The 144,179-nt window shown below is 42.5% G+C and overlaps 2 protein-coding genes across 2 annotated transcripts; one reads left to right on the top strand and one right to left on the bottom strand.

Annotated features, from left to right (window-relative positions):
* Positions 1-33,256: 33,256 nt before the first annotated feature.
* On the top strand, positions 33,257-63,342 carry cracr2aa (calcium release activated channel regulator 2Aa). The gene is made up of 18 exons (XM_069686503.1): positions 33,257-33,360; positions 35,665-36,053; positions 38,135-38,246; positions 38,341-38,530; positions 39,837-39,983; positions 40,304-40,394; positions 40,520-40,615; positions 42,673-42,860; positions 43,098-43,169; positions 43,886-43,931; positions 44,138-44,226; positions 44,305-44,638; positions 45,242-45,374; positions 47,197-47,278; positions 47,562-47,676; positions 47,945-48,046; positions 48,384-48,460; positions 61,347-63,342. Exons 2-18 carry the CDS (start codon positions 35,844-35,846, stop codon positions 61,432-61,434), a joined length of 2,172 nt encoding a protein of 723 aa, XP_069542604.1. The 5' UTR covers positions 33,257-33,360; positions 35,665-35,843; the 3' UTR covers positions 61,435-63,342.
* A 125-nt stretch (positions 63,343-63,467) lies between these two features.
* On the bottom strand, positions 63,468-95,009 carry LOC138613424 (protein arginine N-methyltransferase 8-B). Its single transcript, XM_069687093.1, has 10 exons — positions 94,654-95,009; positions 89,858-90,103; positions 87,635-87,790; positions 80,384-80,447; positions 79,565-79,707; positions 77,526-77,613; positions 76,216-76,331; positions 71,012-71,162; positions 66,884-67,005; positions 63,468-66,374 (listed from the first exon to the last, which is right to left on the bottom strand). Exons 1-10 carry the CDS (start codon positions 94,720-94,722, stop codon positions 66,291-66,293), a joined length of 1,239 nt encoding a protein of 412 aa, XP_069543194.1. The 5' UTR covers positions 94,723-95,009; the 3' UTR covers positions 63,468-66,290.
* Between the last annotated feature and the right edge of the window lie 49,170 nt (positions 95,010-144,179).

Below are 144,179 nucleotides of genomic sequence, written 5' to 3'. Positions count from 1 at the left end.
CATTAACTGGGGCTTTTTTTAGGGTTATGTCAAGGACAATTACCTCCAATTAGATGAGAGGAGACAAACTTTAGATGAAAAAGGAAGAAGAAATTAAAGGGATGGCAGAAATCAAGTGCAGGTGCAGCTCCAGCAGCCAGCAGCAGCCATCCCGGTTCGGACGTAGGGGGCCTTTCTGTGTGGAGTTTCAACCCGTGCATGCGTGGGTTACCTCCGGGTACTCTGGCTTCCTCCCACTGGTGACTCTAAATTGCCCGTAGGTGTGAATGTGAGTGTGAACGGTTGTCTGTCTCTGTGGGTCAGCCCTGTGATTGACAGGTGATCAGTCCAGGGTGTAACCCCGCCTCTCGCCCAATGATAGCTGGGATTGTCTAGTATTGTCTAGGATAGTAGCAGTTTTATATGGGGTTATAAGTAATAAAAAGAAATAGAATATAGTGTTGATATGATCCTGCAGCAAGCTGTGGATATGTTGTTTTAAAGTTTCAGTGTGCAAATACTAAATGGTCTGAGGAAAACAGGAAACACACATTCAGGTTCGAGTGTCCAGATACTTTTGTCCGTATAATGAAGCCATTTAAAGACTCCCCACTTCACTCCCCGTCCTCATCGCTGCATCTTCCGGCTCTATTAGCTGTGGTTGTTTCCCGGTCCTGCCACTCCTGAGTGTGCGTGGCACAGCTAATTTTCACTTTCAGCATGCGGTGACGCCGTGAGAGTCCAACACAAGTAAGAGATTCTCCTTTTTCACGAAACCAAAGGAGGGAAACGAACTTGAACAGTGACACGAGATGCGTGCTATTTTAGTAATCTTGGCAGGTCAGAAATCAGGACACACCAGGCCTCGCCTCGGGCTGCGTCAATATGTGTGCTGCTTTGTGAGCCTGAAATCAACTAACTAACTCAACCACATCTATTACCGCTCTGCTTTGAAAGCATGTAAAAGTCCTGCCATGTAATAATTCGACACACAATCTTTGGATGCTTTTGAGGAAGGTAACTAATGTGTTTAAGATGTTGAAGAAGAACACTGGCCACCAGTCGGCCCGATTTTTCACCTTATTTGTGCAACGAGTTCACCACTTTCCACTTCCAATAGAGTGTTTTTTTGGTTCCAGCAGAAGTTGTCAAGCGCTTCTCTTCCAATACGGACTTTTTTCTAAACGCTTGTATCTGGAGGCAGTGATAGAGTTTGTTTACTGCTGCCAGACACACAAAGACAGTGTTACTATTGTGTATCTGCATGCTTTGCGTGAGTTCCAGAGAGTGGGAGAGTGCACACCGTTACGAACAACAGGATGTGACAATGCAATGCCCCGAGTGGCCCTCTCTCTCTCTCCCTCGGCTTTAAACCAACATGCGAACATCTTGAAGTGCTTACTCTCATCAAGGCTTCTTTTTTCCCCTCTTCATGCAGCCGCTCTCCTTTAGATGTGGCGGGCCGGCAGGACTGAACACACTCCACCCATATGCAGCATCCCAGAAAGTGTGGACCGAGGCCTGTGAGAAGCTAATTAGCCTCTGGCGAAATCCTTTGATGATAAGGACCAGGGGTTTGTCGACACGTATAGGGACAGAGCAGATGTGATATCTTGAAGCTAGAAAAACAGCACCTCCTGCAGGACAGCAAGGAAAAGGTGTGTGACCACAGGTGTGCTATTTTAGACAAGAGAGTCAGGACTGCAGAGGGAAAGTGCTCCACAGTGACACAGTAAAATTCACACCCAAAACTTAAAGTGAGGCTGTAAAACATGGAGGCTTTATTTCTCACTGGAATCATAATCATTGCCAGAAGTGTTTCTTTCCCCTCTCCCAGTGTCCCAGAGCAAAGTGTAGGGACAGGACATCACAAGGAGTCTCAGACCTGCTGCACAGAATGGAGACAGACTCGTCAAAGTGTGGAAGCAGCAGCGCTGAGGTCACAGATCTCTCTCCCGTCCCACACACTCACATTACAAAGCCACTGTTCATCCATAAATCCCCAGCATCCAGCCATCTGGAGCTCATCTTCACACTCTGACACACAAACCCCTCTCAAGCTCTGACCTCACTCGCACAAGTCTCACGTACAAGACTCCAAGCATGATATCACTCCGGTTTATCTCATTGTGCAAACATAGGCTCATCTGTGCAAACACATCCATTTTCTGCATTATAAAACACAATGCACACATGCATGAACACACACCCCGCAGACAGCGAACCAAAGGGAGGGGTCGTGCAGTAAACAGGGAGCCAAAAGTCCTGCAAAGCCGAGCTCTGCATCTCCGTGCTTCAAAGACCAGTTTGACTTCATAAGCTCAGTTTGGCTGTTGGGTTTAGTAACTTATAGCTTTGTGTGTGTGTGTCAGCCAGGTATTCGTTTACCTTGGTTTCAAAGAGTCCGCAAGCGAGCCACATTTCACTTTGAGTGTTTGCACTTCAATGTTTCATATTTTGGAAAAAAGCAAACAGGTGCACGTCCTGGCAGAGCACCAAACAGAACACATGCAGGAATGTCAGACTGTGCCTCTAAATAAAGCCTCTGAACTGTCAAATAAATAAAACACGGATCCGAGGCGGGAGGCCTTTGAACTTCAGAAGGTGTCCACAGTGTAACAGATGAGTGTGGATGCTGGAAGGCTGCTCTGTGGTGTTTTTGAAGTTCTTAGTGATGAGCCAATCATTCCAGATTCATTTTCATCCAGCCCTTTCTGTCTAAATATTTAAAATAAAAGTAAACAGGAGTGGCATCCATTGTGAGACTACACAACAGGAAAAACTGAGCAGCTCTTCTTCCAGGAAAAATTGACAGATTTAATTTTTACATTTTATTTACTCAGTTTTCCCGTGTTATAACGAGTCATTTCAGCTGTGTTCTCGAGATCTCGACTTATTTGTCTCGTTATCTGGAGATGCCAACGCTGCACCACCATAACATCAGATGATCATAAGTCCAGAGTTACAGAAGCACAAAACAAACATAGAAACAGGCTTAACTTACGTCATTAGTGTGGGAAATGGCAGCACGGCATGTCCTGCTCTGTAATATCACAGTGACCAGCCTGTTGTTCTGTTTTCTAGATCGGCGGAAAATTATCCCGCTATCACAAGAAAACAAGCTTTGTTATCTCGAGATAACAAGATAAATAAGTTCTTAAGAAACAATTGAAATTGCTCATAATCACGAGAAAACGGAGTAATAAAATGTCTGGATGCTTAGGGCTTCCGTAACTGTGCAGTCGAGTCAAATCTTTTAACAATTCAAAGTGTAATATTATATAATGCTTCAAAACTTCAAAATCCTTTAAACAGCTTTAGGTTGATGTAAACTCGTCTTTTAAAGGACAAGTTCACTCAAATAAAACAAAAACAATCTGTGTTTTCTCACTTTCCCCAAAGTCTCTGGTCATGCAGACACAGCACTTTTTAATGTACACAGCTTTAAATCTAAGATATACACCCGCCGGCCACTTCATTAGGTACACCTGCACAATCTAATGCAGTTCAATACAACAGCACTGCCATGGATTCTGCTTTTATTAAGTTTAGTTTTTTCTGACTTTGTTGAGAGTCTGAAGAGTGTAAATTCAATCATGTTTATTAATGAGGCCGTAGTAAAAGGTCATGTTGTACTGAACTCAATTATATTGAGATGTGTCTCTAATTTTTTTTTGTATTAGGAACACCTCTGAATATAATGCAGCTCAGTGCAGCCCCACCACCAAGTATGAGCTTGACACTGAAATGTCATTGAATTAACACCTCTATGCCAGCTTAGGAAAAAAGCCTGTTCATTACAGGCAACATAAAAGCAAATGTGATGGCTGAGCTGGTGTGTTGGATTACATTCGATTTTTCAGGTGTACCTAATGAAGTGGCCGGTGAGTGTGTATTTCCTTCTAAATCGTCTGGGTAACAGGGACACTTCTATAGTAAGGTCGCACTTTTTATCTTTTATAAATACATATTAGGGCTGCACGGTGGTGCAGTGGCTAGCGCTGTCGCCTCACAGCTAGAAGGTTTCTGGTTTGAATCCTGGTTCAGACGCAGTGGGCCTTTCTGTGTGGAGTCTGCATGTTCTCCCCGTGCATGCGTGGGTTCCCTCCAGGTTTCCTCCCACAGTCCAAAGACATGCTCGTTAGCTTCATTGGTGACTCTAAATTGCCCGTAGGTGTGAATGTGATCATGAAAGGTTGTCTGTCTCTGTGTGTCAGCCCTGTGATTGACAGGTGATCAGTCCAGGTGTAACCTCGCCTCTCGCCCATTGACAGCTGGGATTGCCTCTAGCCCCCCGCGACCCTGAACAGGAGAAGCAGTATAGATAACGGATAGATGGAATACATATTAGCATTACAAATGATTACCTAACTGATGTAAATGATATGCTAATGTGATACAATGACAGCTCAGAATAACGCCTCCTGAAGTGAGCTGACTGATCTGCCGTGGGGTCAGCAGTTCAGGTAGGATGTCGTGTCTCACAGACAGAACAGACTCGGTGACATTTACAGGACACACAAAGATAAACGTCTTCCCCGCAGTAATTAAGCCTTTACAATGGGTTCTGTAATTACTGCAAATGTTATAGTGACAGATGAATTACCTCTCCATTACGCCTGTGTGTGTGTGTGTGTGTGTTTATGTATCCTGGTGGCGTAACGCTCCACCTGGCGCCGAGCGTATCCAAACAACCCGACCAGCTCCAAACCAGTTTAAGTTCAACTATTTCCTTGCTCATACTCATGCTCATGCAATCATACTCTTGATATCATAGCTTTTTTATTGTAACTTATTTGAACAGTGTATTATGCAAAGAGGCCTTTAGTGGGTTAAAATCAGTCAAAGGTGACAAAAATGCAAGAAAACTAGTGCAGCTGACAGTGGAAAAAAAGCATGAACACATTGAACAGTTCCAGTATGTTTCATTTAGATGTTTAAGACTGCGTGGTCTAAGCATGTCTCTGAAGGCTACTTCCACTCTAATACATTTTCAACTTTAAATGCCATTTCAAAGAAAACAATCATTTAACAATAAACCTTGTCCAAACTCACGCCTGAAAATGCACCTCACATGACCATTCACATTAACTGGGTCATTGTTTCTGAACGTAATACGCAATCCTTGACTTTTCAACATTTGTTTACAATAAGCAGTTATTCAAATTAAAATAAAACCATGTGCAAAGTTCAGTCTCTTTGGTTAAACTGATATCAACTTCAGGCTGGTCCACGCTAAAAGATGTTTAAAATCTTATCAGATGTTAAAATGAGAGAGTCCACACATGATGACAGATGATGACAGATTGAACAGTTTTGTTCCTGTAGTGTGGAGAGCAACGACCTGACCCAAACAGCACACCACACACTAACAGATTCATTCACCAACAACCAGAGTCCAACTCTCACAGCTGGAAATCTCACTAAATCTCTCGTGGTCAAACGAGACTTCAGAGTAAACAAACATGGCGGACGACGGGCAGGAAGAATTGGCGATGATAGTTTTTGGACTTTTGACTGAAAATTCAGGAAGAAAAAATAACAAACTGTGGATGAAGTGGTGGAGATGCCGTGAACATGGCTGCGGTTGTCGTGCTTCCTCCTTCAGTTAGCTTGCTTCCTGATTGGCTGTCTTTAGGTTCCACGTGACGATCCACAGAGTGTGTGCTCGGCTGTGCTCGGCGTTCCCCCCACACAACAGGATATCAGATCATAAATATTGAACGTGTTTAATATTTGGAATATGTGCGGCCACGACATTCTTTTGAGCAGATCAGGGGAAGTGAAATCACTCTGAACATCCCTCACACCACAGGAACATCTGGAGAGATCATCTTTAGAACCAACAAAAAATCAGGGCTTACTTTGGTCTGAAGGTCCAAAATCAGCCTGATTATCTTGTAGCGTGTACCCCGCCTTGTAGACTTCTGAAATGTGCCAAAGCCCCCAGCATGGTAATGTTTAACTGTGAGGTCATGTGCCAAACTGGTAGGAAACCAGTGACTTCATCTTTATATTTATACGCTTATTTAATCATGTTATTTGTTATTGCTTATTCATTGTTTATTTGTTATTTATTATGTAAAATTTTAGTATGAAAGTTACCTCAGAGTTTTCGGGCCACATTAAAGAAAAGAACAATTAAGATTTTGAGAATAAAGTCATAATATAACGAGAAAAAAAGTCGTTCCTTTATTAGTCGTAATTTTAGACTATTGTTAGCCTAAATGTTATAAATATCAGAAGAGCAGCAGCCGCCTGCAATAACATGAGGAACGTGTGAAGTATAACTTCACAGTGAACATCTTGTGAAGTTATGCCCATTAAACATTGCACAGGAGGCTTAACACAACTTGAGCCGGAGCTGTATTTATTGAACACACCCGGTAGCATGTAAGCATAGCTTAGATCTCCTGCCTAGCACACAAGCACACTAAACAGCTATATATCAATACATTAGTATAGGTTTCACAAATATGAAATATTGAATCTTTCTGAACATCAGCACCACTTTGTCAGAACTATCAGGACTCTGAACAGTGGTTTTATTTGAAAAATGAAATAAAGTGATCTTAGTCATTTTAGCACAGGCGACTGGCTGCTCTTCTGATATTACCCTTCAAAATAAGATACAGACCAACCATAGCCTAAAATTACGACTTTATTCTCGTAGTAATATGACTTTTTTTCTCAAAATAATAATAATAATAATGATAATAATTTTTTTTTTTCTTTTAATGTGGCCCTTATACTGGCTATAAATAGCTATCAAATAAATCTAGTTGAGTAAAAATAGTTGAAGAAGGCAAGGAGGTAGTATAAAATTGGAAAACCAAAGTAAAGTACAAGTACCTAAAATATGCTTAAGTACAGTGCTATCGGCTGTAGTGAACTGTGTTTCTTTCACACTGAAGGCGGCCGTCTGCTTCAGCTTACGCGGCCTTACAAGTGAACCAAAACAGTAAAGTTGTTCATCACACAGCTTACCAACAAGCTAAAGCTCACTGTAATGCACTAAAACTGAGAGGAGCTGATTTGGCATAAGGCTTTGTAGTTTTAACGCTACAGGCCACTATTCTCCCGTTGTCACGCCGTTCACACACTTGTATTTGATACCTATTTTTGCTTGTTTTATCACACACCTCTTCCACCACATATTATGGACTTAGGTTAGACCTAAACGCAGAACACAGACAGTGGGATTTTGGAAAAGGCTGGGAACAGAATGGGTGGCCTGATGGCTGGGAAGGGAATCCGGCGGGCAGCAGGAGAGGGTGAGGTGAGTGGTGAGGCTGAGGTGTACTGAGGGGGAGCAAGGCTGGCAGAACAGGTGAAGATGATCCTGGGGCAGAAGAAAAAACAGGTTAGGAACTTGGCAAAAAATAAGGCAAGGTCACTTCTCAGCAAATAGTCAATGATTAGGCCGAGAGTGTGGCTACCACTGTTGGTTGAACGACAATCTGGCGAGGAGTGACTGAAGAACCAGGGCTGAAATACTGCAGGCTCGATGAAGCGAAGTGATGAGCCGATTGAGAGCAGGTGAGCAGAAGACTGCCACAGCCATAACACCACAGGGCAGGAACTCATGAGCATGTTTTTTTGTCTAATATTTGTAGTCCCTTGCATCTGAAACTTAAGTATTGCGTACCACAGTGGTTGAGGCAGTTCTCTGCACTGTGCAGAAAAGTTCTGTCTTTATTGCAGCCACAGAGAGATACCTCTGTAGAAGTGACCCCTAATGGTTTCGTAATATCTATTTGGAGGGAAGCTTTCCACACTAAAAATCAATAACCGCTCTGTTGTGTTGTTGTGATGAACCCGTTCACACAACAGCAACCTGCTGTGCAAAACCTCCCTAAGACCCCGATCCTGAGGAGGAGGATTACTTGACATGCAAACAGAGCAGCAGACTTTAAATCAGAGGCCATGTGGGAGCCATCACCTCTCTATGGCATTGCATCATGCTCATAACTCAGCGCTCACACTCCCACACAGCCATATACTGTCTTTCTTATAGAACATGAGATAATATATGAACTTCACGGATACACAAGAGGAGGTTCAGCTTTCCTCCCAGCATGTTGGGAAACACCACGGCCCCAGGTGTGACTGTTTATGGAGCAATTATGTGACAAAGACAATTCCCTTCATGTCAGAGGCTCTGTCGCTCATAGTGGCCTCAAACGCAGCAAGCTTTCAACTGTAATGGGTCACTAGAGATGTCTGCTGTTCTCCTGTGATTTGGGCTGTAGTCAAGAAAACCAATCAGCTGTTTTATGGATGCAGAAAACAGGCAGATGGCTGAGGTAACTTGTCACAACCACGGACCATGAACATATCTCTGAAATATGGACATTTAGTCTTATTGTGTTATAAAAGGTCGAAACGCCAATTTTGCATCCTGAATAAACCTGAATATCATATGTCACTACTATAAAGGTTTCAGCTGTGGAGTTGATTTGTTTCAGCTCAGCCATCTTTACTGCATCACAGGAAATTCCACACAATAAAATCCATGAGACCTTGAGCCGTAAAACTGAAGGATAGATAGAGAACACACTGAGAACCATGTGACCTGATGATCGAGGTCCTGCAAAAAAAGCAGCCTGGTCTGAATGTACTGTACCTAACTGAGGAACAATAAAAGCTATGATGGTTCTGTTGATCCACATGAAACTGGTTTACAGGGCAATAACTGTTAGCGACATGTAGCAGGATAAATCTACGATGTGGGTCTTTTGCTTTGCTCAGGAGTGTGGGATTCTTTAAACCTGACAGGTGAATAAAAACAAACAGATCTGTTTAATCAATCTCCTGGTGTATGATTTGTGAAATGTAGAGATAGATAGAGATAGAGATAAACAGAGATAGACAGACAGACAGACAGACAGAGATACATAGAGTAAGAGTTAGATAGATTAGATAAAGGTAGATAAATGATGGCGTTGCAGCAGCAGGTTAATAAAGCAAATACAAATGAAAAGTTTACCAAAGCCTGAACATCCAGGCGATAAAGACCTGGGGCCGGATTCACAAAGCATTCTTAGGAAAAAAAATCTTCTGAAGTGCAATTTTCTTCGTAACTTAAGTATTAAGAAAAAAGTGAAGAAAATGTATATTCCTGAATTAAGTTCTTGTGTTTTTTCTCCTAACTTTCTTCTTATGTTCCTTTATAAGAAAAAAACTTACCTGAGATTCTTGAAAGCAAAGTTCTTAAGTTTCTTCACAACTTTAAGATGACCCTACATGTGTCTTAAAATTGTGACAGTGAAAGGTCAGCCTCTTCATTCATTCATTTCAACATGTTTTAGACAATCAATTCATTGAATTTCAGTTTTACCAGGTTCACTCACAATAGCGAGCATTTAGTTAAACATTTATTTGGAATGTTAGCATGTCACTGTTGTTTATGATGTACATCTCGTCTACATCTCATATCCACTAAAGTAAAGCTAGCAAATGAGACAGTTAACATTTAAAAGGTCTTTAAGCAAAGCCAATGACTAATGTTTGAATGTTTTCCTGTACTTGAAGTTACCTATTTAATTAAATCAGTGAACTACAGTTCACACAAGCTTTTTTTTCTATTATGAATCAACGGACAGATAAATATTGTTGTTATTATTATTTTTATTGTTATAATTTGTAATATATTGTTGACACCCATGCTTATTTAATAATTGAAATAACACTTTGGTCCCTTGAAGTCAGTAATGACAGGCCCAATTAACATACATAGTTCATCTCATCTAAGAAAATAAAGAAGTTTGTACGAAATAAGAGTGTTCTTAAGAAAGTAATAGTAAATTGCACTAAGGAACATTCTTCAGAACTTCCTTCCTTTATTTCTTATGTATCTTCCTAAGTTTTATCTTAAGAATATGTTTGTGAATCTGTCCCCAGGTGCTGGGCAGAGAAGGCACATATATGCGAAAAATAGAGTCCGCACTCTGGATCATGCTCCCAAGTAGTTTTCATTTAACTACCACCATAACGCTTCAAGCTGATGCTCCTCTTCAGACTGAAGAAAATCAATACAAACTACTTGGGAGCATGATCCAGTGTGTGGACTTTATTTTTTGCTTATTAAAGCAAATAACCCCCCAGAGAAAATAAATACACAGTAAATAACCCTAACACTAGAAGAAAGAAATATGCATCCAGAAATTCAACACAACAGTGTCAGACAGATGGCTCGCTCTGACGACATAGACGCAGCACAAAGAGGAGTGGGCAGGACTGAATGGACTGAATGCTTCTGTAGCGTTTACTTATCACTGTCAGCTGGCTTAACGTGCATTCAGAGTCGACAGCCAAGCTAACTACCCTGTGAGACTGTTACCAACTGTCTATTAATCACAGTATGGCTTTAAGCTAATTGCTAATGCAGCATGCTAACACGATGTCAATGCTAATAAGCTGATGTTCAGCAGGGATATTTTTCTCCAGGATTACTCTCACAGTCAGCCGCCCTGTTTGCTTCTTTGGACTCAACAAAAAGAAAAGCTGAGGCTGATGGCAATGTCATTAGTTTTGCAGGAATAGAACATAATTTAAATTTTTTTTGTTATGAAATGACAAAACAAGTATATGTAATTCATCCTCAGGGGAGCAAGAACACTGGAAAGAAATGGTGGTGCTAACGGTGAGATCAGAGATCATCTAGGAACCATGAATATCCCAGTTCACCAAATCTAGTGCTAATCTTTTACGTTAATGGTTAAATATTTCATGTGATAATAAAACACTGTGGTCATGGCAAAGGGGAAAGTGTTGTTTATCGGCTTCTCTTATTTTTTAAAGTTAATGAGAGGCTCAGGAATAAAGATTTTGAATGCACACATGCACATGAAGAATTGAACTCAGTTTGATTGATGAATCTATCCCCTGCTGAACTGATATTAATCAAAGGATAAAACGTTGATGTTAATAAAGTACATGTAATAACTCGAAGTGAAAAACATGAAAGTGTTCCTCTGAGGACGACAATACCTCAGAAGTGTTGGTGCAGATAATCATGTATCTCAGTGGGAAACATAAACCTCATGACATTAATAATAACAGAACCCAGACCCCCACTTTCATTAGACACATTTTTGACAGCAGCCACCAAACTCTGCTGGAAACGTATGTTTTAATAATCACTTCATGGAATCAAAGAACATCTGGAAGAGTACTGCTGGAGCCCCACACCATCAGAAAGTAGCTAAATTATACAAAATCATCTACAGTATGGGGCTCGGCTCTTTGATTGGATCTGCTTGAATGCACAGCCAATTTGTCTCCAGCTCTCTAATTAGAATCCACAACATAAAGAAGGATTGCTGCGTTTGCAGTTGTGTCTGTTTATGTCATGAAAAGCCGGCGTTTAAGTTTAATTAATGACCTGCAGTGTAACAGCCCCCCTCAAAGGTTGCCTCGCACTCCAGCCAGTCCCCATGCACAGCCCCTAGTACTCTCCTGCACTGGAAAATGTTGCTTTGGATTTTTTGGTACCTCATAAAGAACGCTGTGGTAATGCATATCTAACTCGCACAGTACCACACAGACAACATGGCACGATATGCATGCTCTGAGATACCACAAGGTTTGTAGTTATGTACCATACGCTACCAAGTTTGAGTACCTGCCAGAATTAGACCACAGATTAACCATAAAACGAGAATTAATTGTATATACTGTATATTATTTTCCACATACACATTCAGTCATCTACTCTCTGCAAGTAAAATAAAAGCGAGGAATTCTCTCAGGCTGCTCCACAGACCAGAGACTGGGGCCAGTCCAGGCATTCCTGATGGGCAGGTATCTGTTTTACGCCCACATGTTTGCTCTTATAACAGCTGTCATAAACACACAACTGCACTCCATTAACACGCTGACCACACAGTGCTGTGAGCGGCTGATGTAAAGAGCTACAATATAAATGAGCTGCTGCCAGCAGTTTCAACTTACGGTTCACCATGAAGCTGTAGTGAGCGATACGAGCAGAGCGGCTCTGGGTTTCAAATGCAGTTGTTTTGAGGAGCTTTAATTTTTGTGAAATTCTGCAGAACCACATGATGTGCTGTTGCCCACAGAGAGAGGATGTCAGAGTGGATCTGTTGTGGCAGGAATGTCTGGATGGGATAAAGACGAATCCCTCTCAACCTCAGCATGAAAAATAAGCTGAAGTTGTTTAACCACCGACAGCAACAGAGACGTGTAATTCTTCGCATCACTTGCTCATAAGTCGGAGCAGTGAGTGTGTTAAAGGCTTTTTGAGATTTTCACTAAATCAAAGTTCTTTTGGAGAATGTCCTCACCGCAACAAAAACAGCATCAATCATTTCTGCAACTGACCCAAAGCAACTCTGACTGCCGACAGGCTCAGTGTTGTATGTCCACTATTGACACAAATCTTTTCTTAAACCTAACCAACTTTTTTTGTTGCTCAAGTCTAACCAAAGCTTAACGAAAGAATTAGAACATCATAAAACATTATATATAACATATTTTTCATCAGTGATTTGTAAAGGCCTTGGAAGGCGCGTATAGCCTAAAGGATGCTGTCCTTATCCACCCCTATATACAACTGTAATGCTGTTATGTTACAGGTAGTGGTGCTACGGTGACTTCCTGTTTAGATAATTTATAGTTTTGGATTGGACAACGCTGCATTAGCTCCTAAGCTGTTTTCACATGTGAACTCCTCAACATCAAACTGACTTTGTACCAAAGAGCTGGGAGGTTAACTTAATTTAATGTTTAAATCAATAGATGGCTGACACGACAGCCCCCAAAAAGTGAAGCCAAACCCTCTCTATTGGGACTAGATTCTCGTCTGGTTCTGATGTTTGCATTCTCACATGCAGCTTCTCTGAATAATCTCCAACATATTCAGGAGGGCAGTGCATGCATGAAAGAGGCTCTAGAAACCAATTTATGGGAATTTACATTGATTAAAGGTATAATAAGTAGGATTTTCCTAGAAAAATAAAATAAAGACTTTTGCAAATATAATATAGACCATCACTTATGGGCCTCTATACATATATATGTGTGTTGGTGAGTGTGTGTGCAGACCCTTGTGAGACCCTTCCCTTTGCATCTATTCTGTTGTTTTGCTTTGCATGGGACGTTTTCAGGAGGGTTTTTAGAGTGATATATTCTTGATTTAGTACATTTGTTTGAAACAAACTACTATTCAGACCTCAGGAAAGACTTTAATGACACACCTGTTAATGGGTTTACAACCAAATGAAACTCTAAATATAAGGAAACCAAATATTTGCCCTCATCTAAATACAACAGTAAACTTTAATCATACGTGTAACTGAATTTAATATATTTAATATATATATTTATATTTAAATAAAGCAATAATAAACAACAGAATCGCTGCGTGCTATTTGTTTTCTGGTTTAAATCAGCCCTCTGCAGAACATTCTGCGTGCAGCCCGTCACATAATATTTGTTAGAGTAATAGAAGTCTGTTCGGAGGCGGGTGCTCCGTGTCTGACAAACAGATCGGAGCTCGGATGGCTGCACATGCTGAAAGAAAGCAAAGGCTTATAATCAGTAGCCCCCACGCTCATTAGCTGTATGTGCAATACATCACAAGCAGACCAGTGTATATATTTAATCTGGCTCAAATGGTGCAATTTCCTGTGTTTAGGAGAATTCAATTTTACACTAAATCTCTGCAAAGAAACAGCCGTGAGGGTTTATATTGTTTCTGTGTGTGTTTCTGCTCTTTTATCTTTTTCTATACAGCCCGTCTGTGCGAGTGGGAGTGTGTAAACAGTGGTTACGTTTGGTTCAAAGCCTGGCTGAAGGCACAGAAAAAACGTCCAAACACACGACTGTTTTTTATGGAGCGTTCAGAAAAACATCCATATGTTCAGAAAAGCAGACGAATGTGAAAGAAAATATAAATAAAACTGCAGAAGAAAATGTTTACGAGGATTCAGCTGCTGGGCATGTTTCAGCAAAGCTCCGTTGTGAGGCTTTGAACATGATATTCTCTAAATTGTTGAAGAGCAGACACCTGATTTACCTTCTCACCCTGAGTGTCTGTTTGTCTGAGAGTTCAGCAGACGAGCTTCTCCTGAGCCAAGTTTAGTTTTACTACACACCCAGATGTAACACATATCAGCCGCTCTGGTCATTTATCATGGTGTTTACACGTTACAGCCCTCTTATCGTAAACGTCAGCCATATAACATAAAGAAACAGAACACATGTGATCCATTATTGCATTGCACTTTGGCTCTGAGTTTTGAACAGATGACTGATAACTTAAACTTAAAAGAACCCATATTTCCTCCTTTACTTTGATACGGATGCTTTCCAACCGCGTCATTTCAGGACATTTAGAAACCAAAATTAGAAAGATGCATAAAAAGAAAGAGAATACTCAAATAGTGTTAATATTCGCTGCATATTTTATAACAGAAACCTTGTTTTACTTTCGTCCAGTCTGCAGAGCACTTGAGAAGTGTAATCCTGCACCCAGAACAATTCTCAAACCTAATAAGGATCTTGCTCTTCCAGTTAATTTGTTGTAGTGACAAAGACAAATATAAAACATCTCCTGGTTTTAATAAGCAAAATGTTTCCTATTTCTATTTTTCCACTGACGAACCAACCGACCTAAAAACGTGATCACATCCTTTTCTGCTTATAGATTCATACAACAGCATGTCAGCAACTCTGTAATCTGCATGTCTGGAGCAGGGGGTGTTTAACACTGACACGTTTACAGTCTGTCATAACAGCGTACAGTCAGACTTATAATGATCCGCTCAGATGGTAATGACAGCCTGGAGTAAGACAACAACTGCCCGTCATGTGAGTGCTGAGCCCACACGAGCTTTACAGCGAGCACAAACAGTCCGCTCTCCTGGGACTTCATGAGAAGCCACATCGTGTTAGTGTTACCATCTGAAAGTCATTCCCTTCAAACTGACAGAGGTTTGTGTTCGGTGACTGACATCTTTAAAGCCCCTAATTTTTGTCTTTAAGTGATCAACTCATGCGTGATGGCTGAAACTAAATATCCCGCTTTGGTAAGAAAAGATTTCCAAAACTCTTAAAGAGTATCTCCTTAAATAAGAGTTAATGCGTCTATTAGAGCAGTAAGAGTCTTTCTGAACATGTTCCTTTATTCAAAGCTCCTGCTAACCAAAGTTAGGCCTGTAATTATGCGTCTGTAGGACGGTGGGCCTGGAAAAAATCAATATGAGTTCTTTAATGTTGAGCGAGTGTAGCTGTAAGTAAGAGAACACAAGTGTTCCTCCATTGTGACAGATTTCTGGCTTCAACTATGCTTTCTGTTTTATTAAACTGAAGGAATGAACATGTTTGGGTCAGTTAGAGTCTGGCAGGCACTGTGCATACTTTCTCTCTGTACCAAATATCCATAATGATGCATGATTTCTATGCAGCCTCCTCCAGGACTGGCTTATGCGATAAACAGACTCAGATAGTGGAGATACTTTTATTTACTATGATCTAGAATCAGATCAAATGCAGCCTTCTCATGGGGCTGATTAGCTCACATGTACTGTATAATTGTTATTGATCTGAGATAACAGTGACCCATGTGTACAACTCATCACATCTAAGAGAAAAGCCATGCGGAGGACATGTCGGGCCAAAAGACCAACAGGGAGCCTGGACCAAAGCACCACACTCAGTTTGCTGAAGGTCTCACTAAGAGCTGTGTCTAACACAATGATCCAAGCATTAAAGAATGTCTCGTGTTTTTGTTTGTTTGATATTAGTGGAACAAATCGGATTTAAAAGCCTCGTCTTGTTGATCCCTCTCCATCCTGAAAGAATCAGGGATTGCATGCAGAGCACAGCCGAGCGTTTCCATCCAGGTACAGTTCAGCAGAATTTATCGACCATGTGCTGCACAGATTCATACCGAGCTTCATCGTCCGCTGGAAAAGACCAGGTTTGATTCATGGTTTCTTGCTCAGCTTGATGGCTCTTATCTTTTTCTGACAGCAGCTTTTGCTTTTTAAAGCAAAACAATAAAAACTGGAAACATGTGTGGAGCTGGACGGAAACCAAAATGACCTGCGGTGCTCTCATCTCTCAGACACAAAAGAGCATTTGTTTTCAGATTCCTTTTTAATTCATTTATTGAATCAGTGTGTATGATGAGGTGAGGTAATCCTCAGCATACGGCTGATGCATAAATGTTCTACAACACAGTGTTGATGCTGATGCAGGGCTCATATTGATCAGTGGAGGAATTTAAAAGGTTAAAAGATAGATTTGATTAATGATTTACTTTTAGGCCCATTGGGGAGTGAAGTTAGCTGCATGGTGGCGTAGTGGTTAGCACTGCTGCCTCACAGCTAGAAGGTTCTTTGTTTGAGTCCTTGTTCAGATGTAGTGGGCCTTTCTGTGTGGAGTTTGCATGTTCTCCCCGTGCATGTGACGGTTCCCTCTTGGTACTCCATCTTCCTCCCACAGTCTATAGACATGCTCGTTAGGACATGCTCGTTCATTGGTGACTAACATTTCCTCTCTGTAAGTGTCAGCCCTTAGATTGACTGCCGATCAGACCCCACCTCTCGAACAATGACAGCTGGGATCGGCTCCAGCCCCCCACTCCCCGCAACCCTGAGCAGGATAAGCAGTATAGATAATGGATGGATGGATGGATGGGGAATGTAAGTTTAACCAATTAGAGAACTTTATATTTGCAAGGCCAACGTCCCTTCAATCATCTGTAACTGTACACTTAAGCAGAGATATGGACTTGAGACTTGGTGACTTGGACTAGAGTCAACTCGAGTCACTGTTTAATGACTTGCGACTTGACTTGATATATGTCCATTAAAAATGAAAAGAAACATTTATTAAAAATTGAAAATCGATTATCTTAAAAATGTTTTGCTATTATCAATTATGTTTGTTTTCTTTTTTTTTTTAATAATGATGAAAAAATCTGCCTTTGAAAAACGCCTGAGAAAAGCAGAATAAAGTAGTATAATCCGATCCAACATGGAGACTTTATGTTAATATTAATTTTAATTTTAATATTAATAACAATATTATTTCAATAACAAATTATTGGTACTTGTTTGATTTGTTACTATGGATGAAGTACCTGAACGTCACTTATTTCACTTACTTATGAAGTTGTATCTGTAGTCATCCATCTTTTCTTTGTTTGTTCAGCCATAATAGATTTCTGTTTCCTCACAGTGCTTACTGAAACCGGAGAAGCAGCCGCTTAGCTCCGCCTACCCTCTCTTGCAGACCAACCACTGCTGGCTGATGGAAAACGCGTCACTAACTGGGGGCCGCTTGCGATTCTTTCCGCCAATGTCGCCACAGACACCCGGTCTGTAAAAATACCATATACTGCAAATGCAAAGGCTTCCATCAGTGGGCCATCGGCTCTTTGTGTTGTGTTTGTGTTAGCTGATTCGGTGATAGTGACTTAAAAGACATTTATTAAAATGAAAATGTTCAAGATTATACCTTAAAGTATCAAAAGTATTTTTCTCAGATTAATTATACTCAAGTATTGAAAGTTAAAGTAAATGATGTTGATAAAAAAGAAAGTGGTCAGAATTTTCACTCAAAGAAAAATAAGGTCTTGACTCTTAACAACTTAAAGGGGAGTTTGTCGACCCATTCGTCTTCATCACCACCACCATCCTTCACTGGAGCCGCTGGTGCTGACGTTGTTTCTGTCTTAGTCTCCATCGTGCATCCAGTATCACCGTCGAGTGGTATTCTACTCACATCGTCCCTACTCGCTTGCATCCAACGTGCCTGGACTTGACTTAAAAGCAGAACTGCAGCCTTTAAATCACTTGTTGCACGTTTGCACTTGATTTGCTGATTTTTCTTATTTTTCTTCGAGGTTTTTACGCCAGTTGGCATCCTAGATGTTGCATTATAGTGTAGGGAATTACGCCTCTTTGAAGGGAGCCGGATCTTATGGCTGCGTTTCTTTCCAAGAGCCGTTCAAAATAAATCTCCATGTTTAAAATAATGAAGTAGTCAAGACTGACAAGGGTGAGCAAATAGCAACAAACAAATAACTTCCCAAATGTGTCATTAGTTATGTTTAGTTTTTAATTTATTTATTCTGTGTTTCTGTCATGATTTCGCTTTTTTCGCCCTTATTGTTTTCACCTGCTCTCTTGATTGTCTCACCTGTGCCCTGCATCTGGGTCCTCTTTGGGTTTTTGATGGTGACCAAATTAACCATTAAAATCTCAGTTTCACTGTCCTTTGGCAGTATGATGAGATGTCATTGCAGGTGTGTTTTTGGACCTCGGCCATATAAGTCTTTGGATACAATGATTGCAGACAACAGAAAAAAGCAATACATTGCCACACAGTGAGTTGCACACTATGTACTACATGCCAATGTGCACTTTTGCATGCTTTTGCGTAAATCAACAGTAGCATGTATATATCTACGGACGCACAGCCAAGCACAGTGAGTGACAAGGGCAAACAGCCTACTACGACCAGAATCAGGCTGCAAACCCTGACTATTCAAAAACATGGAGAAGAAATATCAACAAATACAACAACGGAAACGCAGAAAGCTCAAACAAATAAATAAACAGAAGATACACTTCATAAAAATACACCTTAGATATTATTGCTTTAATCTAGAGATGATTTTAGATTTTCTTTTTGTTCAGAGACGTTTCTTTGGCTCTACCAGATGTCACAGAAACTGAAGACTTCTTCTAACCAGGCCAAGAACACTTCTACCCCACCATCAGATTATCATTCCTTGCAGTTTATTTCCACACAGCGTTTGCACCTCCTCAGCCAGAACTCGAGCTTGTTTAAAGCCAGTTCACAAGTGCTCGCTATACTAGCAACACTCAGACATGATGAATACGCCGAGAGGGGCCAGAACAACTCTCCCATTAACAAAACCTGAGGAGCAGAAACTGAAGTCAAGAACAACTCGTCCATCATGGAGTAAAAATGACTTCATTTCAGCTGATTACTTTGGAGGGTGTCGTGTGTGTGCTCTGCAGGGCTGCAGACATTTGTTACTTCATTAGTTTTAGATGTACGCTGTGTTTAAAATGTGTCATGTGATATTTTGGACCAGTGTCAAAGAATGAAAGAAGGAATGTAGCACGTTTCAGAGGGTGAAACCTTAGCATGGAGAATCATGAACTTTAAATTAGCTGCAGCTGATTTCTGTTATACGTCAACATAATTCATTTAATGTAGCAATTCTGGAAATTTCTTTTAGCCACGTTAACGAGGACTGGCACCAGAACCAGTCCTACGGAAAACTGAAACTACTCCATCATACCACAAGTATAAACTTAAGATACATGGTAATATCTGTAGACATGGCTGCAGCTGGATATCCCTTATTTTGAGTTAAATGTTGATTATTTTGCAAATTATACCATGGTGTTACCAGATATATTAAAACTGAAGCTAATTTGTAATAGTTTTGCACTAATGAAGGCTATAATATCAATTAAATCCAAAATGCAAACGCCTCATTATCTTTTTCTATTTTTGGCTGCAGGCTCGATTGCATTAGATTCTCTTCACTCTGTAATGCAGGAAAAACAACCTGGATAGTTCTTGAAGTGAGACAGCCTAAAAGGCTCATTATTTGCAAAGTGTGTGTATTTTTCGTGACATGACATCACGGTAATGGGTGCTCTGTTATTGTTTGGAGAAGGGCTCAATAATTGTGCACAGAACACCTCTTTGTCTTGTGTTTCCCTGCAGAACAAATGAGTTCACATTCCTGACTCACACAACAGTGTTTCAAATTGAGCAAACTCTAAGAAGCCAGACAGAAACTGGTGTAAGACTTGCAGCCCTGTAAGTACGGAAACCCTGAAGGGACATACAACACCGTTTTCCCTCACAACAAGTCATTTCCGTTGTTTTCTTGAGATATCGTTATCTCCAGATAGCAAAGCTGGTTTTCCCTTGATAACGGGATAATTTTCTGGCGATCTAGAAAACAGAACAACAGGCTGGTCACTGATATTACAGAGCAGGACATGCCATGCTGCCATTGCCAACACTAGTGAGGGAAGTTAAGCCTGTTTCTATGTTTGTTTGGTGCTTTTGCAGCTCTGGGGATACGAGTTATGATCATCTGACGTTACGGTGGAGCAGCGTTGTTTTCTCGAGATAACGAGATTAATAAGTCAAGATATCTAGAAAAGAACTGAAATTACTCGTTAATATGGGAAAACAGAGTAAATAAAATGTAGGGATGCATGTCCGCTGAGGGCTTCCACGTGAACCTCTACGTGGTAATCTAATCCTTAACAAGTACCAGAATACTTCACACGCAGTCTTTTCATAGAACTTCTGCAACAACTCAGGATGTGGGTTTTAAAAAGGCACCATACTTAGATTTTTTCAGACAGACTGAAATTGCAGTGAAGTGTTTGGGTTTGAGATACAGAGTTGTGACAGGTCCCCTTTTATTCACACTTTGACCGGCGTTAAACACATCAAACATCCGGCTTCAGTTGGACTGTGAATTTACAGTATAATGTTGAGCAAGAACTATAACGCTCACAACAAGCTATATCCCCTTTCTTTGAGTGTAATACTCTGAGACAGTCCAGAACCCCTGAGGCTGAAAGGTCAAACCATATAAATGTTACGTTAAGAAAATTGCTTTAAGTGAAGTAAACAAGCTGCTCATTGAGCTTCAAATCCCTCGCTGCAGCTCGACTTGTATAACTCTCTTTCATGGCATGAACGTAGACATTTTTATTCTCAGAATATTTTGCCAACCTCCGGCCTCCATAGCCAAAAACTATTCAACACCTCCACAAAAAATACCCTGACGTTATGTCAAACTAGCTAGTTAGCTAGCCAGATGTAAAGGATGAAGATGTAAAAGATATTAACACTGCTTCTATAGTCAGCTATGGAGGTGTTACACAATATTAGACACTGAGGTTGTGTGATTTGTTTTCTCAAGATGCATTACACACTTTATAATTGCATTACAGTCTGCATTTTTAGGTCAACTTTTTCTCTGTCTTATAAACTTATTGTTTGTTTGAACGGTTCATATGATGAAACCGCGTTCAGTAGAGAGTTTCTGTAATACAGGTTAGCTTGAAGCAGAGACTGGAGGTGAGGGGAGATGGATATTAAATATGAGAAACTGAGCTTTAAAATTGTCTGAGTTACATGTTGTGTCCTCTTAGCCAGTCTGCTAGGGTTAGCTGCTGAGAAGCTGGCATTTAACCCGGGTTTGTTTGTAGATGTGTTAAACCAGAGCTTCACTGTGAGACTGGGCTTTCTGGAGAGCTGCCTTGTGGCAACTAAAGCTAACTCTATGCTAGCTGATTGTTAGCAGCCTGCTCATTCATCACTATCAAAAATATCACAATTATCATGAAGCCTATTCCGTATAATTATTTTATGAGCATGCTAAAGAAGGCAAAAGATTATAAGTAATTTGTGCTGAGTGTCTGTTCCAGCTGAGCACTACACGTTTGCCATTTTTCTAGTCATCAGGAGTTCATTCATGAGTTGAAAATGTTGATCTTTGGGAAACATGCTGCACTTGTCTCTGTCACTGTTACTGTCATTAAGGGTCCACTGACCCCATTTTTTGCACGGGCAGCGCCCACAACCTCAATTTCAGACCACTTCTCACTGGCGCTTACTGTTGCTAAAGGTTACAAAAGTTTTATCGTAGCACTTCCACTTCCCTTGGAAATGACTGTTAATTCTTTTTTAAATTGCTTCGTATGCTCAATATTTGCTTTTATTCAAGGAAATCTCAAAAAGAAAACATAAAAACTATTCTACCCTCAAAAAGGGAAATAATTAGCTCCTCCTCCGCCATTGTTGTTGACACAATTGATATCTGAAGTCCCACCCCTTCTTGATTTTTATTGGCCGTGAGGGAGATGGACATTGGTGTTCCAAAAGTTGAACTATTTTCAGCTGAGAGCGCTGTGAGCACAGCGACAAAAACAATGAACTGCATTGTTTTTTTATAGAAAATAGGTGCTGCCGTTAGTGGACACAGGCACTGACAGTAGAGATAAGGCAATGCAAATACCTCAACAGTCACATCCAAACCTGGGTATCCCACATCACGGCGAGTCTGTCCTCTCTCCCTTCATCCAGAGTAACTATGCTGTCAAAATGTTTACTGTGGATTTTCTGAATCTTAGCAACCAGACGCGGCCAAAACGCCTCAGCACTCTGATACCTTTATTGTTGTATTTCGTGTATGACTTGTGAAACATATCAACCTCTTATCACAGTCCAAGTATATCAGTGACACACTTTAATCTGATGAGTAAAATATGCTCCACCATCTGCCGACACTAAAAGCTCCTTGGTAACAGTTGGTAAAGTTGGCACGAGAGTCTGGCTCTCTAAAGATTCGACAGGCCAGGAGCAAGTCCTCTTCAGGGCTTCTAATAGCAACAAGAGAAGCAGAAACATGGAGCAGGATTAATAGCAATGCTGTCTCATCTATAAAATACTGTACATACCACCACTGCTAAGCTCATCCAGAAAACATCTTTGAGTTATGGCTCACCGGCTGACTTTTATGGTTATCAACCTTAGCCAAAAGTTAATATATCCAATTGTTTTAAATTATTTTTTAGGTTCTCAGCTGGACGAAAGGACACTGTCCTAAATCACGACTCGCACGGGTACCAGAACGTATCTGGTGTAAAACAGCTTTGTGGAAAATAGGCTGACTTCACCGAATGCTTGCTGCGATGTATGATAGATATATGAGCTGGGAAATATATCAAATGTAGTGCAGACATGGAATGGAAAATGTCCACGAAACTCAGCTTTCCTCAGAATCATATTCATGAATAAACATTTGGAAGAAATTATTTGTGATTCTTCTGTTAGTTCACTTCTGACGGAGCAAAGAAAGTCACCAGCAGTCCTTCAGGATGGTTAAAATAACAAACTGCTGTACATCAGCTGCTGTGCTCAGGCCTGGAGGAGTTTGTGAAAAGCTTCTCCTCAGTCTGACTGATGCCACGGCCTTCACGGGGCCTGGCGAAACACGTGGCTGGTACTTCTGTGGTATTTGCCTTCTGGTTGGAGCAGACATTAACAAGACGAGCCACCCAGTGAGAGGCAGTGCCCATTCATCACAGCGATTATCACTGGGAGGTCCAACGTCTCCGTCTCTGTCTCCTCACTGCACGTCTTATCTGTCTAAAGATACGTTTCTTATGACTTAATGTTAATGTTGAAGATATAATGATGACATGGAGTCGAGCAGTCTTCAGATCAGGTGGAACAATAATAGATGACCTGTGCACTCGAAACCCGTCCTTCAGAAGTCAGGGCTGACCCCCCCCCCCCCCCCCCCGCTGACAGTCGAGCCTGTGAGGCCGCTGAGCTTTCTGTGCTCGGCTCTCCAGTTTACAGACTCTCACTATGTGAAAGAGATTGTTTTTTGGCAGGAGCGCTGACAGAGGGCCAGGATGGAAAATGTCAGTAGGAGCCTGTGGAAAAGAAGCTGTAGCCTTAAAGTGAAGCCCCCTGATCCCCTGAGGAGGATTCAGTTCTCACCACACTCTCATTCTGTGGAGCGTCAGGGTGATATTAAACTTATGAAGGAGTTTTGGAACTGGTTATATTATGGGATATAACACAGGAGAATGTAAATGTGATGTGTCTGTGGCTGTAATGAAAAAAACTAACTGAAATAAGTTTCACCTTCAGAAACATGAAATGTGATATGACACTATATGCTCGAGGTAAACCAAACCATGTTGTGTTTAACAGAGGGAATATGTAATGTGCCCTTTAAAACAAAACATGCACTTACATGTAAACAAAATTCAACACAAATATATCTGTACCGCTTATCCTGTTCAGGGTCACATCCTATCCCAGCTGTCATTGGGTGAGAGGGGTTACGCCTGAGCTGATCACCTGTAAGTCACTGATCACATTCACACCTACAGGCGATTTAGAGTCACCAATGAACCTAACGAGCATGTCTTTGGACTGTGGGAGGAAGCTGGAGTACCCGGAGGGACCCCACGCATGCACGGGGAAAACATGCAGACTCCACTCAGAAAGACCCACTATGTCTGAACCAGGATTTGAACCAGGAACCTTCTAGCAGTGAGGCGACAGCGCTAACCACTGCAACACAATACAGCCAACATAGAAGTCTTATTGAATAGTTAACCTCTCCACTCATCAGAGGTGCTAAATGACTGACCATTTTGACAATAAAGTTTTGAAATCAAAATCTGATGAGAAGGCAAGGTACATTTGCAATGTATGTTATTTTTTATCTCATACACTGTTTGTGAAATTTGTCAGTTTGTATCGTTGTTATTTGTTTGTATTGTGATTTTTTTTTTTTGACCATCTTGTCCAGAGACCTCAGATGCAAATTAGCTAAATTGCTAACTCTGGCCCAACAGTTGCAGGCGGGAGCTTCGGCAACGCTAGCGGTGTCACCGAAGCCCACAGATGCAAGCAACAGCTCCGACAGGTGCTCCGGTGTCACTGGCTATAACCAGTGTATAACGAACGTATATGACGTTCCACCGCTGCAACTTTGATCGATGGATGCAGTAACATTTCTCCGACCCTCACAGACATCGGCCTGTAGTTTTACTGCGTGCCTGAGTGCGCATACCTCACTGTGCAGATGCTCCATCCTGCAGAGCAATTTGATTCCATGTTGTTACACGTCACAGGCGGCAGCTCATCCAGTGGGAGACGAATCGGGGTATGTTTTCTTCACACTCAGTTAGCACTTTCAGGCAACTTTCAATATTATTGACGTCCTTCTGGTTACCTTTAAAGGCTGTATACAGGCTTGTACCAGGGCAAAGATCAAACAACACCTTTGTTGAAGACTCGATCCACTCGGGGTCAAAGGTGTTAGAGGCTACCAGGACTAAGTCGTCCTGAGTCATTGTTTTTATTTTAAACACAAGGAAATTAATAACCTCATCCTCAGCGATAACTTTGCCGTCAACGGTCTCATAAAGCGTGGGTTTTAGTCGAGGCCTGCTGAAACCAGGAGCTGTTAATCCTCGACTCGCACCGTCCGCCATCGTATAGAATAATCGAGTCCTCTAATCATATTTCATGTATGAATATGTCAAGTCAGGAGCATAAACGGTAAAAAAAAACGTGGATTAGGTCAACAAACAGGCTTTATTATTCAGTGTTTGGAAACCACAGTTGGCTACAGACACACAAGGAAATATTTTACCACTCCAGAATGACTTAGGATCAATTAAGGATTATAATACAAGTCTAAAAAAAAACAAAGACAAACATGTTTTTTATTAACATAAAATACAACGCTTTCTTTATGCTTAAAGTTTAAGTTAAACACAAAATACAAATGCAAAATATCCGGTAGATAAGGAGCCACCTCAGTGTTCATTCACATCACATTCATTTCAAGTCATTTCCATATTCACCTGTCGAATGTAGTTCCATGTATACGCTCCTTTTGGTCTCCACTGGTCGCTAATACCACAACCAGAGGATCAGGCTAGTTCACTGCTAATGCTCCACTCCCTTTAGTATCATAAATAGATAGAAAGCTGCTAACGTTTTTCTGTTTGGTGCTGGAGTCAGCTGACTGAAACATTTAAAGCTCTGTGGATTCATTATGACGAGAGAGCTCTTCACATACAAGTAGTCCTGTGATCCCCTTTTTACACAAATAGCTGTTCTGATTATTTTTCCCTACAAAGAACCAAAACACATTCAATAGCTGCCAGTTAAAATCAGCATTTCACAGACTATTACACTGATGACATGTCTTGTACATTAATTCCTACAAATGCTTTAATGGTTCTACATCAGCAGTCAGTGAGGTCTGCTGGCTCCGTGTGTTGTTGCGATTCCAGCGATGGAGCTGCTTATGAAGCATTTATTTCGGCTAAAGTTGCCAAACCATTTATCCCAGAAAGCACTGGGACTAATGCGAAAGTTCTGAGCATCCTGCCTCTTTCATTTTTCATTCTCGAACACAGAAAAATGAGAGATTTTTAACAGTGTACTCAAAAGACACCTTATTTTAAAGACAGAGCTGTCACATCCCGGGTTTGCTGACCATATAATGTGTGCTGCTACACGCACACACATCTGACACTGCTGACTATAGGGGAACTTTACAACCGTTTCAAGATGTGCAGCGCAGTCTGAGGTAAACTCTGCATGCTTTATTGACATGTACTTTACTTCATCTTATTCACCTCTTCAAATGTTTCCTTTTACCACGTAGTTTTTCACCAATGTGATTTTGATCTGCTCGCTTCAAGATGCTTTAGAAATATCTGATTAAATTATCCTTGATAGAACCTGATTAAGTGTTATTTATTTATTAATTTATATTTATAATTGTAGTAAGAAATGTTCCTGAACTGTATCTACCACAGTAAGTGCACTTTTGAGCAGGCCTGTTCCTCTCACTGGTTATCAGCTGGATAAATCAATCATGTATTTATGACCAGGCCTGTAAAGATTATGATCTAAATGGAAATACATATTTCTACACATGCACCTTCTTTCATATAATTGCTCTTTATAAGCTGGTTTGAAATGTTAAGTGATGCTCGGGAGGCCTGCTATTCTACGAGGTCAAAGTTTGGGGTTAGCTCTCTGGTAAGTTAGTGTGTGTTTGTGGTGCAAGACATAAAACCAGATTTATTAGCGGATACATGTAAAAAGTTGTTTTATTGCTTTATTACAACAGTGTATTCAGATTATGTTATGAAACGTGGTGCGTCGCCAGCTTGTTCTGCCAGAGCGCGTTTCATTTGACTTATCCACCGACGGCCTGTTTTATTTTATTAGTCACAAGAACTAATAGACAACTGTGGGGGGAGCTGTCACACTTCCATTTATGAAAAGGAAAACCTCTGATGTCATCTCACTCTCCGGCCCAAAACCACCTCCTTTCCATACGTCAGTGGGCAACGGAGCAGAGACGAAGGGAAAATGGTTGGAAACATAGTGAATACTGGACATAAGAGATGATTCAGTGAAGACGGGGTAATTGATTTAATGAGGTGGGAACATGTACCACCGACCTTTTCATGCTTATCTTTCTACATCTATACCATCCTGAAAAACTGTCTATCCTGACAACAGCTCTGTAAATCTTCCATGTTAATTATACTGTATATATAAAAGTGATGTATGAGCAGCGAAAGCATAACTAAAAACAGAAATAGAAATTCCCGCTCCCTCTGCAAAACGTGGGAAATTCCAGTTCCTCCTCGCTCAGAGGGGTGTATCTCAACTCTGACCTGTGACTATGTGACGGATGGGGATGAAGTTTTATTCTGGCCTCTTCTTTGGCAGCAAAAAAACCTTAGCTTGCTTCACGTAAACAACAATTTATCCTAAAACACGGCGATGCCATGATTGAAATAGCAGAAGCACAAGCAAGCAGCGTTTATCTTCAAGTTGTGTTGGACAGAAAATTGGCCTTTGAGTGCAGAATGAGACTCCTGTGGGTTGTAAAACAGAACTTGTGAAAACTGGAGCCAAATAAAAAGATAATGTTTTTACTTGCACAGGTTAAGGAAGTGGCTGAAAATAAAACGGCTGAGACACATGATTCAAACTCCACATTCGGTAAGTAACCGGGGGGATGACCCTGAAAGGCTCGACTGTTGGAAATCAATCTTTCATGAAATCAAATAGTATTTTATTTGTGGGTCTCAAAGTCAGTAAAGTAAAGTCAGTTAAATGTACAGTTATCCTGAATAAATTAGACAGTTAAATAGTTAGTAGCAAATAAAATCAACATTGCACTTGTCTTTTTTGGGAGGGGGGTCATGGATTCAGCAGTCTGACCTGCAGCAGTAGCGTTCTGCAGCAGATCACAGGGGAGTCGTTGCTAGGCTTTCAGGTGTGTTCAGGCTCCAGTTCAGGTCCTCCAATAGGTGCATTACCAGTAATTTGACGCTGGTGACGTGCTCCACCTCTTCCTCTGTGATGCTAATGTTATGACAGTCATAACTGTTAACCTTTGGTTCTTGACCTTGTTGTGTGCAGCTCTGCGTCTCCTCCTCATGTTGTGTTTGGGTGTGTGTATGTGACAATGTGTTTGTGGGAGTGTCTAGGTGGAATGCTGACGCAGGTGTTGACTCTCATTGGTTGATTAGAAGACACTGCTGCTGCTGGATTGGACAAGCACAGCTTTTAAATTCCAGCTGCCCTCCCCTTCACTTGCCACTCTCAACTACCCAGCATTAGTTTGAATAGATATGTATATTGAGATCTGTGTAAAGTGTGTGTGCCTGTGTTCTGTGTAGATTAGATCAGATGACTGTTACTGAAGATTGAAAAGAAGTTTGTAAATAGAGCACTGTATCTTTAGAGAGCACCTGAAAGCAGTTTAAGTCGGAGTGAGCAGCTCTTTTTCTGTGCTCCCTTTTCCTCATGTTTGTGGGAGTTCAGGTAAGCAAACTGACATTTGATTAAACTTTAGTTTCACATCACTGGTTCAGCTCATTTTTGTTTGTTGTGTTGGGCACTGCTTGCTCTGAAGACAATTAAACTGCTGATTGAATTTGATTTTTTGTTTTTCTGGAGGTCGATGATTATTTCTTTGGGGGGGGTTTGTGTTGAGATGCATGTTTTTGCACCATGCAGATAATGTTTGGACCTCCTCCCTGTCAGCTGCCTCATTGTTGCTTGATATTAGACCTACAATGGCTGTGTCATCTGCAAATTTCAAGAAGATGTCGAAGCTATAGCTGGGTTGTTGCAGAGAGAAGAGGAGCGTACTGAGGACACAGCCTTGGGGTACACCGGTGCTGACGATGATGGTGGAAGAGGTGTTGTTTTCCAGCCTGACTTGCTGAGGTTTACGAGTTCTTAATAACCATTTTGTGAAATCGATTATGCAAAATTTGCAATAAATGAGAAAATAGATACTCTGCACACTAGATATAAAGTCAGGGCTAGCAGGCCGCTAGCTTAGCTTAGGAAGCAGGGAGAAACAGCTAGCTTCTTTCAATCAAACCTTTAAAGTGTGCCTTACAGCAGTCTTAAATTGACAGACTGTTTCCTCATTTCTTTCAGTCATTATGGTACAAATGACTCTCAATTGTAAAACTGTACTTCCCAAAATATCACACTCTTTTAATCATTTCATACATGTTAAGGATATAACTCCAGCTATACAGTAACTTTAACACTAGCTTTCTTTATTCTGTTGACGTACACAAGCACAGTGACATAATGGGAAAGTCAGTGTGAAACGTAAGAAGAAACTGGAGAAACAATGGGAAACACATGCTCCTGTATTCCCTGGAGGAGGACCCTATGACAAGTGGTCCTTACATGCAATCATGTCTAAAGGCATGAAGTCAGTTTCCAGAGGGAGTGGCATTCGCTGATGCAAATGTACAGTAAAGCTAAGTGCTGATATTGATTCTCTTGTGACTAACAGCTTCATTAATCAATCGGAGGTGATAAGTTCAGCATAATATTCCACAGAGGCCGATGGGATGGATTAGTGACGCAGCAATCGCAGCTCTGGATGCTCTGGAAGCTCTCCAATATGTTGCGAGTTAGTCTAAATACTCTGGCCCTCTGCGCGTCAGCAGCCGTCCTGTAAATGGAGCGTGTAATAGCTCGTCTTGCACAATAAGTCCTAATGTGTGATAAGAAGCGATAGCAGCAGCACGCTCGCTTTGCATGCTCGCTGCCACTCTTCCAACTTGGCAACAGTCAGAAGCCAGGTTGGTTGAAACATGAGAGCGCACCAACCATCACCACATCCTTGGAAAGTAAATCAGGTTGGTCAGATCTGTCATCACTGCTTTGTAGAAATACAGGGGTAGAGTATGAGGGATGGAGTTGTTTGTGACAGAAGTTAGCCACATGTGGTATTTTGCTGTGCAGTAACAGCGGATCAGAAATAGCTCCAAGACAACAACAGCTTCAAAGAAAATCAACATTTTCCACTTCTTATTTACTCTCCAAGTAAACCAGCAAACTGAACTTCAGCATTTCTTCCTATAAATACGTCTTTTTTACACACGGTTTTATGAATGAGCAGCAACACCGGAGTCTTTTTATTCTCCACGTGGACAAAATGCAACAAAATAATTTAGATCATTATTATAAAATCATTTCTACTACGAAGCAGAGATAAAGTGAGCTCATCAGTGTGAGTGTGTTAGCTGTCCACAGGTGCTGAGCTGGAGGCTTTCACTGCATTTACCTACTTGAGAGTGCCACCTAGAGGTTATAGTGAGAAGTTCAAACCCCAGTGGAGACTCGCATTCAAGAAATGTATCAATTGGAGATGAAAACTGATAAATTACTGAAAATTGTTCAATAATTAGGTTATGCATGTAGAAATATAAAGTTACATGCAGAAAAAGACGCTTTATTTTTGATCCTGGAGGAAGCAGTAGGACCAGTGAACCTTAAGAAAACGGGCATCGAAGTTAATGAAGCCTGAGCTCCAGTTGGGACCGTCTTGGTGAAAATAAGAGCAGACACACTGCATCATAGCTGTCAGATATGGTCTAAATTTAGAGGCCGTGTAGATGACAACAACCCTTCGAAGTAGGTCTGACCTACATGAAAGTTTGGATTGTTTACCCAGAAGTGCAAAGACGAAAGATCAAGCAGCCGTCAGAAAGTTTTACAGACTTTCTGCTGCGGCACAAAAATGTGAATGAGTTCTTCAGCTTCCCCTGGCACACAACCCGAGACTGAAGCACAAAAGAGCATGCATCCACAACCGAAACCCCAACAACCCGTAACCACAAAGTTACACAATGATACAGCAGAGGCCACGGCTTTGAATGGATGAACAGTCCACATGCACAGCCGCATTCCCAGCCACTGGCATATCTCTGTTTGTAGCCACATAGCGTGATCCTTGAGGCACTGCAAGAACACTTTAGCTGTACTACAGATGACTCCAGGCCCCCGGCCACACACCCACTTATACTCATGGATGGAGAGCATGAATGAAACTCTCCAAGTGTGATGTCAGTCTTTCCGTTAAACTAGAGCAGTGTGGTGACATATCCTATACTCTCACTACGTCTCTTCTTCCCTCTTTTTTTGCCACTCTGCTCTGGCTGAAATTGCTGCAAGGGGTCGTTTAGTAGACGTTATACTACATTGTAAAGGAAGAGGCCGTAGTTTCCTTTAGCCATGTAAGCTTCATGGACGATAGGGTTAGAAGAACTGTAGCCCTCATAGGAAAACTTAAGGACACAATTGATGAAGTTCTTAAAGCAGATTTCCCTGGCTATTTTGAGAAATGATAATAAAACTTGATATAACAATCACAGAAGGTACCATTTAAAAGCTGTGAGATCAAATAAAGAGTCATCACAACGTTTTCTCGCTGTTGTCTGCTTTAACTCATCCACAGAATGAGAGCTACTCCACACATCATTACTCAGCGTCTCAAAGTGTAAACACATCTGGCTCTGAATTCTCAGCTGGACCCTCGCCCTGCTTGCATCTGTTCAGCCTTTCAAAACAATTTGAGGAGGAGACAGTTAAAGCTCAACGGTCCTCATCCCCGCCACACATGTGGAACAACGATGATGTAGTTACAGCACATGAAGTGGGAAACTGCTACAGACGAGGTCTGTGAGAGTTTTTACACCTGCTTGGCTGCTGTGCAGTGGAGCAGACACATTTTCATGGTACATCATAAGACCGCCCCCCTGCAGATAAGGCTCACCATTTATTGGACTATATCTGCCCACATGGATGTTATAAAACCTGCTTCAGTATGTTGGAAGGTCAATATGTATGTTAGCTGGAAAAACTGATTTAATTTATGTTTCCTGTTTTATAGCAGGAAAAACTGGTGCTTGAAAGCTGTTTATTGAATTTCAATGAATCCTTAACAGGTCCTATACTGCCCTCATCTGATGGTCATGGGTACTGCAACTGCACAACAATGGCTGTCCCCAAATGATCAACATATATGACGTGTGACCGTTTCTGAAAAAGTCTCTTCAGGACACCTTGAGCTAAAAAGTTGTTTAAGCGCCTTATTCTTTCTCTAAAGTGAGACAGGCCCTTTTAATTAAGCAATAATAATATCAGTATCACTGAGCAGTGTTTATCAGTGGATGATGTATTTCATAATGTCCTGGCAGACATTCTGACGTTACATTGCAGAAAAAGCAGAGCTGAATCAATTAGTTTAATAATATCTGTATCTCATTTGTGTCAGTTTTAGGGAGTTGGTATAAGCCTACTACTTGAACACACTGATGGAGCTTGCTGTCACACCAAGATGGAGCAGAGGTGTTTCTTTAATTAGCTCAACCTGTGGTTTCCTGCTATGACAGGTCAAATGTCTGCTGAAAAAAAAGGTCCATTGTTACTCATCAATGTAGGCTAAAGGTCCTGAATATTTCTTCCACCACTGCTGGAAACAAGCTGTGGGATGCTTGAGGAAATATAGGCCCAATGTACAGGCCCACAAATGCCAGTTCCTTTCCTGGGCACTGTCGAGGTGCCCTTGAGCAAGGCACTGAATCCCCAACTGCTCGGGGCGCATGTCCATGTGCAGCATCCTTACTCAGACATCTCTCCATTAATGCATGTCCATTGTTTCCTTTTGTGCATGCGTGTAATTCAGGCCTTTGTGTGTGCAGCATGTTCGTTCTTACAGAGGGAAAAAAAATAATTTCCCCTAGGGGATTAATAAAGTATCTCTTCTTCTTCTTTGATCATTTGTTGCATCCTGTCCCAAACAGTTCCTTACTGATTCTAAAAGGGGACCTATAATCTTATTTTATTTCTATTTATCCGTTTATTTTATTGTTACTGCACAATGACCGACAAACCCACAAATTAATTTTTAGTTCTGTGCTGAATATTTTGATCTATCAATTACTTTATATAGTGCCAAATCACAACACACGTTGGCTCATGGCACTTGACATATAGAGCAGGTCTAGACCGTGCACTTGGTTATATAATTTACAGCGACTTAATCCACCAATGAGCCAGCACACAGCGAAAGTGGCAAGTTAATTTAAACTTGAATATCAAAACTGTTAAAAAGACAAGAGTTTTTAATTTAAATTATTTGTGTAATCTGGCTGAGATAAGTCTACTCTTGATAAAGGGAAGGAAATAAAGAAAAACAAAAGGTTGAGAGACGGACGCCTCTAATTTTCTTCCTGCATGTGCACTTCCTTGTTACTGTTGTCATGGTTACCAGCAGGTTACCAGCGATGGCTCTGATGACGTCCCTCCCTCAAAGTTTGCCCCGTCAGTACTCAGTCACATTCCTGCACTCGCACCGTTTGACTTGTAAACAGTCGGAGTTTCACAGAGCGGATAAAGCTGAAACAGAAGAAGTCAATGAACTCCTCCAACCTGAACATATCTTCATCACCGGTACGTAACTCACTTTTGTTCCCTGAAAGTCCGCTTACGTAAATTCAGTCTGCTCTGTGAAGTTTCTGTTAGGATCACGTACACTACAACTACTAGCTACCTACTGTGAGTGAAAGTTAAGTTCTTTATAGCATACGTTAATTTAGTCAAAGTAAAGATTAAATGACACAATAGGTGTCAGTGAGGCTTATCTGTCACAGGAAGTGTCACAATAAAAGAAAGTGTGCCCATCGTGAAGGAAGTGAACACGTGTTTTGTGAAACCGAAAAGTTGAATGTGTTTACCACAATCATTCTTCCGTTTTAATGGCGTTGTGTTTACATGTTACAGTCATCTTATTACTGTACTGATGTAACAATGAAATACTTGACAAGTGTAGCTGATAAAGGCTAATTGCCTTTCTTTAAAACTACCTCCAGGAGCTGCAGGGGACTGATAGTTGAATGTAGGTGTGTAAATAGTCTGGAGCTCTCTGCAGGAAGTGGAGTCAACTTAAAAACACTCAGTCTTTGACATCTTAAAAGGATGGCAGAATGGCACATTGCAGTTTTGGATCCTTAAAATAGTGCAAAACAGTATCAGTGACTGCAACAACCTGGTCAGAGTAGAGGTAGGTTCAAGAGACAGGAGGCACGGCAGCTCTGTCTTTTATTCCGGTAGCCTATTGAAAATATTGCTCTGAAAAAACAAGTGTAAAAAACTAAAACCAACTTTTATATCTTGTCATGCAATGTTTACTGATGTGTGCAATGCTACAATATGTCTCTTATAGATTTTATAGATGTAGCCTTATAGCATTGTTGATTTTGTAAATCATGTGATTGTTGGTGGTGGTGACTCAGAGAGCTTTTGTTGTCAGACCACAAACTATATTTCTCTGTGTGTAGTTCAAACCACAACCTCAGTGTGAGCTTAAAATGCAGCTCCTGAGGACCGTGGGACCCGTTCAATGTAGATATGACTCTCGTCTGTCAGCCGGATTATTAATTTAGATTAATTTATATGCTTTGTATTTAATTTATTTTGTTTTAGTTTCAGCTTAAAGCTGTGTACGCTGAGCCCTTAATAAGGGCTGCAGCTCTAACAGCTGTTACATGTCCAACCCTGACACAGATAACAGGTAACTGTATGCAAAGCAGTAAGCTCAGGTATATTTTATTCCCCAACATATAATTGATTGCAATTTATTGTTAGATGTCACACTGGCCACCTGTCTGAACACTATAAGTCTTACCAAAGCAGCCATAAACCTGTCTGTGGCGTCGGGCCAACAGGACGGTCTGTGGAGATTAGACAATGTTATGTTTTTTCTTGTGCTCGAGGAGAAAAGACTACGACACTCTTTCCAAACACGGTAGTTCCTTTTCTTGTTTCCTCTCTCATGCTTCAGCTTCGACTGTTGCTCACTGTGGTTTGGTGACTTTCCTTGTGAGGCTTGTCATGCTTGCAATGTGTTGCACATTGTTTAGACTCCAACTTCCAGGTGTGACAAAGTTTGAGAAAACAATATACATTTTTAATAGAATATTATTAAGGTCCATTATACCTTAATATGAACACGAGATGCAGAGAGGGGAAGCATTTTGAGATTAAATGCATTAATAAAAAATGCTTACACATGTTAAACTCGTGCCTGTTATAGAGTACGAAGGGCCTGAGATGTCTGAGTCTGTCTTCTCTTCTGGCCTTCTGCCTGCCTACATGCATATCTGTGTTCCCTGTCTGTTTGTCTACATTTGCATGGGTCATCACACACTCAGACACACACGCACTTGCACACACGCACTGTCTGATGCTCCTGTTCATGAATCGACCGAGCAAGCTCGCGGTGCACGACAACTTTCTGGTAGTCAGTCTTCCAAACCAGTGCTCATAGAGCTGCAGTCTGCATGAAACCCACCAGTCAGGGAGTTACATAAATCAATATTTCCTGGCAGACAAGACCCTCCTCATCCTCCCACAACTTTCCTCTCAGTTCATGGTGCAGCTGTCAGATGACATTAGTCTCAGCAAGGGTCATCGTCCCTGAAGATGAGGAGCAGCAAGTTGCAAAGCACTGCAATCATCCACTCACTGGCAATTTTTTGTAGATTGAATGTATAATGACTTGTATGTTGGAAATGGTGATAGATGTGTTTCTGTCTGATTTATTAGATTAAAAAAGAGTTTCCTGTTTTTCGTCTTTGCACAATAACTTTGTTTTTAAGCAGTACGTGTCATTAGAATAATATTTGGAACTTTTGTCATCGGGCAAAGGGGCTGTACTTATTCCAACTGAAGACTCTCCTCCTGTCTCTCTCCTAGGTTTCATCGACTTATTAAAGAGGCGGTTGCTAAGAGATGACAATCAGTGACATTGGTGAGAGCCTCTGATGTAGAGCAGCCTTGAAGCTCCACTTCTCCAGGATCTCTGCCCCTTACACCTCTGGCTCATGTGAAGGACGCGGGAAAACACTCTCATATCTACAGACTCCCAAAAAACCATGGCAGCTTTTACCGCTCCTTGTGCCACCACGGACACCACGACCGCCGCGGTGGCCCGGACTGCATGGCGAAGGCAAGGGAGCGGAGAAGAGGCGGATAAATGTGAGGATGAGGACGTGGGACAAAGCACGGTTCAGGAGAAAACCCACGAGTTCTTCCAGATGTGCGACATCGAGAACAAGGGCTTCATCACCCGACGAGACATGCAGGTGAGGCAACTGCCGTGACTGAAATACGACTTTGTTTAAGTTTAAAGATTTAATGTTTAGAAAGGTTATATTTAGAGGCACACTGTTCCTGAAAATAATAGAAACACACTGTGACTAACTTTGACTGCTTGTAAGAACACCTTAGAAACAAAGTATCTGCTTTCTCCACGTTCACATTTTAATTATAGAGATACAAACTCCTTATCCACACAGACTGAGCGTATTATGCAGGGACAATGTGTGTGCTTATTAATGATTCCCAGCAGGACATGGATAGGACACCTATGCTCCTTATTCAACACGGCATGAAAGAGACTGCATCACAGAGAGCCACGCAGAAGCTTTGTCATGCAACTCTTCACTCGCATTATTGTGCAGATTCACTCGCCCCTCGGATGTTCGTCCCCGCCGTGGCTCATCCTTTGATGAAGCACTTGTAGCTCTCGCTGGCGGAGCATAAATACACTTTGATCTGGTGTTTATGATAATGGATTGGAAATTAGACGGCCAGAAAGACAGCAGCCCAGTCCTTCCAGCTTCTATTTATATATGACCATCTGTACTGAAAGCAGCGCTTCATACTGTTAGCTATTAGTTTCACACTTTCCACACATCTGTCAAAGGTTATCTACAAACTAAATGAGTGGCACTGCTTATGTTGCATTTTCAGTCACAATATTTCTTCTGGGTTTTCACAGTTTAAAAGTACGTTTCACACCATGACCACCAGCACGCTGGCTTTACAATTCTACTGTTTGCTGACATGAGGGATATGTTCTGCCCAGATAACACACTTAACAAGAACAGCTGATAGGTGCTGTCCCTCCCCTGGATTGTATGGGTGGCCTCAGTCAACATTTGCAGCCGTGTAAACATTGCACAGAAAAAGGAGCTGCTTACAGAGGTGTGGTTGTGTTGCCTTTTCTTGTTAATGGTCCAGCAGTTTCTGTCATGGTCAGAAGGTTTGTTTGGGATGTGTCACTCTCGTGTGTCCATTTTGTATTAACTCTTTTGTTCCTTTCTCGCAACTAAGAGGGAAGTTACACAAACATCACCCTTAAACGCCAAACAGCAAATTAACCTCAACATTAAAGAAACATGGAAATAAATGAGATCTGGTCTGTCAGGAGGGTTTGGATGCGTGTATCATCAAGGATTGTACCATGCTTACATCCATAGCCTTATAATGGTGTTATGGACACTCTCAATTAACAAGTTAAGTTTACTCATGCAAATGTATCACATTATGACTCCACATCTGTCTGTATGCGTTACACACTGCCTGGCACAAAAAAAAGGCACACACTCTAATATTGAATTGGACCGCCTTTAGCTTTGATTACGGCACGGATTCACTGTGGCATCATTATGATAAGCTTATGCAATGTCAGAACATTTATTTCCATCCAGAGTTGCATACATTTTTAGCCAAGATCTTGTATTGATGATGGGAGAGTTGGGCCTTCTTCTTCAGCACATCCCAAAGATGCTCTGTGGGGTTCAGGTCAGGACTCTGGTGATGCTGAAGTTTATGCATCATCCACAACATTTTCTGAACCTTTACGGTGCCAAATATCCAGGGGGAAAGGCTGGAAAACAGAAAGCATCTAGTCAAACACCGTTTTGGGTCAGTGACAATTGTAGATATGTGGGGATTATGATCTCTTTACACCGCTAATGCCTACAACCTCTGACAATGTGCACCTCAAAGTGATGCGAAGCCCAAATCATTGCAAGTGTCTGTTTCTCTACAATTTACTGTCACTCCTTCCTTATTAAAATATTATCTAAGTGTACTTAAAACAATCTTTTGAAGGGCTCTTAACAATCAAGTGGTTCTTATCCAGTGAATCTGCCAAACATTTACGTCTGCATAAAGAAGCTTTTGTGATGTAACTCGCATGCTATTCTTAGGGCTAGTTAGGCTATTTGCAGCTAAATATACTTGTTCCATTGTACATAATAGCCCCTGTCCTGAGAAGTCTCGATCAGCAGTTGTTATAGCTACAGTATACGGTAGTTAATGTCCTTGAGGCTTTGTTCTTGCCAGTAGCAGCTGTGTTTTGTGTCTTGTTAAATAGAGGCTGAACGGTGGGCTCCCTCTCAGTGCGGAGGAGTTGGAGAACGTGTTTGATACTCTCGATTCAGACGGGAATGGATACCTCACCCTCGACGAGTTCTCCTCCGGCTTCAGTAGGTTTTCAGTCTGTGAAAACAGTGCTACCAGTATAATCTGTGCATGCATTCTGATGCTCCGATTGTGTGATTACACTCTTGATTTTTCTAGGTGAGTTTTTATTCGGCCAGAAGATTTCAGTAGAGAAAGACATGGAAGAGAAGAACCCCAGTAAAAGTCCTCCAGAGGTCCTGTACCAGAGCCAGTGGGAGGAGAGTCTGACGAGAGGAGGTGAAGATGACGAGGAGAAACACTTTAGCATGCTCATGGAGAGCCTCGGAGCCAACAGTGTCTTTGAAGAGTGAGTATGTGTGTTTGTGATGTTTGGTCTACTTCATATCTTTTCCACTTTGTCAACGCCTCCATTAAGTCTACACAGTCTCTTCGCATGAGACGATAATCAGCTGTGCAAACTGAACAAGAGTTAAAAGTTTCCATTCGAGTAAAGCTGTTCCTGTGCAATGTGTGCTCTGCCTCGGCTGCTTACATATTTAATATTACTACAAAAAAGGAGGGATTATGAAGGTGCTATGCTTCCAGAAATCAGTCACACATAAAAGTGTTAACAAACGTATCAGAAATATTCATGTTAACTGTCTCTGCATGCCTCTTTTGTACAATACTAAAAGGTCAATCATAACCAGTGGGACAGCGGTTTGTTAGACTGGAAGATATTTGACGACAGGATCTTATGAGATGCATGACTAGACTCACCTTTAACAAACAACCGCAGCTCGATAAAAGTAAACAGAAGCGGAGGTGGATGCCAGATTTACACATCCTATTGGCCTCCGCCCACCTGGTTTGCTCAGGTTGACGTTTCACATCAGATCAGTTTGTGCAGCTCTGACAGATATCGATGTTTGTCTGAGCTGCAGTGTCTGTAACTGTTGAAAAGTCTGACAGGGATTTGTTTGCCTTTATCAAAGCTACCAGGCAGTTATTAAGTTTCCATCATCACAACAGATTTCAATGCACATTAAAACACTTAAATTACAGTTTGTTTTCAGCATCTTGTCAGTGTAGACCTTGGAAGACAGAAAGGCATTTTAAAAAACATCTTTTACTGGAATAATAGACACATTTTCAATGCACAGTGGTGCAGTGGTTAGTGCTGTTGCCTCACAGCAAGTTAGTTCAAGTCCCGGTTTGCACCTTTCTGTGTGGAGTCTGCATGCTCTCCCCTTGCATGCATGTGTTCCACAGTCCGAAGACATGCTTGTTAGATTCATAGGTGACTCTGAATCGCCTCTAAGTGTGAAAGTGAGCGTGAAATGTCGTCTGTCTCTTTGTGTCAGCCCTGTGATTGACAGGTGATCAGTCCAGGGTGTAACCCCGCCTCTTGCTCAGTGACAGCTGGGATAGACCCAGCACCCTATGACCCTGATCAGGATAAGTGCTATAGATAATGGATGGATGGACTATCAATGCATTAAACATCATGTCCTTTTATAGCCACAATAACCTATAAACTGAGCTGCTGCCTCTGTGCATGTAGTTGTTACTGTGCTAGAGTTTCCTCTTATGTCCTCACCACTTTATTGTTTTTGTCCTCTAAATAACAATACTGAATTTCTCATGACACCCCTTTACAATCTATCCATCAGTCCTGCTGAGGTTCGCAGTTTGTGGGCCCAGCTGCGGCGCGATGAACCGCACCTTTTATCAAACTTTGAGGACTTCTTAGCAAGAGTGACGTCGCAGATCATCGAGGCCAACCAGGAGAAGACAGCGATGGAGAGCGCTCTTAAAAGGTCAGTGGGGAGACACCTTTGAATGCACCATTCAAAGTCAGAGATTATGGTTCAGAGGTTACTTGGAGTTTAACATTTTATGTCTCCAGTAAGGAGCATTCGGCTAAGCTGTGTGTTGACTCCCTGATTAGCGTGCTCGTATTTAAAGAAGCTGTTTCCATGTGGTCACAGTTGTTGTTGTTCCTGAGGGCGTAACAACAGGGTCATTAAAACAGTGATAAACTGTTGAGTAAAAGTGTGTTGATGTAGGCAGTTTTTTAAATAAATGTTGCAGGTAGCTAACTGTACCTCATAATCAAATCTGAATTTTAACCCTACAGGAAAGCAGCAACACATGATAATGAGATCCAGCGGCTTTATGAGGAAATGGAGCAGCAAATCAAAAGTGAAAAAGACAGGATTGTTCTGCAGGTACAAACCTGTTCATCGAGCCAAACAAGCTTTTCTTCTTTTGCGAATTAAAACAAAATCCTGCTATCTTCTTCCTTCTCATTAACTCTGCCCTCTTGTCTCCATCTTCTCTCCCTGCATTTAAGGACTATGAGCGGTTTCTGTCTCGCAGTCAAGACCTGGAGCTGCAGCTGTCCAGTAAGGAGAAGGAGCTCGATCAGCTCTTTCAGAAACAGAGGAGGGTGAGCATCAGAGTGCAGAGCACATGCTCACTCTCTCATTTTAGCGATTGCACAGGGGATATTCAGGAGTCAGAGGAGCAACAAATGATAGACACATTAAAGAAGATGACAGAAAGCTGTAGAAAAAGCTAATAAAGCAATTAAGTATACCTGTACCATCAACGTATCTGTCGTTTATCATCATATAATAGAGACAGATTCATGAGGCATGTGGCCTACGCTTACTTTTCCTCACATGTTCAAACAGCAAACACCTTTTATCGAGTACATAACTTTCAAAAGTTAAAAGACACTGGATTTGGCCAAGATGACTGGTTGGTTTTTGAAGTCAAAACAAAGTCATTACCAGAGCCCAGCTGAAAACGCAGACATCCAGAGCAGCATTAACCTTTTAACACTCAATTATACGGAGTTGTTGATTTTTCAGCTTTAGCAAACACAAACTTATCAGTGCTTCGTCTGCAGCAGCTTGTTTTGACAGACTGTCGATGATAGATGTTAATAGGTTCTGTTGCTCCTCAGTTTACAGACTGGCACTCGGGCTGTTAAGGCTAATGAGGGAGTTGAATTAATTCTGGTCTCCCCAACAAGGACTTTTCTTCTCTTCACACCTCCTAAACATCTCTAATTAGTATGTCAGCTGTTTACTAAGTTTCCTGTTTGAGGAGACCAGCCGCCAGTACACAGACTAACAGCTTTGAATGCATTTCCTGCAGTTATACTCATCACTGTATGTGTTAATGGAATCCCTGAAACAAAAGCGGTCTGATGGGGAATATTTAAAGGCAGTCAGCTGATAGAAGGTATTCTGTCTTCATCATAGTGTCATCTCATGTTCGTCACATGACTGTGGTTAAAACAGTTCCTGTATGTTTTATAGCCTTGTGTATTATAGCTGAGAGCACAATGCTTGGAGTAGATTGTATAATTGTGTAGCATAGGGCTGCACGATTATAGCCAAAATGATCATCCCGATTATTATTTACTTTCACACTTAAACAGAGCACCACTTTCAGTTCCATTTTATGCTACTTTTCGACTCATGTACAAATTTTGTGTCAAACGAAGGCTTAATAAGGTTCTTTCTCTTCCCGAATTTCCCCCCCTGGGGATCAATAAAGGATTATCTAATCTTAGCGGAATGTGGTGCATCATGGGTAATTTCAGTGTGTCTTTGGGAGTTGGGAGGATAGGGTGTTGCGCTGTACAGCATTGCTGATATGCCCTCGCCCTAAACCTGAAACAAGCGATGACGAGCCGTTTCAGGGGACCGGTGTTTCGTTTAATGAGTGACTCCTCCTGTTTTAGCGTAACATGACACATTTGCACAAACAACTCTTCAAAGACGTAACAGATCGGTGTATTTTGAGATCGTAATGAAAAACAACCAAGAGGCATTTAAGAGGGCAGCTACGCATTCTCTTCTTTTCAACAGCTGCTGTCACCATGACACCCACAGACGCAATCAGCTGAAAGTTGCCAGTTTACATGGTCACTCGTTGCACTAAAACTCCGTCTCCGTTGTTCACTCTTTCACTTTAAACTGCCGCTGCAAGGTAGCCGCTCATCACATGACATGCCAGCTCCCCCAAAAGTGACGCCCCCACACCTCTCCATCGCCCCCTGGAGGAGGGGTTGTTAGTTTAGGGAGGGCTTGTTTTGATGTGCCGCAGTTTTCTACAGGCGGAGCATTTTAAATGTCAACATCATCGTCAATCATGTTTATTTAATTGTGGGAAGACAAAATCGTGATCTGGATTAATATTCGATTGATTGTGCAGCCCCAGGAGAACTAAGATTCACCAAACTCAGAAGTGTCGCATGCATTTAAGTTTAAATAAATAAATCAGTTTAAAGTGTAACAGATTAATTTATATTGATGTGATCCTAGAGAGACTTTTAACATTTTACATATACATAACACCGGCGAGATAATTACTAAATGATACATGTAAAACTTATTGTAACTTGGACCACCATTACACACATTTAATCCAAACCATAGAAATCTTTAAAGGTCTTATCTTTCCCTTTTTTCTCCGTTGCTCTGTCTCCAGTTGGAGCGTCAGTGCCAGGACCTCCACAGTGAACAACATGAGACCAAGGTGGAGAACGTAAAGCTGAAGCAGACAAATGACGAGTTAGCTCGGGAGCTGGATCACACCAGCCAGGAGCTGAACTTAGCTCAGGACCAGCTGAGTCTGCTGCAGGAGCAGTCCAGCCTGCTCCATGAGGAGAAGGAGATGTGAGTTATAGCTGTTCTTACTAATGCTTCTTTTATCTCCAGTCATTTGTTTTTTATGCAAACAAATGGGCAGAAAGTCAAAGCCTATAACTTAATGTTTTAGAGAGAGATTTTTTAGAAGTGTCTGTGCCACTCATGTTTCTCTGGATCATTTTCTCTCTCTTGTTTTAATAAAGTGACCGTGTCTGTTTGGTCATACAGTGTTTGTAATAAAGGATGCATTGCTGTCAATCACAGGGAAATCTACAGAATGACTGAGGGACTGCAGCGAGAGCGAGCCAGCCTCCTCAAACAGCTGGACCTTCTGAGGTATGAAATAATCACTGAGCAAGTTCTCTCTTGTTGCTTTGTCTTACTCTTACTAAATAACTTTTTTTGGTTATTAGTTAAATTTTTTCATCACAGTTAGTGACTGAGTTAAAATCAATGACTGTTTAAAGATGGACGATGCGTCTCCATCTACTCTCATTGTACGAAACTGAAGCCAAAATAGCCACCGCCATCGTGCGCATTTGGAGCCAGAGACTGCGCAGTAGAGATCGGCGGGTGGAGCCGCTGTAGCTACTTCCACTAACCAAAACACACACTTAGATCCTGCACGTCACGTGTTTCACAGCAGAACAGCTTCTTGTGTTGGTCTGAGGCAGATATTCACGCTTCAATGTTCAATGACTGTAGTGTTACTGTTAGTTACGTCTCCTCTCGCCGTTCCTCCTCTACTCTGCTGCTCAGGAACACAACGCTGCAGGAGCCCGATTAGTCTACAGAGCTGTCAATCATGAGCCCCCCCCCCTTTTCATTGCATCAAATAATGGAATAGATGGAAGACTCGTTGAGTATATGAGCTCCTTTGTTACATCTGTCAGGCTTCAAACGTTTTCTACCTGATGAAAAGCAGGATGTGTCAGACACATAATGGCGGGTAATTGTTAAGCAGAAATGTCCAACAAGAGTAGACTTAGGCATGCTACACAATGCAGCTTCTCACTTTGTCTTTAATATCTCCTTTTCTTTGTTTAATTCAGGGAAATGAACAAACATTTACGAGATGAAAAGGACATTTGTTTTCAGGTCTGTGCCATTTATTATAGCAGAATTTATTCACCATATGATTTAAATGTCACCTGTCTGCATTCCATGCTCTCTCTTTGATGAATAAAGTAATAGAAAACGTGTGTGATGAGGTTCGGCAAAGCCGGTTCTAGCCACCTTAAACTTTACATGAAACCTTAAATGTGCTGCTGCATGACTAAAAATATTGTGCTTAATTTCTGCAGACACCAAAGAATCCTAAGACGGCACCAGGTGTGAAGCAGAGGCCTTTACTCAACGCTCTGAAACACACAAACGCCAATGTCTTCAAAAGGTATTTAAGTGATAAAATAAATACAGATTTCATGAGTCTGTGTCCAGTGTGGGCTTTAATCTAATTCTCTATGTGCAGTGAGGATGAGGAGGAGTTGACCATGAGCTCTTTGAGGCACAACTTAGCCAATGGCTCGTGCCAGACAAGAGGGCACCTGCGGAGGATCATCTCCATCGAGGAGGACCACCTCCCACACTTACTCCAGAGCGACTGTCAGGCACAAAGCCCACTGCAGGAGTGTAGTGAAGAAGAGGAGGCCTCGGACGCTGAGGAGAATATAGACTTGGTGATGAGCGATATTTACCCCGGTGCGTCCTCCGCCAAGCAGCAAATGTCTGAGGGGAGTGAAGAGAACAGTGAAACCCCGACATCTCCGAGGGGTCAGCCTGTTGGGAAGGAGACCAGCATAAATGTAAGCAGCTGTCGAGTGATATACTTTATATGAAGCAAGCTTTACACAGGCTTACTTGTAATTCTTCTATTAACATACAGTATAAGGAGGAGACATGTTATATTTCTCGGTCATCATTATATATGACCCTGCTGTAGCCTCCCTCACACAAAAACAAGTCAGCCCCGTAACTACTTTTTTAAAGCTGCTGTGAGGAACCTTTGGTTTATGTTGATTTTGGCGCCCCCTGTGGACAAAGCTGTACCTCTATTTTTAATTAAAAAAAACTCACCCTGCTTTCTCTAACAGTCATATTTATCACTCACTTTAAATCTATGCCTTGGAAAATGTAAACAAAGACAGCCTGCAATTCCTCACTCCGTCTGACACCGACCCCCCGCCAGCAGCTTCAGGCATTAAAAATAATTATTTAGAAATAATTAATCTTGTTGCTGATGGTCTGGTTTGCTTTTGTGGGTCATATAGAGTCATCAGAATTCATTGTAGTCTGTTTCGTAACCAGTGAAAAACTCCTCACGGGAGCTTTTAGTGAGATCCCAAACTGCAAATATGGATAGATATCATTCAATCAATCTGTTACCATAATAACAATTTTTTCTGCAGGGGGAAGGGGGTCCCTCGCCACCTGACCGCCTCTTCAAGATCGTCCTGGTGGGGAACTCCAGCGTGGGAAAGACGTCCCTCCTTCGACGATTTTGCGACGACTGCTTCCACCCTGGCACCTCAGCCACTGTGGGTACGTACTACAAAACACACACATCAGCTCCTGTGAGCAAAGACAGCAACACACCCAGCCCTGTGGCTGACCTCAGGCTCTGTATGTGTGTGCTTACAAAGCACGTGAATGTAGCAGTTGGTTTTAACACTGGAGAGAGACACTGAAGAGTGAGTAGTGTTCCTCGGTTAGAGTACAGCCTGCAGTGACAGGAGCAGTGATAAGACCGGTGCTGTGGCTAATCTGTCGTGCTTTACATACATGTTGTATGCGCTGGTCCTTTAAGTATACAGTATGACTCACAATAATGTATGATGTAGTCTGTTAACACCTAGTAGTAAACAACTGTGTTAAATGATATTGTGTTATATGACACACTGTCCTTTACAGGGTAAACGTTAGCTTCAGATATACTGTATAGTTCCTCGTCTACAATCTAATAAGTAGAAGAAAGACATTCACACATTGGCCTTGAGAGACTGTTTCTCCTCCTCCGCGTCCTCCTCCAAACATTCAAGAATATCTTTGGTCTTGATAACTTCATTTCAGTCAAATATTTCAATATTTCATATTTTTTATTCTGCCTGTGTAGAATATGAATCCTCAAAACTCGGCAGCAGAGCGATTCAGTTCTATAAGACAGTTTATCTCCATAGTTCTGAACATTATTTCTGTAATTTTAGCATATTCATTTATTTATTCCTTCATGCAACAATAACAACAATAACATGGATTGATGTCAATTAGTAGATTTCAACATTGTGTATTTGTGAATATTTATACGGTAATTAGCCCCTTGTTGTGGGAACTGACTGTGTTGCAGACAGTTTGAATTTTTTTGAATTATGAAATAAAAATTATAAGAATAATACCATCATTTTAATTATTTGATATTTATATTAATTGGGATAACTCTGTTTACTTAAATTAAAGTGTGTGTGTGTGTGTGTGTGTGTGTGTGTGTGTGTGTGTGTGCGTGTGTGTGTGTGTGTGTGTGTGTGTGAGACGTGTGCTCCTGGATTCTGCGTCCTGAGAGCGCTGACAGGTGGCCTTTAAATAACGTGTATGTTTTTTCGGTTGGTGGGTTACCCGGCTAGCAGGGAACGTTCCCATAACATTGGCTAACATTACCTACAAGTTCTAGTTACGTTTGAAAGAAAACGTTTTAATCTAATCTTCAAAGAAAGTTTTAAGGATGTCTATCATTTCTAATAAAGTTCTTGTAACGTTAAAACTTTTATTTTTAGGATGTTATTGAGGCAGGGGACGTCAGAACACCTTTTATAAAACATTGTCTCAATGTTACATAAAAACAAAGATAGAACATGCTCACTGCAACATGCTGAGGATCTTTTCAGGATGTTAGTTCGGCCTGAACTATCAGAACGTGATTTATAAAACGTTCCTGAAATGTTTGAACATTCTCACGGCAGCTTTCTGAGAATGTTTTCAGAGAACGTTCTCCTGCTATTAAAAGAAACATTCTGGGAACCAAATAACAAGTTCCCGCTCAAAACATTAGCAGAACATTGAACACGTAACGTTTTCAGAACGTTCTTAGAACAAAAAATTCCAGCTGGGTAGATGGCGGAGAGCAACAGTTTTCTGACCACATCACAAATGAATCTATAAAATCCTGTTTTTGATTATGTTATATTTTGCTGGAAAAGTCAACCGGAGTTTATCATCAAAAAATGTGGTTTCGATTATTGCAGCCGACATCTCCGTGTGTGCTTTATCAAAGGTGTGTGTCGGTAACTCCTCACCTATCCTCAGGTGGCTAAATGGAAGCCTTGATGAGCCATTTCAGACTGTGCTGACCTTTCGTTGTCTGTGTGTGCAGGTATAGATTACAGTGTAAAGACAATAACTGTGGACAGCAACCAGGTGGCGCTGCAGATGTGGGACACAGCAGGACAGGAGAGGTGAGACGTCAACACATAAAGGAAAAGAGATGTTCACATTTAAAGAGCAGATGTTTAACACTTCTTTTATTTTGATAAGGTAACTGCGAGCGCTATTTCTTTTAAAGAGTGTATTTGTATAATTCTTAGAAATGTAATCGAATAGTTTCTTTGTTTCTTTTAAAAGTTCATATTTTAAAACATATTTCCTGATGCAGAAATAAACCACAAGGAAGTTTTAAAGGTTTTTTATAATATGTTTCCTCTTTCTGCCTACTTCCTCCTCCTCCTCCTCCTGCTGCAGGTATCGGAGCATCACCAAACAATTCTTTCGTAAGGCTGACGGTGTGGTAGTGATGTATGACATCACAGCCGAGCAGAGTTTCGCCTCTGTCAGACAGTGGCTGACGAGTGTAAAGGTATGACAGTCACCCCGTGCTGCACACATTCAACACACGACAGTGTTTTTGTTTGTTTGAAAATCTGCTTTCTTAAAGTGGTGTGTGTTTAGGTTGTATATTTTTTTTAACAATATTGTAATGTCGAGAACACAAGACAAATAAAGGTCAGTTGCTGCAGTGATGCTTTTATACACTGCTAGCTGGTTTACCACTGGGGAGCCAGAAAGCTGGTAGCCTTAATATCAGCTTCTTTGAGTCTGTATTGTTTGTTTTCCTTCTTTCGTAGGAGAGCGCAGGAGAAGACATTCCCATCATGCTCTTGGCAAACAAAACGGACAAGGAAATTGAGAGACAAGTTCAGAAAGGAGTTGGTGAAAGACTCGCCAAGGTCTGTTCTTGTTTATCTGCTCAGCTCAACGTTCAGTCAGTGTCTGTCCTGTCACACCACCACAACAAAGTATTTTTAAAAACAGAACAGAAAGTTTTTTTCTTAGTTTTGTATGCCTCTGGTGTATAATGCAGTTTCTATGGCGACCATGTGAACTAATAGTGTTGAGAAATGTTATTTTCTGTATCACAGATTAGGATTGACTTTTCTTTATTAGCCCTCACAGATCAATGTGAAGAAACATGAACAATGCTCACACTCACAGATAGTTCTCTTTTGTGCTAATAACAGCCATCATCACCTCCACCACCATCATTGTTATTTGCCTCTTTTTCAGGACTGCCAAATGAGCTTCTATGAGTGCAGCGCTTGTTCAGGACATAATGTGCAGGAGTCCATGGTTCATTTAGCCAGGTGAGCAGAATAATGGCTTTTGTGTGCAACAAAAACAACAAAGAAAGATGAGTTAAAAAGTTGTTAGACTAAATATGGAGCAGCTGTCCGCTTGAACAGCTTTCAAAGTGGGATTATTTCTGTAATGAATCGTACCACAGAGAGCATCATGTTTGATTAGTTCCTTTGTGGAGGCAAAAGGGACTTTTTTATCAGGTGCTTACGGACAACTCTGTTCACACAAGGTTGACATATCGTGTAAAGTGCACAATCAGTTGTTTCCTCTGTTTGAGGATGTCAGTTAATTTCTTTCATTCAATCAGAGGTGCACAGTAAAAAAGGGCTGCAATGTCCTTTATTCTTCTATAATATTAAAGACCCCCTCTGGTGAAAATCCAGTGATTCATCTTGTGAACATCTCCATGTGGTGTTTCTCATGTGCTACAAGACATATCAGGGACATAATCAGCAGTCATCTCCATGGCTGGGCCTGTCTGCTTATAAACTGCAGTGTACCAAGGACAGGCTGAACAACACTTTTTCAGATTGGCAGGTTAGAGACGTCACAAACCTAAGGAGCCAATCCCGTTAATGGCGGGGTGACGCTATGCATATCATTATGTGCAACCTATGGCAACCACTTGGGCGATGCGCGAGCCAGCTGTAACTGTCATTGTGACTTTTGCAAACTCACTACTGACTACTAACATTAACGTCACTACTACTCATTACAACATTTCAAGCTAGCTAAGTTTCAACAAGTTGCTGCTAAATGATGGGCCAAATGCCAAATGAGCTTCTATGAATGCAGCGCTTGTTCAGGACATAATGTGCAGGAGTCCATGGTTTATTTAGCCAGGTGAGCAGAATAATGGCTTTTGAGTGCAACAAAAACAACAAAGAAAGATGAGTTAAAAAGTTGTTAGACTAAATATGGAGCAGCTGTCCGCTTGAACAGCTTTCAAAGTGGGATTATTTCTGTAATGAATCGTACCACAGAGAGCATCGTGTTTAATTAGTTCCTTTGTGGAGGCAAAAGGGACTTTTTTATCAGGTGCTTACGGACAACTCTGTTCACACAAGGTTGACATATCGTGTAAAGTGCACAATCAGTTGTTTCCTCTGTTTGAGGATGTCAGTTAATTTCTTTCATTCAATCAGAGGTGCACAGTATAAAGGGCTGCAATGTCCTTTATTCTTCTATAATATTAAAGACCCCCTCTGGTGAAAATCCAGTGATTCATCTTGTGAACATCTCCATGTGGTGTTTCTCATGTGCTACAAGACATATCAGGGACATAATCAGCAGTCATCTCCATGGCTGGGCCTGTCTGCTTATAAACTGCAGCTTACCAAGGACAGGCTGAACAACACGTTTTCAGATTGGCAGGTTAGAGACGTCACAAACCTAAGGAGCTAATCCCGTTAATGGCGGGGTGACGCTATGCATATCATTATGTGCAACCTATGGTAACCACTTGGGCGATGCGCGAGCCAGCTGTAACCGTCATCATGATTTTTGCAAACTCACTACTGACTACTAACGTTAACGTCACTACTACTAATGGCTACATTTCAAGCTAGCTAAGTTTCAACAAGTTGCCACTAAACGATGGCAGATACGTGTTTTGTTTTCACGACAGAAGGGTCGGTTGGAAATGTGCATAGTGGGCGGGGCCTATGCAGATTCTAGAATTTTTAATGAGGGAGAAGGAGGAGATTTGGGAGGATTTTGACAAGGTAATTAAACGTATTTTGCAGAAAAAAACTAATCAGACACAATTAATTATTTCAAGCAGAGCATTTTATATGTCTTAAAACATGACTGGAGCTGGTTTTTAAAGTGTTACTGCAACCACATGTCTGACCATAACTCCACCCACTGCACAATTTTGAAAAATGCTCAAAGTGGGCAAGGGGCTGAGAGGGGGGTGGAGGGGGATGGGTGTGTTTGGTAACTCTCTGATGTCCCCTCCCCTGGCCAGAGAAAAATTTAGAGCGGCACAGAGTCTCAAGGCACATATGCCTGTCTTTTGAGGTGGAGGACTTCTCCCCTCCAGAGTTCCCTGAGGAGCCCTTTACTGTGGTGGAGGACGGTGGTGGTCCCGAGTCCTATCAGTTCGAGCCGTTGACTTGTTGCAATTATTTCTGATTCTGAAGAGAGAATGGGTGCAGTCTCTGAGTGGTAACGTAACGTTAGCTAGAAGGCTAATGTACAGTGTGCTAGCAAAAACAGTGTAAACTCTAGTGAATGATGTGTCTCGATCAGGATATATTTGAAAATGAGCACGGTTTCACAGACTCCCTCTCAAAAATGGGGCCGGGGGGTTTACCGCTCACCTCTGATTGACAGGCGTAAACATTTATTTTATAAATTTTATTACGTAACTTTGTCCCAAACGGTTGTGTCTCTGTCACCAGCAGCTCACTTTGGCCAGTCATTTAGCTTGGCAGAGGGATCATTAAAGAGCAGAGTCAGGTGTGTGTGTGTGTGTGTGTGTGTGTGTGTGTGTGCCTGATTGGTCTTGATTGAGAGCAGGTGGTGGGAGCTTATATATACCCTTTGAGTCAAGCACCCAGTGCTGACTCATTGTCTCACCTCCAGAGATAGTGAGAGCATCTCTCTGTGTCTTCCTGCGTTTTCAGTGTGCTTGTAGAAATCAAAATAGCAAACTTTGTTGGGCTTATTATCTCAAAAGCCTTTTCTGTTCTCCCTTCAAATCCCTTGGCCCATTTTTGTTTCAGGAAGGAGTTTTTTTCCACGGTCTCCCTGAGAGTTTACTTTTGGTTCAGCTGCTTGGCAGTGGTGGTTTAATTTGCCTTACCCTGACTTTGATTTTGGTTAAAGGAGCCTGCTTTTTGCTCAATATTATTTGTCCTTTCCCACTCCCTTTCAAGCGCTTGCAATTTTCAGTGGCTATTCCTTCGGGATAGCTTTTAGAACCCCTTCCCAGTCCGCAATTGTGTCCCACTCCCCCGAACCCTGACAGAATGGGTCAGCCAAAGGCGGACACAGCGAATTCTGTAGTCAGTGACTCAGACCTCACTGGTAGACTTGCTCCTCAGGGGCAGGCAATCACTGCACAGGGGGCACTCTTGGGTTGCCTTAGCTGAGCAGCAGGCCCCACATGATAGTTTGTTGAAGGAAATTATTGTCCGGTTACAAGCAGCAGGGCCAACTTCAACCCAAGTACAAGCACCCAATCCAGTAGTCCACCCAGCACCCATGGCTCCACCTCCCAGCCCTGTTGCAGTGCAGGAGACAAAATTGTCAACTCCAGCATGGTATGATGGCCATCCAGGGAAGTGCAAGGGATTTATTACCCAGTGTAGTCTGGTGTTTGAGCTACAACCCCTTAATGTTTGGCATGGAACGGGCTCGGGTAGCATACATTATATCCCTGCTATCAGACAGAGCTCTTTCGTGGGCTACAGCCCTGTGGGAGAAGCAAGCTCTGGTCTGTGGTGATTCTGCTCTCTTCATGGCTGAAATGAAGAGGAGGCTCTTACAACTACCTTTATTCAGGCCCTGTATGAAAAGGTTAAAGATGAGTTGGCATCTCGTGATGTTCCAGACTGACTAGAGGATTTGATTTCCCTAGCAATTCCGATTGACAACCATATTCATGAACGACATAGAGAGAGGAAGCTTGTGTACAATTGCCCCATGCCACTGGAGAATTTAAACCTCCCTCATAAGACACAGGATATGCCCCAAGGGTCTTCAGGCATTGATTAACCCATGCAAATAGGGCGCACTCGGCTCACTCGGGCAGAGAGAGAGAAGCGCATGAGCAGTGGAGCCTGTCTGTACTTTGGAAGATGGGCCACTTCATACGCACATGCCCCGCAATGAGGGGCAAGGATGTTCCGGGAAACGAGTAGACTCGCCAGAATGTGAGGAGGTTCTGTCGAGTCCAAAGAACTCCCCTCGTGCAACCAATAACACTTTTCTGTCCATTGTGTTATCCTGTTGCAATAATAAAACAAACCTCAAGGCATTTGTAGATTCAGGGGCAGCTGGTAGTTTTATCGATTCCTCCCTAGCCCAAAATCTTAAAGTGCCTCTCTCTCCTCTCCCTTGTCCACTTGCCATCACGGCAGTGGATGGAAGACTGCTGGGTATTGGAAGAGTTGAAAACAATACAGGCCAGGTTCTAATTCGCAAAGACAATCATATAGAAAACATGCAGTTCTTTGTTATTTATGCACCACAGTTGCCACTTATCCTCGGACACCCATGGCTTGTTGAGCACAACCCACATATCAACTGGAGGTCTGGGGAGATATTAGGTTGGGGTCCTCATTCTGCATCTCACTCAGTTGATACTACCCCTGTTCAACTAAGCCCATTGGGCCTTGACCTTTCTGCCACAAGCCCCTCTACCTCCAAGTTTGTTAGCCCAGCGATGGATTCCCCTCTTGTTTTGACCTCCTCTGGAAGATCCTCCTGCCCTAATCTCTTGACTCCTGTGTCTCTCAAGCCCCTCGTCCTTTCTAGTTCTGCTCCTCCTGGGTCTGCCTTGTCTGTCCTTCCTGTTGGGGTTCCTGCTGAATATGCTGAATTGAGTGAGGTGTTCAGTAAACAGAAAGCCTCTGTCCTACCCGCTCATAGGCCATATGATTGTGCCATTGACCTCCTCCCGGGCACGTCACCTCCGAGGGGCCGCCTGTACTCTTTGTCGGGACCTGAAACAATGGCTATGAGAGACTACATTGATGAGGCATTGGCTTTACGTAGCAGCCTCTGCCATCAGTGTGTGAATGGGTGAATGTGATATGTAGTGTAAAAGCAGCTTTGAGTGGTCGCAAAGACCAGAAAAGCGCTATATAAGTACAGTCCATTTACCATTTACCATGTCTACGGCGTTTGAGCACTTACAGGGTGCATCCATTTTCACTAAGTTGGACCTTAAACGCCTACAACCTGGTGCGCATACGAGATGGGGATGAGTGGAAGACGGCTTTCAACACCCCCAGGGGGCATTACGAATACCTCGTAATCATCAACTAAGCATCAGCTCTATAAGCATCAGCTCTATGTCAAGGCGGAGAAGTGTGTCTTCCATGCCTCAACTGTTACGTTCCTGGGATATGTAGTGTCGCAGGGTAGCGTAAGAATGGATCCAAGCAAAGTCCAAGCAGTTCAAGATTGGCCACAGCCAGACTCGGTCAAGCAGGTTCAGCGCTTTCTAGGGTTTGCCAACTTTTATCGGTGCTTTATTAGGGGTTTCAGCTCTCTTGCTTCCCCTATTTCGATTTTGACCAAAGGTACCTCATCAAAGTTTTGTTGGTCACCACAGGCTCAAGAGGCTTTTGCCAAACTAAAGAGGAAGTTTTCCACCGTGCCAATTCTTATTCACCCAGACCCCTCTCTACCCTTTGTCGTCGAGGTTGATGCCTCGGATGTAGGAGTTGGGGCAGTTCCGTCGCAACGGTCCCCTGTGGACCAAAAACTTCACCCATGTGCCTTCTTCTCACAGCGTCTTTTGCCAGCTGAGAGAAATTATGATGTGGTGACAAAGAGCTTTTGGCAGTGAAGTTGGCTTAAGAAGAGTGGCGTTGCTGGCTAGAGGGTTCTGAGTATCCATTTCTGGTCTGGACGGACCATAAAAATCTGGTTTATCCAGCAAGCCAAACGTCTCAACCCTTGCCAGGCCCGGTGGACCCTCTTTTTTTGGAAGGTTTAACTCTTTCATACCGTCCTGGTTCTAAAAATCTGAAGCCAGATGCGTTGTCTCGTCAATTTGACGATTCAGACAGGGATGACCCTCCGGAACCCATTATGACACTTACTTGCATCTTTGCTCCACTCACCTGGGAGATTGACTCCGTGGTTCAGGGAGCTCAGCAGCAAGAGTCGGATCCAGGAGGGGGGCCTCCTGGTAGAAAGTTTGTACCAACAGGGGTACGCTCACAGCTCCTTCAGTGGAATCACTCATCCCGTCTTACTAATCACCCAGGAGTGCGCCACACTCTGGACTTCCTGAAAAGGAGGTACTGGTCGCCCCGAATGGAGCACGATGTACCAGGGCTGATTTAAAACCGCAGACGGCGTGTTTGAGCCATTTCCAACCCATGAAATGCAGATTTTTATAAATTTGGTAAGAACTGTCAATATTAACACCAGCATTGATGTGTTTCATCACAGTACAGCAATATAATTGGTGTGAATGCTGAAGGCATATGTTCTTCTACTTTATATTTCTTATTATTATTCCACCGCGTTTTTCGGTTCGCTACTCCTTCCGCAAATTTCATCCGATTCAAACCGTTTAAACATCATTACGTGCGTCTCATTCTGACTAGGTGCGCTATGACTTTTGGTATTCATACCCTTCAAAACTTCCGAGTTATTCCCGTTTTTCCAAAAAAAAATTCCCATCTGGAATGAATGGGAAAAATATTCAAACTCTCAAAAATTAACATTAAATTCAACCCTCCATAACTCATTCATACATTCACGTAGAAACTCCATTCCACTTTTAAAATATTCACACATCTTTTAGCTTTTATCAAGATCATTCAACTTTTTCATAGCGTTCATACTTTCTTCACAGGAATCTTTCAAAGCACCTAAAGTTTTCACAAAACGAGTGAAAAATGCCCAGCATTAGAGTGGGTGATGTCATCGCCAGAGGTGGGAGGCTGTGAAAAAACACCTCGGAAATTTCCCAAACAAATTACAACAGCGCACAGAATGTTCACTCCACATACATAAAAAATACATCAAATCGTAGGTAATCTTGTGCTGCTCGTGATAAATGGCGGCCCAAAGCTGAAAAATGTACGCTTCTGCCAATAGATGCCTCAATGTCACAGAAAGTTGCCTAACTGCCCCATCTGCTCTAATGTTAAACATTTCTGGAGAACTCCAAATGGAAGTCCTTCTTTCTGTCGCCGCCCTGACCACATGTTTGGCCGTAGAGACAGAACATTTCAATGGCAGCTTCATCAAATTCTCATGATGCTCATATGAAAATTTTGTGTTGATAGCATTTACGGTCTTGGCACAATGGCAAAAGATTGAGAGGGTGTTTTCGGCTAAAATCTCAGTAAAATCAACTGCTCAGCCAAGGAGTCACACAGCTGCTGCTAATTAACCCACAGCCTCTCCTCATGAGCCATCACCACGGCAACAGCTGAGTTCAGCTAGGGGTCACTTGAGTTCATTTGGAGCTTAGTTGACACATACACACAGGACAGACAATTTGACGCTATCTCAAGCATTTCTCAAGGCTGGTCTTCCATTTTAAACTCCTCCATCATCCTCATCACCTCCTCAGTCATCTTCCTCAACTCCAGACTGACTCTCATCACCTCTAACCTAACCTTTATTACCTCCTCAGTCATCTTCTTCACCTCCAGACTGACTCTCGTCACCTCTAACCTGACCTTTATTACCTCCTCAGTCATCTTCCTCACCTCCAGACTCATTCATTCATATATTCATTCAACATTAGCAGTTCAGCCTTAGCAGTTAAGCATCAGCTCTTCCACAACATATTACATATCTTTCATACTTATATTCATTCAACATTCAACTGCAGCATTAGCAGCTTAGCGTCAGCTCTTCAACAACATATTCAACAACATTCATACATTACATTCATTCAATATTCAAGCCCAGCATTAGCAGATTAGTGTAAGCTATTCAGCAGACAGCATTCACGCATTTTCTAGTTATTCTTATTATTCCGCCACGTTTTTTCCCACCGCTTCTTCTTCCACATTTTTCAGCTGATTCAAACCATTCAAACATCAAAACATTCAGCTCATTCAGGACATTGTTGCTATGACTTTTCTCATTCATACCATTCATCGTTTCCGAGATATTCCTGTTTTAAGCGGAAATTTTGCCCATTCAAATGAATGGTGGAATGTTAAAAAATTCAACATTTTCAAACTTTTTCAGCATTTTTCAACCTTTTTTAAGACTTCACAGCTTATTCATACATTCACTCAGGAACTCCATTCTACCTTTAAAATATTCAGACATCAGCTTTTGTCATGTCATTTCAGATATTTCATACCATTCATACTTTTTTCACAGTCACCTTTCAAAGCACATAAAGTTTCAGTGAAATGTTCAAGATCAGAGTGCAGGATTTCAAATTCAGAGGGGAGAGGCTGCTGAAAAATAACTTGGACGCCTTCCAAACAAATTGCCACAGCGCCCGCAATGTTCACTCCACCGACATAAATAAAGCATCAAAACGTAGGTAATCTTGTGCTGCTTCTGTTAAATGGGTTATGAAAACTGAAAAATGTACGCTTTTGCCAGGAGATGGCCAACTGTCACAGAAACTTGACCAACTGCCCCATCTGCTCTAATGTTAAACATCTCTGGAGAACTCCAAATGTGAGCACTTTTGTATTCGCTGCTCTGGCCACATTGTTGGGAGTATAGACATAAAATTTGCCTGACAGCTACCTCAGACCCTCGTGATGGTCAAATTTAATTTTTGTGTTGATAGCATTTACGGTCTTGGCACAATGGCAGAAGTTTGAGAGGACATTTTCAGCTGAAATCTCAGTTAAAATCAACTGCCAAACTAAGGAGTGACACAACTGCTACTCATGAACCATCGCCATGGCAACAGCTGAGTTCAGCTGGGGGTCACTTGAGTTCAATTGGAGCTCAGTTGACACACACACACACACACACAGGACATATATCTGAACAGTCTCTCAAGCATTTTTCAAGGCTGGTCTTCCATTTTAAACTCCTCCATTGTCCTCATCACCTCCTCAGTCCTCTTCCTCACCTCAAGACTGACTCTCATCACCTTACACATCTTTCATACGTCTATTCATTCATCATTCAAGCGCAGCATTAGCAGAGTAGCATCAGCTCTTAGATAACATATTCCGCATCTTTCATACTTGTATTCATTGAAAATTCAAGCACTGCATTAGCAGTTTAGCGTAAGCTATTCAGCAGACAGCATTCACACTGCAATTTCTTCAGAAATTGCATTTTCTAGTTTAGATTACAGCTCAAAAAACATGTTGAAGTGTGCAGTTACTCTTACGGAATATCAGGGTCTAAACAGCCCACAGGTCCTGGGTCAGGTTAAACCAGTATTGCATCTGTGTTATACTGACACCCTAGGTCAAAGGTCAAAGTTTAATCAAGTTATTTTTAAAGGAACAAACCAGAAAGCATGGATACACGGTGAGCACAACAATGAATTTAGAGACAGTGGTTTATTTACTTAAGAAGGTCTAATAGTGTAAACAGGTTAAAAAGGTAACACGTTCTAAACAAGGAGCTCCGGTAAGTTCATCACTTTATAATGCACCTGAGAGACACTGGTGAGGGATTCAATTTACACGTGACTTTAATACAACTTTACATTCTCAACAACAACAGACGAACAACATAACATAAATTTGTGTTTGTTTATTTTATTTTTCTATTTTATGCTTATTTATTTTGAGCATGTCAGCAGCAGCCAACGCTCTCTATGACATCGAGGCAGGTGAGGAGTTCTGTCTCTCTTGGTCTGTCAGCTGGGACCTCGTGGAGCTCTCCTTCTCCCACTGCTGCTCCTTCTGCTTACATCTCCTGAGGCCTTCTGTGGTCTTAAGGAGGGCTGACCTTTCCTTGTTCCACTTGACGACTTGTTTGTCCAGCTCTTTCTCAGCCTCCTTCAGAGCAGAGGTGAGCTTCTTATTTTTATGTTTTTGATAATCAACTTTAGAGAGACAGGAGGCTCTTGTTTTATCCATCTCCTCCTGGTGGTGGCTTCTCTCCTGCTGCTGCTGAGTCTCCAGCAGATTCTTTGCCTCTGTTAGTGCAGATATGATCTTCTGGTTTTCTGCTCTGTATGCCTCCTGCTGAGCTTGATGGGATAGCTGGGATTTCTCCACAGCCTTTTTAGCTTCCTCTTTTTGTTTTCGGAGAGCTTCCTCCATCTCACTCAGTTCCTGCTTCAGCTTCTGAGCTTCGGCCCACTCAAAGTGAAGATCACTCTTCAGTTTTTTTTGGAGCACATGGAGGTCTTGATTCTTGTAGTACTCCAGCTCCAGATCAGTGTTGGCTTTCCTAAGGCTTGCCCTGACCTTCTTCAGCTCAGCTTTGAGCCCGTTCTCTTCTCTCGGAGCAGAGAGCACCTTCTCCAGCTGCACTTGGAGGTCTTGCTTCTTATAATGCTCCATCTCCAGATCTATGCAGGTTTTCCTTAGGCTCGCCCTTACCCTCTTCAGCTCTGATAGGAGAGTGTCCTCTTCCCTCTGAGCAGAGCGTTTGGGCTGAACCTGTTGCAGCTGAGCTTTCAGAGTAGAGATCTCTCTCTGCAGCTCCTCCTCTCTCTCACAGCTCCACTGCTTGTTCTCTTGCTGCTCTTGGAGCTGATCGAGGTGGTTGGCCAGGGTGTCCTCTTCAATCTCCAAGAGGACTCTACCCTGGGTTGTGCTCTGGGTGATCCTGGCCTCGTTGTCCTTCAGCTCGCTCCTCGCTTGAGCTTCGAGGGAGCTGAGGTAGAAATTGAAAGAAGGTTCTTCTTCTGGGTAGTTGTTCTCCATTTTTGGTGTTTGGATGTTTGGTGTTTGGTGTCTTTTGCTTGACTTGTTCGTACTTCGACGGTGTGGATCTTCCAATGTCTCAGTGAACTCTGAACCAAAACTCTGAGCTTTTATGGCTGTTGCTATGGATACCACTTTGTTATTTTTTATCTTTATTTGATGAATTCTATCGCAACAGGTCATTTTAACATCAGGCGCACACCTGATTTTGTGTTCAGCTGTTTGAACAGAAAACAGGACATACACAAACTTCTTCTTCAACCAAAATTACTGAATAATAAACGGCCGTACATAATCATACCCCAGGATTATAGTCCGGATTAAAAACAAACGTTTTAAAACATCTACAAAAGTGTTTATTCTGACCCCAATATGCCCTATTTTTGTCAAATATATTTTCAAAGAACTTATAGCACAACCTGTATTCCTGTAGCTTGTAAATAAAACAAGGAACACATATCTGACCCTATTCATCATGGCCACCAACTTTTATAACATGTGGCCACTGGGTGGCGCTGCAGGTCTCCTGGTCAACCTGCTGCATAAACTGCTGTTCCTGCTGCAGTATGGTCTCTGCTCCTTAGTTACAGGAATGTATCCATGCACCTACACAATGTGTGACGTTAAAATGAAACATTTTAAAGATAAAAAGTTCAGTGAACTAAGTTGAAGTTTTATGAACTTAGCTTAACTACAAAGCTGCAGTAAAACAAAGGTTGTATCAGGGCATCTGCTGGCTAAGTGGCAACATTTAGTGTTTATTTGTTTTATTAGTGTTGAATTGTATTCATTGAGCAAAGGCCTACAATTTTGATGATTATCATACAAGGGTGTTAAAAAAATCTGCCTCCCCTGTTACTCGCTTACAAAACAGCAACAAAAACGTCTCCTGCCTACCTCAACGCCCTCATCCAGGTCTACAGTCCGTCCCGCCCACTACGCTCTGCCAATGAAAGGCGCCTGGTACTCCCATCACAACAGGGCTCTAAGTCTCTAACTAGACTCTTCTCCTCTGTAGTCCTCCGGTGGTGGAACGAGGTACCAAACTCCATTCGGTCCACAGAGTCCCTTTCACCTTTAAGAAGAAGCTACAGACCCGGCTCTTTATGAACACCTCTGACCTTAATGATATTGATGCTATTTGATGATGATGATATTGACCTCGTTGATGTTGCTGATGATTATTATAAAAAAAAAACCTGTGTGTTGCCTCTGTGCACGGCCTGTCGGCACCAGTGTCCAATCGCACTTGAAGCTGTTTGTTGGCTCTTGCTGACTTTGTTCCCTCCTGTCGTGATCGTTGCTTGTGTTTTATTAACTCTCAGATGTACGTCGCTTTGGACAAAAGCTAAATGAAATTGAAACATTGTTGTGACATTGTAAATGAGTTCAGTGGTGATTGTTGATGCGAATGAACTTCCATGTTTCCCAAATTGTCCAAAACATACAGCAAAGTGTTTTAAAGTAGCATGTCAAGATAGATATTTAGAGTTCAGTGTTTAAGTGTGTCTCTTTGAGCATCTCCATGTGGTGTTCTTCATGTGCTACAAGACATATCAGGGTCAACATCAGCAGTCATCTCCATGGCTGGGCCTGTCTGCTTTTAAACTGCAGTGTACCAAGGACAGGCTGAACAACATGTTTTCAAATTGGCAGGTTTGAGACGCCACAAACCTAAGGAGCCAATCCTGTTAATGGACGGGGTGACGCTATCATTATGTGCAAGCTGTAGCAACCACTTTTGCGATGCGCGAGCCAGCTGTAACTGTCATCATGATTTTTTAAAACTCACTACTGACTACTAACATTAACGTCACTACTACTGATAACTACATTTCAAGCTAGCCAAGTGTCAACAAGTTGCCACTAAACAATGGCGTGTTTTCGCGTCAGACGGGGCAGTTGTAACTTTGCATAGTAGGCAGGGACTATGCAGATTGGGGAGGAGATGCCTTGGGAGGATTTTTACAAGGTAATTAAATGTATTTTGCAGAAAAACATATCATGCAGCTGGTCTTTAAGCTTCACCAATGTTATATTTCATCTGTATTTTTAGAGCTTAGAAGTCCTAAAACTGTGAGTAATCTGACATTCTCACTGGCATTTCTGCTTGGAATAACAGTGCTGTACTGTTGCAAATGTAAACAGCATTACAGTTTGACTTGTCATTATAAATCCACTCGCAGGGACAATGCAGCAAAACAGCACGGAATACAAAGCAACATGACATAGCAAAGAGGTTTGCAACTAATCCAGTGTGAAGGAAAGACCCTGCAGGGTTCACTCAGACCCAGCAGGACTGAAGCATGTGCAGGTTGGAGGCTGGATGTTTTCAGAGGAAAGGGTTGATTTGTGTTTGCATCATTATTTCTCTCAGGATCCTGAAGGAGCAGGAGGACAGAGAGAAGGAGAAGACGGTGCAGCTGGTCAGCAGCCCCTCAGAGAAGAAGAAATCCTGCTGCTAACAGTGAAACAGCTCACACACACACACACACACACAGTAGCACTACCCCTTTACATAGACACACAATGTGACAGATTGACCACGCAGGACACATTAATCTGACCGTCACCACAACTGGTTCTCACATAGTCTTCCGCCACGTAAAACTCTGGGAAACCAACACGATGATCAACACTGTGCATGTTGTGTGTCAGGGATGTTTTTGCACTATTGTAAAGAGTTTACTACCCAATTATTTACAGTTTGAGAAAGATATACATTTTATGTGTATGTAGAAAATAATATATATGTACAGCTGATCAAATCTAAGACAAACTGAGATTTATTTTCTTTTTAAAATGTGTGATATTCCTCCGAAGTCTGACTGTAGCTCTCACTTCTGTGTCACTTGGGGGCTTTTTACTGTTTGTATTTATCGATTCAGTGTTATGTGTGATTTTTTTTTTTGCATCTTTTGTACAAGTGCGTGACCTGGACACTAAAACATGAACAATTGTATAATTTAATGTACATCAAAGTGCAGTTATCACTAATAAGTTAAACGTTTGGTGTTAAGTTTTTGTTTAGATCGGTCAGAGAGGCGTAGCTTTAAACAGTGTGTTTGTTTCTTCACCTGGCACACAGAGTAAAAACTAACTTGTGTTCTTCTGTGTTCATTTCACTGAAGAAACTTATTGTGATGTTAAGTCTAGAAACACTTAAAATCATTAGTTTTAAATGTAGGACTTGTAGGGCTGTGACATTTAATAGTACTTTATTTATTTAGTTCTCTGAGTTGTACTGTGTTGTTGTGTTGTAACAGGACTGTGGGTTGTTGGCCTACCTGATTATTGGGATGTTGGCCCAGTTTTGTTTTCTTTTGATTGAACTGGAAAAATAATTTAATCATTTTTTCCCCTAATAGACCCAATGCAGTTTAGTGCAGAACAAATGTAATTCAGATAATCTACATCGGTGCCAAGTATGTTTATAATAATTGTGTAAATATCATGTAAAATAAGTAATGTAATTTAAGTTTAAAGGCTTTGGTTAAAAGTAGGGATGCACGATTCATAAGTGATACAATTGCAAATAAAATGTCCAGTACATGCAACCCCAATAAGCTCAGACACATAACAATCCATAATTTTGAGGTTGAGGAAAGAAATATGAAATGGTATCAAAAAATGTTTAAAATTAAAAATATTGGGGGCGCTGATTTAGCTCGGTTGGTGGAGCAGGCGCCCCATGTACAGACGTTACAGACCTCTGCCTTTGCTTCATGTCACCTCCCACTCTCTTATCCCAGTGTTTCCTGTATCTCTTCAGCTATCCTAAAAATGAAGGCAAAAATATCCAAAATATAATCTTAAGAAAAACAGCTGAAATAATTTGTATTCCAGATTGTAACACTGTAAAAGTTTTACAGGTGTGAAGGCACTGTATTTGTGTAACGGTTCAGTAGTCATACATTTGATATCAGCTTAGTTTTGTCCAGCTAACCCATAATAACTTAAGTTTCATTTATAACACCATCTGTCAGAAATAGATGCTTTGTGTCGATTAGAGATGTAGCCATCAGACCCTTTGTCTTGCTATTTCATTGTCAGCAATACAGTGACAACATACCATCACTAAGGGAGGCGTGTTTACACTTTCACACGTTCTGTAGGGTCCAGAGAACTATGGAATATTAAATCCCCAATCTTTGCTCACTATATCTTAACCTTTCTTACCATCAGGTGTGCATTAACAGCAGGTTATCAACTTCTTTTTAAAGCAGTCATATGACATTATTGGTTAACGATATCAGCCATTAAAAGCAGGTGATTATAGGTGCATCCTCAGCTTTTGTACAAGTTCAAATCTGACTGTTTTGTATGGCACTAATTGTGCTTCGCTAACACCAGTGTCTTGCACAACACTTGAATGTTTCTCGTGTAAATATTCTAAAACAAATAAACTAAAACATGTTCATGTTCATTTGTAAAGACCGTGAGTCATTTCTTCCTGCTACTCTGATATGAAAATAAGTTACACAGCATCACCAGTGGAGGATTTTGAACATTGCTATTTATTCAGTTTTGAAGTTGACATGGCAATTTGTGAAACAAGTTATTCAATACATTTTTAAAGAAGACAATACATGAGGAACTAACATGCCAATTCATCCAGTTAAACTTAAAACTATATTATAACCAGGTTTGTGTTTAATCAAGCAGCCGAGTTTTCCTTAAAGCTCAAACTGTGAACATATTCAATAAGTCATCTCTTCATAAACGTATTGGTCTAAATAAATGATCAGATTTATCCTGTATAATTGATTTTAAGCTTTAATAATTTATAACAGTGTATTGCTTATTTGTACCAGCAGGCTCACTGAAAGCCCAGAGGATCAGAGACACTGTGAGCTCTCTGTGATACACGTTCTGTTGATTGTTACAAGCATTAGCTACATGCTTTATAAATGTTTCCTGTGTTGCTCCCGAGTGCTCCTGGTCGACTGTACATTTAAATTTTGAAATATTTATCAGGGCCTCTGCATCACATATAAGACGGGGGAATAGAGGCTGCTAGAGGCTGTTAGAACAATATTATAAAAAACAATTATAGTCATGTATGACCAGATAGTTTAAAAAGAAAAAAACGTGTTTTGTTTCGTTGATGCTAATACTAGATACGGTAGTGTTAGGTCTGCCTGGATCTCATGAAGAAAACCCTTCACCGGGTGCCTTGGCACGGACCGTAGTAAGAGCACAGGTGACAGTGATCATTTTCATCTCCTTCAAACACTGTGTGTCCCAGCAGCTAAGTCTGTTAAACTCTAGCATTATATCATGTGAGGTGTGTTACAAGAATCATGGCTCTCAATCTGACAAGGTTCATAGATACTTCTGCAGGTCATCATTATTTCTTTGCCTCCTCTTAGAAAGACTTCTTTGTCATGTGTGATCAGAGCTACGGGAGCTTAAAGCTGCATGGCAGGTAAAAGGGAAAATCAGATTAAACCCTGAAAAGTTCAAAGATACTTTTTGATGTAAAAACGTACGGAGCCCAGGAGGGGACATGGAGGAAAAACATCAAAGGCTGGGAAAATAAAAAAGATGTATTTTTGCGAGATCTTTTGCGAGATTTAGCAAAAACACACATCCCGGGCTCCTTAATAACAAGATACAGCTCCGGAAAAAATTAAAGACCACAGCAAAAATATGTTTTTCTCTGGTTCTTCTATTTATAGGTTTGTGTTTGTGTCAAATTAACTTTTGTTTTATTGTAAACATTTCTCCTACTTCCAAATCAAATATTCATTCATAAAAAAAAAAAAAGTTTTTCAGAGCTCGAATAATGAAAAGAAAATGAGTTAAACAACAGAATACTAATGTTTTAACTAAGGAAGAGTTCAGAGGTCAATGTTTGGTGGAATAACCTGGTTTATAATCACAGCTCTCATGCATCTCTGCATGCTCTCCTCCAGTGTGTCTCAGAGCTGCTGGGTGACGTTAGGCCGCTCCTGGAGCAGCTCGGCTTTGTTCGATGGCTTGTGACCGTCCATCTTCCTCTTGTTCACATTCAGGAGGTTTTCAATGGGGGTCACATCTGGATTTGGACGGCCATGACATGGAGAGAGAGATGCTGATTTAAGGAGCATTTGGAGCGGTCTCTTAACTTTTTCTGGAGCTGATTTTCACTTTTAATTATGACGTACCACTTATATTGTTCTAAAAGTAACTTATTTGTCTAGTTATATAACCTGAAATGTCTCATGTTTAAACAGGATCACTTATAATGAGAAAACATAACTTCATTGTTATGATGTAAAACTATATGATCACTTTTATGTCATAATAATGTGAAAATATCTTATTAGAGCAATACATTTTTTCACATTAGGACTTGATACTTATTTGTTTTTATCTTTAATTATGCAATACACGTCTATATAAGGTTAATAGCTAGTACTTAATAAACTCTGTGGGGTGAGACTGTTTGACCTCGATTACGTCCAGATGTAGTTTAAAGAGACTTGACCTCCTGCGTTTCAAGTCTAACCTGTAACTCAAGAGGAGAGTGTCTGTATATGGAACAATAGAAAAAAGCTAAATGCAGCAATGCAGAAAAGCAGTAGGTACACTTCGGCACTTGGTCAAGGCATTAGGGACGGGGAAGGTTTGTTATTGGCATGTCAACATCACGGGGCACACGTGGAGTCCAAGCTGTGCAACAGTGTGAGCTTCGACACCTTCTATTACACACTCACAGGAAGCTACGGGTACACTGACAACGCAAACACGTTACCTTTCACATCACGCACATACACGTACCGACGCAGGTTTGTCCTTGGCTGTTAGTTTTCCAACATTACTCAGTTTATACAACTAAAAGTTTTTCTCTGTTAATCATTCAATACGACACATAATAAGACAGAAGAGTTACACCTTAAATGTCTACCTTTAGCAGAATAAGGACGACACAGTGATGAGTTAATGAGCTCATCTGTGATTTAAAAGCATCCCTCTGTAAGGTCCAAGTTATTGCAAAAACAAACACTGAAGGAAACACACAGGTACATCACTCCATCTCACAGGAACACACAGCAATAATCAATAACATTCATCAAGACGAGAAGATGTTCCTGGCCTCGTTTAGTCAGTGTTACATTCAGGATTGTTTAACAGTCAGTATCAGTGACTTCCTGCCTTCATCATGCACTGTGGTGACAATAGTGATACTGTCAGCGGGGCCACTTCTGCCTGCTCTTTGGCCTGGTCTCTTATTCTCCGCCTCTTGGTGTCTGTCTGCAGTCATGGGAGCGTCTCTGTCTCCCTCTGGTGCTCAGCGGTTCACACTCAGTGGGGCACCGAGGTCCCCACGTCACACTTAACGCATCTTGTAGTCGTGGGAGATGGCCGCTTCACACAGCTGCCCTTTGAAATCCATCTCGAAGGTAAAGTCCAAGTCACGCTGCGGGTACACAGAGAGAGGAGAGAAGGATGGTGGTCAGAGAAAGGAGAGGCAATATTTACGAAAAAACCTCCAAAGAGTACAATCAGATCTGTCCCTGACAGCAGAACATGGTGTTTAATAAGCACAGATTGTTTGTGTGAGACAACAGGAGGAAGCGAGTCTCGCCTCTCCATCCCAGAGGGGGAGGAGAGGACGCTCACAAGGTCAACAATAAAATCTGTTGTTGTTTGTCTGGGAGTCGCTGCAGTGCGGCTGCATGTTTGACCGTTATCCAACACCGAGGAGAAAACAAGCTGCTGCGGGGAGGCAGCGCAGGAAATGACTCGTGTTAGATATAAAGAATATAAAGATAAGACGCTGCGCATATTTGTATTCATTTTTCTTTCACACACACACTACCATGTGTAAAAAGTAGATATACAGCTACTGCATATTTCAAATATATTGCCACATGACTTACACTAGTGTAATAATTCATCTGCAACAAAGGACTGTACAATACTCACAGTGTTTTTCTCATTGGGTTTCATAGCGATGCTGCCGGTTATCTCCTCTCCTCTCCGCACCGTCAAATAGTCCTCCAGATAAAACACAGTCTGCTTCCAGTGGGTGTACGGAGCATCTGGTGCTGGGACGGACACACACACACACACACAAAGAGAGAAACACACATTCTATTATAATAAAAAACAGCCCTTTAGGACACAAAGGAAGAAGCACTTTCCAGTGAGGTGTAAAAGTTATCATTAATGACTTTGTCCTGGTTCCTCATCAGCTGTTAGAAGCTTCAGACAAAATCAACATCAACATTTACAACTGCAGAAAATTTTTTAGTTTATGATGAAACATTTATAACTACTCGTTTATTAAAGTGGTAATCTCAGAAGATCTCAGTTTTATTCTCTTTGGCGGCACCTATGGCGATAAACTGTAACTGAGGGAGCACACTTCCCAGATATCCAGACAGTGCTGCATGTGTGACGTCCACGGTTGGCTCCGGTTGTAACTCTTGATTTTCCTCGCTGACGGTCGCTTTCCTTTTTCGACTGTTTGCTTCATCTGAGCGTCGAGTTTGTTTCTTCTTCTTTGGATTTTCATTTATTGTTGAAGTTGTATCTGTAGTCATCCATCTTTTCTTTGTTTGTTCAGCCATAGTAGATTACTGTTTACTCGCAACACTTGCAGAGACCGGAAAAACAGCTGCTTAGCTCCGCCTACCCTCTCTGGCAGACCAACCACTGCTGGCTGATGGAAAACACGTCACCAACTGGGTGCCGCCACAGACACCCAGTCCATAATAATACTATATACTGCAAATGTAAAGGCTTTCACCAGTGGGCCATAGGCTCAATCACCATTCATGTACATGTATCACCATCCAGATAAATACTCTGATGGTGATACATTTATTAGGATTAAGTAATGTAGTTTTTAATCCCTTAAAAATTGTTTATATTGATTGCTTATAACTGATAAATCATTACTGAATGATTTATTGACCATTAAGAAACGTTGTTTCTCTATAACCCTCTTTGTTTCACCAACGCTCTGATGTGTTTGTCAGCAAACACTGGGCCGAAGGCAGAGGGACACCAGGGACACGTTGTCAGTCCATCATGGGGCAGACAGAGACAAACAGGCTACCTGATGTAGGTGTGAAAATAAACACAGGCTTATGAGAGAAAGAGCAGCGGTGGAGAAGTGATGCTGCAAGAGGAGCAGGTAACTCCACTTGAGTTGAAGATGAAAGCGCTGAGAGAAGCAGGAAATGTCTGACTACATTCTTGACCTCTCCTCTGCTGCTCTTTCATCAGCCTCCTGCTTTGTATTTATCCTGATACCTTCTGTGCCTCCATCTGTGTGTATTTTTGTGTGTGTGCGTGGAAACACTGCAGCCCCAAAACAAATATGAGCTTCAACCAGCGCCCTGACCGCCACTGAGCACTTGGCCTCTGATTCCAAAGATCTGTGGGGCTTAAGTGAGTTTCTGCCAGCTGTCCCGGGCAGCTCGGCGGCTCTGCCTTTATAGACGAGCTCTTTGTGAGTCCATTGATAAAAGTGTCTGCCAATCAGCATGGCCGCCGCACAGGCCTGGCTCTCAGTTTGTTTTGGGCTTAGTTCAACAAAGAACCAAACAAGCTAGCTGTGTTTCTCATGCTAATTCAGTAAGTGAGCCAGAATTTCTAATATCAAGCATAAATTGTTTGTCTGTTTGTGAAACCCAGTCCAGCTTTAGCTGCATGTCTGTAAGTTTGGATCTGTATCTTTTTTTGCAGATAAGAAGGGTCTGAAAGAAGAAGATCAATACAAGGGAAGAGTTTGGGAGTTTAAAATTGTTCTCATATACTACAGGTATCTATTTGAAAGGTTCAAGGTCCTGTTGATACTATGATTCGTGGTTTATAAAAGATTAAGCACAAAATCACCTGTATCAAAGGGCCAACAGACATTTTGTACTCACTAACTGAAAACACTCAGCACCAGTATTTGCCTCGACCACTAGAGGTCAGTCTCACACAGATTTTGAGCAGCTAACAGTTCTTGTGTGGCAAGGATCAAACGCAATGAGTTAGAAAAATGAACCGCTGTAAGCAGGGATGTTTCTGGACTCCCACTTTACTTCAGCTCACTTAATACGGCAGTACTTTGTGTAGCTGTCCTCCAAATGATGCTCCTGATTTTACTTCAGGCCACTGGGAGCTTTCATCTCCACTGTTTTGTGTCTGAGGATGTTTTCTCTTTCTGAAGTGAAATTCAGTTCCAATTTAAATCAAACTTTTCCTTTTGTCCCTCATTTTTCTTCCCTTTTTGAAGTAAATCTGCCAACACATGAGTGATCCCAGCGAGTATGTTTCTGTTGAAAAGACATTTAAACCGGTTCAGAGATTTTTCACCGACTATTTGAAGATGTTGATTAAACGTTTATGTTTAGCCCAGATTTCACCTGCTTCTGTCACAAGATTCATCCCACACAAACGGCAATTTTAACGTCTCATAGCGGCTAAAATGATTAATACAGCAGTGCATCGCAGTCACCAACACATTTTTTTTGCATACATGGGTAGAGTCGGACTCACTACACAATCCAGCACTCATCACATCAGCTACCAAAGTCTCCTGAAGCAGTGAATTCCCGTCAGGTATTAATCACCTACGTCAGCATCCAGGGGTCGCATGCGCAGCCTTCTTCTTTCTTCTTCTGTGGGAAATGTTTCAAACTGCTCCCTTTGCGATGTCTCTGAACGTTCTTGTTAACATCACACAGATCAAAGTTTGTAAATGTTCTACTTTCATTTCTAAATCACACTAGTACTGGCTTCTCTTCACTGGCTTCCTGTCAGTTTCAGGATCCAGTTTAAAATGAACGTTAAATGGGCTGGCACCATCCTACTTGTCTGTGCAGCAGTCAGAGCACTGAGGATAACAAATCAGATGCTCTTGGATGCTCCAAGATCCAGGCTCCAAACCAGACGAGACAGAGCCTTTGCGGTGTCTGCTCCTCACCTGTGGAACAGTCTATCTGTAAATATTGGAACCGCCCAGATCCGTGAAAGATTTAAATCACTGCTTAAAACTTTGCATTGGCTTGACATCAAGACATTTTATTATGAAACTATATTTTAGTCATTTTCATTGTGTTTTTATTGTTTATTTTACTCATGTTTGTTCTTTTAGTAGATATTATGTTTTAAGCTTGTACGGCACTTTGGTCAGCCGCGGTTGTTTAAATAATCACAACGTCACATTATTGTCAAAGTAGTTTTTTCTGCATTCATAGCAAGACTAAGTTTAAAATTACACTTATATTTGTCGATTAAACATGCGGCTACAACAATGAAATGGTTGGCTAAGCTAGGGCTAGCTTAAAACAGGGGGAAAAACTAGCCTGGCTTTGTCCTCGGGTAAAAAAATGTATGTCAGCGTCTTTAGAGCTGATAAATTCACAGATCTTGATTTATAAATCTGAACAAAAATTAAACAAGCAATGACACAGATTAAACATTTGAGACAGAGCATTTTGGCATCCAAACAAAGCTAAGTGTCTGCTAGGCTCTGCAGCCGAGCATCACGTGTAAGCTGAAGGCCTTCCTTCAGAGGGAGCTGAATAAGACTTCAGATAATCCCCTGAATGTGTACAAGACTGAGTGAATATTATGATAGAATATTATAGACACCAGAAAGTTGTTTCTTGACAAACTCATTGCCTTTGTATTCAATGAGCAGACGTGAGAGTGGTGAGGCTTGTCTTTGTGTCTAACTTTTGGCAAGAAAACAAACAATCAAACTGTATTTATGAGCACCTTCTTTATTTACGTCACCTCTCAAGCGAACCCGAATTTGTCATTAGTTTTAACGGCTGTTGGATTTTAAGCTCAGGCCAATTGTTCCCTTAAGAAGCAGATCTCAGTTCACTGAAGCCATCAAGAAAAGCTTTTTAAGAAGGAAAGCACCATCAGATTCAGTCACACATCCTTTCTGATGCACTGTGGACCTAAGGGAGGTACTGAATCTGACCTCTAGGGGTGCTGTTTTACTGCTGAAGCTATGTCATTAGCATTACTTTAATGCAGCTGCACATACACACCCACACATCAAATCCCTGTTGCTCATGGAGAGAGTGTGAGGCATCTTACCGGTGGAGAAACCAGTCTTCTTGTGACACTTTGTGAACTCGATGTGGAAGTAAGTGACCAGCGCGTGGATGTAGTCGTTCCTCTGTATCTGCAGGCAGAACGCTGAGGTGAAGGAGAGGTCCTCAGGCTTCACCGTGTAGATGTCCACCTCCTGCAGGAGTAAAGACATAAGCATTAACAAAACTCTGACACAACAAGTCACTGCACTAGTAAACGTTTTTTTCTTGGACAAAGCCAAGCGAGCTGTTTCCCCGTGTCCATTCATTGCACTAAACTAAGCTGCTCGGCTGCTTACGGTAGCTTCATTTCTCGGGAACCTGAGAGTGGCATCGTTCTCATCAAACTATTCCTTTAGGATGAAGCTAGTTTAATACTGACCTAAACATAGACTGCAGTATAGGTAATAAAGCCCGCCTCCTCCATGTTAACAGATGGGACATGAGTCAAACTATAAAATCAAAATACACGTCAAATACATTTTTCTCAAACATGGTTTCTGTCATTATAGTTAGTTCTTATCATGCTGACTTATGTCCAAGTGTTCATTTTTCTGACAAGTTTACTTCTAACTAGTTATTTGATGCTATAAAAAGGGGGTGTGGCCTCATGATTGACAGCTCTGTTGACAAATGGGGCTCCTGCAGCGTTCTGTTCCCGAGTAGCAGAGTAGAGGAGGAACGGCGAGAGGAGACGTAACTAACACTTAGGGGGCTTTCACATTAGGGATCTGGACCTGGATCCGAGTACACTTAACCCCAAAGTCCAGTTCTTTTGACTAGTGTGAACACTGTACCGTACCCGGGCACGGGTCCACTTGAAAAGGTGGTCTCGAGTAGGGTTCATGTGTTCTCAATTAATAATGTGAAAGCTGCGCGGAGAGGGGAGAGGGGGCAAAGCAATCGTACCTAATGTGAAAACGCCCTAACACTACAGTCAATGAACTTTCCATAAGCGTGAATATCTGCTCCAGACCGACACGAGAAGCTTTTCTGCTGCAGACTGAGCCCACCTGAGGGTCCAACACGGCAAGGCCACAAGGTAAATGTGTGTTTTGGGTAGAGGAAGGGGCGGGATGTCAATACTGAGGCTCCACCCACTCTGGCTTTAAATGTGCAAGATGGCAGCAGCTGCTATGGGGCTATTTTGGCTTCACTTTTGCACAACAAAAGGAGGTGCAAACTCATCGCCCATCTTCACATACAGTCACTGGACCTAACAAGACCTTTTTTCATGAACTTGCAACCTCAGAATGCTGTAAAAACAATCCCAGACAACAGAATGTCATTTAATGTTGCATAAAATACATTTAGAAGAGCTCAGAAACATAACCATTAAGATGAAGATGCACCTTCTATGTGCAAAAAGATAAAGTGTCACCATTCGACTCCATTGCGACTGTGCCAAAATCCTAATAACCATCCAGAACGAGGCCAGTAACCTTTGTTTGTAAGTAGGACAAGAGTAGGAGGCCGGGGTCACCTGGGAGCTCTCAGCACTGTCAGGCTCCAGGTGTTTTTCATGCCTGGTGCTAGCAACCTAAAAACCTTGTATGTCCCCTGGTTCCAGTCAGTTTAACAGGGTATCTGATACCACCGTGTCCCACTAGAGAGGAACATGTTGTTCCAGATTCTGGTTCACTGCGATGTGAACGGCACTGCGCCAAAATATCATGTCAGCTTTGATAAGTGAGCACAGAGGGGAGAGCAGCACACCTGAAAGTGCACTGCAGGGTAAACACGTAGGCAGAGGTGTGATAATCTTGTTCTGTGTACCTTTGGCGCTAATAAATATTCACTGCTAGCTTGTTGGCTTTGGTGCCAGATGCCACATTTGCTGTGAAGGAACGAGCCGTATGTTTGCAGGCAATAAAAACAATGCAATATTAATGTCAGATTCCCCCTGCTGTGTTCAGAAAATAATCACACCCATAAACAGCAGATACTTCCTCTGGTCATGCAGTGTGAACTTCTCCAAGTCACATCTCAAACTTTAACACACACTGTAGTGCTTACCCTCGTGCAAACACTCTGAAGGCTAAATATAACGTTTAAGTTCAGTATCATGCAGGTCGATGATGTTTCATTAATTATGTTCGGCAGGTTTATACGAGGTAATAACGCTCGCTGAGTATTGCAAGCAGCAGTTTAATAACATCAGGTCCCGTGTGTACTACACCTCGGCTATTCAACTTTAATGAGGTCATGCAGTAATGCATTTAAAGACAATAAAAGGCGTCAGCGGGGTATCATTGTTGTTCCTTTTCTTTTTTACAAGACCCAAAGATGAGCAGCATTCCCACCAGCATCATACAGATATTAACCTCTCATGATTGATCTCTTTGCTTGTTTTATGTCTCACTGCATGTAAAAACATCTTATATGAAAGAACTGGGTGCTTGATAATCAGCAACACTGATGTGAAGGTGTGATCGAGGTGAGACAGGGCAGAGCCGTCTCATCGCTGCCAGCTGTGAGGTCACCGTGACAAGGAGCACAATCAGGAGGACTAGACGGGTTGCTATTGACATGCAGAGCACAGCAGTCTGATCTAATCCTCCCACTGAGACGCACAGGCAGGGTAACATCCACACGTCAAGGTCATACTCATACAAGCTATAGCATGTCGTACAATATGTTCACAAATAATGTCTCGGGGTGGTTCTATGTGTGATTCACCATGTTATCATCCACATCTCTGCATTATACTTTATAATAGGCATCTCAATTTGCATTCTGTATGGAAACGTTTAATGTGTTGACATTGTAATGTATAATCAGTCTCTGTTTACACACTGTAGTCTCAGCTCATTGACTTTTAGTGCAGCTTGTCTGATACGTCATCCGGCTTTAGAACATGTTGGTAACCATAAATACCTAGGTAATAATCAAAGATGAAACGCTGATGAAACAATAGCACGTCCTCGTTCCAAACCGTCCTAAAGACACTCTGTCTCTGTCCTTGGGGTCTCATACAGATGCAAAAGGTGATATTAACCCAACAGGGGCAATATGAGACAAAAAAACTGCTTTGGTCACATACCACACTACGGTGGTGGTTGCTGAAGCAATAGATGGTCCAAACAACATATGACCTTCACTCTGGAGACAGAGGTTGGAGTCCTGTGTATAACCAAAGTCAATGTTGAGTTTTTGTTTAAACCTACCGAATTAAGTTTTTTCTTAAAGCAATAATCGTGAAGATTTCCATGTAAATAAATGTCACTAAAGTCACTATCTATCGCCGAATAAGGTAACACAATGGTGACTGAGCCGATGGCCCACTGGTGAAAGCCTTTACATTTGCAGTATATAGTATTATTATGGACTGGGTGTCTGTGGCGGCGCCCAGTTAGTGACACGTTTTCCATCAGCCAGCAGTGGTTGGTCTGCCAGAGAGGGTAGGCGGAGCTAAGCTGCTGCACTTCTGCTTTCTGTAAGCATTGCAAGTGAACAGTAATCTACTGAACAAACAAAGAAAAGATGGATGACTACAGATACAACTTCAAAAATAAGTGAAAATCCAAAGAAAAAGAAACTTGACGCTCAGATGAAGCAAACAGTCTCAAAAGGAAAGCCACCGTCAGCCAGGAAAATCAAAAGTTACAACCATAACAAAGGGAGCCAGTCACAGATGTCTGGTTATATTGGGAAGCACGAAACTGAAATTAATTTCCTTTGTATCTTCAACCACAGAATTTTTAACATAAACCCAATCTCAGAACCTTTCAGCTATTGTCTGATGATATATCCTCAGAGGACAACGGTGAACATGTTGGACGTGTCCGGTTTAGCCAGCGTTTAGCGATAAACGACTTCCAGCCCAGACTTCCTTCTCTGTGCGCTGCATTGTTTGAAGTCCAGTTAGCAGCTCGAGAAGCGACCGTGTGTTCAGATCAAAGTGAAGTGAAATTCTCCCTCCAGATATGTCTGCTAAATAAACGCTGTCATCTCTTGGTTCGTCCCATCCCCCGGAGGAGCGCCTGTTCATCTGTCTAAACAGTAAGTTACACAGAGGCTGCACTCTGGCTTACTTCAGCGGGATGAAGCCCAAACAGAAACAGATTTTCTTGTGATCGACTTTAATTAACGGCTCTTCAGTTTGCTGAAATAACAACATCATGATGCAGATTAGGAACAAGTCAACATGAAGCTTTGTCAGGTCTGTCCTCAAGAGGAGAAGAAAACTACTTTAACATGAAGTTTGTTGAACGGAGGGCGGAGCCATCATTTATGATGCATTCAAGGAAGTCAGGAAATCTAAATGCTGTCATGGAGATTTGTCTAGAGTTGAATATTTTGATCTAGAACAGATTGTTGCTGAACTTGCGGCAGATGTTTGCTTATAGAGATTAATAAGACGCTAAATCGTTGTCAGATGACGCTGATGGGAGTCGGGATGTCATTACGGTGGACTGCATTCCACCTGCTTTTGCTCTCCACACGGACTGTTTGTTCTGTATACGCCGCAGCCTGCTGAAACGTGATTGGTCAATATTACTCGGACTACAAGAGTACTACAAACAGAACCCAGAACACTTCCCATACTAAGAATCCACGCCCCTGCTCACAGACTCTACATTTGTATGTAGAATCTATACAGATTAATCTAAACCTAAGCAGACGTTCAAAAGTAATCACACGTTAGACAGGAAGAAAAGAGACGCTACCTTCTGAGTCAAAATGAGACGGTGAAGTTTTGGTATTTGAGGACCTGGGATGTGAACGCTTTGGAAAAGCTATTAAATGGACCTTGTAGTCTGACATTTATTTAAAGTTCAGTCTAGAATGAATCATTAACCTCAGACCTTTAAAAAAAAAAAAAGTCATGAACATTTATTGAACATCCAAGAAGCAATTGGCGATTCAAACTCTGACTTGCACACTGGGCAAAGATCATGACAAATGATTGAAAGATCCAGAACTGCTGCTAAATAAATCCTGTGGTAAATTAGCATTTTTAACTACCGTTTCTCAGGTAAAGAATAAACTTAGCCATCCTTAGAGAGGATTGTTTGACAGACTGTTAGCTTTGCATCAACACCTGGCCATGAATGGCATCTCCTGACCACCAGGCCAGTTATTTCATCATTTTACACCAAGGAAACTCTCTTCTGCAATGAATTGGGTCTACAGCCGACATGCACTCATGCTTTGAGATGATTTGATCATGACCATCAGTTAAAGGTATCTCCATGTTTAACTGACCTTAATGAGGCAGGAGTTGGTCACCACCTGTTTGGGGTCCACAACGTCCACCAGCGGTTCCTTCATGGCCACGTTACGGATACAGGTCATGTCAAAGCCATAGACGTTCTCCCACCCTGTGAAGAACAGCATCACTGAGTAACTTTGGCACCAAGTTCCCTGTTCTGTGAAAACTGCACACACACGGCATATTCCCTTCTTTCAGTGTTTCATTCAGTTCAGTTCAGTAAACAGGCTGCAGATGTAAAACAATGTAGTTGGGGTCTTAAGCACAGGTTGTCTAAGAATGCTCTGGACCTCCTGTCGTTTTGGAACGAGTTTCTAACGACAGATGAAGCTCAGATTGTAATCGTGGATGATTTGTAAACATGAGCCTCCTTGAACGCAGCCTCTCCTCTTGCCTTGGACACCCTTTCTGCTTTTGCTGAATCCTTCCATACATTATTCATCGAGCTCCTTAAGATAGTGTGTGAGCAAACATCTCTATCATGACCTGAAAGGAGAGAGCTGCTCGAGTGAGTCTGAGAGCTGGTGATAATGAGCAGGTCACACACCTGCAGGGACTGTGTAATGTAATGTATTTGCATTTCATGCTGCCCACTTAACAATAGCAGCTTGCAGCCCAGAGGAGTACTAATGACCGCAATATGCTCTGTAACACTGGAGGGCTGCAGGAGGCCACTTCTAAGCCAGTCCAAAGGCCATCTTTGCCATCTGCCGGAGGAGAAACAAGTTTGTGGTCAATACATGCCAACACTCGTCACAAGCTAATGGCAGATTGACTTTAACTATCCTTACATCATAGCTGAGCGTTTCTATGCAGTGAGCCAGTATGACTTCAGTGCATCGTGCTTGTATAACTTCCCAGATGTGAGGGGGAGTGTGAGTAGGAGGCCTGCTGGCTATTGTTCTGTTTGCATGCCTTTTGTCATCTGGGTTATGCACTGGCTCAACACGGACTCTGGTGCTCCGCGTCCAGCAGCAAACATCGCCCACAGCCATCCAGGCAGGTTGAGAGTGGGATGAAACGCAGCTTGTTGACTTAAAATATAAATTATCGCCCCCAGAGTTATGCCTGAGGACAAGTTCAAGATCATCTGCAGAGCTGGAGACATTGTGTGTGAGAGCACCCACACTTGTGAGAGCACATTGCAGAGGTGTTGATGGTGTTCTACATCCAAGGTTCATTTACAATGTAAGGACATAATACTGGAACAGAGAGAGTCTCTACAGGGAACATCAGCTACAGAACAAGTCAGGTACATTACACTGTCTAGTTTCAGGTAACACACACATTCACACACACTCACAGTGAATTTTGAAGTCTTTATATTGCCTGTCCTCGATGGCCACCACATACAGAGAGGCTCGGTCAGGGAACATTAATCCACCGGGTTTCTGTTTGACGAATGAGGCAAAGAAATGAGTCAGCAATTAATCGTGAACACATTATAAAAGGTCTACATTACAGCGCCGGTCACATTTCATTCCTCAGCCAAGAACAAGTGTGAGTTATTGGGCTGTTACTGTTCCCTCTGTGAACGAGCAGGAGTAATAGGTGTAACTATCAGACTATAGCTATTATTTTACAATAATGAAACATGGCTAACCCATCCATATGAGGTAACGGTTAATAATGCAACATCTTTGCATGTTTTTTTGTTTATGCGGCGATTAATGCAGTATTGAGTTTATTATATTATAACACTATTTCAACTATACACTTAATAATGGAGCGCTTTGGTAGCCAAATGGTTACAGCACACCCCACTCTCTCAACCCTGTTTCCTGTCTGCCTCTGCACCTACACTATAAAAAGCTACCTATAGAATCTACTCAATCAAAGTGAGATAACAATTTGCACTTCATTGGACTGAGTAAATTTGACCATATGTTTTGAGTGAAGAGTACCTAAATTTAACAACTATGATACACTACAATAAATTAGTTAATTTTACTTAACATTTCTCATTAGATTAAACAACTCATTACTTAATAAAAATGAGTATCAATAATCGTTGACACATAGGAGCAGACAACTTTTCACGCTCACACTCACGGGAAATTTAAGAGTCACCAGTGAACCTAACGAGCATGTCTTTGGACGGTGGGAGGAAGCCGGAGTACCCTGAGGGAACCCACGCATGCACGGGGAGAACATGCAGACTCCACACAGAAAGGCCCACTACGTCTGAACTGGGATTCGACCTAGCAACCTTCTAGCTGTGAGGCAACAGTGCTAACCACTGCACCACCGTGCAGCCTTTCAGGGATTCAAGATGCTCAAATAAGCAAAAAATTACAATCAACAACATGAGCCTGCTCGTGTTCATTTTCTTCTTAATATTCAGGAAAGTCGGCCAGTATAACCACTAAAAGAGGGCTACAAATTTAAATGTCTTGTCATATACAATACACTGACTGCAAATCCTCTGGTATATATGACTAATAACTATATGAACACTTTCATTCATTCTATGATACACAGCAAAATGTTAAACATTAACCCTGATGACACACGGACACTGACAAACAACGATGAATCCAACCCCCGGCCTGCAGCCAAGAACAGTTGACGCATGCACACTCTGCAGCACGGGCCCGATATCTTTAGGTAGATTTTAATTACATTATTTTGGGTTGCAATTATTACTGTTGAAAATTAGGTAATTCAGGTAAGCTTTACTCGTTTCAGTTAATTCACTTGCTGACTTATATACATTGAGTATCATTTACACAATTTGCATGGATTTTATTTACTACCCTCAAAAATCCATTTGATACCCCCCAAAATAATATAATACAATTTATATTGACCAAGGAGATAACAGCTTGTCCAACAACCTGTGAGGTAAACAATGCTTCATGTTATGGGGTAACAAGCCAAAGCGGCTGGGAGCTGCTGTCGTAAGGAACTTAATGCGACTGTTATTTGATTAACTGCACGGTGGTGCAGTGGTTAGTGCTGTCGCCTCACAGCTAGAAGGTAGGGGGTCTTTCTGTAATGAGTTTGCGTAGGTTCCCTCCAGATACTCCGGCTTCCTCCCACAGTCCAAAGACATTCTCGTTAGGTTCATTGGTGACTCTAAATGTGAGCGTGAAAGGTTGTCTGTCTATGTGTCAGCCCTGTGATTGACTGGCGATCATTCCAGGTGTAACGCCGCCTCTCGCCCAATGACAGCAAGGATAGGCTCCAGCCCCCGCGGCCCTGAACAGAATAAGCAGTATAGATAATGGGTGGATGGATGGATGGATGGATGGATGGATGTTTGGATAAAGACAAACCAAAGGACAAATCAGCGAAATCATGCCTGTGTATGCGTCAGCACACACACTGAACACATCATACCAGCCACTTGTCCCTGGCAAAGATGACGGTGTTGAGCATGGACTCATAGAAGAGGCAGTAACCCATCCACTCTGATATGATGATGTCAACCTTCTCCACAGGAAGCTCCACCTCCTCCACCTTCCCTTTGAAGATGGTGATCACTGCAACACACAACATGTCTTTTAAGTCACAATTAATGCTCCTGTTTTGGGGTACAAAAATGTGTCTTTACAAACAGATTCAGTCTAACGATTAGCATGTTAGTGCTGGGAAATCTGCAGTATGACAGTATAATTAAAATGCAGAGAGAGAGAAGATCTGAGTGGTGACACATCAGTTGGTACAGTATGTGCTCCTATAGCAGCTCTTATGTTCTTATGGAAATGAGCCCAGCTGGGGTTTACAGTGGAGCAGTGGTTGTGTGCCCAGCCTGAGATGAGCTGACTTCAGCTCTGTTGTTCTGCATTGGCAGGAAGTGACTGCAGAGTTTCCCTGGTGATGTAAGTGTCTGTCAGAGTGACATGTGAACCCCGATACTCCAACTGGTGATTGCTTCCTGCTTATAGTCTCTCTAAAATTTAGAGTGAACATAGTGTTAACCCTCGGTTCAATTACGTGTGCATACTTGATATTCATAGGTGTATAGATGGGACCGTGGCTGACAGGGTGGTTTATGGAGCAATCATTCTGTGGATGCACAGTCAGTGAATTTGTTCTCAAAGTTACGGGAGGATTCTATTTTTAAAAAAAACATAAGTTACATAAGTTGGAAGCAAGTTTGTGCACATGAATACCAATGAGTCTGTGCAGTGCCGTGTGGAATGCAGCAGGTCTTACCGCTGTCCAGGTGGTTGGACTTGATGATGCGTTCTGAGTACTCTGATATACTGGAGCATTCGATCTGTCAGAAAAAAGGAGAGAAATTAATTATCTGAACGTTTCTGAAGGACTGTGAGCAGAATATAAAAATTCCAATAAAATGTCCTTAGTTTGCAGATTCAGAACACCTTCAGTCTAACGTCTCGATTATCGGTGTACCTATGTGATAAATTCCATCCATTCTGCAAGTTCAGCTGAAGGGATGTTCAGCTGAAGATAAGACATAGTAAATCTGTCTGTGAAAGCAGAAGTGAACGCTCTGTGCTTTGAAACAATTTCTTCAGCTAAACGTCATCATGTTCATTCAGCATTGGTAGATACACAATGGCTCAAGTTAACAGGGGAACAAAGAGATTCTACTTTTTAAAAATGACAAAAACATCACAGTTTGATAAACTATCACCATCACTTTTTCTCCTTTCTACTGAGGAAACCTTACGAGTAGTTTAACTCCTGATATTGAAGTTTATCCACTTGTTTTGTTACATTAGGAATGTGTAATGACTTTGGATAGCTTTGGATGTAATCTCTGAACCCATCCGCTATGTCTGACAACGGTACAGCCTCTGAGCCTCTGAGTGATGGCGAATTTTGTGGGCATTCCAGTTTAGCCAGCGGTTAGCGATAAACGACTTCCAGCCCAGACTTCCTTCTCCGTGCGCTGCATTGTTTACAGTCCAGTCAGCAGCTCGAGAAGCGACCGTGTGTTCAGATCAAAGTGAAGGTAAATTCTCCCTCCAGATGTGTCTGCTAAATAAACGCTGTCATCTCTTGGTTCGTCCCATCCCCCGGAGGAGCGCCCGTTCATCCGTCTGTGCTGAGTCTCAGTTTCACTGTAAACAGTAAGTTACACAGAGGCTGCACTCTGGCTTACTTCAGCGGGATGAAGCCCAAACAGAGTGACTTTAATTAACGGCTCTTCAGTTTGCTGAAGTAACAACATCATGATGCAGATTAGGAACAAGTCAACATGAAGCTTTGTCAGGTCTGTCCTCAAGAGGAGAAGAAAACTACTTAAACATGACAAGTCTCTTGTACGGAGGGCTGAGCCATCATTTATGATGCATTCAAGGAAGTCGGGAAATCTAAATGTTGAGCGGCTTTTGCGACACAACGTCAAGCAGATTTGTCTCAAGTTGAATATTAGATCTAGAACAGATTGTTGCTGAACTTGCTGCAGATGTTTCTTTATAGAGATAAATAAGAAAGTAAATCGTCGTCAGATGGCGCTGATGGGAGTCGGGATGTCATTACGTTCCACCTGCTTTTGCTCTCCACATGGACTGTTTTTCCTGCATACGCCGCAGCTTGCTGATACGTGATTGGTCAATATTACTCGGACTACACAGAAACCAGAACACTTCTCGTACTAAAAACCTCTTTGCCCAAGATTGACATTGTCTTTAAACTGTTATACAGATGCAACAATGTGCACTGGAGTTTCTGTTGTAGCTGTAGCTTTATATACAGCTTGTTGGTTAGTTCCTAACGCAGGGGTCACAAGATAGGTCTACATCTACGTGGGTCATAAGGTTTTTATGGGGAGAGGAATATGATTCTGATATAGAAATTAGTTTTCATTTTTTTGAATGGACTTTTCTGTTAAGGCTGCCAAGTTATAAAGTCAGGCAAAATAGTGAATATTACTTCTGAAATGTAGCCAATAGAAATATAGAGTAGCCAAAAAATATATATATTGAAGGAAAGTGCACAGACCTCATAGCTGAAGTTAGGTATTGTACTGAGTATATTTACTGTTACTGTTCCATCACTGCTAAAGACTGATTCTGTGTTAAGATACCGGATGCAATGTTTTCCTAGAAGGTTATTGGAGAAGGGATAAATCAGTGTGACGAATGTGTGGCTCTTACAGGCTGTGAAAACTCCTTCTGATTTATCTCTGTGCTCTCCAGTTCCTCTGTGATTTGTAATAAAGTTTAGAGATATGAATCCTTATTCCTGTGTAATTTATCCAGAGCATGAATGAAAGCAAACACCACGAGGTGCTCTCTGAGGGAGAAAACAAGGTTATCTTTGTTCTGCATCGGTCTGTACATGTCCTCCAGTCCAGTCCTGAAGAAACACTTCAGGTTTGCAGCTGGATACAAACCTGAAAGTTTTTACAAAGGACTGTAAGAATTCAAACCAGCTGTGATGTATTACGGAAGAAAGGAGCGATATGAAAGCAAACCAGCTCAGAATGAAGGGATTTTTCCCCCTGTGCAGCTTCGGTCGCAGTAAGTAGGTGTTTTATCACTTACAGTATATTTGTGACTATAGCAAGGGGGTGATTACTATCTGACACTGTGCACTGAGATTAAAATAGAATTTTAAGGAGCTGAAAATGGTGGATGATAAAAGACTATATGGAGATATATATTACACTGTGCCCAGCCTCTTGTGCGGCCCCTGAAACGCTGCCAGAGCATCCTATTTTAAGTAATTAATGTGATGATTAGTCGCTACTCAACTGCAACCAGCCAAGAGTCCCACCGGGACCTTCAACTTCTACTTTCATTACTCTCTTGACATTTTAAATTCCGATAAATTATCCTAACCCACTGCTTTTGTCCAATTTCTCGCCTCCTGAATGCATCTCTTTCAGATTTTCCTCCATAAAGTCTCTTTTATCTCTTCTCTTCTCTTCTCTTCTGAGTCCTGAGCTCCTGACTTGAGGTATTTTATGCTTCCTGTTCTGCCCACCAGTGCAGGACTCGTGGCTGATTTATTGCGGCTCCAGGAATAACAGAGTTGTAACAAACAAAGCTCCTTCATTCATCACAATTAACTGTGGACACTTCTTGTAAGCGGCTCCCAAACAGAATTAGAACATAATTCAGCAGGAGGCATTTGTCAATACGAACCTCTCACTGCATCAAGTAGACTGAGAGTATAGATTTCCACCTGAGTGTGCACACCCAGTTCCACCTAGATCCATCTGTTCGTAATCAGCTGAGGACCCTTGAATGAACTCTAGGTGCTCGGGATTGTAAGAAAGGTAAAGCCAGGATTGGAAGCTCTTGAAGAGAGCGGGATGAAAAATAGAAGCACTCTGTGCCTCTGACTCTAATGGAAGACTGAGGGTCTGTGGGGCTTTTATTTTAGAGGCCAATTAGACATGCTAGACAAACCTTGGCTTTCCTCTCTTTTTTGCTCCTACACAGTACAACATACATCCGGGAATGAAATTCTGCCCTCAGCCTCAGTTTCCCAGCATGCACACACGATGCAGAGACTTGACATTTGCATCGCCTCCCTGCAGCATCCCTATTCTCCGCTGCCTATTAGTGGAGGAGCGGTGTGTAGGCTGCTGGTGGCGCCCACAGCCGTCTGTCTGCATGTCTATCAATTGCACCCACAACACTGATGCCCCTGCCTGATGACTAATGTTGCACCAGGTGTATGTATATGCGCTCTTGCAGGCATATGTGTGCATGTTGCTGTAAGTGTGTGATAAAGCTACTGCCAATGACAGCCTTTAATTTGCAAAGACTCCTCGTCTCATCATGATGCTCTGTGAGAAGAGGCAGCCTGAGCCATGTGTCCGTCAGAGTCAGCGGGGGTGCTGATGCCTGCAGGCGTGTTTAGAGTCAACACACCCTCGCACGCTGACTCCTGCACCTCTCACTAGCGTCAGTAAGAGTCACTGTCACTGTGGGCTCCTTCTCTCTGGAGACTCAGCAAGAACACGTTTCTAACAGCGCTTCTCCTCTCAGTCTGAGCTGCTGACCTGAGACATACAGTAAGTTCTAAATCATTTAAGATGGACAAACGCTACGCTTGATGAAAATGTGGCTGCCAATAATTTAAGTGTCACCTGAACTTCTACCATTCCTACCTGTTTCTTTCTGTTGGATTTAATGCTGCCATTAGGTCGCTACAGGGCAGGAAGACGTTTCTACAACACACGAGTTTGAATTTTAAACTTTCAACTAGCTAACATTTAAATGCTTCTCTAAAGTTACATCCAGGAGAATCAGGACAACCTGAGCTTCTCATGTCTCATGAGAATAACAGAGTTGCTTACTCTAAATATTTGATCCATCACATTTAGAGAAAGTATCTGTCTCTCCTCTTTTAGTGGCCAAGTATCAGAAGCCTGCTTTAAATGTGGTCAAATTAAATCACACTCTTATTTGAACACTTAACGTACTCTGCAGTGACTCTAACATTATCATTAGCAATTATTATCTTTATCAGGCTGCTTTCATCTCATCAGTGCATCTTAATCTCCCTCTGATTTCACAAACCTTTTGTGAAGTCTGTTAGACTGAGTGTCATGAAAAGAGAGTTTCCAGACACATGAATCCATTCTCATTTTAGGAAAACGTCGAGAACAAAACAAGCAGAAGGAATCCCCAGACACACACTGGTAATTAGGTCTGATCATTCACAGCTCATTCACACGGTGCCTGGCTGATGATTGGTCGACTGAATGTGCTGCAGCTCGCTCCTCAAACTGAACGCAGTCTGTCCAGAGAGTCACAGCAACCTGAGAGCAAATTCACTAAGAATGACTCTTTGAGGGGAAGTTATTACACTTATTATTATTGAAGATTATTTTTTTGGTTGAGCCTTTAGGACAGCTGAAGAGAGCAGGAGATGTGGGGAGCAGAGCGTGGGGGGTGACATGTACCAAATGGTCACAGACCGGGAGTCGAGCCTGCGACCATGTGTCGATGACTGTAGCCTCTGTATATGAGTGCCTGCTCTAACTGAGCTAAACCAGCACCCATTACACTAAATTTGTACAATGTAAGTGTGAGAGACTGCAGAGTGAAGACGATGGTTTGTATCAGGGGCTGTGGACGCTGAGATGGAGTGATTCAAATATGTGGACGGAGCAGAAGTAGACTAATTGTTATTGCACATACTGCTGCCCTGTTGGCAAACATGCCTTCATTGCTACATGTGCAGGATGTTTAAAGTAATTATCTGAAAGGTTTTCATCTAAATAAATGTCTGTTAAGTCTCTCTATCGCTGAATGAGGTAACACAACGGTGACTGAGCCTATGGCCCACTGATGAAAGCCTTTGCATTTGCAGTATATAGTATTATTACAGACTGGGTGTCTGTGGTGACTTTCGTGGAACAAATCCCAAGCCCCGCCCAGTAAGTGACGTGTTTTCCATCAGCCAGCAGTGGTTGGTCTGGCAGAGAGGGTAGGCGGAGCGAAGCGGCTGCTTTTCCACTCTCAGCAAGTGTTGCGAGTAAACAGTAATCTACTATGGCTGAACAAACAAAGAAAAGATGGATGACTACAGATACAACTTCAACAATAAGTGAAAATCCAAAGAAAAAGAAACAAACTCGACGCTCAGATGAAGCAAACAGTCTGAAAAGGAATATCAAGAGTTAGAATGAATCCCTGTGAGCACCAACCGGGATTTCAACATTGACATTTGGTTGAAATCAGTTCTGAAGACCTAATTTCAACCTTTTTTCAAACGGCTAAAATACAGTTACCACATCAGCGTGTCAGAGACACATTTTTGCTTTAATCATTTTGTTAATTTGCTCATTTTAGCAATGAAGCGGTGACCAAAGTGATGACTGTAGCTGGTGAAATCCGGTCCACACAAAGACGTGATTTCAACGCATTTTATTTTTCATACAAAACTCAAAAACACGGCTCTTTAGGGGTTGTGTGATGCTAACAAGAAGGTTCAGAGATCGTAAAGGGAGCAGTTTTGAACAAGCAGGCTGCGCATGCCCAGGTACTTGGGCTGTGCGGCAGAACGACCCCTGGATGCTGACATAGTTCATTAATACCTGATGGCTATTTTAAGTAGCCGGTAGCTGACCGGGTTGAGTGCTTGGCTTGAATGCCGCTATCGTGGGATTGAATCCAGGTCAAGCCATATAGCAAAAACAAGCTTTGTTGGTGACTTTTAGGAGACTTAAAAATTGCCGTTAACGTGTGTGAATGTGCGACAGAAGCAGGTGGAATCTGGTCTCAACATAAACCGAGTTTTGAACATCTTTCCAACAGAATAGCTCACTGGCAACTGTTAGAACCAGAGCCAACTGTGGACGTCACACATGCAGCACTGTCTGCATGCCTGGGTAGTGTGCTCCTGCAATTACCGTATATCGCCACAGGTGCCGTCAAAGACAACAAAACTGAGATGTTCGAGATGACCGCTTTAACTCGTGCTGCACTTTTTGAGTGTGAATAAGCAAATGATCTAATGCCCATTCAGTTGTGTATGTCACTGGCATTTCTCTGGAGTTATGAAGGAGAAAAATATTCAAGTAAACTTAATGAGTGAACATAATCTGTTACGAGTTAGCTTTAAAGGTTTCATTTTCATTGTACATTTTTATAATTGGGTAGAAACGTGGGATAATAAATGTTGGCCCGTGATAATACGTCCCTGACACATCTGGAATTCAGCCCCTAAGAGTATTTTACGGCTCCTTGTGGATCCAAAAAGAGGTTATCATTTTTCTTTTTTAAGTAACGAGGTCCATATGACAGAGCGCTGTTGTTGTTGGCGCAGAGCCCAGTCCTCCACCTCTCCAGCCCATCTTTCATATGCAGCTTTATAAGCTTATATGATTAAGGTGTTGGGCCGTGCTGCACAGCTCAAACTCAAAGCATCTAAATCCAAGGTGAACTAAATCCCTAAAATCGCAGCCTCTTATTTATGCGGATAAAACCCCCCGAGAAGGACAGCAGCAAAACATTGTGAGGTAAAAGTACAGGAGAGAGAGGAGGGAGAGAGTAAAAGCAGAAGAAGAAAGGGAAGGGAAGTCTCAAACACATAAACACGTCGTTTCCACCAGCACTTCAGAACGAGTCTCTTGCCAGTCCCGAGTTAATCAATCCTCCCCTGAAGCCGATATTGTCACCAACCAGCGTACAGAAATGAGTTCCTCCTGGTTATCCCAACGAGTCGTGTGTATCCAGAATATATATTCTCACACATGCCCTGACTAGTGATTACTCCTGCACCAACACAACACACAGAGCTCTCAAATCCTTCCGGCTCTGCCTGTCAACCTGCCCGAGAGGCCACACACACTTTTATCACCTGCCTGTCAGACAAGATATCCCTCCAAGATTAACAGGAGTCTGCTGGAAATGGTTAACATGCAGATCCACAGAGAGACGGTCTTACATGCACACAGTGTGAGCAGATTGTCGGGCTCAGACCCCGATGGTGCAGAGCGATAACGCTGCAGTGACAGGAAACACGTCTTACCCCGTACACGTGCTTTGCCCCCGCTTTGGCCGCAAACATGGACAGGATGCCGGTCCCGCTCCCCACGTCCAGCACGATCTTGTCCTTGAAGACGTGCTTGTTGTGGTACATGGAGTTCCTGTAGGTGAGCGTCCTCACCTCGTCCTTCAGCATCTCCTGGTTAGCATTGACAAGTAATATGAGGAAGATGTGAACACTCATGTGGAGGGGAGGAAACTGTGAAATTAAAAACATGGGGGTCTGAATCCGCTGTGATACCTGTAGTGGAGCGGTGACAAACAACATCCTGCCTCTAATCTCACTCTATTACGTCTCAGACATTCGGTTTTACATTCAAATCCACAGTTGGTGTTTCTGAATAAGCCCTGTGAGACTGCAGGATCAGCCTGTCTGCAGCTCTCGTCTGACTCTCTGTCTCTGAGCATGTGTGAGTGTGGAGAATATTCAGAAATACACCTGGCCTACATTCAAAAATGCAAAAAAAAAAATCCCTCTAACAGGTGACACTGAGAAGGTGCTCATTTTATTCAGGCTCAATACTTTCTCTCTACTTTCTTTTGTCAGTCTTCAGAATGCAGCTGAACTCAGATAGAAAGAGAAGCCGTGTCTTACGTTTCGTAATGGCAGACTGAAAAAGACTGCTAAGTTCTGAATAAGGTGGCTAGATGGATGGAGGAAGAACGAGGAAGAGGTAATGTGCGTTGCTCGCTCAACAGAGCCCACATCTATTTCCTTTGCTGCTTTTCTCTTTACCTCTCAATTGCTCAACATGCATCTTATTCCCCCCAGAGCGTCAAACTCCTGCTAAAAGTAGCTACTTCTCAGCCAATTACCCACTACAGTGGACACCTCCCGCAATAAAACAACAGCAAACATAAACAGGAACTTATCCCCAACGTTACAATATCTTAATCCACTTGTTCTAGTCCTCCTTTATTCTCCGTTCTGAGTTTAGCTTCACAGGCAGAGCTTTCTCTAAGGCTGCGTTCATATTACACTCCCTTTGACTTTGGCTGACTGTTACCTCAACCATGGTTCCAACAATCTATGACTTCTAGCATTTGGTTGTTGGAGCACTCCAGAGGAGAAGGATAAGCTACCTAGGAGACTTGGACGCAGCTTATCATAATAAAAATGCCTTGACGTCGGGAAACAAAGGAGTCTGAAGCAATTACATCTCAAAGGAGGAAAAGGGAGCAGAGGAAAATGAAATTGAAACCGATGTCAGTGGAGAACAAAGATAAGTAGGCTAATTCACTGTCTCTACGTCGGCGTCGCCGAGAGCTTTGTTGTGGCTTTGTTTGAGTTTATTTCTGCTCGAGTCAGTGAGAGCTGTGACTGTGCACGCTGTCTGCACTGCAAGCACAAGTAAGTCAGCTGTTTGTCTTTGTAAAACGGAGTGATGAAAACTTTCTTGATCTTAATATGACGAAGACAGAAGACGTAATAATAGATAGAGCCAGAATCATTCGCGGAGTACATACTTACTTACTTACAGTACTTCGGCACATTTCCTGAGAACACAGACTGCATTGTGAAACATGGAAACTAAAGAATTCACTTGTTGAGGAACTTTTATTAAGATTTTATTGAGAGTCTTTTAACTTGTGCTTTTATTCGTTGGTCGTCTGTGAAGGACAAAAAGAGTCTAATCGAAATAGTCAGCGTTTGCTCCAAGATTACTGGAGTCCAACAAGATGACCTTTGCTCTCTGTGGAGAAAGCGAGTAGTCAAGAAAGCAGAAGAAACAAGACGTCAACCTGACCATATCCTATTCAAGGATTTTCCAGTTATGCCCTCAGGTAAGTGGTATCACATGCCGGCACGCTAAACAAACAGACATGTTAACTCCTTCAGTCCTTCTGCCATCAGGCTACTCCACAGTTTGAATGCATAATCTGACTGTTCAGCATCCCCTGCACCTGCTGTTATCACTGACATGTTGTTGATGCCTGATTGTGACGTCAGCCTGTGCACTTTATCTGTTCTATTCATTCTTCTTGTATTCTACTAATGGATGGTAAGATTGTCAGAATGAATTGCCCTCTGGGGTTATTAAAGTATTCTGAATCAGAATCTTTTTGGATCTGTTGCGTCTCTAAAACCATCGTGTTGACACCCAGTTTTACAAAGCAATGGTTGCTTGACAGGTGCAATAACTTACGTACACTTGTTGGCATTTGATTTCAAACAACAAGATGTTATGCAGCATTGATAACGTACCTCATGGATACCAAAGTGGGCATAAGAGTCAAAGTAGTAGTCCCGTGAGGTCATCTCCTCTGGGCTGAGGAACTTGGCCATCTTGCCCCGTCCAGGACAGCTCGGGAGGCTGGCAGGGTGGGGGGTGTGAGGGGGGAGAGGAGGCCGCGGGGCGTGCTGGATGGAAGGCACAGGCTTGGGCAACGAGGTGGGCTGTGCCGAGTGGGACTGGATTATCCTGATTGGCTGAGGCTGTGACTGTGGCGGCTAGAAAGAGAGACAAAGAAGAAAACATTTCTTTAAGGACTTCTGAAGAAAGAAACGAGATAAAGATGTAACAGCAATTTGCCGTCAACAACATCCCGGAGTGTGCTTTGCATTCAGGGGCAGTGATAGGCTGAGACTTAACAGCCACTCCACTAAACATTTCATCTGATCTCAAGCCTCTCAGCTCATCTGTCAGTCTCCCGCTCCATAAAGCGGTCTGCCGAGTTCACAGTGAGTCCAGAGAGTCTGCTGGGTCTCAGGACGCTCTCAGCGCTGACAAGTCAGGCTGTCTGTCAACAGAAGGCAGAGATGGCCAGAGAGCTCTGCGCTGCACAGAAGGTACAGCCGTAATGCTCTGATTATCACCTCGGACGCCAGCTGGGGAGGTCTAGCCTCAGTGTGTGTGTGTCTGCGTGTGTGTGTGTGCTGGGCTGTGAGTGAGCCAGAGAGAGAGCAGGACTCCCAGCATCTCAGTTTTGAGCCAGTAAGCCGTTCTGCTGTTTATTCTCGTTCCAACTTTCAGGCTTCTAAAAATAAACGATAAATACTGTTGTTGTTTTTTTTTTTTGTTTTTTTTTTTTACAACTGAGCGATGCTTCAGTGTTACATCAGCATATATAATGTTTACTCTGGCTTGTGTGTCATCTGTCAGAAACCTTAATTCACATGCCGCATCTTCACCACAACCTGAGACCATCCACTTTCATATCTGTATTGTTGAGGCGACAGACGTACAGCAGACACGTGCTCAGTTTACGCGTTGAAACAAAAACTTACAGAAGAAACTCTGATGCCATCGTAAGTCCGTTTTTGTTTAATAAACAATCAATAAAACTAATTGAAGTCAGTTATTGATCTTTCAATGACTATGACCTGCAGATAACAGAGTGAAAGAGGAGAATAACCTCACTAATAGATGAGGTCATGCTGTTGTGTCTTCAAGCAGCAGTGTGACTCTGCGTTGCGCTCAGATCTAGTGAACACAAAGAAGTATTTCTGTCAGAGGCATTGATTTTTCCTCGTTTGAACGAGTCGATTTCCATCCTCCTCCTCTTTCTCCTGCTGTCTGTATCTGTCCCTTTAAAATGACCCTCACATTTATCTTGCTCCTCTCTTTTCCTGCTGGGCTTAAATGCCACAGACTGGAACATAATAACCAAGAAAAAGACGTGGGGAAAATAACTCTTCACCGCACGGTGCATTCACACTGAGGCTGACCCGGGTCAGGCACGAAGCAGGTGTTCACAAATGATGCATTGTAGCAGAGTTTATAGCCGCCGACTCAGATATCCGGTGGTTGACTTTAATATGTTAGCATTTGGCTCAAAACACCAGGGTGCCTAAATACACAGCTGCTAGCATGTCTTCAGTTTGACAGCTAATTCAACAGCTACAAAACCCAGTTAGCCTTCTGCTACTCGATGCTTAGCGCACGTCTCCTACAGCTGTAACACACCAACATGAAAGACTGAATAATGATCAATAAATTAATATATGATGCAAAATTAAAAGTTAAAAATGCGAGGTAGGAAAGCAAAAGTTAAGAACTAATAATTCACAATAAGTCATAAGACAATAAGTCAGACTGCTCCAAAGCTTTGATGGATTTCAGGTTATTGAGTACTTATTTCATTTGTGCTCAAGCATCTGTAAAAATGTCTTAGAAAACATTTTTAGCATCCAAACTACATATCATATATTGATGTATCAGTGGCCTGATTTATTACAGCAGCGTAAGAGCTCTGAGAGAACATGGTTTAGTTTACAGAGTTTGTGACTGTGACTTGTATGCATTTCCATGGACTTCTTACATCGTATTAAATATACGGAATCTGTTATCTGTTCTTCATAACTGCGCCAAGCGAAGGAGTTCAAGTATCTCGGGGCCTTGTTCACAGTGAGGGTAAAATGGATCGTGAAATTGACAGACGGGTTGATGCAGCATCAGCAGTTATGCTGGCGTTGTACCGGACCGCCATGGTGAAGAAGGAGCTGACACGCAAGGCGAAGCTCTCACTAGTCGATCTACGTTCCAACCCTCACCTGTGGTCATGAGCTTTGGGTAGTGACCGAAAGAAAGAGGTTGCAGATACAAGCGGCTGAAATGAGTGTCCTCTGCAGGGTGTCTGGGCTCAGCTTCAGAGAGAGGGTAAGGAGCTCAGACATCCTGAGGGGGCTCGGAGTAGAGCAGCTGCTCCTTCACATCGAAAGGAGCCAGTTGAAGTGGTTTGGGCATCTGATTAGGATGCCTCCTGGGCGCCTCCATTTGGAGGTTTTCCGGGCACGTCCAACTGGGAGGAGACCCCGGGGTAGACCCAGAGCTCGCTGGAGGGATTTTATATCCCAAATGGTCTGGGAACGCCTCGGGAGCCCCCAGGAGGAGCTGGGAAATGTTGCTGGGGAGAGGGACGCCTGGGTCACCTTACTGAGTAGGCCGCCATGACCCGATAATGGATGGATGGATAAATATTCTCAAATGTTTTTCATTTGGATCATCAAGGAGGCTTTGATGTACCTGCCTGAAAATGTGTTACTTTATAATTTTATCGTTTTTATTTCAGGAAGCTCAGAAATAATCATTTAGCAGCGGACACTAACCTCAGATATAGGATGTGTACATTCTCAGGTGTAATGACTGCAGATTTAGCATCTTTAAAACACTAAAACAGTGAAAGCAAGACAGCAGAATTTGATGAACTGTTGGCTCCAAACCAACCTGAATGCAGTCGATAATACACGGCAGGGCCAAAGAGGAGGTGATTACAGCTTTAATACAACATCTATCAGGACTTTCTCAAAGTTGCAATGCAGAAACACTGCTCCAGGTTTTCATTAAAGTGAAGCAGACTTGGGGCAGAGTTTGGTCGGAGGAGCGCAGCTGCAGTGAGTGTAACTGACGTGCACTGACACAGGAAACAGATGGGGGAGCACGGCCATGCGTCCAACTATCCAGACATATTAACAAATTTGCGATTCTATTTCAGGCTGGATCCTCACCTTCACAGAGGTGAGAACCGTTATCTGAGAAGGACATTTGATTGGTACTTATGTTACACAGAAGGGACATATGGTCACTTTGCAGCTGTTTGACGGTTGAAGATGACCCCTGTTTGTTTGCTGCTTATCCTGAAGGCAGTGGGAAAAGTCAGTTTCTGTCTATCTGTTAAAGGGAAGTTAGTGTTTCAATGCATATCCGGAGAAAGGTACCGTATAGATGACTTAAAGGCTATAATGGCTGATAGACCTTTAATTAATCTATCCATGGAAAACGTCCTCTTACAGACGGGAAAGAGCATCACTTTGGTCTTCTGCCACTTCAGCACTTAAGCGCCTATGAGAACATAAATGTTCCAAAAGAGCAGAGAGCAGCGGAAGTCAAATACCCATCCGACCATCCATCCATGCGGGCAGCGTCCTCTCATCATGATGTATCAGGAGCCTGCTGCCCTCAGACGTGAGTGTGCTGATAAAAACTTGAGGGCTTCTCCCATGAACACACTCGCTATGAGAGAACTTTATTTGATGAATAATGTTTAATGAAGCAACGTGGTGCGTGTCTGCATCTCCACAGGGTGTTTGAATCTTTAAGCAGATGAATCAGCAGAACTCTTCAGCATGCAGTCACATTGTGAATACAGATGTGGCACAGAGGACTCCACAAAACACCCAGCACATGTGGTGCTGATGTGAATTTACAGCTCAGAACGGAGCTGAAGGCGACAGATTATAGACAGATTAACAATGTAGGTCACATGGTGTGAAATTAGGGTAATGCATGATCAGATGTCTGAGGACTGGGTCTGCTAAAGGGTGACTCAAACTAATTGGCGGCATCCAGGGGATCCCCCGTTCAGAGGTCAGTGTGTGCTGCCTGCACATCGCGCCTTCAGCTCACCCTCACCCCTGCTCCACACATCAGGTCCCAGCGTTTGTCTGCACGATGCTGCAGCACCTTGGACAGCGCAGCGCGAAGCAGCTGCACTCTGCGCCTGCAGCATATTTCTCATTCAAACTGGTTCTATTTAAGTTAAGACACTAAATTGCATTTATATTTGTGTGGGACAGTGTCTGAGGGAGCTCTATCTGAGAACGGATGGTCAACTATTCTTAGTGTCTGATCAGAGGAAGAGAGAGAACAGACCATCCTGCCTGTCCTGTCTGCTAGTTAAATAACACTGAAATCATACAGTTCATCACCGAACCCTGCAGAACATACTAACCTTGGGAGAAACAAGGTTAGAAACTAACACCAGTGAGACGATGCATACATTTAAGTACTCGATGTTGGACATATTCTCTCGCCTGCTTTGCACAAAAAGCCTGCTTTTTTCTGGTGGTAAATATCATCGCACAGAAGGAGCCTGTCACTAACATTGCTGCCTCTTTCATCCGGACAGTCCTGCATTTTGTCCGACATGCAACTTGTACTACAGGTAGGACGCATGCTGCAGGACGCATGCTGCAGGACGCATCCAGGACCCCGGACAGCGTCCGAAAAACTGAGCACTCTCATCGCAGTTCGTAAAATCAAAGGTGTCTCTCACACTTACCTCAATGCTCTCAGACTCCGCCATTTTTCTCCTGAGGAGCATGCAGCGGGACGAGTGCTTAATTCCCATAAGAGCCGGCAAAAATATGCTCCCTCTCGTTAGAAGTAAAAGAGGAGGAGAAAACGCTTCTCCCCAGATTTTCAGGCTCCTTTTTCTTTATCATCCAATAATTCTCATTCACATCCCGAACTGCAATGTTCTTTAGAAATACTAAGACTGTGAGAAGAAAGAAAACTACAGTAGGTCCCAAAATCATTGCAGCCACTGTTGCAGGAAAGAGAAGTGGATTTCATGGTGCAAAAGTTTGCAGTCCGCCCGTGAGCTTTCCTGGAGAGCCTCAGACGGAAAGGCATCATTTGGCATCAGCTGAGATAACACAGATATGTATGCAACATCCTGGCCCGGTGAGCCGGTGAGGAATCTCAGAGGATTGCAGCAGATTGTCATGAACACACTGTTTTAGCCCCAGTTTGATTGATTCCTCTACCGCAACATTGTTTCTAAAAATAGCAACGCGCCCGCTGCTACCACACCGAGTGGAAAGACTGTGTGCATGCACGGAAATCTGATGAGTCTCAAAACGTGCCCACGAATGTCTCATTAACACATGGCACCGTTAGCGTCCTCCTGACCGTCATCTTTACTGCAACTCCTCTGGAATCTCTGCTCCCCCTCTGCGCTCTCCATCATCACAAAGTGCTGAACGCCGTCTGCACACAGAAAGTTGGAGTAGCTTCACTCTCTGTGGAAAAGCGAGGACACTGTGTGCTCTGATTGCACACACACAAACACACACGCACACCTACTCAGGCAGAGAGAGAGAGAGAGAGAGAGAGAGAGAGAGAGGAAGTGACCACTCCTGGCTCACTGGCCTGAGGGGCATTATCAGAGCTGGCTGCTGCTTGCACGCCTGTTATGGGCCTGTGCTTCACCTGCTCCACTCACTCCAGGGATGAACCAGGACAACCTCATCACACACACACATACACACACACTTTTCCTGGATGCCTCTTCCCTCTCTCAGCTGTGACACATTCACACCTCTCTAAAAATGACCCTCTCCTTGTTGACAGCTCTAAAGTGCTGCTCGTGCTGCCGTGCCATTAGTCCATAAACTGTTTAACTTGACCGTTCCTAATCAGGGTGCTCTCATGAGATATCTCAATTCTGCACAAACTGCAGCAGCTCTGTAATAGTCTGCAGGCTGCCAGGCCCCTTGCAATGAAAAATGTTTCATAACTAAGTGTGTGCTTTTGTGTAAGTCCTCTGGTTTTGCACAGGAGTCTATTTTGAGGAGAGGCCATCCCTCTCTTCCACCCACACCACTCACCACTTGTTACATTATTCATCAGAGAGGGTGGGCAGACACTCGGCAGGCAGTCAGCACGCACCAGGAGAGAAAACTGCCCAAATGCTCTTTTTGCTGCAGAGTCCATGTGTCACACATATAAATACATTTGTTCTACACGTGTGTGCATGAACAGCTCAAACAGGTAAGCTAACAAGAATAACAGTCAAAGCCCTGTTTGCAGCTTTGTGAAGCTGGACTGTTGAAGCATGCTAACATGCTCAGAATGTTAATGCTCACAACAAGGTGTTTAGCGTGTATGCATTGTTTATAATGTGCATCATCTTAGTTTAGTCTGTCAGCTGGCTAACATAAGCTAATTCGATCTAAAGACTAAAGAGAATGTCAGCAGGTATTTAGTCATAACCTTGAACATACTAAACAAATGATCATATTTACCTTACATTTCAGTGGATCTAACCTACACTGAATCATCCTCTGGGCAACATGAACTCATGCAGTAAACTTCAGAGAAATCCATCCAATATCTGTGGGGATATTTTTATATCAAACAAAAACGTCAACATATGAGGCACGAGAAGAAAAGGTACTCACCAAATTCATCATTCAGTATTATATTAGTATTCATGCTTTGGGCAGCTTGACTGTCTGTACAAAATGTCATGCCAGTTCAATCAGGACAGACCAGTAAATGAAGTAAGGAAGAACATTTATTCTACAATGATAATGTGAAAATGAATCAAGGTCAGAAGTCTTTGGCGCTTGGACTCTACGGGGAGATATGGTGTTTGAAGGGTGGGAGGGATCTTTCCCCCCACGGAGTCCGGACACTGGTGGTGGAGGTGTTGGCTGATGATTTAATCTGAGCTGATGATGAAGACTGGGCGGTGATGGGGAGGTGGAGGGTCGCACAGAAGGACGGCATGAATGAACTGGAGGCAGAGAAAAGTCATATTTAAAAAGGCAGCAGCAATATGGGAGGCTAACGATGAGGGTGTGCTGCAGAGCTATTGGACGGAGGTGATGAGACAGCTGATGAGTGCAGGAAAATAAGAGTGAGCATGCGTGAGTGTGAGCAGAAAGAAATATGAACAATATAACCAGCATGCACACTAAAGTCTTCCTGGCTGAACTTCAGCTTCATGTAATCAGGGGAACATTCAGATATTTATTGACTGATATTTTGCCACTGGACAAAAAGCCACCAGGTCACCAAAGTCAGTAGGATTCCCACTCAGGAGATCATGAGTATCCGTGTAATCTCATGGCAGTACGGCTAATCACTGTTGAGATATATCAGTCTGGACCAGAGTTGTGGCCTGATCTTCATTTCCATCCACATTTGGCTAAAAACACCTGATGAGCCTGCAAACTGAAGGTCTTGCAGAGCACGAGGATCAATACTGAGCACGGAGACAAATGATCCTGCAGTCAGGCAGATTACTGTTACAATGTTCTGTGATCTCAGTCTAATTACTCTCCTATAATGTGCAGTATCATCTCTCACAATGGCAGCGGATGACTTGGCTCCCTCACCGGGTCGTCGCTCCTCTTCAGTCTCACAGTGAGACGATCAGAATCGGAGATGCGCTGAAATCACTTCAATTAGCTTGTTTAGCTCCCTGTGATGTGTATCTGCTGGTGTTTCATCCTCACGCGGCTGAACGACGCCCAAATACTTTCCTTTTAACGTCTGATAAAAGAGCAACAGTAAGATCAGTGTTAACGGTCCGTTGTCCAGAGTTACAAGAATTGCTTCATCCTCTGATGTAGTGCGGGCGTGTGTTTGACTCTGTGTGTCTCTGTGTGTGCATAAGGAGCTAGTCATCATCATTAGAGGACACTACAGCCTCATGAAGCTTAATTGGGTAAAACTGCCTCTTTTATTTCCATACAAACTTTCTGTATGGCAGTCTGAGAAACACGCAGAGGTAACAGGAGCCGCAGAAGCTTGGACTTCATTAACGTCAGTGTGCAGAGAGAGCTGCAGGAACTACTGTCAGATATTGTTTAATAATGAGTTTATTATTCCGATTCAGCAGCTGTAAAGAGATTAGCACTCTTGTATTTGCTGCTTACACATTCATTCAGTTCGCTAGAAGTCAAATTTGATGAATGCACAGAGTGTATTTCATTTGTCCACCCACCCTCTCTCCTGTGCCCTTGTTCAGCTCAGCGTTTGTTCTCTCCATGTCTGTGTGCTGAGAGCTCGCTGTCGGTTCACCGTGCACACTGTTTAAAGACAGGACTTCTCACACATGAATTTTGATGCTCATAAATCTTTAAGTGTTTGTTCTGCGGAGCCTACATTTCTCATATAACAAAGGAGCTTTGAGAGAGATAAGATTTGGGTACTTTTGAAGAAATCAAAACAAAACAGAAACGCAAAGTAATAGTCCTATATCTTGTGGAAAAGCTTCAATATAGCTTAAATATTAAATATGAGCCAGAGGTCCATCCATCATCCGTTATCTATCTTGTCCTGTTCTGGGTCGCGGAGAGGCTGGAGCCTATCCTGGCTTTCAATGGGCGAGAGGCGGGATTACACCTGGACTGATACACAGAGACAACCTTTAACACTCACACTCACACCTACGAGAAATTCAGAGTCAGCAATGAACCTAACAAGCATGTCTTTGGACTGTGGGAGGAAGCCGGAGTACAAGGAGGGAACCCACGCATGCACAGGGAGAACATGCAGACTCCACACAGAAAGGCCCGCTACGTCCTGAACCGGGATTCAAACCAGGAACCTTCTAGCTGTGAGGCGACAGCACTTACAGCTGAGGAACATGGTGTCATGTCAACAGGATAAACATACCTTATAATTACTAGAGCATCTAAAGAGACACAGCAAGAGTATTAATGTTTTGTGTTTCATCCCCATTAGCTTGCACAGAGTGGTCGCTAGTCTTCCTGGGCTCCACACAAACACATCAACATAAAACACTTTAAAATCAAACAGTGTTGATGAAACATGAACAGACACAACAAACCAAATCAAACCTGAGATCAGAAAATAAGTGAAAACGGCTCCACACAGAAACAGTAAACATCAGTGACCTGTAAACAAAGCAACACAAATTGTCACCCACACATCAACAAAATAAAAAATCATAACAGTAACAATAATAATAATAGTAAGACAATAATCATCTATCTCAGACTCTTTTTGTTTGAGTGACTATTTGAAGAATCTACATCTGATCTGTGTCATGTTGGTGGGGAGCGTTCCAAGCAGACGTTGCTCTCAAAAACCAGTGTATGCTAGTTTTCCACATTGCATGTTAGAAGCTTGTCTGCAGCAACATCAGCTTTTTTTATGTCATATTAGATTTATTGTATTAGAAACTTTCATATTTGTAAATGCCGTGCATGTCAAGATAAATTGTAATTATGATAAAACATTTTCTAATAGGGGATTAAACAAAAAGTAGTCCCTCAAGCTTTACCACTGCCAAACGTGTTGCCAAGGTGAAACACTCATTTAATGGGTTTAATGGCTTTTAAATGTTTTTCTTCCCCTGAGAGTCTTTGGTGAAGATCAAAATGCCGATTTGATGTGTTTTAATCTACAGACCCCCTGGAGATTATTTTCCAATCATTACATCTACAAGGCCGGGTTTCTCTCCCTGCTGATTTAAATATGCTACTTCTTCCTCCTCAAGGGATTTTATTAAACATTTAATCTGAACATGTCAAGCATCCCTGCCACTACAAAGGTCACACTCTTGACCTTATCCTCTCACCTTGTGCTTCATGTGTAAAAAGGAGACCTGTGGTCCAGGTGTTATTTTTGATGCTTCAGTGACTAAAGTGGTTCAGTCCTGCTGATTCCAAATGAGACATTTAACAGAGATCAATTTGTTCCTCTTCTCTGCAGGTTTTGAAAAGGTCATCCGTGCCCATCTCCTCCACACTACTGCAACACACGTTATTCTGACATCAGCACGTGAAACATCCAAAAATGGAAAAAAGGACGGGACAACATCGCACCAATCTGTGCTTCACTGGTTACCTCCACTACATACTTTTATTCTTAGCTTTTATTGTAAAGCACATTGTAACTTTATTTTTAAGAGGTGTGGTAAAAATGAAGTTATAATTAATATCATGTTGATCAATATGTCTCTCACCCAGTGTCAGCTGTTATTGGCTGAGCTCTCTGCAGCCCTCAAAGGATTAGCAGGATAGCTAAGGGATGTACGTGTATGTGTATATAATCACCAGTGTTATGACCAAGTCATCTTTGCTCAAGCCCTAAGCAAGTCTCACGTCATTTTGTCTTGGGCAAGTCAAGTCACAGGTTATGTCAAGTCAAGTCAAATCGAATCCTTAGTTAAGGAAAGTCAAGTCACTTTTTTTCCACCCAAGATCCAGCACTCTTACCTGTAGTATCCGGTCTTTATAAAGAGAAAAGACAAGGTGTTAGCAGCTCGTCTAATAATGATATTATTGGCCAATTTATATAACCTGTTCAAAAAGTATGACAGTGAATTGTATCTGTGTTATCTTGGCAAAGACGCAGCCATGATGACGGTCTGCTCTGAGACCGTATTGAGTAGTAACGAGTACGACTGATGAGGCTTCTCTTTGGGGGCTTATATGCCTGTTGCCATAGCGAGGAGTTTGACTGACAGCCAGTCATCCAATCATGACAATCACAGACCGGGGAGCTTTTTGAGTTGTACAATCATGATTCCCAGTTTGCGCTGCATACATACTTGATAGTTAGACAGAAATTTGACAACATTGAATTTGATCATTTTATATTTAATAACTAACATTCAAACTTATGAACACACGCAAGTCATCCGAGTCATCATGCGTCAAGTCCAAGTCAAGTCGCAAGTCATCAAAACAGTGACTCGAGTCGACTCGTGTCTGAGTCACCAAGTCACCACGACTTCTTAAACCCTGAAACAACACCAGCATCCATCTGACCAGGCCTTACTGCAGCGTATAAGGTCTCATTCACTAAAGTCACTCAGACTGAAGAGCCTTTCAAATTTAATGTCTTTTCCATATAGAGGAGATACAGTTCTCTGTATGCCTCCCGCATATCAATTGAATATAGAGCGGCCCCTTCGTTTTCTATTATCCGTCATCAAGCTGCTGAAAGCACTGCTTTAAAGGTTTATTTTAGAGGAACGTCATTACTCTTTGAAATATACTTTAACCGTTTCCTGGAAGTCTGTCTTTGTGACAAATCTGAGGTGGAGATGATTCCTGACTTTGATGTTTTACTGCTGACAGCTGATCTGCCAATAGCATGAGGTCCTGTATTTCTCTGCTGCAGTATGAAGTCTGTGGACACACTTCAGGCTCAGCTGATTTAGTAATGGCAACATCAAACAGCAGCTTTGATTATCGCTGGTCAAGTTGCACCTCGTGCTGTACCTTAACCATACTGCACTATACTTTCCTCCAGAGGTGTGTGTGTCTGATTGCCCAAGGTAAGCACATATACAGCCACTAAAAGCGCTTGTTTTTGCTACTGACAGATCGTTAAAATAAGTGGCTGAAAACACTGTGGCAGCCATGCTACTTTACCTTATGTTCTCTGTTGTGACGTATGGCGTATGCCCAGTGCCCCATTTAGTTACATCGTATCTCATTTCGCAGCTGCTGGCCGGTGCTCCCTCCCTGAATACTGGATCGATAATTGTTGTCTCCACTAGTCACTCACACACAAACACATGGGAAAATAGGGTCTAGGTTGAAAAATCCCGAAGTTATCCTTTAAAGAACTTTGAGGATTATAAGGTCTTAGAGAGTTAGACAAGAAAATTCCATCCTAAGGTCTGCATGCTTAAAATTGAGCTTCAGCCAAGCTATGCTAATCTTAGATTAGCTAAACACTGGAAACAGCTAACCTGGCACTGACACAATGTTGTTGTGAGTCTCAGTTTCACTGTAAATAGTTACACAGAGGCTGCACTCTGGCTTCTGTCATGAGTTATTCTAGTTTAGTTGTGTTTTGATTTGTGTCTCAGTGATCAGATGCTGTTTCCTGTTTTGCTCTGTCACTTTGTCGCCTGTTGTCGTTAGTTCTTGTTGTTTAGTTTTCTATGTAGTTTAATCTGTGTTCTTGGCATTTAGTCTTGTTTAGTTGTATTTCATTTGTGTTTCATTGAATCATTTCCTGTTTTACTTTGTCACCTTGTCTCTCGTGTTGATCCTTTGTGTGTTTCCCGCTTGTTTGTTTAAGTGCCCTGCCCTGATTGTTTTCACCTGCCCCTTGATTGTCTCACCTGTGTCTGATTAGCCTCACCTCCTACGTTTATTCAGTCTCTGTGCTCCCCTGTTTCACTGTCAGTTCCTTGTTTGTCATTTGTTGTTGTGAAACATCATCATTATCAGTTTAACCTTTGGATATCTTGTTTCTTCGTGTTTTTTCTCGCTGTGTTGGATTTTCTGTTGGAACTTTTTGTCAGAATTTAAAACCTAGTCTGTTCTCAGTAAGTCTTTGTTTTTTTACCTTTTTGTTAATTAAACTTATTTTGTATTCTACATCTGGGTCCTCTCACTTTCTGTTTAATCTTCAAACTGTGACAACTTCATGAAGCCAAAAAAGAAACAGATTTACTTGTGATTGACTTTAATTAATGGCTCTTGATGCAGATTAGGAACAAGTCAACATATAGCTTTGTCAGGTCTGTCCTCAGGAGGAGATGAAAACTACTTTAACATGACAAGTTTGTTGAATGGAGGGTGGGGGCCATCATTTCTGATGCATTCGAGGAAGTCGGGAAATCTAAACGTTGAACTGCTTTGGTGACGCAGAGTCAAGTGAATTTATCTCAAGTTGAATTTTGGATCTAGAACAGATTGTTGCTGAACTTGCTGCAGATGTCTGTTTATAGAGATTAATAAGAAGCTGAATGGTTGTCAGATGACGCTGATGGGAGCTGGGATGTCATTACGACGCATTACGTTCCGTTTGCTCTCCACACAGACTGTTTGTCCTGCATACACCGCAGCCTGCTGATATGTGATTGGCCAATACTACTTGGACAACAAGCGTACTGCAGACAGACACCAGAACATGTCTCGCACTGAAAATCCACGTCCCTGCCTGTTCTACATAAAAATATTGAATCTGTAAATAGAGATCACATGCAATAAGACCAGGAGCAGGACCTTTCTCAAATCTTGTGGTCACTGAAAAGGTTACAAGGCATTTAGAACAGCGTCAGGAAGTTACTGCTCGTGGCTGAGGGACATGGCTGAGGGACATGGCTGAGCATGTAAGCCTCTCTAAAGCCAACATTTGTTGTTGTTACACTTCAGCTTTTGTACGAAGTAAACAAACTCCTGGGCTTACAGCAGAAGGACCGTACTGATAATTAGTTTCCTTTTGCCGGTTTTGAAGCCAGATAAAAGTATAATTTCCAAACACAAACCAAACAGTGTTGTTAGTCAGACCTTGGACAATGTGCTTAAAGTCTGACAGGCACCCAGGTGGATTATTGGCCCTACTGAGACAGGTAAACATGGGATCTCATTACTGCTAGTCATTAGTGTTGTTTTCTCACCATGATGTCCAAAAACCGATAGGCTCTGTTGCTGACAGCTCTCTTTCCGCAATTCATCAATCACTCCGTACAGTTTGCAGGACCAGCCTTTATTACTCCCCCTCGCTTTCTGTCAAACACACTGATAAGACACGAAGCAACAGTGGATGCTTTAATATTTGCTTTCCTTGAGGACGGGCTCAGCGTTAATCTGCAGTGTTTGCTGTCAGTTATGGCGATGCTAGAACAAATACTGAATAACTTCACACGCCCACAAGACACAAAACGCTCACACCCACTGCAGTTAGAGGCTGCTGCTGTTTTTAGCAGAATGCCTGAGTTGTTTGGCTCTTTTTGTTTCTTGTTGATTAGACCTCAGTGTTGTGAAATGAAGCTAACGATAAGAGAGGATGTAGCTGCAACTCACGCCTACTGAAAAACAGAATATGATGCGATGACGACGAATCAAAGGTAGACTGGGAGCCTTTTTAAGCTCCTTCTGTGGGTTGTGATTTAATAATGCCTGATTGTATAAGTTTGTTTTTCTCTGCTTTCTTAGAAACCTGTTCCTCCACACATGTATTATTTTGCCGTATTCCAGGTTTGTAAAATAAAAGAAGAAAATCTGAAAAACTTTTTGCTTTTCAATTCATCAACAAATTAAAAGACGATCAATTGTGAAAATCCGCCAGGACATCTGTCCACATTTAAAGGTAAAACTAAATATTTAGTAACTCATTTGTTACCAAAAGATAAGTCACAACAGCTTGTAGCAATCAACCAATTCCGGGCTAACATTATGCATAGCTAACTTTATCGCTAGCTAGCTTAGATACAAATTTACAGCGTTCATATTGTATAACATTATCAACGATATTGTTAGCAAGGAAGTAATCACTTTTTATAGATTCTACATAAAAATGTGGAATCTGTAGGCAGATTTTTGGTACGGGAAGTGTTCTGGTTTCCGTTTGTAGTCCAAATAGTAGTGACCAATCACGTATCAGCAGGCTGCAGCGTATGCAGAACACACAGTCCGTGTGGAGAGCAAAAGCAGGCAGAACGTAATCCACCGTAATTACATTCCGGCTCCCATCAGCATCATCTGACAACGATTTAGCTTCTGCAGCAAGTTTAGCAACAATCTGTTCTAGATCAAGTTATTCAACTTGAGACAAATCTGCTTGTGTAATGAAAGCCGTTCAGCGTTTAGATTTCCTGACTTCCTCGAATGCATCATAAATGATGGCTCCGCCCTCCGTTCAACAGACTTGTCATGTTAAAGTAGTTTTCTTCTCCTCTTGAGGACAGACCTGACAAAGCTTCATGTTGACTTGTTCCTAATCTGCATCATGATGTTGTTATTGCAGCAAACTGAAGAGCCGTTAATTAAAGTCACTCACAAGAAAATCTGTTTCTGTTTGGGCTCCATCCCGCTGAAGTAAGCCGAGTGCAGCCTCTGTGTAACTTACTGTTTACAGTGAAACTGAGACTCAGCACAAACAGATGAACGGGCGCTCCTCCGTGGGAACGAAACCAAGAGATGACAGCGTTTATTTAGCAGACACATCTGGAGGGAGAATTTCACTTCACTTTGATCTGAACACACGGTCGCTTCTCGAGCTGCTAACTGGACTGTAAACAATGCAGCGCACGGAGAAGGAAGTCTGGGCTGGAAGTCGTTTAGCGCTAACCGCTGGCTAATCCAAAATGGCTGCTTAATGAACATGGTGGATTGGAAGCAATTAAGTTACGTAGTTATTGTGTTGGGTACAAAGATGGAAGTTATTGGAAGATAACATGACTCAAACACACCCAAAAAGAGAGGGAGCCTATCAGTGTGACAAAGTGAAAACCACATCAATCATTTCATATTCATTGATCATTGCTGAAGGCAGTGTAAGCACAAGCTACACGCTGGTGTATTTCTATATTCCAGAGACAGAAAACTTGGCATGTTAAATGTACGATACTTTCACAGGCTTCTGCTCACATTGGGAGAGACGTTTCAAAGACAAAAGCCTTTCATTCCACCTCATTATCAGCTGCTCTGCGGAGCACTCTGTGGGATATGTCTCTGCATTGGAAACACATCAAATGAGCCGACTGCATTCATCCACTGTCACCTGTGTTTTGACTTTGATGAGGCATTGTGGGAGTTTGAGAAGATTCACAGGAGAGCAAGAGAAAATTCAGGCACAAAGTCCACATGCTAGCAGACTCAGTAAAATGCTTCTCTCTGCACACAGAAATCCTTTTGTCAGTTCAGTTCCCTTTGCTGCTTTTGTGAGAGGACTGTTACACACAAGGCAAACTGATGCGTTTCTTGTGTGGCTCCAAAAAACAAACCAAAAACTGGAAGTATGTAAAAGCAGAGACAGAGAAGAAGATCACAGAGTGTCTACTGGTTTTCTCTAGTACAGTTTTGTTTTGTCTTTTAATGATGAAACTGTGTGACAGATTATCACCCTAAAAGAAAAGGAGTTACAGCAGGAACACGGAAATATAAACTCTTATTATACAGTAAAAACATGAAATACTTGCAGAATGTTGGATTCAGGACATTATGGTGGAGGTTAAGAAACAAGCATCAGACCAATGCTGCTTCCTGTCTTTGTGCTAAGCTAGGTCCCTTGAACTTTATAGGCTGATTTCCTGTTGCTACAAACTGCTAAACACTCATTACATTTTAGAAATGTTAAATTTAATTGCATTGTTTTTGTAAGAGCCAAATTGCGGTGTCTTAATTGTATTGTTTTGTTGGTACTGAGGGTGTTGTTATAATACGACAACTACAGGCAAAAATGTTAGGAAGAGCACTGGATTGTTTTCTGCCATTGTCCTTTTTCACTTGAATGCACCTGTGGATTAATCAATTCGCTGTTTCGCCGCAATCCGGTCTGGCTGCATATCTGTTACAACTCAAGCGTAGCATCTTCTACAGGTGACAGCAAACCCCAACCACACACATAAAAAGATGGCTGACATGACAGCTCCCTAAAAGTCGAGCCAAACACTCTCTATCTCCCCCTGCTGACTGGCTGCAGTATAGGTCATAAAGCCCGCCTCCTCCATGTTAACAGATGGGACATGAGTCAAACTATAAAATCAAAATACATGCCAAGTACATTTTTCTCAAACATGCTTTCTGTCATTATAGTTAGTTTTTATGCTGATTTATGTCCAAGTGTTCAAGTTTACTTTTAATTATTTATTTGATGCTGTCAAAATGATGATTGACAGCTCTGTTGACGAATACGGCTCCTGCAGCCGATCAGTTCCAGATTAGCAGAGTGGAGGATGATCCGCGAGTGGAAACGTAGCTAAAACAATCACTACAGTCATTGAAGTTTCCATACCTGTGAACGTTAACCTCAGACCAACACAAAGGAGCTGTTCTGCTGTTAAACACGCCGGCGTGCGGGATCTTTGCTGTGTTTCTGCGGTAAGTTAAGTGTGTGTTTTGGATAGCGGAAGTGGCTAAAGCAGCACCACCCACAGATCTCTTCTGCGCAGTCTCTGGCTCGAAGTGACGTCACCATCGCAAGATGGCAGCGCCTATCAAAGGAACTATTTTGGCGTCACTTTTGTACAATGAAAGCAGATGGAGACGCGTCGTCCATCTATATCATTGGTTGCAGCCAATGGACTTTCAATACCTCCAGGTACCGCCTTTGTACACCTTACAGTTAGCAGTGAAGTGTGTGTCAACTAAAGATAAAGAGTTTAAACTTCTATCAACCCACTGTTGAACTAAAACACCAGGAACAACCAGGATGTTACTGGAATTAGTGAATGCAACATAGTAAAAAGACTTTCCAATAGTAGGTTCATCTGTAATGTATTGTTCTTCTCTCTTTCCTTCCCAGTCTGATGAAATCTGTGATTAAAGAATAAAAACTTTCTCCTTCAGTTTAAACTCCAAACTTTTCCCAGTCGAGATAATTGCAGCTGTACTGTGTGTGCTAACCAGCTGTGTGCTTAAGTGGAAAAAGTGTTTGAAATAGAGACATCAGATGATCCAGTCTGTGTATTCCCACAACAGGAGAAGTGCAAGAACCGTGTGATATGATACTCAGTTTAAATCAAATCAACACAAAGGAAAAAAAGATCAAATCTGCCAGAAATAGATGCTGAAAAGGCTGAGTCATTCAGAGCTAAACTGCAGCAGTGCTTTTCTGGGCTTCCCCAGAAAGACACCGCGAGAAATTGAGGTCATGCCGAGCGATGAGGTAATTGATGTCACAGCCATGTCGGAGGGCATCGGGGGCACGACCTGCGATGTTTGGCCTCAAATCCAACAGAGTCAGGGTCTGAGAGGGAGAGAAACATTCTGAGTTAGAGAGCAGAAGAGGTTAAAAGGATACGAGCATCTCACAGCGTCTTTAATTACTACTGACTTAAATCCTAAACGCTTAATTAACATCGTTTATTTTTGGAGACATTTTAGGCTAATATCGGGATATTTGACACACAGTCAGTGTGTTTCACAAGCAGCTAAAGAAAGGAGGTTTGAATGAACAAGAGCAACTGTATAATTCACCACAGTGTGATGTAACCTCTGACTGTGAGACTATTGACACATCCAGATACGTTTCTGTGGCTTCTTAAGAATCAGTGCTTGTAAGAGAGTTAAATAAAACAAAGCAAAGTTTAAGGTAAACACAGATGATTAAGGAGACTACAGTCTATTTTTAAATCTGGTGCTTTGTTGCTCTTTTCTTGCTCTTGTTCTTCCTCCCTGCAGTTTCCTTCTCTTCTTAAAGCTTCTGCCGTTGTGACTCTCTCTGGGGATGGGATCCATATTTAATGACCCAGCAGTAGCTGCATGGAAATGGGCCACAGTAGAACCCAGCAAACAAGCCCACTGGCTGCTTCTGATGCTGCATGGACATTTTGTGGAACACATCCGTCCCCCAATGGGACGACCATCGCAGGGTGCTAGCTTAAATGTGTCATTAACTGAGAATAATAAACATAATGTGGGAGGTTTCTTTCTTAAAGTAGACCTGCCTCTCATCATAAAGGGCGACTTTGCTGTTTTTCTTGGTTCTGTTAGGTCTGGTCCACATTAACAGATGATAAAAGTCTTAACAGATGTTTAAAATGTGAGAGAGCCAAACATGACGACAGATAATGACAAACAGTTTTGTTCCTGTAGTGTGGAGAGCAACGATCTGACCCAACCAGCACACCACACACTAACTGATTCAGAGTCCGACTCTCATAGCTGGAAATCTCACTCAATCTCTGGCACTCAAACGAGACTTCAGAGTAAACAAACATGGTGGACGACGGGCAGGAAGAATTGGCGATGATAGTTTTTGGTTTTCCCCCCACACAACAGGATATCTGATCGTAAATATTGAACTTGTTTGATATTTAAAATCGGTGCAGCCACGACGTTCTTCTGAGCAGATCGGGGGAAGTGAAATCACTCTGAACATCCCTCGCACCACAGGAACATCTGGAGAGATCATCTTTATCATCGGCAATTCAGGACTTTGCTTACTTTTGTCAGAAGGGGGGAATCAGCTTAATCATCTTGTAGTGTGTACGTCTTCGCTGCATTAAAAATGGGATATTTTATGATGTAACCATGTTGCTCTAGGGAAACGCTTCCACTAAAATAAAACTGTTTTGGAAGAAAAGTCGTGACATTATGTTTGTAACCAGATATTTGGTTCCACTCTAACAAAGGCACATATCGAGCTGTGGAGTCAGACGTTCAAGCAAACGCAGTCAGAGTGGAGCTGCTGGAGATCCATCACAGCCACAGCCACAGTAAGGCCCTGTGTCAGGGAGGGCTCGGTGTGTGGACCAGGGATGTTTTAAATGTCAAGGTGATTGCAAGTCCAACAGAGACATCTTGTTGTCTCAGTCATGTTTGTGACAATTCGGAAAATGTGAATGGATATTGTCTCTCGACTGGTACATATGCTGCATGGTTTTGCCTTGCAGATAACAGTGTTATTATTTCCAGTGTTCTGATTGGATGACAGGGCTGATGCAAAAGACTGACTGTCCATCAGTCCTCATATCTGAAATACTGCTTCTTTAATACATGTTTATCTATTGTGGAGAAAAGCTTCCTCTCTCAGTCAGTTATTCATAATGAAGCTCTTATCGCTCGCTGTTTTCAATAAGAGCTGTCCGTGTGTGTGTGTGTGTGTGTGTGTTTGTTTTATTAGCTCTATCATCACTGATCTCCAGCTCATTATAAAAAGACTGAAGCCCCGAGTGATGGACAATGTGCCTTCTAAGCTCATCTAGTGAAGCAAAAGTGTGATGGAGAAAGTTTGCAGTAAATGAATGATATAAATTTTAGCCTGTAAAGATGCCACTGAGAACTTATTTATATGAAGGCCAGCATCAAAGTGTTTGACTTATAACTCTGCTGTAGAATGAAGGTTCTGCTGCCTGATTAACTTCAGAATAATTGATTAATAATGCGTTTTAATGTATTATGTGATGTAGTTAATCATAATTATCGCACTCATCACACCGTCAAAAGCAAGTATGCATACAGTGTGTACAGGGTATCAGAATGAGTCGTTACCGCTCCAGCCATTGTGGTCAACGACATCGTGGTGCTGCTTCTTTAGACTCTTCAGCTTGTTAATGATCTGAGCCTTGGTTCAGTTTACACCACGGTAGAGGTCTTTACAGGTCTACCGGAACCAGACCCGGATGGGTTCAGGTCCACGTATTACGTGGTCAAACGGGTCCGGGTCGAGACTCGTTCTGTAATCCTTGGCTCCAGGTCTGTTAAACATTATGTGGATTATTGGATTATAGTGGATGGATTATCTGCACGGACAGGACCAGGGGAGAAGGCTGCGTCACACAGGTTTTTCATTTCGGACCCCAGCCTTCAAATAATTGCCGGGTCCGGGTCCAGCATTTCTTGGTTTTGCACGGGTCCGGGTCCCAGCTTTCAAATAATAGACGGGTCCAGTTCGGTTCCGGGTCGCACAATTGCTGTTGTCGTCTTGTAAATGATCCTTCTTCAGCCTCAGATGTTTTTATTACGTCCTGTTTTTTGTCGCTCTTCCGGTATCGCACCGGTCGCATTAGTCAGTATTTCCTGCTGTGTTCACACATCGCCCAACCTTAGCGTCTGGAAGGAAAAAGTTGGGGTCAAAAATTCGCCCATTTGCTTTCACACTTGCAGCCCCCTCGGACAATGGAAATGTTCAGGAGTGCAGTGCATGTGTGAAAGGGGCTATAGAGAATGCTCCTAATGAACCATAACACAAACATTGACATTGAGGGTTTTAAGGGGGTTGTGTGTATTTCTCTGTGTGTATATCCGTGTGCAACTGTGCACAAATCCCTCCAACCCTAAATCCAAGCAATAAAACCCATTTCATGTGTTCATCAGAGCCTGACGGAGCTGCAGGCGTTCACCATGTTTGTTATGACTCCTGGTAGAGTCATTTAGCATCAGGCTGCAGCGATTTCAACCTCCCGTTGTGTCTCCGGGCCGAACACGTTCCCTTTGACGCAGCAATCTAAACTTTTAGAAAGTCGATACAAGCACCTTTCAGTCAGAGGCCACGTTTACACTCGTCAGCTCGAGTGTGAATGAGCCTCAGCTGGCCAGATCACAAGTCTGATTACTATCTGCCTCTATTTTCCAAGCTATCACACAACAACAGTTCAGCTAGCGTAAGGTAAAAAGTAGCCATTGTAACCCTTAACACTAACACAAGAATGACTGGTAGTTTTGAGTGTTTTATCTTCCTCATGGATTCAAACTGTCCCTGCAATCTCACAGGTATTGATCATTCAGTGGCTGATCTGATGATGAATTATTTAAAGGCTTCAGGAGCTCGGTGCTGCCTGAGTCTGTCTCCCTGTTCCCCTTCACCCAATCTTAGAACCCATTGGCTATTGTCTGACAACTTCATGAGGATATCTGTTTAGAGATATTTATAAAAGCTAAATTGTTGTCAGATGGCCGCTGTTGGGTTTGGGCTTGCGTTCCGCCTCTTCTGCTCTGCACACTGCCACTCTTCCCGCTGACACGCCAGTGGATGGCACCACTTATGCTACAAATGGCAACAGAACACTTCTGACACCAAAAATCACGTCACAATTGCACTAACATGCAGAATCTGTATATAGAGATCACTTCCTGCTCCTGAGGTCCCCTGAAATTACTCACCTCTCCATCAGGAGCCCTCAGACTTCCTCTCCCCATCTTCACTCCTGTACTCAGCTCTTATCAGCCCTGCAGGTTCTTGTGTCCACTTCAGTCTCACTCCATGGGCCTTTCACAAACCGGACCCTCCCCACTCACACTCACAGCTGAACGAGGCACCCTTCAATAAGGGGGCTTATTGAAAAGCTCCGTGGAAAACTGCTGCTATTTGTCAGCTTAAAAGAAATTGTCGAAAAGCTGGGAGGCGACGGAGGAAAGGCAAGCTGCATGTTCACTTTGACATTTTTAAAGATCAAGTTTTTATTTACAACAAAGCAGTCAGGAAGGAGGGACAAGCCCATTCCCCGAAGATAACCTCAAAGTGCTTTTCTCTACAAGTGACAGACTTTTAAATCCATAATCTGTTCCCATTACTTATAATAACTCAACTCTGAAATGTGAAGAATTTGCTTTCTTTCCAGTCCAGTAACTAAGTCAACCTGCTTTTGTGCCTCCAGCCACAATGTCATCTTTAGTTTTGATGACAGAAGATAACATAGGTAGTTAGAAGTCTTCCTATGTGCTCTAGATCCCATCTCAAACAAATTGTTTAAATCCTGCTTCCACAGCCTCTCGCAAGACACAACAGGAATTATAAACCCCTCTCTTTATTGAAGCATCTTCTCCACAGCTTTCAAGACCTCATTGATAAAACCTCCCCTCAAATAATCTAATCTAAATCACCCAGAGCTAAACAATTATAAACCCATTTATGCCCTTTAATTCGTAATATTTTAGAGAAAATTGCTTTTAATCAAGTACTTGTTCATTTAACCAACTGTGCGGACTAGTCAAGTCTAGGGTTGAGTGTGTGACCTAGCCCTATAACCTGGAGTGTGCAAAAAAGAAGGAAAATGGGGAGGAGCTGGACCTGGAATTCATCTAAGCGGAGAAACACCTATGTGGTTAGCTCACCTCCAAGTCCATTAGCAGCTCCTGGAGAAAGCCTTCCGGGGCTGGTCCTCGGGAGCGGCGTGCTCAGTTGCTTCTCCAAACGTTAACGTTATTTCAGGTTTTTAAGATTGGTGGTTGGATCCCCAAAAGAACAAAAAGTAACACTGCTGCTCTTCATCCAATTTCATGAGTAGGAGGGCACAGCACTTTTGGCTCAAAGTTGTTAATGACTTTAGAGTGAATGTGGATGCAAACAATGTGGCGGCCCTTTTTCTTTTAGACCTCAGCGCAGCATTCAATACCATCGACCACGAAATGTTAATAAAGAGACATCGAGAAATGGGTGGGTCTCTCTGGTTCCACTCAGCCTGGGTGCTTGTGTGTCAGAGACTCGTGGTTTTAAATATGGGATTCCTCAAGGAAGCGCTCTTGGACCTATTTTATTTTCATTATTTATGCTTCCACTTGGAAATATTATCTCACATATTATCTCACATCATCGTGTAAATAACCATTTTTATCCTGGTGATACTCAACTGTGTAGGGATCAGATACAGCAGCAAGATTCAGGACGAACTCCCATCACTCCTCTAATCATGCATTCATATCACAAAACTACATAGCTACATGTATAACAGTGACACAGACTCAATAAATCACTCCACATTATGAGTAAAATCAAGGTGGCATTTCTTTTTTGTAAACATTTATTGTTTTCACACTAATTAATAAGCTGGTCAGTCCCTGTAAATATAAAGCTCTTTACAATCACATGAACCCCTTGACACTGATTTTTAAACCCCGCATGCACAACGAGACAGGTATGCTTTGTTTTTGATCATCTGTGCAGAAATCACTGGACTCTTTTTCTTTTATTAAGGCAGAGAACAACAGTGTGTTCACTGTTACATGAGTGTGACTTTAGCTGCTGTTATCACAAGAACAGAGGAGTAGCTGTTTCCACAGACTGCTTGCCAACATTCAGTAGTTACACTGTGAGAAGGATAAAGATTACGTATGCATCTGGGAGAGACAGATGGTTTCACACCTTTTAAATGTCAGGCTAGAGTGCATCTTAAAACACCTCTTGGGGGCATAAACACTTGGTTATTTTGAGATTGAATTCATCCCAGAATACATGAAGTGAGGTTTTAACTGGGTCACTATGTATAGATATATTGCCTAGCTTAAACTGTGGGTTTTACCGTTTGATGCCTTAGTTTGTGCTAAAAGTTTACACCTTTAATTTGTGATTATCAGCCTGTCAATATGGCGTAATAACCCCCCACAATGTAAACAGACATCCATCAGGCTCTAACAGCCAACTGGCCCTGCTTGGTATGCAGGAGCGAGGAGCGCCATAAAACGGCTCATTGCAGGTGACATCCTCCTGAGGGCACGCTGCCAATATAAAGGCTGAACACTCATTCATTGTGGAGCACCAATTCATACTCATTACTCTCTCACATCTGAGGAACATGACAGGTTGATTGAGACTGCTTAAAAAAGGCAGACCCAAACTGTTTCTCGTTAGCCAACTTTTCATCAACAATACCCGCGTTCCTGTGCGATTTGATTAATTATCGCTGGAGTCTCAGGAGCACAGCGCACACTGAATGGGGCCAGGATCATGCTCAAAAGAGGGCTACAGCAGTGAGGCTGGGACAGGAAGTCAGTGAAGGAGAGAGACGGGAGGAGGCACACCAACAAGTTCACTCTACAAGGGCAGTGATGGAGGAAGAGTTTCGATGCTTTACTTCCTTCATTATTAATACCAACTATAAAGAAGCTTTTGCATCTGTATAAACTGTTAAAATATCAGCTGTGATGGGGGACATGTGGGCAAACAGTTGCCTCTTCAAACATTCGACACACGCAGAGCTGCATTAGCATTCATTGGATTTGTGTCTGGAAACCTGCCGACTGGATGTCCAATTTTGACTCTCCTTTTGCATCCTGTCACAGCACAAATACTCCCCGTAAAATCATCAGTTTCAACTCACTGCTGAGTCAGCCTCAAACGGGCCCTGGTCGTCCCAAAGGAAACATTTTGGACTCTGAAATCTGAAAAACGAATTTGCAGTTAGAGAAGAACCTTCAGCTTCACTCTGGGCTTTCAGGAATAAAAGAGTTACTTTTTACGAGATAAATCACCATGGCAACTTACACTGCACGCCTAACCTGCTCTGGAGCAGGTGTTCAACATAAAAAAAAGCATCTATTGACCTTCAATCCCGGCAGCTAGGCTATGTGAGCGGCTCATGAGAGGGCAGGAGGGCAGGAGACCGGCTCAGAACTTTGGATGATTTTTCATATGAGAGGTATTGTTGATGCTTTTTACTGCTATCCATTGGTGTGTCTAAGTGGTGTCCTGGGGCAAACCCCTCCCCTGAAAGTTGATTGGCCAACCCATAATCCTACACTATGATTGGCCGTCTGGCCAGTCAGAGGCGGGACTTATGTGGTTTAGCAACAGCTTTGTTACTAGCCTTTGTGCTATTTCAATGTGACACATTTTCTTTTGTCTGTACTTTTGTGACTATTTATTTTTGACTCCTTAAATGATTAAACATGGATGTAATGTTGCCACTCTGTTGTGTTATTTTGTAGCCTGTAGCCGTCCCTCAGCCGTCGCTGCTTACAGTCCCGACTGATTAAAGCAGCCTTGTGTTTGTTGTTCCGATAACATGTGAAAGTACGACTTTTCATCACTTTGAATTTTGTCTTTGTATTGTTTGTTGTTTGACACGTCGGGGCTGCAGCTGAAAGATGTCTCTAACACACCGTACGGATACATCTGAGCCACTCAATCATATAATGGATTACACAGATTCTTGTGCTATAATGATGGAGCAGTTGATATTTAAAGCCTGAATATGTAATATGTAATATATGTGTGCATATTCACACATTGATTTTATGCCAGCTATCTGCAGCTGTGTTGCTTTTAGTCTTGATTACGTGTTTGTACTTGTTTAATAATATTTTTGCTCTCACTTTCGTCTGTTTTGAGTAAACATGAAATCATTTCAATGCTACAGTCAATCGTATTAGTTGTAATCCATCACTGTCCGGAAAAGCAGCGACAGTGACTGTGCATCCCAGCCTCTTTGTTTACTGAAGGTAAACAACTCCACCTGAACATGTTTTCTTTGGGGTTATAAATCAAATGTATCCACACAGAAGTTAATGTAAACTGTGAATCCACGCTTTGACAGTAGAGATCGTTAATCCTGGTTAGTGACAGCTCACTGATGTGTGTATTGATGTGCAGGAAGTGAAGACACTGACTCTCTATCTGTGCCCAGCTGTGGCTCAGCAAGATAACAGCTACCTGGCTGCTATCTTCCTGACTTTGATGAGTACAGATGACAGCGGATGATGGACAGCAGACCTTATTATGGATTTGACATTCAGATCAGGGGGATCAGAAGAGCAGAAGCAGGACCTCAGAGGGCAGGGACGAGGCCGTCTGCGGTCCTGACTGTCTGCTGGAGGGTTGCTTTTGTAGAAGAAGGCTCGAGGCTTTTCTCCCCTCGTTTAGTTGGACTTTATCGAGTCCAATTTCAGGGATGAAAGATACAAAAGTAAACATCAGTTGATTTATGGTCATTCAAAAATGAGGAATCCATTTAAACATTGGAAAGCTCAGTCTTAGTCCAAACAAAATGCTTAAGTTTTTATGCATGCATCCACACTATCATCTTTGAGTTTCTACTTGTTCCTTCTGCTGGACTCCACAGGCTCTCAGACACATAAAGGGTTTAGGTGAAAGCCGATCATTCATCTGAAGGCATCAAGATGCCACCAGAGGCTCTTAAATCTGATCTGGGCATTGTGAGCTGCGGTGATAAAGGCCCGTATCCTCCAAGATAAGTGTTCCCATAAAAGACGAGCACACTGTGTGGATCAATGTGGGGAGCTCCAGGATGCCTGACCTCCATGGGCTAAGAATAAGTTGATATTTCCTCCTCCGGTGACAGTTTTAGAGTCTCTCGGCCCCTCACAGGGAGACTTGTTTGGCAGGGAATCAGGAGGTTAAAACGATAAGGACGTTAAGGATATTCAGTGTCCCTGACTTCTAAAAAAGGAGGACAGGAGACGTCAAGCTCTGTATAACTTTCATGTCTCAGGTGTGTTTTTAAACTTTCATCGACTTTGTAGAAAAATCCGAGACAAAGATGTCAGCTGTGACTTGCAACCAGTTCATTCAAAGTGGAGATGGGTCTGACTGCAGACCTGCACTCTCTGTCAGGACAGGAAGTGATGGACTTTTTTACGTATCCCAATTATACATTCTAGGCCTATTATATTAAGATGTCATGACATAAAGAACAGGCTTATTCTTTTAAGATAAATTGAGGTTATAACTATTCCTGCCCTCCATGTGTGCCAACATCGCTGCAAATTAAAATATTTATTGGCCTCTTCAGGTTTACAGTACGACTTATTAGCTTATTGTGTCAAAATACCAACAGCTGTCTGTTTTTCATGTTAAACTGAGCTGATTGCATCTATTCTGAATGAGAAGTTTGTTTTTTTACAAACAGAAAAAACTGCAGACTATACGAGCTTCATTTGTTGTATAAATTTATGTAACTCACTCCCGCTTATCCCCCTGTTTTTACTGAATGCATTAGCAACAAGTATAAATAAGATACTGTTAGCCAGGCTAACAGTGGAGCAACTGAAAGATAAATGACAAGAGCGCCAAAACCGATAGGATTTTATTTTATAATTTAATGCGTGCAGTTCCTGTCCTGTTAAACCAGAAGTGTCTACCCGATTTTATTTTGTAATTTCATGCATCGATTTCCTGTCCTGACAGTGGAGCCCGCAACGGGACCGAGATGAGAGTGCAGGTCAGCAGCCTTGTTAAAGTTGGAATAATAAGTAGGAGGATAAAGTCTGTTTGAGGATGCAGAAAAATCACTCCCAGAAACAGCAACTGTCCAATCATAGTCCTGCAAGTCTATCAAGCTTTGGATATTGACCTGTTGAAAGCAAGTTAGCCTATTGTTACTGGCCTGAGCCTGTCCCTTTAAGACAGTGGCCTAATGGGTAATGGAGGCTGTGTTGTTGTGTTCCCATGAGAGAACGTGTGGTTTCCAGTCTATGTATGTACGGCAAGAAGTGACCAGTTTCGGCAAATATACTCCGTGTCTCAGCCGGTTTTCCGACGGAAGTAACTTGGACTGCTAGTTACCGAGCATCAACGAGCCAAGCAGCGGTGCCATACTAAGGTTAGGGACAACAGAGCTGAAGGAGGTAACACTGTGCATGCGGAGTTTAGAACAATGTCCTTTTATCTGCCAGAGTTGCCAGATCAGATTACAACTTCAAACCTCAAGTCAATTCAAAGCAGGCCAATTATAAATATATCAGATATCAGTGTTAAAAACACGAACCTAACACAAGCAACACAAAACACAACAAGCTGTCACATCTGCATCAAATAACCAGATAAAAAATGTCTATCTGTTTTTTACATGTGAACTGGAGTTGTCCTCCAACTTTCATAGACTTGAAATTCTCGGTTTAGTTGAGGTGAGGGGGTTGGCGCCTGGGTAGAGCATGCGCTAGACAGAATAGGAGGATTCGTCCATAATGATGCCTGTTTGCATCACTAGAACATGTATTTGGATGTGTCTGCAATATCATCAGAGTTGAAAGCAACATGCAGGCAAGCAGAAAAGAGCAAAGGCAGCTCCACTTTACGGAACGCTAATGACTTTATCAACACGCCCACTCAATCGCTGTGAACGCTCCGGACAATTACCTGCACACACTGGCACACATTACCCAGGCTTCGTACCAGGAGGCTGGCAGGATAAACTCTGTGTATTGTCTGATTCAGAAAGCTGTGTTCACACATGCAGGCCCTCAACATTATATCCGGACATGTTCAGGAGTGCAACGAACGTGTGAACAAATCAACAAATTGTGAAATGCACCACTGCTGTCGTAGCACAACCACAATAAATGAATCAAATATTGCCAAGAAGTATGAGCAAAAAAAGACCAACCTGCACGTACACAAGCACATGCACACAGACAGATTTACATTGAACACTCACAGCATGTCTGTGCAAAGGCTCGTTGTGATGTTTGCATGATTCATTTCACTGTTCCTGATTTATTTGAAGAGGCTGCTTCGTTCTTCATATGAACATTTAAAAGCTCCTATTTCTCCCTGATACACTCAATCCGAGTCTTTCATGTGACAGCTTTATCGCAGGTATTGCATCACATGGTGAGAAGAGGTAGGGGAGTTCAACCATTTAAGGTCAATTATATAAGGCTTTAAAACAGTGCATTAACATACATGCAGTTATTTTAGTATTCATGTTTGCTGTCTAGAAGAAGCCTGTGTTTGTCAGGATTTTTCTCACACACACAAGAGAGAACAAAAACCCATCAAACCCCACTTTCTGAGTTTACCTTCCCACTAAGGATAGCAAAGTCTAGACTTGCTAATCAGGATCGAATCAGCCTCAAAGCCCACCCTGCTGGTCTCTCTCTCTGTCTCTCACACACACACACACACACACACACACACACACACACACACACACACACACAGTTAATTAGAAAGTGGTGCTGACGGGGAAGAGAGGAGCTCTGAGCACTCTTTCTCCATCAGTAGCTCCTAACCAATCTGACCAATCTTTTCTAATCAGGTTTAACTCCATCTGACCGTGAGGGGAAATGGAGACGATGCTCGGTGAGCTTGTGATTTCTCAGTCCGAGCGCTCAGACGGAGTGCCTCCTCTTCCTCCTCTACCTGCTGAGGATAATGCACTTTGTTTGTAACGTGATTAAAGCTCAGAGAGAAGCTTTGAAGCTGCATCCGAAATCATTTTGTGATTTGAGGAAATAGATCCCTAACTCACACCAGGTGCGCGGTAGAGCTGTGTGTTTGGGAAAATGGGTATTGAATATTTCGGAAGTTGATGCCATTGTTTGGGCTCAAAGTGAGGTAACACTGAACCCTCCTGAGGATGTCAAGGACATATATCACATATCAGCACATAATTGGTTTTAAATCAAAGGAGAGAGCCTTCACTGTGGTCCGTCTTTATATTCATCTCATCTCAGATGTTACAATGTTAGAATATTTCATTTAGCAGACATACATCTGAGAGTTAACACAACACAAGCAACGATCGAGACAGGAGGGAACAAAGTCAGTAAGGTGCTGACAGGCCATGCACAGGGTGTAAAGATTGTTTTTTCATCATCAACAACATCGTCATTATCATCATCTATAATATCCTAATCAACATCAACAACATCCTCGATGTCATCATCATCAACATAATCAATATCATAAAGAGCCGGGTCTGTAGCTTCTTCTTAAAGGTGAAAGGGACTCTGTGGACCGAATGGAGTTTGGTAGTTCGTTCCACCACCGGAGGACTACAGAGGAGAAGAGTCTAGTTAGAGACTTAGGGCCCTGTTGTGATGGGAGCACCAGGCGCCTTTCATTGGCAGAGCGTAGTGGGCAGGACGAAGTGTAGACCTGGATGAGGGTGTTCAGGTAGGCAGGAGACGTTTTTGTTGCTGTTTAGTAAGCGAGCAACAGGGTTTGAATTTGATGTGAGCGGCGACTGGGAGCCAGAGGAGGGATATGAACATTGGAGTGAAGTGCTGGTTTGGGTTGACTGAAGAACAGTCGCACTGCTGCGTTCAGGATCATCTGCAGATCATATGCTGATGACACTCTTAAATTTGACCAGCTACATCGCACGCTTAAATAAAACTATAACTAATAAAGCAGGAGCCAGTTTGCTTAGCATAGCATGAACACTGAAAGAAGGGTTGGCCACTGGCGAGGCTTAGACTCCTTGTAAACATAGAACATGTTTTTTTTTAAATTTGTGTTTGTGGAGAGAATACAATAACCAGATATATGTGTGAGGTGCAGACAAAGCCAAGCTGGCTGTTTCCCACAGGGCTTCAGTCTTTTTCATTTTTCATTTCGAGAGAGGTACCAGTTTTCTCGTTTAACGTTCAGCAAAATGTCAAGTAATTGCTTTAACACCCTCTATTCAAAGAGCCTCTGAAAGGTTTAATTTCCTTTTATTAAATGGGATCATTGTTGTACTAGCTCTGCAGCATGATGGCCGCTGCGGCATCTGGCCGCTGCCATCGGGGAAGAAGGAGGCGGCGGCTCTGAAGGCTCGGTGGAGGTGAACGTGATGTTTTTTATGTCATGTCCATGTTGATGCATCGTTTCACAGGACGCGGCCGCCGTCTGCTAAGAGGAGCTGTTAGGGCACTGCAGATGCTCTCTCGCCTCCTCTAAGGACTGCTTCACACACACACACACACACACACACACACACACACACACACACATTCCCCACCGCTTTCATGACTGTTTTCTGATTACTCTTGCTAAGTTGAACAAATCCATCAGAGGTAACTGAAGGAATGACAGTGGCTCATTTGCTGCGACAGTCATGTCTGTTTGGCAGAGTGGCAGCACCACAGGGCTGATTTCACAGCGAAGTCAACAGGAGACAGTCACTGATGCAGTCACTTGGTGTGAAAAAACACAGCCTGAGCACCACCGTGTGAGCACAACATGAACACATTTACAGCCAGATCCTCACATAGTTAACATCATTTCAGAGTGCATCCGGGACAGAAGAAAACAACTTGTTTATTATTTACGGAGACATAAATGCTTGTACAACTTTAGCGCTGCTTTGCAATGACTGAGCATTTGTCACATTAGTGAAACACTCATTGACTCCTATTTGACAGCGAGTGCTTTTTAATGTTCACCACGCAGAGGAGGAAGGAATCCAATTTCCATCTTCTGCATAAAGCTATTTCCTGGAGTTCTCCATCCTTTACTTCCTCTAATTAAATACAACTCATTGCGATGTAAAAATAGAAAGTGTGTGTGTGTGTGTGTGTGTGTGTCTAACATGAGCAGATTTGTTTAACCCCGTCCTATCGCCATGAGCGGCTCCAAGCTGTCAGTGTAACATTGTTGGGTTGATTTCTCCCCCTCTGCTGTCAGGAGGTATCTGCAGCACTGAGGTCACAACCATCAGCGGTTTGTGCAATAAAACACAAAACTCTTTCTCCCCCGATGACCCCGGACTGAAGTTAATGTGCTGAAGTACTTCGACTTCTACATTTGTGCGTCTGTTGTTGTGTTGTTGTGTGTTGAGACTGTGTGAAGATACTGAGGGTTTGTATTACTGACAGCATCATTAGAGGCAGTGGGATGGCGGTTGTAATGAGTCAGCCGTCACTCAGTGATTAGCATCATTAGCCTCTGCTGCAGCTTCGCTGTTTCAGCCATGACGTTTTGCATTGTAAAGGAGCAGGGTTTTAACACGGGCTTTTCCTCACATTTATTATATTTCTGACTCATAATAATGGAGGCTTTTGGTTAAAGTGGTTAGAATTATTTTACATAACTTAGGCTGACTCATCAAGCTTTATAAATTGGAAGGATTAATAAAAACTTTTTATGATATTTCGTGGTTATTTAGCACAAACCTAACTGGGGTTTGGAGATTTATATATTTTTTTCAACAAAGCTTTTAATTCTTTAACAGCATAAGCATAAAGTTAATTGGGCGGGATGCTGCAGGACTTGCTGAGGTGGGTGTGGCATATATATTGTTATAAAACGCTTCCTTTATTTTATTTTAATACCTGATTCCTGATGACATCATGGCTTTATACACATTTGCTCTTGCCAGTTACTAATCCATCCATCCATCCATTTTCTATACCGCATGTGCTGTTCAGGGTCGCGGGGGGGCTGGAGCCAATCCCAGCTGTCATTGGGTGAGAGGCGGGGTTACACCTTGACAGGTCACCTGTCAATCACAGGCAGGGTTCCCACGTGTCCTTGAAAACCTGGAAATTTAGAGACTAGTTTTCCAGTCCTGAAAACTCCTGGAAATTGATTAAAAATGACCAAATATCCTGGAAATAATTTCTGTTGTCCTGGAAAATTTTAATTTACTTTAGCCCCTTACTCAGATGGCCTATGTTAACTTAGGTGTGTATTTTTGTTTGAAACATGAGGGTTGGTAGGATTAACTGTGCGGTATGACAGGTTTGCCCTCACCTGGCACGCAATGTCTCCTCCTAGTGCTGGCTGTATTTTTAAACCCATTGCGTTTTGAGTTTTGACCCCTTGAGGTTGCTGTACCTGGTTAGTGTGCAGTATTGAAGCAGCAGATTGTTAGCAATGTGAAGTGAGCAGCTAATAGTTATATTCCTGTAAGTATGAGCACACGTCATTTTATGTGAAGCATGTGAAGTAAAATGGATTGTTTGTTTAGATAATATTATCGTGATGCTAATTTCTGTTAGCATGCAACTACACCTGTTCTTTTGACTTTAAATTACTTGATGACATATTCTGATGTCAGCTAGCTGGTAGGACAAGTTTGCCACCTCAGCTCCAGTCTCGGCTCCCAGAGCTGTCACATTCACAATCGAGTCCTGCGAGCGATACAAGATTGCTGCCTTGAGACACTTTCTAACCAACCAAACATATGACACTTGAAAATTACAGTCTTTTTGTTTTCAATTTATTATATTCTTTCAGGTGTAACTTGGTAGATTAATGTACGACTTCGCCCCGCCATTCTGCCTCGTTTTACACAGAAGACGGAACATAACAGAGGTGTAATAATCCCGCCTTGAACTAGCAGTGTAAAAGGGGCTTGAGAAACTTCATCATGAACCCTGTTAAAGGTTAAATGTGTCAGTACTAGGCCTACCGGTAAATTATATGACCGTTTGCAAGAGAGTGCTGTCCTGCTGTCAAGAAAAACTCCTGGAAAATGATTTCTTAAAAAGAGTGGGAACCCGGACAGGGCTGACACACAGAGACAGACAACAATTTAGAGTCACCAGTGAACCTAACGAGCATGTCTTTGGACTGTGGGAGGAAGCCAGAGTTCCCGTACGGACCCCACGCATGCACAGGGAGAACATGCACACTCCACAGTGAATAGGGATTCGAACCAGGAACCTTCTAGCTGTGAGGTGAAAGCTCTAACCACTGCACCATGCAGCCAACAATTACTAATATGTGCACATATTTGTTTTTGAAAAGAGGGATCTCATTGGTTATGATAAAACTGAAAAAGTAAATACTGAGAGGAAGTGACATCACTATGGATCCAAGAGAGGTGAGCTGATGGAGCTTTACAACAGTAAATCAGTTCCTCCATATCAGCTGCAGTAAATAAAATATTGATTTCTTATTTCTCAGTTATATGTGTATCACTACAGCATCAACATTAACCAAGAGTTTGTTTTTTAAACTGTCATGAATGTTCACATTAGACATGTTTTCTGTCAGGTACGTCTTTCTAACCTGCAGTTTAATATGAGTGTAACCCTCCGATTGATTGTGTTTCCTTTTCTGTCTGACCGCCTTTATTTGCAGCTGTGATTACACATCCTCAGATGGCTACAATTTCATAAGTACAAAGTTAATATAACATAAAGAATGATGGGTAAAACTATGACAAATGGATGAGTTCCAATAATTACCTTTGAATTACCTTTGAATTATCCTGCTTTCCATTTTATTTTCTATTATCCCTAAAGGATGAGATAGATTCTGTGTTATCTTTCCTTACTCGTGCATCTGCCCGAGGCTTTTCTCCTCCGCTGCGTCTCATCCATTCTCACCTGTGATGTATTCTCTTTGCTCTGTGTCGGCCACCAGCTTTGCCCCGAGATTTAAGACCCCTGCCCTGAGGAGGTGACGTCCATAGTGCCTGCCTACATCTCCTCATAAACACCACCCATTCATTTTCCCCCTGTCACCTGAACACCATGGCCATACAGCGAGGACCTTGACAGACAGACAGCCAGGGGGCCCGGTCCCAGGCCCTCGGTCCCACAGCCTCAGCCGCTCAGCCTCGCAGCACGGGGAGCTGCACACGGGCTGCCAGCTGATAAATGAGCTGACAAGCCGTCTTCCCGTTACTCATTTCCCTCCTGAGGGAGGTACAGAAAAGAGAAAAAAACAGGAGCATTAGGAGGAGAGAAAGATGGAAAGGGAAAAAAATGAATTGACTTTGCAGCAGGGCTATTTTTAGTACGTCTGTAATGTGCTCCATTAGTTTGAGAGGGTACAAGAGGGAGAAGGGGCTGAGGGGTGCACAGGAGGGGCACAGGTGGGAGAGAGGGATTGGGTCAAGATAGAGGAACAGAAAGGATGAGGGGCAGCGGAAATAAAAGAAGAATGAGCTGGGTGTGGAGAGGTTGGAGATAAAGGGAATAATTAAGGAAAGGGGAGATAGAGGAAACACAAGGTATGTTATTAAAAAAGCAGAGACGGATAGCCGCGCTCATGATGAGAGAATACACCGTGTTTGCTTGCAATCATTTCTTGGACTAATTGCCTCTCTGCTGCTGCACAATGGCTCCATCTTGACATCCACACGGTTATATTTCCTCTCCTGTGAAAGCTGAATTCTAATTTTGTCGGGGATCGTGCTGCAGTCAGAGGCGTGGTAAATAGATCTGACAAAAATGTTGTATGCTCTCTTGTCTTCCGTGACAGGTAATTGCAAAAGACATCCTTTACAATGTCATGAAAAGTTTTTTTGTGCATTTTTCTGCCAGTTGTTATTCGTGTAGAACATGACTGGTTAGACTGCAGAAGCAACAGAAGACAGGTCTCTCCAACCAGCAGACACACTACGAGGTTGGTGTTTTTCTCTTTGCCTCTAAATCTCTGTCAGGTGACAATATAAAACGTAACCACGACACCGAAACACAGAGGAGCATCTTTGAACGGCGCGTGAGCAGGGGTCTGGGAGGACAGGAGGGTACATGTAGATAAGAGAAGCTCAGACAATGCTTTTCTGTACACCTTGCCTCATGATGCTTATCGTTCTCATCCACAACAACCTGCCTGATACTTTTCTGTGTTAGCTGATAAACAAGGATTTTGGCTCTGTGTGGCCTGTGTGGACCTCTTTTCCTGGCAGCCCTGTGCTGCAGACACATTAGCAGTAAATAAAGGACATGCTCTTCATCCTGGAGCCCCAGTGGGTCTTAAAACTGGAGTCTTCCTCGTCTAGGACTCAGTGACATGGCTGAAACAATCCTTTAAAAGGACTTCTTATTGAAAAGGGAAGGTCGGGTGAAATTTACGCCGGTATCAAGTGGACTTTAATGCTTCCTCAACATCCATCAAAGCGGCTTTTACAATCCAGCTCAGACAGAGTCTAGTTTCCGAAACAATGGTGACAATAGAGAGCTTCAATCTGCTGCCAGAAGCCCCTGCCTGCCGTCCCCAGCACCGCCTCATCACCATCATTCATCTCACAGTTATTTGATTCGGATGATCAGAGGGCTTACTGCCATTCCCATTGTTTCACCACAGCAGTGTTGATCTGCTAACAGAGAGGAAGTGGGAGGGAGAAATGGATAAATCTGTTTTCAGTTACAATCACAGCACACAAAGATCTGGTCTGCTGCACACAAACACAACGCAGTAACCTGTCAAAGTGTCACAAGCTGCGTCTGCACGAACAACACGCAGCCTCCGCTCTCATGAACCTGAAGAAACACAAACACATTCATCAAAGCGTTTGTTTATTACAACAGAGATAGTTTTACAACACGAGGAATATATCTTGTGTTCCTATGTGGCCCATCAGGATGTGAAACAGGACAAATTCATATGTTAGCATGATACGTTTTTATGTTACATGTAAGGCTGCACTTATCAAAGATTTTATATCAACAGTCACATAAATATGTTTAACACTGGAACTGCCAACGGGTACAATTTACCCGCAGCTGTCTTTTATAATAATAAAAATAAAATAATGAAGCCCCCCAGTCTTTGACTTTTCATAAAAGTGTGTTCGGTAGCGCCCCCTATTGTTAAAACATGTCAACATGAAGCCAGATTTTAAAAATGGCAATTTTTACTGATAACCGCCAGCGGGTCAAATTTACCCAGATATAGAACGCCGTCATTTTCACGCTATTAATTTCACGCGTCTAGATTGATGCATTGTATGTTGCTATGGCAACGCCTTTTTTTCTACTACTGTGCGTCATCAAGTTGCTCATCAAGTCATAAACTCCAATTCAACATGGATAAGAGGAAGAGACGCATGAATGTAAATCAGGCCTTAGATTTACTCAGAGCCCTGCACCCTCTGGATGCTGTGTTTTGGTTTGTTTTCTGCGAGGCACCTCGTTCAGAAAGTGCTTTGCTAATAAAGTGTTTGTTATATATATCTATTTAATTGTCATGTTGTCATTTTGTAAGCTGCATAAAGACACCACATCTAGCATGTCATTATACAACTTTGTGTTGTAAAATGATAAATAAATTAACCTAGTACCTTGAAAATCAATACATTCTAACGCCTGGATGCCACAGGACCCGTGTCCGGCACGTTCCATCTGCGCCGCGGTTCTGGTCTGTCAGATGGCGCGAGCCCTCGCACCCACAGGAAGCATGTCTGATCCGCAGCGCAGCGGCCCAAGCAGCTGGAATCATGAGATCACAAGATTGCGCGAGAATTGCGTAATCACGTGATAACATCAATGTTAAACTGAGCAACACACAAACAACAGTTCAGTTTGCACCTCCGAGGTTGATTATCTGCTCATTTGGAGATCATTCTGTGATTTTTGTGCTTCTACCATGGCTGAGAACACTGCTTAATTAAAAGTGTTCTTTTTTCAAGATTTCAGTGTGTTGGGAGTCTGTACCGGTATGTTTTATTTTGAAATGACCGGATGCTGTGTGCTGTTTTCGTGTGTCACTTCCTGTTTGGAACGATCTGCTCTGTTCAGCTTGACGCATGTTTGAAACGGCCTCCGTCAAAAAGAGACCCGGCGCGTATCTTTAGCAGAGCAGAGCGGAGAGACGCTTCTGGGACGTGCCGGAGACCGACTGAGGCGTGTGCTGTGGAATCACGAGCATTGACTTGAATGTGCGCAATCGACTCCGGAGGTCGCGGCGCACACGGAACGCGCCTGACGGATCATGTGGAATTTGAGGGTAATAGTGGGTAAATTTTACCCGCTGGCAGTTTTAGGTCTACTGTGACCCCTGGTGGTTCTAACAGGGCTGTCTATTTCAGTGATGAACATACACAGTATTATTGTCCACATGGCTCCTCAGCTCAGTGTTTTGATCAATGACTGTATATAAAGATGGACGACGCGTTATTGTCACTCAGTTCGAGAGCCTATTGGAGGAACATTTAATTAAATTTTACATTTAATTCTCAACAGTGTATTCAATACGCCTCTGTAACACACCTTCCTAATCCATCACCTCTCATTCTTATAAAATGATTATCAAGAGAAGTGCTGCTGTGTGAATGTTCCAAAGTGTGGGCTCTTTCTGTTCCTGCCAGTAAAACACTGAAACTGAACTCATCATCAACATTTCTGAAAGTTGTTGATAAAATGTTAACGCCTCAGTTCGTGTTCCTCCTCCAGCAGCCAAGAACAACTGACTTGCTGCCATTTGGATATTATGACAGCGTGTGTGTGAGTCAGATTACAATGGCTGCTGACATGTTGTTTGTCCACCCAAGACTAAACACTCCTTTATTTTGCTCATAACCAACCCACATCTCAAATGTGTGGGCGAATAAAGGAGGAGGTGTTAACAGTTCTTTTACGCAAAACAAAACAAGGATGGAAAATTCTAGTAAATTTCTGGTTGGGTTGAATTTGTGAGGCCGTGCTGAAGCAGAAAATGCTAAAAGTGATTCAGGAGCTTCAGGAAGTCGATGCTCCTGCAGCCATTTAAAAAAAACAAGCAGTTTTACATCTCACCAGATTTTCTGCTGCTCTGCTAAAAGGTTGCAAACACAAAAAATATCCTTTTCTGTCTCTGTATCCCTTCCTCCTGCCGCTTGTCCTTCCAGCATTTTCTAAATGCCAAAAAATGTCTGCAAAACTGTTCTCCCTGTAATTATTTATGTCTCTCTGCTGGAGCTAATGCTGGCAACTGTTGGACTCTTACAAACACGAAGCTCTCCAGGGTGGTGCAGATGGACGGCATGGTCAAAATGGGTTTAAATTGGACCTAGAGAATGGCTGGCAGATACACAGAGTTGAATTGAGGTTTGGAAGAATGGTGGACTCTTGGGTTGGCGTGGTGTAAGGACAATACACATGCTGCCAGCAGAACAGTTTGGTGACCACAGCCTGAATGAGCCTCAATGACAAAGCAGATTTATAATCCCTGGCCTTAGAACACTGACCTTTCCACACTGTTTTCCATTAAGATCGTCTGGTAGACAAGGAGTGACGCAACAGTTGTGTATCAATGCTCTCAGTTTAAAGAGATACCCTGAGCAAAAAGTACTTTAAACAGATAAACAACATATCACTCTGAGAGTGACAGTGAACAATCCTTTTCAGCAGTGAACTCAAATTAATGACAGGACATGCACCTTCCAATGGATGAAATGTTGAATTCTTCTTTTCTTTGTTTCCCTCACAGTCACTACATGAGCCGCCATCATCCCTGCTGCCTTTGGCACCACCTTTTAGTGGGAACTCATTATGATTTAATCTGTCCTTCACCCTTTCTGTTTCCACTCCCTTTGCCCCTCCTGTCTCCCACTTTCTCTGTTCCTCTGTCCTTGATGGTCTCTCCACTTACAGTTTCCACTTCAGTCTTTTCTTCTGGCTCATGGGGTGAAATACTAATCCAGCAGTATACACCGATCAGACATAACATTATGACCACTGACAGATTAAGTGAATAACATTGATTATCTCACCACAATGGCCCCTGGCAGTGGTTGGGATACGCTAGGCAGTAACTGAACATTTTGTCCTCAAAATGTGCAAGTGTGAGGATGTCAGCGACTTTGACAAGGGCCGAACTGTGATGGCGAAACGACTGGGTCAGAGCATCTCCAAACATGCAGCTCTTGTGGGGGGTTCCTGGTCTGGGTCATGGCCGGCCAAGGCTCATTGATGCACGTGAGGATTGAAGGCTGGCCCGTGTGGTCCGACCCAACAGAAGAGCTACTGTAGCTCAAACAGCTGAAAAAGATGATGCACTATGGGAAGAAGGTGAGCCGGCGGAGGCAGTGTGATGCTTTGGGTGATGTTCTGCTGGGAAACCTTGGGTCCTGCCGTTCATGTGGATGTTACTTTGACATGTACCACCTACCTAAACATTGCTGCAGACCAAGTACACCCCTTCATGGAAACAGTATTCCCTAATGGGAATTAGGGAATTGCAGACATGGTTCAGGAATGGTTTGAGGAACACAATGAGTTCAAGGTGTTGACTCGGCCTCCAGATTCCCCAGATCTCAATCCAATGGAGCATCTGTGGGATGTGCTGGACAAACAAGTCCGATCCATGGAGGCCCCACCTCGCAACTGACAGGACTTAAAGGATCTGCTGCTCACGTCTTGGTGTCAGATACCTCAGCACACCTTCAGAGGTCTAGTGGAGGTGTCAGGGCTGTATAGGCGGCAAAGGTGGGACCTACACAATATGAGGCCAGTGGTAGATTTCTGGTCTAGTTTGCTTTGTTAATGACTGTGTGTAACTTAGAGTGTCTGAGCAGAAGAGGGAGTTTTTTTCCTGACAGACGAGCCTGTACTACACATAACTGCCAAGTATTATTTCCAACTATTTATTTTATATTTACCCACATTTCTACTCATGCCTAACTGAGGATTTGTGTCCTCTGTCGTCTTGTGCGTGGCATTTCACACATTTGTAATGAGCAGGAGTACAAATGATGTTGAACCGCTGGTTTATAGGGTGTTTTTTATGTCCTGTTAGCTGGCTGGCTGCTCCCTGCGGTTTGCTCTAAGGTTATCTGAAGAGGTGTCTAATTGGTACAATGGAAACAAAAGTGGTGTTGGAAATTCTACAAACAACAGACAGCAGAAAATGAGACCATCTGCTTAACATTTCCAGATGGCTCTTAAAACGTGCATTTGCAAATTGGATTGAGAGTTGATTCGAGTCTGCTGCTGATATCCACAAAATTGGTTGATAAAGCTGTTCTCAGAGTTTTTATACCACGGGGAGGAATTTAAACATGTTTTAAAAGCTTTGAAGGTTAAATTAGCTGGAATAAGAAACATTTTTAGATCCCCTAACTGAAGTACCAGCCGATGTACAGTAATTTACAGTAGATTCTCCATGCAAAGCTCTCTGCATTAATGTGTCCCCTGATATCTGTGCTGGAAGAATTCAAAGCATAGATAAGAGCTTTATTCCAGCACTGGGAGCACAGGCAGATCTGACTTTATTATTTTATGATGGCTTCTTAAGAGTCTGTTGGAAAAGCTGCATTATTTACAGCCAGTCAGCAGCCATGGATGAAATACTCTCCGTACTTCAAAGGCCTGTAGAGATGAGAGCAAGGTTCTGGGACTGCCACCTAATGTCTCTAATGTCTGTAATTAAACATTTATAGTTGCCCATAAATAAATTCATATTATAAACAATAATAACTATACATAATTTTCTAGTTAAATCTGTGTTACTTCAATTATAAGAGTAGAAAACATCATTCTAAAGTCAGTTTGACATATTTTGGTAAAACTGTAACTGATGGCAACATTTAGGAACTTAACAGCAGAAATCCCATGAATGTGGCAGCAGAAGTTTAACTATACTGAGGCAGGAGATATTCTTGCTTTTTAACCTTGCTTTCACGCACACAACCGTCTGCATGAACGTAATTGTTCACATACTTGTCTCTGTACTAAGCGTGTTACTGGAGGATACCTCTAGAGGGCGCACCATAGAGCTCAGGCTGTATGTAACTCCCGTATGTGCGGGATGTAAACAACAGTCATGGCGACACTCGAGGAGGTAACTATCATGTTTATTCTGAATTCTCAGCAGCCCAGCAGCTCAGGCGACTGATGACCAGTGGACAGCCGCATCATCGGCACCGTCCCCACTGTGTCTCTCCAACATGTTCCTCAGTGCACGGACTTGTTTCCATTTAGTTTCCAGGTCGACTTCTAAAATGGAACTGATCTGTCGCAGCTATTCTGACAGGCACGTTTGTTGCTGTGCAGTGGCAATGACTGTATGATGGCAGCCATCACGCACATTCATATGCACAGTTAAATGCAAGTTTATCTCCGGCTTTATAGTGTACAGCTCACTGGCAGCTCCGTGAAGCCGTAATTTGGCACAGCGATGCTTTCAGCTGAAAAAGTAATCAGGCTAATATGTCCTGTGAAGGTTCTCAGTCAGCCAAGACAAGGTAATTTGAAGGTTAATCCAAAAGGGCAACTGGACTTGGTTGAAGTTCAAGACGTTTCACCTCTCGTCTGAAAGGCTTCTTCAGTTCTAAACGTGCTGGTAGACCTACAGAGGCTTGGACTAAGCTTCGGGTCATGCTAATACATAACCCATACAGTATTATTGTTAATGTGCGCATGTTTAGCATGTTTAATGTCTACCAATGTTGTCATGTTGTCATGTTAGTTACACAGGGAGGCGTTTTTGGTGATAAATCCATCCATCCATCCATCATCTGTACCGCTTGTCCTCTTCAGGGTCACAGGGGCTGGAGCCAATCCCAGCTGTCATTGGGCGAGAGGCGGGGTTACACTTGGACTGATCGCCAGTCAATCACAAGGTTTACATACAGACAGGCAACCTTTCATGCTGACGCTCACACCTACGGGCAACTTAGAGTCACCAATGAACCTAACAAGCATGTCTTTGGACTGTGGGAGGAAGCTGGAGTACCCGGAGGTAACCCACGTGTGCACAGGGAGGATATGCAGACTCCACACAGAAAGATCCCACATTAAGTTTAACTTAAAACACAAATGTCAATATCTTTATGGGAATAGAGGGAAAGTCAGGGCAGTGCTAAAGTGGGGATCCTCTGGGGCCCATGAATCTCAATTCAATATGGACTAAAGTGGGGGGCTAAACATCTGATAGCACCATCTCATGCTGCAAACTGAAGTTTTAAATGTTTTAATTCAATGTTATAAACTCAATGCTAATTTTAAATTGTATTTTATTGGCTTCCAAAATGTACAGCCTCTCAAAGATTTATTCTGGGTAGAGCACAAACAGTGAGTCCTATGAGAATAAATTGAGGTCCATCTTTCTTTGTGAAGTGCCGAGCTGTTGGCTCAACATAAAAACATCCAAAATCATTCACTGTTGTTGTGTTTATGCTTCTAGTTTGTCACACTGTCGGACCAGCTCCTGGGCTCGACTGGAACCGCTTGCTTTCCTGTGCTTGCCAACATCATACAGCTGCATGATAAATATAGCAGTTTAGGCTCCAACGGGTCACTGCAAGGACAACTGCAGACGAGAAGCTGTAATGCCAAGCATCTCCCCCAGCCTCTCCCTGTCTCCCGCTTCGTCCTTTAGTCTATTACTGTCTCCACCTGCCTCCTCCCTCCCCTCCTGTTTTTCCTCTGGTCCACTGACGTCTCCCCCTGCCTCTCCTTGTTTCCACTGCTTCCCTAACATCCCTTTGGCTTTTGGGCACCAAAGGCCAGATGCTCGTTCTTGTTACTGTTTCTGCAGTGAATTTGCAGCAGCAAAGGTGACATTTATAGTCATGTCATCTTACTTTATATCCACAAGTTTCAGTCATTTAACTGCGACCTCAAATATAAAGTCCCACGATTAACACTTGAAGTTCTACTCGATAATTAACAGTTTACTTGCGTCCGAAGGATTAAAAGAGTTTCAAATATCTGGCCTTATTGGAGCGCAAACAAACACAAGAAGAGTGCTTCATGCTTTTATCTGCTAGAACCTCGTCTGTCAGGAAGACAAGAAGTAGAAAACTGTACCTTTAAATGTGGAAACATTTTATGAAGTAACTGCATTCACGTGCCTCAAAGGAAGAATTCAATGAAATGAATGAAATATTTATCAGCACAGTGATTCACTGACATCTCTGTAGCTCTGAGCTGTGTCTTCATCTGAATCCAAAGCGCTGTGATGCTGTAATGTATTCTGCAGACTTTCCCTTTCAGCCTGCTCAGAGAGTAATTCTTCAAAAGAGAGTGAAGCGTCTTTATTATGGAGCCGGAGGATAAAGCTATAGAGCGCTGACCCTGAACAAACCTACTTGTATCTAAGTTCATTTCCTCTAATGAGCTCCAGAATCACCGACACTTACAGGTTGTTCCCTTAAATTAACTTACAGTGTTACCTGTGTGGCCCATCACATATTGACCATGAAACTGATTGTACTTGGGGATCACTGATCTGATATGTAATGTACACCGTGTTTAAACAATCGTTCACCGTAGTGAGCTCAAAGATTGCAGATCAGATGATGTTAATGCAGCTAATGGCTCTGCAATTTATTTACATTACGCCTCATCAATCTGGGAGGCCCCACGAGTAAACAAATCCTCTGTCTGTGTGTGTGTGTGTGTGTGTGTGTGTGTGTGTGTGTGTGTGTGTGTGTGTGTGTGTGTGTGTGTGGAGTATGATTACATATTCATGTGTCTTTCATCTTTTGTGCAGCCTGTACGTTTGAACAGTCAAGTTCACTCAAAGCCTATTGGAGGGCGACAGTTTGTGGAGGAACCTGCATCCACACTAGAGACAGTTAAGGTCACTAACACTTTCTTAATAACACACACTATATCACATTAATAAGGTGATCTAGTGGCATGACTCAGACAGCCCTTTTTATTCCTAACAGACATATCGAAACAAATATTACATCTGATATCCATGAAATGTGGTACACAAATCAAGGGGCCGTGACAATAGTCTTTGGTCCCCTGACTCTTCATCAGGTAGAAATGTTAAGTCTTCCTATACTTTAAAAACTACAACAATCTCATCAGCTTCTGATGTAAGCTGTGTCTCAACTCAGGGGCTGCATCCTTCAAAGGTTGTTGTCTATAAAAGGATGCATCCTTTGTAGCCTGCGTAGCCAGTCAGGTCGAGCTGCAATGAGTCTGGTCTGTGGAGGACTTCCTGTTTTTATCTTCTTGGCACCTAGCAACAGGTAACTTACATAAGTTAACTCATTATTTTAAAGATGAAAATGAAGTTTTAAGGCGCCTTTCCTGTTTTAACATTTGTATTGCTCGCTATTCGACTGAGTTGAAACGAAAAACTTACATTAAAAAGTCTGCCAACTCGTTTGAACTGGCACGCAATGAATCTTGGGAAATGTTGGGCCCGATGGATCCTTTGTGGCCCGGGAAAAGAAGGACACATTTCTCGACCACATCTGAAGGAGCCTTTGACAGCCTTCAACACGGTGCTGTGACACAATCAGCCTTCAGATACGTCCCTCGAGGGATGCAGCCCCTGGGTTGGGACACAGTGTAGTAGTAGCAACTGTGAGCATGCTAACATGCTGAACTGACACAGTAACCTAATAAGCATCAGCATTAACATTGTGAGCATGTTAGCAAGCTGTGGATAGCATTAAGCTGAAAGTACTGTTGTGCCTATGAACCCCTTCACAGAGCTGTTCTTTTATTATGATGTACTTGTGAGAAATTGACATACAAACTCTAGTTGCGCCAAAAAAGGCTTTTTGTTTAATAAGCAGAACAGTTTTCTGTCCAGGATGCTCATCATAACAGTAGGAAGAGTGACAAATGTAGTCTAATGGTAATCCTTCAGTATATTTAACAAGTATCTTGGAACAATTGTGGATGACAAGCTGCCTTTTGTGCCTCAGGTTGATGCTGTCTGAAGAAAAACCATCAACAAACGTTCTTTTATTGTGCTGCAGAATTCTAACGTCGACAATGTTTTATTCTTGTTTTATTCTGCTCTTACATTCCCTTTTATCAGCGTGTACGGGTCACTTCACTTAAAGCTCCTGTGAGGAGGTTTTTAATGGTTATGAAACAGACTGAAATTAATTCTGATGACTCTATATGACCTACAAAAGCAAACAGAACATCAGCAACAAGACTGATTATTTTTAATGCCTGAAACTGCTGGCGGGGGGTCGGTGTCAGACGAAGCGATTCACTGCATGTTGCCTTTGTTTGCATTTTTCAGGGCAGAAATTTGAAGTGAGCGATACATATGACCGTTAAAGAAAGCAGACTAAGGTGTTATGGTAACACTTATATACGGGACAAAATCAGCAAAGAGATAAGAGGCTTTGTTCACAGGGGTCACCAAAATCGACACAAAACAAAAGTTCCTCACAGCAGCTTTAAAAAACACGAGAGGTTGGGCATTGTCAACATGAGCTGCAAAATCGCAGGTACCGCTCCGAATGATTTGACTGACTAAAACTCAGAACTCTTAAAAAGTCCCTCTCAGTCTTGGATGATCCAGACCACCCGCTGTAACAGGAACTCCTGTTGCGTCTGGATGAAGATACATGCTACCGGCATGCAGGACAAACAGACTGGAAAACTCTTTTGTCCCGACTGCCATTTAAATAGCTCAGGGAGATATTTATGTCATATATTTGTTGCCATTGCCCATTTAACAAATTTAGGGCAGAAGGCGCACTCTAAAGCACATGCCGCTAAGTGATTAAGGGCGTGTCCGACACACTTTTGAACGTGCGTCAGGATGAGAGCACGAGGTGGAGAGCTTGGTGTAGCAGTTTGGCCCGTGCGTGGCTCGAGCAGGAATCTCCCTGAGGTGAAGCAGGTATGTGAAGCAGTGGTGAGCCTGTCCACGTCTTCCGGCGTCACCAGATCGGTAACAAACCGAAGGACCGACGAGGGAAACAAAAGCTTGCCGTCTCACAGTCCTGTGTCCCATTAATGTTTTTTCACTGTATCTGCAAACACACTCCTTTTCCCTTATAAGTCAAAGCGCTGCTGTGCGTCCCCCTGTGTAATAAGCACAGACTCGTGTTGTGAACTCTCTGATGTATGTCCATGATGCGCCCTCTAAATAGCAGAGACACATTGCGCCACAGACTTTAGACCAGGTTTTGTTGGTCTAAGGTGCAGTTACTTTCTGCGTCCTCAAGGTAGCAACATGCCACCTGTTTGCCTGACCACACCTCATTTTAAGACCAGCATGCCCATGGGTGCTAACGATGGCGCAAGATCACTTGCTATTCACACAACGTGGGCGCTGGGCATGAAAATGACGACGGCTCTGAGTGTGTTTTCTGATGTGCCGTATATTTTTCTTTTTTTCTTATTATTTATTTCTCGTGTGTGTGTGATGGTTGTGTGGTACTGCTGGCTGTAAAACATCCTTGAGGATAATAATGATATGCTTCATCCCTGTATACACACAGATAACTACATGAGGAAACTGCAGCTGTGGCTCGAGGGTTATAAGCTAAGCAGAGTCTGCTGCCTCTCACCTCTCTCAGGGAGGCTCCTGACGTGCTTTTTTTTCTTCTTAAAGAGGCTCTGCTCGAGGTTAACAGACCTGAACTTCTGTTCTGCTCTTATTAGGCCCTTTAGGACCTGTGCAGTATATTTTATATTTGTCAGGTGATATGTCACTGAAACAAGCTGCAATTAGTTTTGCATTTCAAGAGCTCTGTTGCCTTTGCTCTCACAGCTGCCTTGATCTCATTGTAGCCTGCAGTGTTTCATTAAAGTGATATGAAGCAGTCGCCTACAGTGAATGGTGTTTAAAAAAACAGATGTTTTACTATTAATTTGTTTCTATTGTAGCTGTTTTCTCAGTTAATTAATCATGTCTGAAAGGATCCAGTGTTTGTTAAATCACTCTTGAAGTTAATAATATGTCTTTAACACTGATGTATAATTAGCTAAAGGCACAGTTGTGGAGAAAAAACCTCCATTCCTCAGTTTTGCATTTCGACCCTCTTGGCTCATCTTTCAGCAGTCTTGCAGCAAAGGCATCTGTCTGCATCAAGTAAAGGTCTCTGCTCAACATTTCACAAACACTTGAGTCTCCAAGCAGCAATTTGCCCTCATAGCCTGTGTTATTACCCAGGTGATATGAGTCACACCGCTTGGAATTGGGGAGATTTAACCTCGCCCTTTCTCCCTGGCAAAGTCACGTCGCCTACCAGCAACACTTTTAATTTCAGGATGAAATTACAATAGAAAGACATTTCTGGAAACATACACTGTTTCAAGGTTGTTTTCCTGCAGCCTGGTGAGCCTGGTGAGCCTGTGCTCACAGCGGTCATCAGCATTCATGTCAGGAAATTAGAAAGCCGGGACTGTCGGGCAGCATTATGACTGAGAGAGAGCAGATTTCTCTCTATGGTTAATACTGAGTAAGGCAACCATAAATGTTGCAGAAAGAAAAGAGCTGAAGGCCGCGAGCAGGAGGAAAAGCAGAGAGAGAGAGAGTTTGATTACCCGCTCGGAGATGGTGCTGGAAGATAACAGAGGGAGGGAGAGAGAGTTAAACAAACATGGACACAGCAGACAAAGAGAGAAACAGCTCTGGGTCCAGCACTCTGCGTTACCAGAGACTCATAGAGCTGTCGCTCTGTCAGCACAGGCTGCTAACCTGCTGGCCCACCAGCAGTTACAGCCCACACAGGAGAGGTAGTCATCAGCACAGCCAGGTTTAACCGCCACACACACACACACACACACAAACACACACACACACACGCACGTGAACCAGTGGGGTCAGGCAGGGAGAGTCGGGTTTTCTCATAAAGAAACATTCCTCCGCTTTATATGCCATGTGTTAAATATTTAAAGGCAAGTGTCTCTTTCTTTGATCACAGCATCATTAGTGAGGTAACAGCGAGTTCACCTGCTTCTCTTTCTCCTGCTTCCTACACTTGCTCCTGACAGCAGGGAGATTAAAGGTGGAATCTGTGTTGTTAGCTAACCTTTGATATAAGCAATAATAATAACAGTAATAATAAGAAGAAGCTTCACAAAGGACTTTCATGGAGTCTGGACCCACTGCAGTTTGCCTAACACATCCTTTCTGTCTGAAACAGGAGGGAATAACAAGGCTTCTTTTTCTGTTACAGTTCCGTAATCTGCCTACCAGCTTCTCAAAGCTGCACTCATTTCCAACCTATATCTTGTTTGTTTAAAAGCCCAATTGTTACGGGGTTAAATGGAAAACTAGTTGTTGGTTGAGAGCAGTTAGTTAGTCTGTATTTGTGCAAACCAAACTAACATGCTGCGAGCGATAGCTTCATGTTGAGTGGTGTAATCTCCTCACCTAACTCTTAGCAAGACTCAAAACAAGTATATTTCCTATGTTTGGCTTTTCATAACAGATTCAGGGAGCTTCTGTTGTTTAAAGAGTTGGTAACTGCTGGGAGGTTTAACTATTGCCCCAATCCAATACAGAGTAATGTTCAGTTGCTTGATTTACATGATCTGCAAATTTATGTTTTAGCTCCTGTGAGGAGTTTTTGGCTGATTTTGAAACAGACTGAAATTAACACTGATGTCTCTATATGACCTACAAAGGCAAACAAAACCATCAGCAATGAGAATGATTATGTCTATATCATTATTTTTAATGCCTGAGTAGCTTTGCAAATAGTAACTGTTCTGACGTCTCTTAGCTTTGCTGTAAGTTACTGACATCAGGCAGGAGAAGGCACTGCACCTTGTTATCGTCAGTTTGAGACGCGCTAACTAGCTGCAGAGCTAACCAATCAAGCTAATGGCTAGCAGAGGCAGCTTTCTAAGCTATCACATTATTAATGCAGATATATTTTAGTTTGTCTGTATATGTGGCATAGTCTTACAGTTACCTCATTCGGAAACCTGTAAACAAGAATATCATTGTGGTGTGTGCATGTTTTTCATTGTAAATGTTTAAAGTGTCATATAATCCTCTCTGTTTTTGTGCTTGCAGTTTCACAATAAGGCTTCAGTAAATCACACTTAACGACAAGTACAGCCGAGTCTTGTGTTAGCTATCTCTCTAGCTATGCAGTGTGACGCATCTGCAAGGGCAGAATAGTAATCCTACATAAAAAGGGATTTCAGTGTGGCTCTTCGGCACTGGTGGTGAGTAAAAAGATGTTTGTTTGTTTGTTGAGGCACAAACGTGTGCAAACAGAAAGGATGGGTTTATTAACCAAGAATGCAAGAAAGAGCAAAAAACAAGATTCCTGGGTAATTTGACAAAAAGTAAATAAACAAGTGCAAAAACAGCCTCACAGCAAGCTGCTAAAAACAACATAGTTCCCTCCAGCCAATGCCTCAGCAACCACTTACACCTCTCCTCAATCTAATTGGATTCAACCATTGCAACAGGTAAGGAAAGCCAGAGTACAACTCCCTCTTAAACAATAACACAAAACAGCAAAATGTATTTCAGAGTGGGACGCCACAACAGATCAATACAAACCAAGTTACTCATGCTGAAATGGAGAAGACGCGTGCAGTATACTTCACATACATCGAGCAAGAGCTGGGAAGTTTATGAAGGGGTGAAACACATGATATTTAAAAAAGGAAACACCGCTTCGATAATAAAACGACGAGAAAACGCATGGCAGATTATTGCTGTGTCGTGTTTTCATAACACAGATTGACTGCGGCAGTCAAGGTCTCTTCAAACGCTGCTATATCCACATAACATGCATATGAGGCTGTCCATAACTCTTCTACACTCCCCCGAGCCTGAGTGCCGCCTAGTGGCACACTATTGTAACTGCATTACAGTACAGACTGAATGCGTAACTAGCCAAAAAATAGCCTGTACATCCACTGCTTTCAATTAAAACCCTCGTAGTTATAAAATGCAGGTTTAATGAATAAAAAATGAGCAGTGAAAGTTAATGTTACGCGGAAATTTACCATCAGCTATTTCTGATCAACAACTGCAATAATATATTCATCACATTTCTAACAACAGTCTTCATATGCCCAAACAGTAACAGTGTCTTTCACAAGAATGATTATAAAGAATATAGCTAGCTGCACAGAATAAATCTCCATGGTAACCGTGGTGTGCCACCTCTTTCGTGAAACCGAGTCACGACTAAATTCAGCCAGGATAGCTGGAAAATCCCGGCTTCATCTGCTATCTGTGTTTTGTGAAACAGCCCTTTGTTATATTCACTCTGTTTTGTTTTTGGAGATGTGGAGCAGGTGAAAATGTGCGGTGGAAACCTTTTCACAGTAACCACTGCAATAGGGTTGGTGTCAGTCTTTCTTTATATTTTTCACTGCTAAGATTCACAGTTAAAAGACAGCAGATGAGACTCTTCGTCAGAACACACGACTTTCACACAAAATCAGCAGAGAGAGACGAGGTACCGCTCTGTCAACGGGAGGACACAAACCACATTCCTCCCAGGAGCTTTAGCTTCAAATAAACCACAATAGTGGACGTTCTGCTTTCTTACCACATTGTTTCCTCTGTCAAGGACATTTCTATAAAGTCAAACCTTCAGCCATCTGGACTTCAGCCCGTAGCTGTGGGGCAGCGCGGTCTGACTGTTGAGTCACTACCCTGCAGGTACAGTCCATCACATTACACTGCTGGATACGTCAGGCTTGTTAGCAACAGCAACACACACAGTGATACAGATCTACATTCATCACATCATGGGAGGTCCTTCTCTGAAAGTGCTCCAAGTAAACAATGTCATTCTCATCAGCCAGTGTTTAAAATGGAGAGTAATGACAGATGGCAGTGTTGCAGGAACAAATGGGTCCTGGTCAAGCTGTTAGAAGGAAAACTTACTGCTCTGTTCAACATGCAGATGCTCTCTTACTCAGCATTATACAATCTGAGATGCTCTCACAGGTTTACAATTACACTACTGTACTCACTGATTAACAGCATCACTCAGCAGACAGAAAGAAATCCGACAGAGTCATAAAATAACTTTTATTGGGGAAAAAATGAGACATCGCTTTAAATGTCTTTCCACTGAGCTGACTCCGCTTACTGAATCATTTAGTGTAAGAGGTTTTATTTTATGGTTTTAAACTGCCATTGTTGTTGCTTTTGGCTTTATTTATTGCATGTTTATGTTGGTTCTAATTCACAACAATGCTGCTTCTTGCATTATATGTTTAACACGACAAACTTGTAATACTGCTATGGGTCTGTAAGCTGTTTTCACAGCCTTTGGAGAAACAGCCAGGTGATCAGAAATAGAAGGAAAGGCGGGTCATAGAGGTGATTCAGTCCTTTGATTGGCTGTTTCAATGGTTTGGCCTGCTGACCCTGTTCAAGCCTACTGAAGGAGTTTCACAGGCCAGGTCAAAGAGCTCCTACATCCCCCTCTCTTGATGGACCTACAAGCTCTGCTGTGTTAAATCTATCCGATTACACACTCACACAACCGCTCCAGAACCACTTTGTTAGTTGTACTTTATGGAGTTTTTTTTTTTAACATCAATACTCTGACTTTGATTGCAGCTCCACTGCCGCTGCCTGGTGTTTGTTTGCCCCCAGAAAATACACGAATGTTAGAGATGCTTTGAAGATGGATCACAGTATTTATCCGAGGTGGAGGGTTAAACAATCACGTACATCAGCTCAAACATCACAGACAACACTAATGAAGTCGCAGCTGACAGATTCTTGAAGCAAACATGAAACGTCGCTGCTTCCCGCTCTCGATAAACAAGGACATTTCTGTTCTGTTCCACACGACACAGGAAGGTCCAGTCAGTCACACACACACACAGAGGAGACATCATGATTAAACACTGGTTATTTTACTTTGAACGTCTCCAAGCTCAGATCAGATAAAAGCCTTCATAATACAAGTCGTGCATGATAACATCTCTACATGGTTACTGCTTTAAACCAAATAAATCTGCAGTCAATCACTGCGGCTGTAAGTCGGTTAAGTCACGTTAAGTGGATCGCATTTTAACAAGGAGTAACTGAACTATTGTCAGTCAAGTTTAATGTCTAACAACAGGCTAAAGAGCAGTGTCTTCAGGCCTGTTTCACCTCTGACCTTTGAATGTGATGAGAAGTTCTTTTGCACCTGTAAACACACCCAACAATACTTATTTGCTTCTTAATGAAGAGATTAATACCACTCACACTGAGTCTGTCTGCTGAATACAAAGATGGAGCCAGCAGATAATTAGCTTCTTTTAGAAGAAACACTGGAAACAAGGGGAAACAGCCTACATGCACCTCCAGGAAACACTGATCAATATCTCATCTGCAAACACTCCGGATGTTGCTTGCCAGGTTCTGTTTTTGTACAAATAGTACAAAACAACAAAAACATGTAAGGTTTTTTGCACACTTCTACAACAAGGCAACTGCCAGCTGCAAACTGGAGCTTGGGATCAACGAGGGCCACTTATGCTCCATTCAAAGAGGGTCACAAGACTAATCCTCTTCGACCATTTGGCACGTCAGACCGTCCTCGTTCTTGGATGTACAGCATGGCACAGGAAGTAAAGTGACCAGTGAGGTAACCCTGCCGGAGGCTACACTGCAGGATGTGCTGAGTGAAGTTGACAGGGAAATTTAAGCACTGACAACACACGAGATTCTGCAGAAGAAGTGACAAATACTTCCATGAGACAATAAGTTCATTTCAAAACCAGAAACTATGGATTGATGCATCTATCTGCGCTGCTTTGGACCACAGACTGTAGAAAAAGATGGCCGACATGGCAGCTCCCTAAAAGTGGAGCCAAACCCTCTCTACCGCCCCCTGCTGACAGGCTGCAGTATAGCTCATAAAGCCCGCCTCCTCCATGTTAACAGATGGGACATGAGTCAAACTATAAAATCAAAATACACATCAAATACATTTTTCTCCAACATGGTTTCTGTCATTATAGTTAGTTCTTATCATGCTGATTTATGTCCAAGTGTTCATTTTTCTGACAAGTTTATTTTTAATTAGTTATTTGATGCTATAAAAAGGGGGTGTGGCCTCATGATTGACAGCTCTGTTGACAAATGGGGCTCCTGCAGCGTTCTGTTCCCGAGCAGCAGAGGAGAGGAGGAACGGCGAGAGGAGACGTAACTAACACTACAGTCACTGAACTTTCCATAAGCGTGAACGTCTGCTTCAGACCGACACAAGAAGCTGTTCTGCTGTTAGACACGCCGACGTGCCGGATCTTTGCTGGTTTTTACTGTAATTTAAATGTGTGTTTTGGTTAACGGAATGGGCGGGACATCGTTACTGCGGCTCCACCATCCGATCTCTGCGCAGTCTCTGGCTCCAAATAACAGCGCCAGCGCAAGATGTCAGCGCCCGCCTCGGGGGTATTTTGGCTTCAAACAAGTACAATGAGAGGTGGTGGAGACACGTCGTCCATCTTTTTATACAGCCTATGCTTTGGATGGATGTTGTAACAGTCAGAGTCTAGTAATGTAGTGTTAGGGCAGTACTTAATAGCACCACAAGGTATTGTCTCTTTTTGTTTATGGTATATGCTAGTAAAGTGTTGTTACACTTAGTGCCTGTGTTGCATGCTCCTTCCAAGTGACTCTCATCAGTAACGAGTTGGTGCAGGGCTTTTGTCTACATTCTACCACTCATGTGTGATTATAGAATGTAACACCTTTTAAAGCACGGTAAATAAAGTGCCGTGTGGAAGTCCCCACCCTGTTGTCCGTCGTCTCTGTGGGCTGGCCGGCTATCTCTGGGCTTCTGCCGGCTGCTGTGCCGCTAGCTCTCTCCACCTACACCATCCCAACGTTACAACGTGTTCCTGCTGCGGCTCGGTACCTGCCAACAGAGATGTGGAAGAATCC

Source organism: Semicossyphus pulcher, unplaced genomic scaffold, assembly GCF_022749685.1.
Source record: "Semicossyphus pulcher isolate SPU_LCO1_2020_fin unplaced genomic scaffold, fSemPul1.0.p SCAF_8, whole genome shotgun sequence".
NCBI classification, from domain to species: domain Eukaryota; kingdom Metazoa; phylum Chordata; class Actinopteri; order Labriformes; family Labridae; genus Semicossyphus; species Semicossyphus pulcher.
This window is presented reverse-complemented; position numbering and strand designations above follow the sequence as displayed.

Bases quoted from the DNA above. Each gene is read 5' to 3' on its own strand.
- LOC138613424 (XM_069687093.1), bottom strand. From the start codon at position 94,722: ATGGGAATTAAGCACTCGTCCCGCTGCATGCTCCTCAGGAGAAAAATG. The intron at 87,791-89,857 runs GTACGTTATCAA...AATGCTAACCAG, and splicing joins CCCACTTTGGTATCCATGAG to GAGATGCTGAAGGACGAGGT. The intron at 76,332-77,525 runs GTGAGTGTGTGT...TGTTCTTCACAG, and splicing joins TAAAGACTTCAAAATTCACT to GGTGGGAGAACGTCTATGGC.
- cracr2aa (XM_069686503.1), top strand. From the start codon at position 35,844: ATGGCAGCTTTTACCGCTCCTTGTGCCACCACGGACACCACGACCGCC. The intron at 40,616-42,672 runs GTGAGCATCAGA...CTCTGTCTCCAG, and splicing joins TCTTTCAGAAACAGAGGAGG to TTGGAGCGTCAGTGCCAGGA. The intron at 48,461-61,346 runs GTGAGCAGAATA...TATTTCTCTCAG, and splicing joins TCCATGGTTCATTTAGCCAG to GATCCTGAAGGAGCAGGAGG.